The sequence below is a fragment of the Hippopotamus amphibius genome, chromosome X, assembly GCF_030028045.1.
Source record: "Hippopotamus amphibius kiboko isolate mHipAmp2 chromosome X, mHipAmp2.hap2, whole genome shotgun sequence".
Lineage (NCBI taxonomy): Eukaryota > Metazoa > Chordata > Mammalia > Artiodactyla > Hippopotamidae > Hippopotamus > Hippopotamus amphibius.
In genome coordinates, this window is record NC_080203.1 from 123,418,206 (window position 1) to 123,562,384 (window position 144,179).

General features: G+C 39.9%; 1 protein-coding gene and 1 non-coding gene across 2 annotated transcripts; one reads left to right on the forward strand and one right to left on the reverse strand.

Annotated features, from left to right (window-relative positions):
- Positions 1–45,364: 45,364 nt before the first annotated feature.
- Positions 45,365–84,048, reverse strand: GRPR (gastrin releasing peptide receptor). The gene is made up of 3 exons (XM_057717301.1): positions 83,485–84,048; positions 47,533–47,884; positions 45,365–45,935 (listed from the first exon to the last, which is right to left on the reverse strand). Exons 1-3 carry the CDS (start codon positions 83,895–83,897, stop codon positions 45,546–45,548), a joined length of 1,155 nt encoding a protein of 384 aa, XP_057573284.1. The 5' UTR covers positions 83,898–84,048; the 3' UTR covers positions 45,365–45,545.
- A 52,727-nt stretch (positions 84,049–136,775) lies between these two features.
- LOC130842827 (U6 spliceosomal RNA) lies at positions 136,776–136,882 on the forward strand. Its single transcript, XR_009050599.1, has one exon. It is a non-coding gene; the product is annotated as a U6 spliceosomal RNA (small nuclear RNA).
- Positions 136,883–144,179: the final 7,297 nt, after the last annotated feature.

Consider the following 144,179-nt stretch of genomic DNA (forward strand, 5'->3'; position numbering starts at 1 on the left):
ATAGGGGCTGACTCTGCGGCAGCCTTCAAGGACGATGACTGAAGACCAGATGGTCATTCTAAACCTTCCTTACCCCTTGCCTCCAGTCAATATTATGTCCCAAGAAATAAAAAGCCTGATACATTGTGGAGAAGGTGGGGAAGTGCAGTCTTAGTAATCCATTAGCCTGTTGTAATCGTAATTTGGAGTTAGAAATTTAGCTGAAGTACAAAAAGTATATATGTAAAGAAGTGATAGTTCATATACCTTTGAGACTGTGGTCCAAAGTATAAGTCTGCTTCAAACTTTAGTGTCACATTTCCATTTGACGAAACATTCCCTTTAGGCAGCCAGATGGTTAATATGAATCCCCCCACTTGTAAGCTTAACACTGTGTAGCAGAAATAAGTTTCATTAAAAACTTTAAAAAGCTATTCACTGTTTGACATTGTGTGACAGGTGTTACTTTACTCCAATATTCCATAAGCTCCTCATAATGAAACTTTCTTCAAACACCTCTTGAAAACCCACCATCAAAACAACAAAGGCTATGAATTAAAATAATTTTAAAATCTACTGAAAGCAAACATTATAAAATCAGATTTACTCATTTCACAGTAAGTGGTGATGACCAGTCTAGGGAGGAACCCTCAATTTCTTGACATGTTCCTTTTGTGACTCTGAGGGATGTTTTGGGGGGGCACTGTGATATAGTGTTTTTTCCTACAAAATCCTCCGCCTTTGGACATTTTTGCAAAAAAATGTTTAGCCCAACTGTTTAAAGTCAGAAGCTGACAAAGTCCATTTTTTTTTCTTGCTGAGCAGTAGCCTTGCTTCTATGCATTAGATCAGCTATAAGAGGGCTCACTCATCGTGCTCACGGGAGACTCAGCAAAATTGAGACTTCCTGTGCATGACTGGCTATCACATTTGGAAAGCCTAGGATATGGATGTGATCCCATAGGAGACAATCCACATTTGAATTTTTGCCCCCCAGCCAATCATGCCAATACTGTGTTCTCCAGTCAGACATCTCAAAGGAAAAAGTGCCACAAGTCAGCTGTCAGAAGTCAAAGGAGAACATATCAACTTTGTCCCTAGCTAATGAATATTTCATCATTATGCCTTACATTATTCTGCACAAATACCTGAGCTTATCAATTATGTATAGAAACTGCTTTGCATAGTATCACATTTACTCCAAAGGAAGGATTTGCATGGTAAGCTTGAGTGAACACTCTAATAAGAGCAGAATTAGCTGCCTTAGTGACAAGAAAATTTACATTTAAAAAAGCTATTTTGAAATTTCATTATGCATGTGGAATTTATCTTGCCTTTAGCCTTTCCTCTATGGAAAACTGCAACATTCAAAGTCTCATGTTGATACTACACCTGAGTGTCTAAATATGAGTATTACTGTAATATATAAATCATAATCCCTTGCTGGCATTTTAGTCCCTCCAAAGGGCTTCTTGCTATTCCAATAAGATTTTGTTCCAAACTCTTACTCTTACTACCCCACTCCCAAGTCAATGTTTCTTTTGCATTAGTATTAATGCAATATAAGAGAAAGTGTAGCCAATGATATCCAAGAAACTTGAGTAAGGTTTTAAAGATTCTTTTTCCTCCAATTTGGACCTAAGACAGCAGAAACTATTTTTCAAATTGTGAAACATCAATGATAAAAGGAAAACATACTGCCTCAGGCCAGACTAAGGAAACACACATACACATACATGTAAACCTAGATGACCATCAAATCACGCTGTTGCAAACCATACTTTCTGGCCAGGATGCTTTGGGTAGGTTGCCATTTTCTTGCAGGTGTGCCACCTCAATATTGTGGTTACAGTTCAAAAGTGTAGTTTATAATGTAATTTTTGCCAATTTATATTGGTGAAACCAAGTGACCAGAAAAATATGAGTTAATTTGGGTGGCTATAATCCAATATTGGAATGTTAATGGCATTTAAGAGCTTCTAATCCTTCCAAATGAGGTCATGACACAGCAGAGCTAACAGGCCATCTTGAAAAGATCCTAAGATCCAGATCTCTGGGCAATGGCTTACAAACTAGACAGCATCCACTCAGGATATTTCCCCCCTCAATTTAGGAAACAAATAATTGTTATTTTGAGGGGCAATGATAACACAAGCATTCTGAGGGTTATATATATATATATATTTTTATTATAAATTTATTTATTTATTGGCTGTGTTGGGTCTTCATTGCTGCACATGGGCTTTCTCTAGCTGCTGCGAGCAGGAGGTACTCTTCATTGTGGTGCGCAGGCTCCGCATTGTAGTGGTTTCTCTTGCTGTGGAGCACAGGCCCTAGGCGCGTGCGCTTCAATAGTTGCGGCTCACGGGCTCTAGAGCGCAGGCTCAATAGTTGTGGCGCACAGGCTTAGTTGCTCCATGGCATGTGGAATATTCCCAGGGCAGGGCTCAAACCCGTGTCCCCTGCATTGGCAGGCGGATTCTTTACCACTGCGCCACCTAGGAAGTCCTGAGGGTTATATTTTTTAAGGGGCTAATTACTACTTGTTTTTTAGTTCTCAAATATGTCTACTGTAATCTTGGCTATTTTAAAAGATATTGAAATATAACATGCATTCAATAAAGTGCACTAATCATAAGTGTACAGCCTGATGAATTTTTATGACCCCAGTCAAGATATAGAACATTTCCAGCACCATGGAAAGCTGTCTTATACACCTTCCCAGGCAATACTTCTCCCCAGAGATAATCAGTATTCTGACAGCTATCAGTAGTAATGATCTTTGCCTATGCATGAAATTCATATAAGAGAAATTATATAGTGTGTACTATTTTGGGTCTGGTTTCTTTCATTCATCATTAAGTCTGTGAGAGCCATCCATATCATTGTGTGCTGTTGTAGTTCCTTCTTTTTTTTATTGTTGTGTAGTATTCTGTTGTATGAATATAACACAACTTACATATCTTTCTCCTGTTGATAGCCATTCGAGTTGTTTCCGTTTGGACTTTTATGAATAAGGATACTATGAACGAATGTGCACATCTTTGGAAGACACATGCACTCATTTTTCTTGGTTTTATACCTAGGGATTGAATTGCTGGCTCGTACAATACACACATGTTTAGCTTAAGTAGATACTGTCAGTGTTTCAAAATGACTTTGCCAATTTACACTCCCACCAATAATATATATGAAAGTTAAATTGCTCCACATCCTTGCCACCACTTGGTATTATCAATCTTATTAATTTTGGGCCTTCTACTTCGTGTTTAGTAATATCTCATTGTGGTCTAAGTTTGCCTAAAGAAATTGTGAATGTTCTCATGTGCTAATAGACCATCTGAATATTCTCTTTGTAAAATGCCTGTTGAAATCTTTTGCCCATTTCTAAATTTCGTCACTTGTCTTTTTTGTATTGATTTGTAGGAGTTCTTTATATATTCTGGATATGAGTCATCTTTTGTATACATAAAATTTCTTCTTATCTTGCCTTTTTATTACCTTAAAGGTATCTTTTGATAAATAGAAGTTCTTAATTTTACTGAAGTCCAGTTTATCAATCTTTTCTTTTATGGTTAGTGTTTTTTGTACCATTTTAAAGAAAAAAAGTTGTACTTTTTCTAGTTTCGCTCATAAAACATAAGAATTGAAAAATATAAAAATATAAGCAAAAAACATATAAGCATTGAATCTAGCATTCTTTTTGATGTAGACAATCAGAAAACTTTAAAGTGCTATAAAACCCACTAGAATAGCTAAAAGTTCAATGACTAACAACATAAAATGTTGGTAAGGATGTGAAGCAACTAGAAGTCTCATTGTTGGCTGGAGTGTAAAACAGCACAATCATTTTGGAAATCTATTTGTCAGTTTCTTATAAAGTTAAACATTCACCTACCCTATGACCCAAAATTTCTGCTTCTAGGTATTTACTGAAGAGAAATGAAAACATATGTTCATTAAAAAAAAGCCTTAGTACAAGAATGTTCATAACTACTTTATAACAGCCTTCAATTAGAAATAACTCAAATACCCATCAACAAATGAGATAAATAAACTGTAGTATATTCATACAAGAGAATACTACTCAGCAAAACAACAACAAAAATACTACAAGCAATAAGGTAGATGAATCTTGCAAACATTAAAAATGAAAGCAGACACAAAGAACACATTGCATTGCATCATTTCATCTATATGAAGCTGTAGAACTTGCAGATTAATATGGCGTTAACAGAAATCAGAACAAGCTGACAAGTCTCAGTTCTAGCAAATATTTTTCGTGCAGGAAAACTGTACAGAGGATATGAACAGTGCAGGGAGAAAAACTGTATTGTCGGAAACACAAACCCAAATCCTACTGGCAAACAGCTTCAGTATCTATTTGAGAGTATCAAGATGGCAACTGTTATTATTAGCAGCCCAAGGAACATAAATCAAGAGTGTCTGGGTCAGACACTTTATTCTCCAGCACAGAAGGGCATCTGGAAGCTCACGGCTCAAAGGAAACCTGTCTGTGTGGCTACAGGGGGGATAAAGTTATGGGCAAGAGGTGATAGTCAAGAGGATAAAAAGGTTGAAGAGGAGGCAAAGCTCAAGTTAAGAGAAGGAGGAGGGTCCCCTCTACTATCCAAGGGAGAGGCAAGTCATAAAGGCCTTCCAAAGCCAGAATGCAAACTCTGAGAACTGTCCTAAGCAGTCTTCTGCATTCTTCCCTACCACTTAGCTACAAATACTTCTATGACACAGATTAATCTGCACTTTCCTTACTGATTACTGTTAGTGCGTGCCATCATGTGACCTTTGAATTGTTGTATTTCTCCTTTTAGCTTACACTGATCCTTACTTCTCATTCCTTAATCTATTTTAATTAGACCACAGGCCTTGGTGCATCATCTCCTGGTCTCTTCTAGGTATGGCTCCAGATGGAATTATTTCCATGTTATGAGGAAATGGAAAACTAAGGAAAGGAAAACATGGTATCAGTGTTTTCTGCTGCAATGCGGAAAAATCTTTTGGAAGGCCTAAGGCCCATTGTCAGCATCTTTGAGATATTTTGTCTTTCCCTGTGAGGTCTACATACAAGAGAGGTGCACATGGAGACGTTCATCCAAAAGCTGAGACACAGAAATACCAGCTTAAGGATAAGAAAACTGAGAAAGAGTAAAGCACTCCTAATGGCATAAGTTGGCCTAGAACTGTCAGCTAAGCCTTGGTGCTTCTCGGAGCTGGGCCACAGTGCTCTCCTGGTGAACATAAGCCATCTCACAAACACCAACATCACATAAATCCATTCTGAGACTATTACAGATCAAGATAAAAACAAGACCACCCTGTAATCATGTCTGAACACAAACAAAAGCATGAACAGTGTTCAAACAGCAAAAATGACCAAACATCCCCTTATTTTGGCTCAAGTGATTGCCACTGCTTTACCAACTACAGCTAAAGCCTCACCCTAGTCTCCCCTCCTTTAGATAAGATTTATTAAAGTACCTACTCATAGAATTATCCCCATTTCCTGACAGCACCTAACCCAGAACAAAGCCCTATTTCCTGAACTTTGCCCCAAGTCACCTACTACAAGTCCACATACTAGAATAAATCCTTTCAAACCCTCTCTTATTGAGATGCTATGGTTCCTCAATATGTACATTCACTCTCATTGTAATAAATCAGTAAAACTCTGAGGACATTAACAGAAGTATAAAGAAACTAAGTGGAATTGCTAAGACAATATGAAGATCAAGAAAAATTGCACCTTATGTATAATTTGCATATAGGTCCATACCAAAAGTCAGTTACATACCACTTAATGAGACTTCTTGAATCTCAATCATTTTTAACCTGAGCTCTTTGCTACTAGAAGCAGAAATAAACAAATAAAATTTGTCTACCACATATAGAAACCTTGTATAGACTATGTGTCTGTTCCAGACAAAGATGCCCAGGGGAGAAGTATAAGGTATGAATCTTTTGTGGGTCCGAGCGCATAGACATCCTTGCCAGAAGCTGAGGCTCACGGAAGCTAGAGAAGGACAGGTAGACCAGCCCTGGGGTGATCACCTTAATAGAAAAAAGTGTAGGAGAAAGGCAGAGTGAGACTGAGTCCTGGAATGCCCCTTAGTGTTTACACCAGGAGAAAATGTGTCTGTGCCCAAAACTTTGCCCCAGCGCAGACATACAAATGTCAATTTCCTGCAGACTTTTGGTGAACAGCTACACGCCCAAGGCTCTAGGCAGTTTTGTCAAGACCTTGTCCTTTTGACAGGATATTTATACTTAAAGCTACCATGTGGTAGTTAGAAATCAGGTTATAGAGTCAGAAATACCCAATTTTAAATCTTAGCTCCATCACTTACAAATTGATCTTGGGAAAGTCCCTTAACGTTTCGTGCTTTAGTTTCTTCATCTGAATAACAGAGACAATAATAACTGAACCTACTTTGTGGGGTTTTGTGTATTTAAAGGGCTTGCATAGTGCTTGGCACATGGTAAGCTTTCAACAAATGGTAGTCATTGTTTATAGTATTAGTCTGTATTTGGAAACACAATGATGTTGACTATTCCTAATATTTGAATTTTTATTTTTGGAGTGTTTTATATAGATGTCACTTGTACTTATGTAGTCACATGTGTACGTATACACTCAAATACATATGTGTCTGTATCATATATGGGGTTTTTCATGGATACTGGTATTTCAATGGCAAACACTATCAAATTACAGGGTCCATGTTAGCTCAGGGATGAATACAAACCTGTTAAGTGTTAAAAGTGGCTTTGTAAATTTACAAATCTTAGTGATGATAACTTGTATTTGGATTTTCCCAAACTGTTTCCCTAAGCTTAGGTAGTTTACTTCCTTAAAGAATTTGATAGCCCCTCCTGTCATTTTACATTTCCCCCTAGTCCTTGAACCAGAAGTAATCATGACTACTAAGACCAGCTCTCCCCAACAGTGCTCTGGTCCACAGAGACACCGAAGAACCACAGTGAATAATTATTTAACTATTGCTAATTATTACCTCTCCAACAGCGGCCTGTTTTAAAGTAGTCTCAATAGACCATAACTCCTAAGTCCAAACAGTGATAATGTTTCTCATTAAAAATAGTTTAGAATGACTATTGATTAGTTTACTATGCTTTTTCAAAGGGGAGGATCAGAGAAACCACCTAATACAAGGGAAGTGTGAGGGAAGATTCCGGAGTGGAAAAAGATAGTGACCTTCACCAACTGTGGTTAAAATAGCTTGCATGTATGAATTTGACAAAAACATATGACCATAGGAATCATTGCAATACTACTTGTAAATAAGCCCATGTTATGAAACTTTAGAAATGGGCAGCTTTTCTCCAAGGAGCTTAGGAAGCCTCTATGTGTCCACTAAGGCTTTGGGCTAAGTGTTGTAGGAGCCCTGCACATCTCTTAGGCCTTACCACCTAGTCTACTCCAGTTAACTTCCACCTGCCAGTGTCAACACTGCCTTAGATGGAAGGCCACTCTGCTAATACATAGGACAGGCTGGGATTTCTAGAAAAGAATGCCATCCAGGAGTGGCCAATGGCTGACTAGAGTTAGCATATAAATACCCCAGCTCCCATGCCCCTTCAGTTAAGTGACCTGAGGCATGGGTTTTATACCATTTCTCCAAGTTTCCCTGTAGGATTAAGCTCTAGTTGTCCACAGTGGAAGCTGGCTTGATAATGCATGCTTTGTTGGCTGCCTTCTCTCCTTTTTCACATTTCCCCACTCTCCTACCAGTGCTATCTGCACCTCCCAAATAAACTACCTGCTCTCATACGCTTTGCTCAGATTCTGCTTCTGGGGAAACCCAAGCAAAGACAGGTTTGGATAAATGGAAGCACTCCTGGAGAAAAGCAAATATTTGGCTTCGTGCTGATAGCTGACCATGCGGTTTCAAAGGAGGAAGATCAGTCATCGGGATGGGGTTAATCTCTTGTGGTTCATTTCATTAACCCAACTACTAGCTTGTTGATGAGGGCTCACTTTTCCTGCAGTCACTGGTCCTGGAATCACCCCACCTGCCATGTGGGGAGGGGTGTGTGAGTCAGCCAAGACCTATGTGGCTGCTGCTGAAGCAGAAAATAGTGCAGTGTCATCAATCAATGCCTCACACATGCTCTCAGCCAAAGGGCAATTAGTGTTACTCAGGACAAAAACTAATATAAGGCTGTGGATGAATGTGTTATTGAAGAGACTCTCAGGTCAGCCTGGCTGTAAGAAGTGACCAGAGGTGGTGGGAGTGCTCCTTGGCTGTGCCAGGCAACAGCTACTGGAGAGCAGCCTTCTGTCTCAGGCTTGGAGGGGGTCATACCACTGATGGGAAGATTAGTCATTTTCACTACTTCTGCTCTTCTGGGTTATCCCCTCAACAAACAGCAAATACAGTACATCTACTCCTATGGTTATGGCCATGCTTTCTTTTTTAAAAGCAAGAAAATAGAATCTCTTCAACATATTCAGAATATTTTTTGCAAGCCTTTTCCTTTTCTGTCTGCCTTTGGCTCTCTCACACTGTCTGTATTTCTCTCTTCCTCTTTCCTTTGGCTCTTTCTTCCCCCAACCCTGCCTCGTCTCTCTATCTCTGCCTCTGTCTCTTCCCTTCCTCTCCTCCTGCCCCTGTCTCTTTTTCTTTCTGCTTCCTTCTTTCCATCTCCTCTCTCTCTCTGTGCCCCCTTCCTCTCCTCTGGTCCTTCATTTGGTCCTTGGAATATTTTTTCATGTTCTGACATTCTTTAAAGTAGGTTCATTTACTGAGTCCTTGATATATCCCCAAAGAAAAGCAGTTATGGTTAAAATCTTTCTATGTCAGCTGTAGCCAAATAACCCAACATAAAATCCTCAGACTCACTTTTAAGTAAAATTCCCTTTTGAGCTTTAAAAGCCTGACTCCTAAAGTTCCCCATCTGGATAGGCTGTCTGCTTCTCTGTCTTTATTGAAGCCCTGCTGTACATACTAAACATTACCCAGGCAGTGAGGTAGCACAAAGTTCAGCCACTTTTTTGGAATAAGTGCCAAGTGTTGTCTCCTCCTGTTTGCCTAGAGAGGCAGAGGGAAAAGGCAGTAAAGGGTGAAGGCAGCTGTAAAGACCTGCTGTTCACCGCCACCTGGGGCTATGGTTTATTGGCTGCGGTTCATAGGTGGACCTGTGAGGGGAGAGAGGACGGAGGCAGCCTTCACACCAGAATGGAGCCAAGACGTCCACAGGCTAATTCTGACTGGATATGAGATGCCCCTGTTATTGTCCTTCACAAGACTGAGACCCGCCCCCCTACCCAGAATCTCCAAATAACTCCTGGTTCTGTATCATCCATTAACCCAAAGGCAGAAGTACTAAAAACCTGCTGGAAAGCAGCAAGAGAGGAGAACGAATTTCCTCTCAAAGTCTCAAAATGATCTTGGAAACTAAAATTCCAAAGAAAGTGAATAAACTGTATGCTAAGACAGACAGTTGACAAAACCATCACTCAAAATACAAATTCACCCAAAACGAAACTGAAATAAAAAAACAGCTTAAAAAAGACTTGCTCAAAAGTATGCCTAATCCTTGAATCCTACCATGCCAGCACTCTGCTACTAGAAAGGCACCTGAAAGGCCATGCATTGCCATGGAACATGTCATTTGGGGTCCTAAACCCTGAATTTGAGCCACAACTCTGTGAATTACTAGCTGGGTGATCCTGAGAAAACGTCTTAAATCCCCTGAGCCCTGAGTTTCTCATTAGCAAGAGAAAGATCATAGGTTTCTTACTCACTTTACATTGTTATGAGGATCAAATGAAAGAACACATGAAAGAGGTATATTGACTGTTAAAAAAAGCATGCCTAAAATGACAGATTAAAAAATAAATTTTCATAAATTAAACAGGAAATTATAAAACAAAGCAGACTTAACAGAGTAAGAGTCAGAACCTATGAAAGGAACCAAAGAGAAAACTTAGAATGAAAAATATAGTTACTGGAATTAAAAATAGAGTAGGATAGTTCCTCAAAAGATAAGATAAACTGAGAGTTAGACACATTTGAATAAAGAATTTGTGAACTAGAAGATAGTCTTGAATAATTCATCCAGAATCTAGAACATAGATCCCGATACCAAACACAAAAGATCAGTTATAATGTAGAAAGACTGAGAAATACATAGGCATAATGCAAGTGCCATGAGAAAAAAAAAAAGAGGGGGAAGTTGAAGAAGCAATATTTAAGGAAACATTGATGAAAACTTTCCACAACTGAAGAAAGATTTGAATCTGCAGAACAAAGTTCACTTTGAAACTGAGCAGGACAAATAAAATTATAGCCACCTTGCGGCACACTGCAGTGGAGATGAACAGCAAGGGTAAAGAGGACACATCTTAAAAGCTACCAAATAAAAATGACAGATATAATAGAACAATTAGAAAGAGAGGAGACTTCTCATTAACAATACTTGCAAGAATACAATGGAGTAATATATTCAAGCTAGAAACTCATGTGCATATAAATTCGTATTCAAGTGACGGAAAAATAAAAATATTTTCAGATTTACAAACGCCGAATTTATGACTCACAGACCCTTCCTGAAAGAAATATTAAAGTATATACTTTGGCAAGAAGTGAGCAAAGAGGCAATGCTTAAGATGTATGAAATAACAGTGAACAAATAAGTTGATAAAATATGTCAGTAAGTTTAATTAATGTCTTAAAAAGTAATCACTTTTTATAAACATGAGTGAAAATAAATCTCAAAACAACAATAACATGGTGGGGGCTGTTCAAGGCATGGTTAGAGCATGTTAAAATCTTTGCCTTAGGAAGGAGGATAAGTAAAACTGAATAACTTTTGCTTAGAAAAATTTACGCTTAAACATGTTTTTAAAAGAATAAGGATGCAGATGCAGAGAATGGACTGGAGGACACGAGACTGGGGGGGCAGGGGGCGAAGGGGAAGCTGGGACGAAGTGAGAGTGTAGCATAGACATATATATACTACCAACTGTAAAATAGCCAGTGGGAAGTTGCTGTATAACAAAGGGAGATCAACTTGATGATGGGTGATGCCTTAGAGGGCCAGGACGGGGAGGGTGGGGGGGAGTCGTGGGAGGGAGGGTATATGGGGATATGTGTATAAATACAGCTGATTGACTTTGGTGTACCTCAAAAACTGGTACAAGAGTGTAAAGCAATTATATTCCAATAAAGAGCTTAAAAAAAAAAGAAAAAAAAAGTTGATGGGTGACCTCCAAAAGATAAAAAAAGATATGTCCAAATACAAAATAATAAAAATAAATTTAAATGAGTTAAATTCACCCAATAAAAGACACAGACTATCAAAAACCAACAACCAAATCTGCTATCTTTAATTTGTAAAAGAAACTCCTAAAATCAAACCACACATAAAGGTTTAAAATAAAGATCTAGGAGAAATTCATCAGATTAACAGTAATTAAATTAAAATTTGGGTAGCGATAGCAATATGTAAAGTGGAATTTAATTTAAAAGCATTGCTAGAAATAAAGAGAAGTACAATATTTTAATAACAGTAGAAATCCACCACAAAAAAAAGGTGGGAAAGAAAAAGGAACCCCTTAATCTGATAAGGATCTGTTAAAAACCTACCCAAAATCACATCTATTCATTTTTATTATTGTGTAATGTCACAAACATTGTGTACAAAATTTATATTTACAAAATTTACAAAATAAATATATGTACAAATCAAAGAATAGATTTTTAAAAGAGAGCTTAACATGATTCTTAAATAGACTTCTGCTCTTTGTCAAAGTCAATATGACCTGGAAATGAGCATTTTACTCATTGTGCTTTAAGAGTAGTGTTTGCATCCAGACAAGGTGTTTGATTTTTCACAAAAACCTGAAGGTAGTTCAAAATTAGTTTAAGAAAACATGGGCTGAACTTCTTCACTTTGCAATCTCAACATCATACACTTTCCATATGATTTTCTCCTGATAAATGGATTTTTCCAATTATTTAAAAAACTATTGTCTAGTTGAGAGATGTTATTTATTTGTTTACATCAACACTAAAGACCTTTTTAGAATGAAAGACATCACATGTAAAATTAATATGAGTGGCTTAGTGGGAGACTTGCAACACTAAAAATTAGAGTCAAAAGATTAATATCTGCAATATACAGGGAAATAATGCAAATCAACAAAAAAAAAGGCAGGGGAGATAGGAAAGTGGATGAATTATGTGAAAAGACAAGACACAGAAACAGAATTGTAACTGGGCAAACAAGAACAAGAAAAGATGCACAATCTCTCTGGTAATCAGAAAAATGCAAAGTAAAACAGCAATACATCTTGTTGTCATTTTACTGCTATAAAATATCAATTGTTTGTGAAGAGGTGAGGAAACAGAAAAACTCATGGATTACCAGCAGGGGTTTAGACTGATGCAGCTATTTTGGACAAACTAGTGGTGTTCTAAGTGAAATTACACATATTCCCTACGAAATGGAACTCCCACTCCTTTGTATGGACTATAGATATACTCTCACGTGGACCCATGATGGTAACCGAATAAGCTTGCTCACTGGAGCTTTGTTTGGGAAAACAAGCAATTGGAGGCAACCTAGCTGTTCATCAATGGTGAAATGGATAAATAAAATGCAGGCTATTCTGGAATTAAAAGCAATTGCCCTGTAGAAAGACCTTAAAAACACATTCTCGAGTGAGAAAAAGAAATAGATGAGATCTAGGGACTTCCCTGGTGGCACAGGGGTTAAGAATCTGCCTGCCAATGCAGGGGACATGGGTTCGATCCCTGATCCAGGAAGATCCCACATGCCACAGAACAACAAGGCCCATGAGCCACAACTACTGAGCCTGTGCTCTAGAGCCCACAAGCCACAACTACTGAGCCTGCATGCCACAACTACTGAGCCCATGTGCTGCAACTACTGAAGCCCATATGCCTAGAGCCTGTGCTCCACAACAACAGAAGCCACCACAATGAGAAGCCTGTTCACTGCAACAGAGTAGCCCCTGCTCACAACTAGAGAAAGCCCATGCACAGCCGGAAGACCCAACACAGCCAAAAATAAAAAATAAATAAATAAAATTAATTAATTAAAAAAAGCAGATGAGATCTATAAGACAATATCACTGCAAAAATTTAAAGATATATGGTTTTTAGTTTACAAAGATGAGCATACATCAAAGGAGAGATAACAAACACATTCAAGTGGGTTTCTGAGTGGAGGTGGAGCCATGGGACTAGTGATTGATAATGAAAAAAAATAAAATAAAACAAGAGAGCGACCATGTACCATCCCATGGTGATAGTATTCTCTGTCTGGGGAATGAGAGAACTCAGATTTCTGTATCTGGAATTAGAAAAGTGATGATTGCATTTTGTCTGTTTTTGTTATCACCCTTCATTCTCATAGAACCCTTTCATTAGTACTTTTAATTATACATTGTTTTGTCTTGACTTTTTAAGCAAACATTCATGTTAATTGAAGTTAACTTTAATTTTGTCCCCTCTTTTCATATATAACTTACTTTTCCTGTCTTACTAAATTGCCTTGCACTTTCATAATGTTGTATTTTAAAACATCTACATCCTGAGGGAATAAAAATTCTGTGCCAAAAGAACTCTCTTTTGTGCTCAAGGTAAATTCTATTATCACAGGCTACACAGGGGATGACAGTTTTAATTTATAAGCACATAATGATGACACATGGTTCATACCGTTTCCGTCTATTAAATAAGTCTCTGGATCCTACCTAATAGAGTTGCAGCATATTTGAGTTTGAAGATATTGTTTGACTGACCTAGTTTATCCATTCATTTCACAGAGAAGGAAGCTGAGGTCCAGAGAGGGTAAGTGACCTGCCTGACGACACACAGCTGCAGATGTAGAGTTAAGACCAGACCCATGCAATGCTCTTTACATTTATCCTCCTTGATCAGGCAGAAGTGCGTTTACCATGAAGCCAATGAAAGCTAAGCTTTAGGGCCCCTACCTTGCAGAAGCTTCTTCCACATCGCTAGCAGTGCCTGAGAAATGTGTTGACAGGGTCACAGGTAAAATTTGCAAAAGCAAGATGTTTGAAATAGAATTATTAAGACCATTGTCTGTTTCCATTCTGATTTCCTCTCCATCACACCTTCCCCTCATGTTAGGTAACACTGGAGTGGCCAAGAACACTGTATATTTGTAAGTTTACATTCTTTTTCTTAAAGACTGCCCCCACAACACCTGGATCCATCCCAATCTTCATTTATGATGCCAATAATACTTGTTATTGATTGTTCATGACCATCCATGGACATTCTACCCAATCCAGGAATTTGGACATCACCAACAACTTACTTCTAACCTGTGTTCTGCCCCTCTCCCATCCTGCCTCTCTCTCAGAGGGAGTCACTGTATTAATTTTGTGCTTATTGTTCCCTTGTCTTTTTGTTTTGTTTCATTGCATATATATTATATGCTTTACAATATACAATCACTTTGACTTGCAATGAACTTTGTGACAGGATCTTGTACTTAGTCTTCACCCAGCGTATTGCTGTAAGCAGCTATGGTTCAATTATTTTCACTTCTGTTTAATGTTCCATGGTATGAATGTATCAAAATTAGTTTAGCCATTCTTTTGTCAATGGCATTTGGGTTGTTTCACATTTTTTGCTATTTTGAACAGTGCTGCTATAAACATTTTTGTACATATTTGTGGATAACCACGGGCAAGAGTTTCCTTGGGGTGTACATTTAGGGGTAGAATTTCTAGTTCATAGAATTTAAGAATGTTTAACTTTACGATATAATGTTTTATCATTTTCCAAAGTATATGGACCAATATATAATGTATGAGATGTGTTGTATAAGAGATCCGTCATTCCACCTCCTTCTCAACACTTGGTATTGCCAGACTTCCTATTTTTCACAATCATATGGGTATAAAATGGAATCTCCTTTCAGTCTTGTCTTCCCATTTCTTGATTACTAGTTAAATTGTACATCTCATGTCATTTTCAAATCTTACAACTACCTTGTAAGTTAGGGATTATCATCACAATGTCACAGATAGAGAAAATGTGACACAGATAGGTTAAATGATGCATCCAAGGTCACCCAGCTACTAAGTGGTGGTTCAAGGATTCAAACCCAGGTCTTCCTAATCAAAACCTTATCATGCTTATCAATCCTATTTCTTTCCTACAGATTGTGAGCAATAAGAATCTTGGAGAATTTGCTGTTCTAGGTCTTATAAGATTGAGAATCCAATCACTGAGAAGGCTTTCTTTCTCAAAGTCTGAATTAGTAGCCATCGACCCACCAAAGCTAATGTCTGTGCCCTTTGGGTATTTGCATTTATCAGAACAAGTCTTTGAAGGCATGGAATGACCTGCTCTGGATTTGTAAAGCAGGTATATTATTCTGTTTGCTTGCTGAGGAATTTTTAGACTAATACTTAAATCATTCCATAAATACAGAGGGAGGCTTAGGAACCAGGAAACACAGAGCTGAGAAAAAGTTGGCTTTTAATTTTCGCTCTCTGAACCATTATTCTGGCAGGAAAGAGGCAGTATCATATTTTATACAGTTGCCAGTTACAAAGATGTCTGAAATATGCAATTAACTTATTACAGTTTTTTGGGTTTTGTTTTTTCAATCAGGGCGTCTTGTGCCCTGGGCTCCAGTAACCTCACACAGGCCAAGGAGTGATCTGACCAAGGAGGGTGGTGTTAGCTCCAGCCCTGTCTGTCTAGTTCCTGGGCTGCTGCCAATAAGCTCAAGTCCAGGCTCTCTGTGAGACACCCTGAAAGGGAGCTGTCATGGGACAGCCAATCCTTATCTATGTCCCTTCCTCAGGGACACAGGAGTAGAGCAAACAAATGCTTACAAATGCCTGCCCTGGGCACTGATTTTTGAAGGAGGGAAAAAACAACAACCAACCAACCATAGCGACCCTGAAATTTTAGACACAAAAAAGTCATAGATTTAAGATGTCTGGCATCTCTTCAGTCCATGTAGCTGATTTCAGCAACAAAACAAGGGATATACAACGGTTCTCCTTGCATAAATTTTGAAAATAAGGATATCTATATCTTCACCTTGGAATCTCTGGGTAGAGGTGATCACAGGGTTCTTATGATCTGGGTCCTTTGTACTTCCATATGAATTTTTAGAATCACCTTATCCATCTCTTCAATAGAGGCAGCTGGGATTTTGATAGGGAACGTGTTGAATCTGTAGATCAATTTGGGGAGTGTTGTCATCTTAACAATATTAAATCTTCCAATTCATGAACATAGTGTTACATTTCCTTTTATTTAGGTCTTCTTTAAATTCTTTCAATGGTGCTTTGTAGTTTTCAGTGTGCAGCGAGTCTTGTATTTCTTTTGTTAAATTTATTCTTAAGTATTTTGGTTTTTTGACACTATTATAAACGAAATTGCTTTCTTTACTTCATTTTTGGATTGTTCATTGCTAGTTGTATAAAAATACAATTGATTTTTGTACATTGATCTTGTATTTAGCAACCTTGCTGAACTCATTTATTAGTTCTAATAGTTTTTTGTGGATTCCTTAGGATTTTCAATATACAAAATCATGTCATCTACTAATATAGTTTACTTCTTCCTTTCTAATCTTGATGCCTTTTATTTATTTTCCTTGTCTAACTGCCCTGGCTAAGACCTCCAGCACAAGGTTGACTGGAATTGAGAAGAGCAAACATCCTTTCATTGTTTCTGATCCTAAGGAGAAATTATACAGTCTTTCACTATTAAGTATGATATAACTTTCATGTTTTCGTAAATGCCCTTCATTAGCTTGAGGAAATTCTCTTCTACTGCTAGTTTGTTGAGTTTATTATAAAAATGATTTTGTCAAACGCTTTATCAGCATCTACTGAGATGATCATGTGGTTACTGTCCTTCATTCTATTGATATAATGTATTAAATTGATTTTCATATGTTAAACCAAGCTTTCACCCCTGGGGTAGATTACTCTTGGTCATGGTATATAATCCTTTTAATATGTTGCTGAATTTAGTTTGCTAATATTTTGTTGAGATTTTTGCATCTATTACATTTGGGATATTGGTCTGCAGTTTTCTTTTTCTTTTATTCTGATGTATTTGTCCGATTTTGGTATCAAGGCCTCATAAAATGAGTTGTGAAGTGTTCCCTCTCCTGTTTTGTTGATGAAGGATTGGCTTGAATTTTTCCTTAAATGTTTGGTAGTATTCACCAGTGAAAACATTTGAGCTTTTCTTTGTAAAAAATTATGACTACTGTATCAATTTCTTTACTTGTTAGAGGTCTACTAAAATTTTCCATTGCTTCTGGAGTCAGTTTTGGTAGTTTGTGTCTTTCTAGAATTTGTCCACTTTATCTAGGTTATCTAATATGTTGGCATATAATATCTCATAGAATTCCCTTATGATCCTTTTTATTTCTGTAAGGTTGGTAATAAACTCTCCTCTTTCATTCCTGATTTCAGTTATCTGAGTGTTCTCTTTTTTTCTTGGTCACTATAGCTAAAAGTTTGTCAATTTTTGCTGATCTTTTCAAATAATCCACATTTGGTTTCATCAATTTTCTGTTTTTCTATTCTGTGTTTCATTTATTCCTTCTCTAATCTTCATTATTTCCTTCCTTTCGCTTGCCTTGGATTTAGTTTGCTATTCTTTTGCTAGTTTCCTAAAATGGAATATTAGGTTATCAATTTGAGATCTTCTTTCCTATCCTCTGAGTACTACATCTCAAAAGTTTTGGTATGTTGTATTTTCATTTATTTTCTAATTTCCATTATTATTTTCTTTCTTTGACTATTGGTTATTTAAGAGTGTGTTGTTTGGGGCTTCCTAGATGGCGCAGTGGTTGGGAATCTGCCTGCGAATGCAGGCGACACGGATTTGAGCCCTGCTCCAGGAAGATCCCACGTGCCGCAAGTGACTAGGCCTGTGTGCCACAACTACTGAGCCCATGTGCTGCAGCTGCTGAGGCCCACGCGCCTAGAGCCCGTGCCCTGCAGCAGGAGGGGCCACGGCAATGAGGAGCCCTGCGCGCCATGGCGCAGAGTGGCTCCCATTCACCGCAGCTGAGGAAAGCCTGCGCACAGCAAAAAAAAGACCCAACGTGGCCAATAAAAATAATTAATTAAAAAAAAGAGTGTGTTGTTTAATTTCCACATATTTGTGAATTTCCTAAATTTTCTTGTTAGTTTCTAATTTTTTTCCATTGTGGTTGGAGAATATATTTTGCGTGATTTTCAGTTCTTTTAAACGTATTGAAATGTGTTTTTGCGGCCCAACATAGGACCTATCCTAGAGAATGTTCCATGTGCACTTGACATGAATGTGTATTTTGCTCTTGTCGGGTAGAGTGTTCTACAGATGTATGTGTGTTAGGTCTAGTTGGTTTATAGTGTTGTTCAAGCCTTTTATGTAAGAGTGAATTTTCAGAGGTCCTTATGCCACCAACTCTGGAAGTGATTTTCCACTACAGTTAATTTAACAGAAAATAACTTTAGGATGATGCTCTCAAATAAAGAGAAAGGATTTTCTTTAGGTTGACAACATCAGTATTAATAAAATAAGTTACTTAGCTTGTATTTGTCAGTTGAAGCTATAACCTTATCTTTGGTTGCTTCTGTGAAATGGTGTGGCTTGAAAATAGTAGTGAAAAGGTTTTTCTTGGGCAATCTCTCAAACTATACTTAATGAAGAAGTCAAATTATTTTCCTGGTAGTACTTAATACCACAGGCTATGATTAGATCTTTGAAAAAACCATGAAGATAAAAAAGTAATAAGAAAACATGAGAGGCTGAATTTAATTGGGATTTTGTTCCCCAGAGGACGTTTGGCAATGTCTGCAGACATTTTTGTTTGTCTTCACTGGAGAGCACTACTGGTATCTAGTTGGTAGAGGCCAGGAATGCTGCTAAACATCCTACAATGCACAGGACAGGGCCCACAACATAGAAAAAGATCTGGTCCAGAATGTCAATGGTGCTAAGACTGAGAAACCTTGCTCATAGATTAAATCTAATCTGTTGAAATCAAAACGGAGGAAATATTTAAATTATATTACTATAAACACCATGCATATTTTAAGTGCCTTGATTTTGTTTCATGAAAGAAAGGAACTCACAGACATAAGCTAGAAGTACATTTTTAAAGTTAATAGGTGACAAACTTGAAATTCAGGATATGTTACTGAAATCAACATTAGAAATTAGCATAAGATAAACGGCATTAATGGAAATCGGCCTTTGATAGGAAGTAATTATTTCACACAGAGATTAATCATGGAGAGGTAGCATTTCCTTAAGGGACTGAAAGGACTTAGAAAATTGATCAAATACTTTTTCTCTGCAAAGTGGTAAATACTTAGAATAACTTTAATAAAGAAATTTTGTTTTAGGTTTCATAGACTTTGTAAAGGTATTGGGATTTTAGATTTTTTATCTAATAGGTGGCACTTATCTTCTAGAATCCATTGGTATATATGCTCCATGAGGGCAAAGATTGTTTTGTTTTGTATTGCATTGGGTGTTTTGTTTTCTAGTGTTTTCTCATGATCTAGAATAGGAGTCAGCAAACCTTTTCTATAAAGGGTCAGATAAGAGATATTTTCACCTTTGCAGAATATACAGTTCACATCACAACTGCTCAAATAGGGTCTTCAGTATATCTTATAATTGGCTGCTGTTTATTTGTATGAAATCTATTGTTTCTGTATTTGATTTTATCACCAGAAATGTACTAAAATTCCTTATCATTTGTAACAGTTTTTTAGTTCATTCTGTTGGGTTTTCTAGCAATTATATATGTATGTGTGTGTATATATATATATAATTATATATAGAATATATAATACCATAAAATTATACATACAATTTTATCCATGAGTAACGATAACTTTACCTCCTCCTTCCCAATTTTTATGCCTTTTGATTTATTTCTTTAGTCTAATTGTTTTGGCTAAAAATTTAAAAATAATAATAATAATGGTAATAAAAACTATCCTTGTCCTGGTTTTAATGGGAAAAGCTTCTACCATTTTTCCATAAATCACATTACTGACTTTTCGGTTAAATTCTATCATGATAAGAAAGTAAATTAATCAATTCCTATTTTATTAATAGTTCATTTAAAATCATGAATATACGCTGAATTTATCAAATACCTCCTCCGATTCTACAAAAAAGTAGTATATGTCATTTTCTTTTAATTTGTTAACCTTCCAATCTCCAGTTTACTAAGTCTTTCAAATATGTTTGTATACTCTCACATTTATAAGGTAGAGTCAAATGTCATAGTGTCTAAGGAACTAGCTTCCAGCCCCCACTGTTGCCTAGTTCCAATCATAGTTCTAGCTGCCAGCCTAAAGAAGATGCCCATGGCCTCTTCCACAGTTTACATCCTCTTGGATAGAGAGCTCCCTGAGAAAGACTCCCAATGTCATTTCGTCTTTATCATCCTCTGGAATTATGCTAACATTCACATTCCCAAGGCTACTGCCAGCCTCTCATACTGTCATCCACTAATTTCATGGTGGGAAATGCTTATCCATGAGTATTTGCTCCTCCTTTGGAAAGCAGGGTATTTGTGGTGTCTTTGTATTGTATTTCCCATAATTTCTTTCCCTGTATGCGTCCATGTGGGGGTTGGCCACAAGAGAAAGTTGCATGAGATTTAGAAGTTTAGAAGCTAAGAGGCAGCTATGTTTTAGCAGCTATATTTACAGCCCTGCTGTAGAGTACCAGGAGAGTTGCCATAGATCTGCTGGTTCACCTTGTCAGCCAGGGGCAGTACTTGGACACATAGCTCACCTAGCTCCTAACAGCTTCCCTCCTTAGCTTTCTCTGGGACAAGCACACGTGCAGTGCCATGGCAAAGCCAGCTTCTCCTGAAGGTTACCCATGGCATTGAGGCTGGAAGTTGAAAGAGACAGATGCAGCTTCTGGTTTGTCTTTGCTCTCTTCTATGCCCAGCTCACCTCCAATTGCTGGTCTGGCTGAATTGCTGGCTTAACACTAGATGCAGAGAAACTGGCCTTACATGAACTGTTCCACCATCCCCATAATAAGCCCTACAATAAACCCTTTACTCTATGTCATGCATCGTGTTTTTGCTTCTCTGTTGAACTCTGATTGATTCAGATTTTCTCCTAGAAATTATTTCACTCCTTCTCATTAATGACTTCAGCAAGTCTGCTGGTACAATGTTATTTGGTACAGAATCATTGAAATTTTATATATTTTATGTCCTGAGTTACACCTCAGTATTGAAATGTGATTGAATCAGCTTGAAGAAAATCTTTTTGCTTCTCAAGTGCAAGTGATTTTTTCTGAGGGAAAATGGTCTCTAAATGGAAGCCACTGAAATTGTTGGTGATGTATACTGACTCAGCAACTCTAATAATCAGATTTCAGTCCAATTACTACATGGCTGGCCTGGGAGACCCTTGGTCAAATTCCCTCTTGTGGAAGTTTCAGTTATCCTGGATTGCCCCGACTTGTCTTAACACTCAATATACAATTAGTGACTTTTCCACTCTTATGGGAAACAGATAGGACTGAAAATTGGGACTTTTTCTTTTGTACTTAAGTCACACTGTATGCGTGTCCTTAAAGACAGTTTCATGCAGTGCAATGAATGAAACAGGTACTGCTTAAACTTTTCTGTGAAAGGTTTCTCTCAGCCCAGAGGTGGTGCTAGTTTGCTATAATGTCATATTTTTACTTTAGAGAGGGACCTAACAATTAGACCTTCCTCTCATGAGGCAAACAGAATTGCATCTGGCTGATGACGTAGCCTATATTTTCTGCCACTTACACTCTTTGAGGAATTCATCCTCTCACGGGCAAAACCCTCTGGGTTCATCAATTCCCAGCATGTCTCAAGCTCAGCAGTATACACACTTGGAGCCAGATAATTCTTTGTTGGAGGGACTGTTTAGCAACATCCCAGGCCTCTATCCACTAGATCCCAGTAGCACCCCCACCCTGAGTTGTAACAACCAAAACTGTCTTCAGACTTTGTCCCATGTGCCCTGGGGGGTAAAAATCACCCTGTCTGTGAACCACTGAACATTTCAATTCAGACAGACTTGGACATGGGTTGGAGGGAGAAGAAATCTCACAAGTGCAAGACTTAAGTCATGGCAGGCACAATATGAACACATTCATCCCTCTGCATCCGAGGGGGGATTGGTTCCAGGACCCCCAAAGATACCAAAATCCATGGATGCTCAATCCCTTATATAAAATAGCTTAGCATTTGCATATGACCTACACATATCCTCTCATATACTTTAAATCATCTCTATAGATTACTCATAATACCCAATACTATGTAAATGCTATGTAAATAGTTGCTGGTGTGTGGCGAATTCAAGTTTTACTTTTCTAGAATTGGTTTTGTTTGTTTGTTTGTTTCCAAATATTTTCGATCTGCAGTTAGTTGAATCTGCAAATGCAGGACCCAGGGATCCAGAAGAATCCAGTGTACTACTTAACATTGTTTGGGGAAGATAATAAAAAGGCAGTAGGGATTCTATAGGGACCCTTATGCCAAGTCAATGCTGTGATCTTCATTACTGCCAAATGATGGTCCAGGATGGAGTGGGATACCAAAGTAGTAGAATATACATGATTCTCTCTATGCCTCGTTGCAGCTTCCCTGGGCAAATAAATAAATTTGACCGTGAGGGTTGCTAATTGTATTCACTGACTTCATGATAGGTGTTATAATAGAAAAGTAACCAGTTATAAAGTAATTATGCAAAAAATATTGCACTTGAACTTTAGTTTCCAGTAATAGAGTAGGCAAAGGTTTAAGACTGACCCTCCTGCTGAAAACAATTAAAAATACTGGATTAAAAAAATTATTAAAGGAGCTGATAGCAAGCAAGAAAGAAAGGAAAGCGTAGGTAATAAATTGATTAAAGATGGAACCCCAGAGAAGCAAATAGTGCAGTAGAAGCAGTCTTTGACATTGAGAGTGGTGGCCAAACTGATGTGAACTTGAGCTTCAGCTTCACACTTCTGTGCGGTGTGGATATAGGAGAAGAAACCAAGGGCCTCCATAAAAGGAAGAGTCTAACAGAAGGCCTAGTCATAACTCTGGGAACCCAAAGGGCTATAGTCTCGAGGGACTGTAATGAAAATTGCTCTCTAAATCTTTGCACTGAGAAGAGAGGAAAGATATGCCCTCAGGAAGATGTAATCATAAGCTGCCCTTTTAGAGCCTAGACAGTCCAAATTCATATTTCTTATAACACATATGGGTGTTCAACAAAACCTGAAACCAACAATCTAGTGGTTTTATACAGGCTTGATAAGTGCCCACAGCTGGCAGATGAAAGCAAAAGCCAATTCTTTACATACTAGGAACTTTATTTCAAATCTCCAAGGATTCCAGCAAATAAAATTTTTAAGGAATACAAGCAAGAGGCAAAAGAAATCATGAGAAAAAGCAAGAAAGTATGGTACCATGAGTGAGAATTAGCAGAAAAAAATAAGAGCAAAGAGAAACAGACATAAAGATTTCACATATTAGTCACAGAATATAAAACAGCTAATGATTACTATACTTAAATAATGAATAATTTAAAAAATACACGCAGGGGACAAGAAATTGTGAAAAATGGCCATGCGGATTTGAAATGAAACTTTTATAAGTTAAAAATAAACAACTCAAAAGAGGACTTAAACAGAAATCAGACCAGTTGTAGAAAAAAGCTAATAAACTGGAAGATTTATCTGAAGAAATTAACCAGAATGCACCACAGAAAGACAAACACAAGGAAAACATGAAAGAGAGGTTAAAAGATATGGAGAACAGCAAGAGAAAACGAATACACATCTAATCAGAATTATAGATGGCAAAGAGAAAGCAAACAGACACAGGTAATATTTAAACACATGGTAAGATAAAATAAAGTCACAGGACATAATTCATAAGTCATTCAACGTGAATTCATAATTCATGTTCACAGGACATGTTCTTCCAGAACATAAATACAAAATATTAAAGAAGAAATGCTGAGTTTAATCCAGAAACACAAGACTGTTTTAGTATTCAGAAATCAATCGATAATAAGAAAACATGAAAATATACGTTAACTCAGTAGATGCAGAAAAAGCATTTGAAAAAAACCCAGCACCATTCATAATATAAAAAATTAACCCATATCTTTAAGAAACATCAGAATAGGAGGGAACTACCTTAACCTGATAAGAGCAACTATTATGTTAAAATAAATGAAACTGCTGTTTTTGTAAATCAAAAATGGTCAAATGTCACCAATTTTTATATCTTTCAATCTAATACAAAAAGCTATAGCAAACATCATAGTCAATGAGGACATCCTAAAAGCCTTCCCTCTGATGTTCAGATACAAGATGACGGCCTCACTAATCACTTCCATTAAACACTGTGCTGATGTCCTGGTCAGCGCAGTAGGGCATGAGAAAGAAACATAAGGTAAATTGGAAAGGAAGAAAAAAAATCATTATTTACAGGGGATGTGATTTATGTTTATAAAAAAAAAGCCTAAACTATGCACCTATAAATGAAAAATCAATAAGAGAGTTTAATAAGATTACTTGACTATATGTATGATATATATACACGTCTCACATTTTTAAAAAATAGACACATTTTATTTTACTTATTTATTTATTATTATTTTTTTGATGTGGACCATTTTTAAAGTCTATTGAATTTGTTACAATATTGCTCTGGTCAGGAGGCATGTGGGATCTTAGCTCCCCGACCAGAGATCGAACCAGCACCCCCTGCATTATAAGGTGAAGTCTTAACCACTAGACCACCAGGGAAGTCCCTCACATTTGTTTTTATCGATTTAAAAAATTTGGGAGGGAATGAGACTCCCGTGCATAATACCATCAAAAATATATGTGCCTCTAAATCAATGTGGAGTAAATTATAAAACGTTAATGAAAATTATTAAAGACAACAAATCATTAGAGAAATATATCACATTCGTGGATTAGAAGACTCAGTATTGTCAGGGTACAAAGTTGCAAACTGATCTATAGTTAAATTCATAGCAATCAAAACTCCAACAATTTTGGATACAAGCTGATTCTAAGATTTATGTGGAAGGTCCTGTTTAAAGTGATTCAAAACACCAGCAGGATGGGACGCTAGCTTGTAAATCAAGATACCAATATCTTGATACCAATGGCCCCGTGTTGTACTACAATCTTTTGGGCCACTTTTGGTCTCAGTTTCCTGTTAAAAGAAACAACACTAGTGGAACATACAACATTCAAGAAAATCTTATTAAGAAGATTCCAGCCCAAGACAGTGATGTACACACGGAACCTACAGCTACATATGGAAAAACTTCCTCTTGTAAAAAACCTGAAAACTGGCTGAGCGGAGCCTACGCCTCAGGTGAAGGAGGAGGAGGAGGAGAGAGGAAGCAGGTAGGAGAGGCTGGACACAGATCACCATAAACACCACCCCTGAGCAGCAACTTGCGCAGTCAGGAGGGAATTCAAACCTGGAGCTTCTCCCTGTGCAGTGAAGGCTTTTTGAACCCCATATGGGGTACCCTCAACTTCTAAGACCTGCACCTGAGACATGAGCCCCCCCAAATATCTACTTTTTTTAAGCTCTTTATTGGAGTATAATTGCTTTACACTGTTGCAAATATCTATCTTTGAAAACCAACAGGACTCACTTCACGAGACCTCCATCAGAGAAACAGCTCTGGAAGGCCTGCCCTCAGACTCACCAGCCCAGGGTCCAGCGCAGCATCCACCTCCAGGGATGCCCGGATGGTGTGAGAGAGGCTCTGTTTGCTGGTCCTGAAGCATCGGCCTGAGGGGCAGGCATCTGATTTGACACATTCGGTAGCCCGCTGGGGTTCTCTCTGAAGGAGACTGGAGGGCGGCATCTCTATGCCCTCCTTTCAGGGCCAGGATCTCCCAGGAGTGAGTTTTCACAAGTGTCAGGCACCTGGTATTACGTCAGGTGCCCAGTTTGACAATAGGTGCTGGGTTTTACAACTGGTCCCCCAGCTTTACATCTGGTGCCCCGTTTTTACATCAGGTGCCCCTGCTTTACGTCAGGTGCCCTGGATTTACGTCAAGTGCCCCAGTTTTACGTCAGGTGCCAGGTTTACGTCAGGCGCCGGCTTTACGTCAGGCACCCGGTTTTAGGTCAGGTGCCGGGTTTTCTCTCAGATGCCGCAGGGTTTACATCAAGTGCCCCAGTTTTATGTCAGGTCCCAGGTTTACGTCAGGTACCCGGTATTACGTCAAGTGTCATGGTTTTACATCCGGTGCCCGTTTTTTACGGCAGGCAACGGCTTTACGTCAGTCACCCAGTTTTACGTCAGGCGCCAGGTTTATGTCAGGCGCTGGAGTTACGTAGCGCGCCGATTTTACGTCAGTCGCCCGATTTTACATCAGGTGCCGGATTTATAGCAGTCGTCTGGTTTTATGTCAGGTACCCCAGCTTTACGACAGGTACCTGGTTTTAGGTCAGGTGCCAGGTTTTCTGTCAGATGCCCCAGGGTTTACATCAAATGCCCCAGTTTTATGTCAGGTCCCAGGTTTACGTCAGGTACCCAGTAATATGTCAGGTGTCATAATTTTACATCCGGTGCCCGGTTTTACGTCAGGTGCCGCGTTTTAGGTCAGGTGCCGGTTTTACGTCGGGAGCCAGTTTTACGTCAATCGCCAGGCTTTATATTAGGCACTGGGTCTACGGCAGTCGCCTGGTTTTACGTTAGGTGTCCGGTTTTACGTCAGGTGCCAGCTTTATGTCAGGCGCTGGCTTTACGGCCAGTACCCGGTTTTAGGTCCTGTGCCCATGTTTAGGTCAGGCATCCGTTTTTAGGTCAGGGCCCGGTATTAGGTCAGGTGCCCCAGGGTTTTCATCAAGTGCCCCAGTTTTATGTTGGGTCCGAGGTTTATGCCAGCTACCAGGTGATAAGTCAGGTTGTCATGGTTTTACATCCGGTGCCTGGTTTTACATCAAGTGCCCTACCTTTTTGTCTGGTGCCCGGTTTTGGTTTTTGTTTTAAGTAAAGTAAGACTTTTATTATTTGCAGTTTAGGAGAATATTTAGATTAAAAAATAGTAAAAAAAATCTACATACAAACTAATAGAATTAGTAAATCATTTTAGCTAGGTAGGTCTCTGGATAGATGAATCAACAAAAATTTTATTTTCATATACCAACAACCAAAAATTTGCAAATGAATTCTAAAATGAATTCCATTATGGAGTATGAAAAAATATTAAATACCTAAGGAAATAAGTAGATCCCCCTTATTTGTGGGGGATATGTTCTAAGACCCTCAGTGGATGCCTGAAATCGAGGATAGTACTAGATTCTATGTGTAAAGTTTTTCATATACATACACACCTGTGATAAAGTTTAACATAAGTTAGTCACAGTAAGAGTAACGAGAATAACTAATAATAAAACAGTTATAACAATATACTGTAATAAAAGTTACATAAATGTGGTCTCTCTAAATATTTTATTATACAGATTTAATGCTTTTTCCATCTTTGAAGTAAGTAAGCACTTATACACTGTGGCCGTATCTTTTTCAGTTTCAGGTATGACAGCAAAACTAGCACAAGTTTCTTTTTCTATCCTCACAATGTTATAGATAGAACATTTGTTCTTACTAGATCTTAGCAACCTCAGCATATGATTTTTTTTTCTTTATTAAGTCAAGAGCTTTCACCTTTTCACTTAGAGGAAGAATTTTATTGCTTCTCTTTGGCATATCCGAATTGCTAGCATCACTACTCTTGCACTTTGGGGCCATTATTAAATAAAATAAGGGTTCCTTGAACACAAGCACTGTGATGCTGTTTTAACTAAGCAGGACCTATGGGACCTTCCCAGGACAGACCCCTCCCCGCAAGTCCTCTGCTTTGGGTCCTCTCTGAAGTACCTAGATAACAGTATCTGATGCACATTTCCTGAGTTGTTTTACAGATGCTAAAGCCACCACCAAATGGAAGAGGTTAACTACTTGATGACTATTAGCGCAGTAGCCCCCAGACCTACTGGAGCCTCCGGATTGATAACGTTAACCCCTGTGACATCACCCTCTTACCTTACCATCAACCAATCAGAGAATTGTGTACGAGCTAATCACATACCCTGGGACTCTCCTCCCTCACTTTGCCTTTAAAAATGCCTCCCTAAAACCCATCGGGGAGTTCAGGTGTTTTTCAACATTAGCTGTCTGGTGCCTTACAATAAACGCTGCACTTTCCTTCACCAAAAATATAAATTAATTAAAAATAAAATAAAATTTATGTGGAAGAGCATTAAGGGCCAAGAAGAAAAAAGAAACTTTTGAAGAAGAGTGAGATGGAGGCATTTACCCTCCCAGATAGCAAGGCTTACTATAAAGCTATAATGATTACAACAATGTAGTGTTGGCTCAGGGATAAACAAATCAATAGAACGACACAGATCTCTCAAATACACGAATGTGTGGACTCGTAGTACATGAATGGAGGCACAGATCATTGGGGAGAAGATGAATTTTTCAGTAATTGATACTGAATATGGATAAAATAGAAATGTAATACATTTCTCACAACTTTCCCAAAGATTCATGCCAGTTGAATTAAAGAAATAATATGAAAGGCAAAATAACAAAGCTTCAGAAGAATATATGAGAGAATATTTTATCATCTTAAAGTAGGGCAGGATTTCTTAAACAAGAAATAAAAACCACAGAATTTTAAGGAAGGCATTGATAAATTCGAGAGAAATTCTTAAAACTAAAGACTTCTTTAAAACTCACCATAAAAATTATGAAAAAAACAAGTCATAGTGTAAGATGATATTTACAAAACATAACTGTGTGAGGATTATATCCAAAATATATAAAGAACTCATATAAAAATCAATAAGGAAATAACCCACCTGAAAAATGAGTACAGAATTTAAACAGACACTTTACAAGAGAGAATATCCGAATGGGCAATGAACATCTGGAAAAGCCACCAACCTCATTAGTAAACAGAGAAATGCAAACTAAAACCCCAATGAGACATGACTACACATCAAATGAACAAAAATTAAAAAGTGGAAAAACACCAAACATTGGTGGAAAATATAGATCAACATAACATATTCTCTCCTACTGTGGTGAAAATGAGTATTACCATTTTGGAAAGAGTAAGGCATCACCTAGTAAAGTTAAACTTACGCATGCCCTATGACCCAGTAATTCCACTACTAGATATGAAACTTAGATAGAAAAACTCTTGCACAGATGAATCAGACGATATCTACAAAAATATTCACAGCAGCATTAAACAACTCAAATATTAACTGAAGTGGATAAATACATTTTGGTATATAAGGCACTGGAATGTGTAGTGCAAGCCTTGACAGTTGGCTTCTGTTTTTGTAACGCAAGGACCTGACTGAAGCTTTGACAGCGCACTTCCAAGAGGGCTATTTGAATAAACACAGCACAAGAGTAGATAAAGAGCCCAGCCAACCCCCACCCCCACCCCTCCAGGTTCCTTCGTTTTAGAGATCTTGGTTCATTTCAATAACTCACCATTTGGGCTGCTTTTTGTTTTCTCTTCCTGTGCTTTAAATTCCCCCTCTTATGTTTTAAATTCACCAATAAAGAATGAACTCTCAAAACCCAAACCCCCACCTTTGACCCCAATAAAAGCAGAACCCCAGGCCTGTGTTCTCTCTCTCTCTCCCTCTCCCTCTACCCATTACCTTGTTGTGTGGCCTCAGGTGTGCTATGTAATTTCCAGGTCCTGTAAGTAATAAACCTTTATTTTTTTTAGAGTTTCCTGATGGTTATTGCTGAAGGGCATCTTGCCATCATAATAAAAAGCACAAGGGCCAGTCCAACCACAACATTGGTTATTGATAGGCTGAGATGACTGGCACAAAACAGAATGCTATACAGCTATAAGGATGAACAAACTGGAAGCACATGCTTCAACACAGGCGAATATCACAAACATAATAGAGAGCAAAGAAAGCGAGTCACAGATGATTACCTACAATGTAGTTCCACTCAAAGTTCAAAAGCAGACAAAACTGGACAAAGGATTAAATCATTCAGGAATACATTCAAAGTTGAGAAAAAGAAAAGTAAGAAAACAAGTAACACAAGATTCAAAATAGAGATTACCTGTGGGGTAGTGTCTTAGCTCCAGGTGCTGTAACAAATTACCATAGACTGGGCAGCTTAAACAACAAACATCTCTCTCTCATAGTTCTGGCGGCTGTGAGATCCAAGATCAAGGTGCAAGCAGATTTGGTTTCTGGTGAGGGCTCTCTTTCTGGCTTGTTGATGGCTATCTTCTTGTTATGTCCTCACAAGATGGAGAGAGAGTTGGTTGTTTTTTTTTTTTTTTCTTTCCTTTTTTTTTGGCTGCATTGGGTCTTTGTTGCTGTGCGCGGGCTTTCTCTAGTTGTGGCAAGTGGGGGCTTCTCTTTGTTTCGGTTCGTGGGCTTCTCATTGTGGTGGCCTCTTCTGTTGCAGAGCACAGGCTCTAGGCTTCAGTAGTTGCAGCACGTGGGCTCAATAGTTGTGGCTCTTGGGCTCTAGAGCACAGGCTCAGTAGTTGTGGCACACAGGCTTAGTTGCTCAGTGGCATGTGGGATCTTCCCAGACTAGGGCTTGACCCTGTGTTCCCTGCATTGGCAGGCGGATTCTTAACCACTGTGCCACCAGGGAAGTCCCTCTTCCTCTTATTTTAAGGCTACTAATCCCATCATGAGGGTTCCACCCTCAAGACGTAATTACTTCCCCAAAGGGCCCACCTCCAAATACCATGACATTCAGGCTTCAACATATGAATTTTGGGGGCACAATCATTCACTCCATAGCAGGTAGGAAGGGATATGCCACTGGGGGTTGCTGAGGTATTGGCAAAGTTTTATTTCTTAAGCTACAAGTGGGCACATAGGTGTTCATGTAATTATTCTTTAAACTCTGCATACATATTTTATATAATTTTCTACATGCAATACAGATTTCAGAGTTAAAAGAAAAAAACCAAACAGGAGTGATATCAAAGTCCCTCTGGATAATCTCAATGCATTGATATCTTGAAATTTCTGACTCTATTTATTAATCTTAACCCAGGCACTCCTGATTTTTGTCCAGCTCCTGTTTTTCTCTGCTAGTGTTGTGATTAAGGGTCTCAATCCTTGGAGAACCTAAAGGCCAAAGGATACTAAGATATTTTATCTACCCTCCACTTTCCTGAGTCTGTGTCCAGCAGACCAGGGTCCCCCACCTTTTGGATTCCCCAAGGAGAAAGTCAGGGTGAACCACATCCATTCAAGGCTGTGCAAGGCCTCCGAGGGCTGACAGCAGGGGCAGGACTGTTTGAGACCCTACTGATATGCATCAAAGCCTGGGACTCCTCCCTCTACTGATTTGGGTTCATCAGCCTCCAACCAAGGTCTTCACTTCAATGAGTCCTTAGGACATTGGGCGTGACACATCTGCTTACTCCTGCCTCAGGTCTCCTAAGACCAAGAATAGGGGTGGGACTCTGGGAAGCCCCCTGTTTGGGGAGAAGTCCTTTCATTAGTACTCAGGGTCTCAGGGTCCTAACTGGGGCACCAATTGGGGCTAAAGCTCCTCCCTGTGCAAAACTGGGGCCTCCCGTTATCCCAAGGCCCTCCAATCCCTGTGACTCTCCAGGGCAAAAATGAAGGGCTCCGGAGCTGAGCGCTCTGCTGTGGGCATTCCAGGGATAAGAACACACGGGGCCTCTGTGGGAACCTCTCTGCTGGTTGGGGAGAGGGGCTCACATTGTTCAGAGTCCTAAACTTTACTCTTGTTGAACCTCTGTAGAATTGGAGCCACCCCCACTAGACCAAAGCCCTCCTCATCCTGTGACCCTCCAGGCAGAAATGAGGAGGCTCTTCAACCTGATGATTCTTCCCTGGGCCTTCAGGGGTGGCCAGCTGGGGAGGGAGGAGAGAGACACACTTGTGGGGCCACCTGTGTTTGGGGGCGGAGGGGGTTTCCTCACTCCTCATTCACCATCCTCACCTTGATCCCAAGCACTGTAGTGTCAGGCCCGCTCTTGGGATGTCACCCTCAGCTGACTTGGGGCTGCTCCCCTTGGATCAAGATCCTCACCTTCCTGGAACCACTGATTTGGAAGTCAAAGTGACCCAAATCCAGCCATGGCTGTTCCAGACCTCCATGGGCAACAGCCAGAGCAGGGTTCTACGGGACCCCTCTGTTCCGAGTCCCTCCCTCTTTCCTCATTCCAGGTCCTCACCTTGATGTCTGTCAGAGGCTCACACTCCTCCCTCTACTGACCTGAAGGCTCCTTCCTTAGACCAAGGCCCTCCTGATGCTGAGAGTCCTGAAGGATAAGTGAGGGGATGCTCAGCCTCACGGTCCACCTGTGCCCTGTAAGTCTCAGAGCAGCCATAAGCTGGGCTCTGTGGGTTGTCTGTATTCTGGAGAGGAGGCGGGGTTGGTCTCTCCAGTCCTCCTACATGAGGGTCCTTATTTTGGCTCCTATCTACTTGGTTAAAGGCTTCCTGGGAAATGCCACATCCCTGCAAACTCTTAAGCAGTTTCCCTTACTGTAAACCTGGCAGAAAAATGGTTCCTCGTCCTAAAGTGATGAGAGATGAAGGAGCTGGAGCTCAAGGCAAGAGGCCCAGGACAGGTGGCATGCTGTCAGAGAAAATGGCAGCTGACCCATCCCCTCTCTTCACCAGCCAGACTTAGCCTCTTATGTAACTTCAGTTCTAATATAGTAACTTTCTACAGTGAAGGGACAGAGCCTCAAGATTTTATGAGCCTCTGTCCTTTCGAGGTGATCTGACATCATGTATGTAGATGATCGTGTGGTCACCAAATATTATCTTTTTTTTAATTCATATTTTTTATTTATTTTGGTCTTCTTATTGCTCTGTCTGTGTATTCCAGTCCAATAGTTTGTACACAGTCTTTCTTCTTACTGCCTGAGATATATTTTGGAGTAGAGAGAAGAAAGGGAAATTAAGAGATACAAGGCTGGGATGAGTGGGATAGTGTGAGAGTAGTTTTATTTTAAATAAGCCATACTCTAGGAGTGTGCATGAGAAAATTTACTTTTGTCTTTGCACATCTTTCACCAGCATATTTCCTAATTAAAATGAACCCCTATGCAGTGGACTGAATGTTTCTGTCCTCCCACCCAGCCCCCACCCACATTCATATGTTGAAATCCTAGCCTCCAAGGTGATGATATTAGGAAGGGTGGCCTTTGGGAGGTGACTAGGTCATGAGAGCAGAGTCCTCATGAACGGGATTAGTGCCCTTATGAAAAGCAGCCCAAGGAAGCTCCCTTGCCCCTTCCACTGTGTGAGGACACAGCTAGAAGGCCCCATCTCTGAACCAGGAAGTGGGCTCTCACCAGACACCGAATCTCCAGCACCTTGATCTTGGACTTCGCAACCTCCATAACTGTAAGAAATAAATTTCTGTTGTTTATAAGCTACTCAGTCAATGATATTTTTGTTACAGTAGCCCAATGGACTAAGACACCTTATAACAGATTGGACCACCCACGTTAAGGAGCTCTCAGAAGCCTCACCTGTCTGTGGCTACAGGCTAGGGAGCTGTGGTTCCTTTCACTTATGTCTGGAGCAGGCATATTTTTAATAAGGGTGGATTAGGTCAATGTTAGTTGGTGCTGCTAATCAGAGTGCTTTCCTCCAGTCTGGGTTTGCAAATTGGGTAGCTGCCTCTTACAGACATTGACTTCTATTCAGATGCTTGAACCTTATTAACCTTCTCAAGATGCTCTCCAGCCCACAGCATGGTAGAAGGGAGTCCATGTACAGCTGGAAATTAGTCCTGGCATAGGAAATGCATTCTCACTGTCAGTGAGTGATTCTGTGTGCTGCAGATGGAATTACTTGACAGTTCTATAGGGAATAAGTAGGGTAAATATTAATATTTGCCTAAAAGGCAGAATTGATGAACACTTCCTGCTTCACTTTGCCTGCTCATGCTCTAGGCTGTGGTTGTGAGAGACTGACCACATAGAGCTCCACAAATGGATCTTTTTTTCTCTCATTGATTCAGGCACTGCAGTAGACACTGGGGATGGGGGCGGGGCAGAGAGAGAGAAGGAGGGGAAGGGGTGGGGGGGAGGGAGGAAGGGAAGTGGGGAGGGGGAAGGAGGAGGAGAGGGGAAGGGGGGGAAGGAGAGGAAGGGGAGGAGGGGAAAAGGAAGGGAGGGAGGGAGGAAGAGAGGGAGGAAGAAAAGATTCCTGCCCCTAAAGCACTATGTTAATCTCATGCAGGGGTCAGCAACAGTGGATCTCAGACCAAATCTAGCCCACCACCTGTTTTTCCAAATACAGATTAGTTAAAACACAGCCACATTCATCCATTACATATTATCTGTAGCTGCTTTTATGCTCCAAGGGCAGAGTTGAGTGGTCTTGACAGAGACTGTATGTCCCACAACGCCTAAAATATTTACTCTCTGGCCCTTTATAGAAAAGGACTGTCAATCCCTGATCTACCAGGAGAGACCAGCGTTCACACAAGTAAATATAATTCAAGGCAGGATATGATAAAAGCTAGGACCCATAGAGGAAGTGCTGTGTGAGCACAGGAGAGCAGGAGGGCTTCCCGGAGGGAGAACACTGGAGCTGAGCTTTGAGGAATGGTGTGGATTTGGGCCAGCTGAGATCCAAGAGGGCATTCCAGGTGAGGTGGTCCTCAACGTTGTCTGCTCATTGTGATCACTTGCGGAGTTATTCTGACTCCGTTTTTCTGGGGCAGGACCTGGGCCTCTGAATTTTTTAAAGCTCCCCAGGTGATTCTAAGGGTGGCCCAGGTTGAGAAGCACTGGGCTAAAGAGGTGTTGGGGACCACTCAGAAGCACAGTGTGGGTGGAAGAACTCTCTAAGTGCAGGGGGAAGGGTAGCTCATGGGAAATAAGTGTGGGCAGTAGGGAGCTGACATCCAGGTGAGAAACATTGGATTTCTGTCCCAGGAAAAGGGACAGCAAGATTGTGGGCATGAGAGCAACATGATCAGAGGTGTACATAAGGAAGCATAATCTAGAAGAAATGTGAGGACTCAGGGACTATTTGCAAAAGTTTAAGCAAAACAAGGAGCATATTTTATCTAGGGCAGTGACACGTGGCTAGGCAATTCAGGCGTGAGGGTCAAAATTATAACAACTTGGGTGTGACATGGGTACCAACCCATCAGAATGGCCTCCCCTATCTGGCCCCAGAGACCTGCTCTGGGGACTTACTCCTTTAGTTTCTGAATCATGGAGAAGTGTGGGGTCCTGGAGCAGAAGATGAGGCTGAGGGAGGCTTGGGTGCTCGGTCCAGCAGCTGTTTACCCATGGGTGAGGAAGTAATTTTGAACTGGATGAACATAGGCTTTGGGAAATGGCTGCTACCTGAGACATTTTGGATGGTCATTTGCAGGCGTTGGGGGCTAGTTGGATGTGGCTGATGCTGAATGGATGGAGCCAGAGATGATGGTGAGGTTTCGAAATTAAGTGATTGGGGGAGATTTGACAGCCATTACAAGGCAAAGGGGACACAAAAAGAGGTGAAGGATCTTGACAGGGAGTGATTTTGGTCTTGAATATAAATAACCAGTTGGCATCAAAGGAGGACTGGCCTTTATTACTAGGTACCTGCACAATTTGGAGTGATCCCTTTTCTGTGCTCTCTTAAAATGTGCAACAAGGCAGAAACTTTAAGAAACTTCAAGAGACCTAGAAACCAGTAAGGGGATGATGCTTCTTTGTTCTTGTTACGGTATTCAGATAGGACACAACTGGTTTTAGCCCTTGGCTTGTGAGATGTTTTTCTTTTTCATTTGTTCAAGCAGAGCTGCACCTCCTGCTTTAAAGGAACAGCAAAGAAGGTTTTGCTTGCAGTCAGGATTCTGCTTCTGAAAAGGCAGGTACACTGGACTTTTAACAACCTCTTTTGACCTAGGTAAAACTGAAACAACAACATCTAATCAGGAATGCAGTATCTTCTTTGGGGTGGGTTTAATGGGCAGATAGCTCTCAGTTCTTTAAAAGAAATGTTAAGCAATGAGCAGATACAACTTTTTTTTTTTTTTTTTACAAAGGTTTCTCATGGGAATTTGGGAAGCATGACATGTCCCATTAGTTACTATCAGGTAAAATTAGTCTTTCTGGGCAAGGAATGACTTGAGTACAACAGACAACAGCCACTGTTGGTTGACCTCATTTGTGTACAACAAGAAAGGAAAAATAATTGTGCGATGAATTCTAAGATGGCTCTAAGTCGATAAGGGCGAGCAAGGCTGATGTCCTCAACTCATATACTCCCAGCTATTAGAGAGCAGGGATGGGACGCTGGAGGACGTTGCCACTCGGTATGGACAGAGTTTAGGTCCAAATGATTAAGGGGGTGAATTGAACACAGGCCACATAAGGAAAGGGATTCCAAGGCTCTCAGCCCAGTTGCTTTGGGTAAATGTGTAGACATTACCAGATGGCCCAGAAAAAATATCAAGCCCAGTGTGGATTTCTTCACAGTAAATGATGTCCTCTGCCAGTGACCACAAATTGAATATGCATAGGATTCACTCAGTCATCTGGTAAAATTCCGATGCAATAGGTGTGAGGTCGGGCACAAGAGTCTGCATTTTCAACTAGCTACCAGGTGATGGTGACCCTGTTGGTCCACTGACCATACTTTAAGTAGCAAAATCCTGGAAAACTCCCCAAGAGTGGACACACCAACATAGACTGTTCTAGCAAACAGCACACTGGTGAGTCAGAGCTAAGCCTAGTCCCTCTGAGAGGCACTGAGGTGGCAGGGACACACTGGGAAACACACTGGGTAAGTGTCAAAGTTGACAAGTGATCCAGAGCAAAATGCTTGACTGCCTTGATCTCAGCTCTGGGAAGGGAGCTGTGCTTTCATAAATTCATTTCTGTAATACTGAACACAGTTCAGTCCGGATTCAAGGGACAGGAGTCCTACTTTTGTGTCGTTTTCTTGACAACATATTATCCCTTTTCTCTTGTATTATAAGCCATTGTTTCTCAATATTGAACCCAGTGGATAGGAAGTTTCCCTGCCTGGTGTGTTATAGGATGGTCCTGCGTGATTCACCTTCCCTCTAGCAGAAGGGTGTGATGAACCTCTCCTCATCCACATCATATCCAAGTCAATTAGTTTTCATTTTCCCAAAGCCTTATGACGTGTGGAAACACAAATCATGACACATTCCTTTAACTTCCTCATTTGTGAGATGTGGGGTTGGGTCTGGGCATTCTTTGGGGTGTCTTCCAACTCCAATAATCCATGACTCTAAGAGAAGAGAATATTAAATTCTTAATACTGCAATCTGGGCATTAATAGAGCTTTCTTTTCTGACATGGTAGGCAGCATGCTTACAAAGAGCGAGTTAAGAGTTGCTAACAGGAAAAATCACCTGGGTTTTGGGTGGAGCTCTGAGCAATTAACATGTATCAATCTTAAATGTCAATTTGGGTTTTTATGCCCTGGGTGCCTCAAAGACTTTAGTCTCTCCAATTTCTCATGTAATCCAGGAAAACTAGAGGTACAGAGTCTACTTCAGGCACAAATATGAATCATCACTTTTAGCTATTTAAAGTGTTGACACTTTCAGAGAGCATTTAGAGTTTAACTGGGGGGTGGGGGATGGGGGCAGGGAGGGTGTTCGTGTTATACTTCATGGGGGTGGGGTGCATGGCAGGGGAAGTGGTGATATACCTGGGGAATAGAGAGCCTTTTCCCAAGATGACCCCATGGTGGTGATTATACACACCCCCCCACACTCTGGAGCCCTGGGCCTGGCTGTCAGTGTGCTCCTCTGGGAACTGGCTGACTGCATCTGATGGGCATGCCTGGTTACCCCTTCTCACCTAGGGTGCAGGGAGCATGGACAGCTCCCATTTGTAGCCAGCTCTTGGGTCGTTTCTTTGCTGCTTTCCTGCTCTCTGATGATTAGGATTATCCCAGAAAGCAGAGGCTCTCAAACTTTGGTATTCAAGCCCTAAAGAGAAAAATTTGGAATAACTGTCAAAATTATTAAGGTATGTGGTCTTTGGTTCTGCGATTCCACATTTAGGATTTTTTTCCTACAGCAACACTTGCTTATACATGAAATTATATGTGTTATTCACTGCAACAATGTTCATAATAGCAAAATATTGGAAACAACCTAAATGTTCATCAATGGCAGACTGGATAAATAAATTAGGAGATACTTTGTAGGTGTAAGAAAGAATGAATTTTCCTGGCGGCCCAGTGGTTAAGAATCTGCCTGCCAATGCAGGGGACACAGGTTCAATCTCTGGTCCAAGAAGATCCCACATGCCATGGAGCAGCTAAGCCCGTGGGCCACAACTACTGAAGCCAGGGAGCCTAGAGCCTGTGCTGCGCAACAAGAGAAGCCACCACAATGAGAAACCCGAGCACTGCAAGGAAGAGTAGCCCCCACTCACCTCAACTAGAGAAAGCCTGCGTGCAGCAACTAAGACCCAATGCAGCCAAAAATTAAAAAAAAAATTTTTTTTTAATTTTAACAAAATTTAAAAGAAAAGAATGAGGAAGAACTTTATATAATGATATGGAAAGATCGCCAAGATACAGCAAGCAAGAGGCAAATCAATGCATATAATATGCTACCATTTCTGTAAAATGTAAAATGGTAGGATGCAGGAAAACACATATTTGTATTTATTTGCATATGCATAAATAATGTCCAGGAGTATACACTTGTAAGGAACTAAAAACAATGGCCACCCTTTGGAGGAAGGTGGTGATGGATACTGAGAACTGTGAGGACAGAGGACTGCAGTAGCCTAGTGTCTTCACTGAATACCTTTCTTGCTTTCAATTTTGAATCATGAGAATGGCTTACTTATTCAAAAGTTAAATATATGTTTTAAAAATTTAATGAAACAAAACACTCATGTTCTAAGGAATCCCCTAGGGTGCTTTAAAATGCAGATTTTTTAGGCCACGCCCTCAGATGTTCCAGAGTCAATAGGGGTCGAATTGGGAATCTTTCTTTTTCAACAAGCAGCCTGGGTGCTTCTGGTATATTGACAGATGGTTCTGGAATCAAGGAACTATGGGGCATGGAGCCACAGACTATATTCATGCAACAGCTGTATTTTTATTGAACGTTGCATACATGCATCTGTCCATTTCATAAATTATGCTTTATTATCTTAAGAAATAAAACACATTTCTTATCTTCTATGACTTGAATATACAGCTTACTACACTGGATTTGACTTAATGTCATACAGACGAGGTACAATGTGATAGAAGCACTGGGAACATTTCTTGAAAAATAAGAGTACAATCAATGAGCACGCTTCATAGATAGAATTTTACATGGTCACACAGTTAAGGCTGCACATTTAAAAGGATCTGAATCATTCATATTATTATTGTGAAATTTCTTATAAATAATTCATTACTCTAAGGAGTCTAAGCAAAGCCAAGCCATGACATTATTTATACTAAGTACCACACCTGGAACTTGTTCGAGTTATTTAATACAGAGCACATTTTTAATGCAATAAATATTTACACTTAAAAGTAACAAGTACAATTATAATTTACAAAATATGAGTCTAATATTTAAAACAAAACAGAAAGTGACATCAAAGAAGTTTGTGCCAGGTATTTTTACAACTCACTGAATTGACCATTTCAACAAATTTTATTAGCCAAAACCCTGCTGACTTGGATGCAAAAAGGTCATGTTTGAATCAGTTAAGCCCAAATTAAAGGAAAAAAAATTTTTTTAAGAAAATCAGTTTAACTTTCTTAATGTTGTACATGGTCACTATTGATATATCAATATCAATAGCTAAAATTGAACCAAAATGATGAAAAATTTAGATTCACAACAGGGTCAAATTATATAATGTACTTTGAACACTAAAATCCTGGATTATACCAAAATTTTCAAGCTTGTCTGGGAATTAATGAGGTGTTGAATGTGTGAGGTTTTATTATCCATTAAAATGACCCTTTTAAAATTAAGACCATAAAATTATGTGAGTCCTTCCATGGCATTATATAGCTCTGGGAATGAAATTTAAATTTGGGGGAAAAAAGGAAAATAATCTTATTTTCTAGAACGTAAGCTCAGAGAGAGCAGAGAGACAGTGGTGTCTGGGTTTATAACAGGGCACTTAGGGCTAGGCACTCAGATACCTAGGTCCATACCTGAGCCCATGACTTGGCCCCTTAGTCCAGGAGATAGTTTTCTATTCAAGGCTATTCACGTAGCCTGCGTCTCCAGATTCCAGGAAACCATCCAGTATCACATCTTACTCTTTGTGAACCGAGGTTGGGGGGGGAGGGGGTCAGCAGGTTGTGAGTAGGTGGTTCCACTTCTTCCTGACACCTTTTCCAAAACTAATCCTGATTTGAAGAAGGATGCCTGGACTGACTCCTCTCACTGGGGTCCTCTCTCTGAACATGGCACTTCACCAAGGTTTTTCCTCCTCACTTAGTCACAGAACCAGGTGGGAAATTCTTCCCAGGGCCTCTGATCGCAACTGAATTGTGTCTCTGGGGGCAAGTGAACTAAGGGACTTCCTTGCCCACCTACTTTGTGCTGCATATCAGCCTCTGCCTGCTGCAAGTCCTTAACTTATGCGCTTAGAAACATCTTCGATGCCCTTTGTGTATATTCTTTGACTTTATCACTAGTTCAGGCCTCTGGACAAAATCCAGAATAGGGAACAGAATGGTCTATTATGTTCCATGAACTGAATTTCTCACGTGGGCTGGATTTGGGAAGGAACGCTGAGCAGTGGAATGGATGAGGATGTAAGAGAGATGCAAGCCCAGGTTAATGCTCTGTCATTCAGCTGTGCCGTGTGGCTTTGGGATCGTGGAGCCATCTCCCTGAGCCTCGGCTTCATCTTCTGAATGCTCTTCAAGGTGCTGGTGAGGATGAATAGCAACGTGCTCAGCACTGCATGTGGCACGTCCTTGGGGCTTGGGGAAGTTGAGCCCCTTCCTTCCAGCACTTCTAGAGCCACAGAACTCCATTCAGACATAGAATGCTGTTCCCATTAGTATGCCTCTCCTGAGGCAACCAATGATGACACCGTTCACTCCCTTGTGCCAAGTTAAACAGACTCACTTGGGGGCCACAGATTATCCTGTAAACTGGGGTGGCAATGATCAGCACAGAATGGGCCGTGAGAATGAATGAGATCAGGTGACGTTGAACCATATGAAATCACCATTTTTAACGTCAATCTGGTCCAAGACCCACAGTTTCATGCTTCAGCCTCTTAGTTCCCTGGGCCTTTTAATCTAATAGTGGATGGTCACTAGTCAATGTCATTTACAAATTTCCACAGTAAAGGATGTAAAGCAGCTCTCTGGTCAGCATCGAAGGCTTGGATTAGATGAGGCAATGGGTATAAAAGTGCTTTATAGACCATGACCACTAGGTCAACGCAAAGCATTTTTTGAATTAATTGTGGATATGTAATATTTTAACCAAGGGGCTCTTAAACTTTTAAAAAATTTAGATAAATTCCACCAAATGCATTTCTAATGTGAAGTTTCACATGAGAAAAGTTTGTTCTCAGTGTGTGATTTGTTGATTGCTGGAGTTAATGGTTAGCCCTCACCTAAAAAAGGGTGTCTTCAAAGGCCAAAAATCATGGTAAGAGACTGCTTGATATTACAGTTGTTGTGTTTGTATTGGGCGTGTGTGTGTGTGGGGGGGGGGTGGTTGTCAAGGTGGGGGCTGAGAGAAATGACCATCCAGATACAGAATGAAGTAGCGCTTGCTAGGGCTTGGTTTCATTGACTAGCTTACACAAAGCCTGGTCCCAGGAGAGTGACTAATTCCTTTGTTTCTAGCTGTTAATCTATTTTATGAAAATTCAGCCAAATATTAGACAAATATGCCAAATGTGCTCCATTCCTCCCAGCAACTCAGGGTTAATTCTAAGCTACTTTTTAATGACAGCTCCTTCCTGGTGTGGGTGTGATGGGCACAAATGACAGGAAAGTTTGCACCTCTCCATCTCAGCACAACATAGTGTGTACAATTATTCCACTCTCATACAGTCAGGTTCCCAGGGCCATCGTTTCTATCTGGCTCCTAGGAAAAGTGACTTAGCCACCTGCAGTCCACAGATTGAAGATGTCATTCAACTTGTAGTCCCTAAACAAAGCTAATCACTATTACCAGAAGCTGCTTGGCATGTGAATAGACTCCGAAACCAATAATGAACTGCTACTTTGGGCACAAACGAATTTATAACTTAAGTGTGCCCATGTCCTGTGGACAAGTTCATTTATTTCTATTCAACGTATATTTTCACAACAAGCTGAACTTGGTTCGTGTGAAGTAGCTTCTAAACTGTTTATTTATCTAAGAGTTCTCCATCCTTCAAGATGAAACCAAATTGTTTGTGGGGCAAAGCAGGGAAATCCAGGGCTTGTTAATGAGGTGGAAGGCCAAGTTCAGTGGGGGAGTGAGGGCAGCCAGAAGAACAGGGATTAGCCATCCGCATTTATGGGGAATCATCACATCAACAACAGGGCAGGGCCTTTTCTGCGCTGTGCAGGGAGGAAAATCCCTCCAAACAGCAGCTGCACCTTCTCTGCCAGCCTGCAGCAGCCGTTGGTGGGAAGACTGCTTTGTTTATTGCTTAATCTATCATTGTTGAGCTGCCTGCCTCAGGGAGGCTCAATTTAAGATAGATTGAAAGGTAGTGTCTGTCAATTGAATAAACACAGATTGTTTTCCACAGCCAAAATTGATTTTTTTTTCCTCACCAAAGACATAAGCACTAAATGTGATTATCTTTGGAAGCCAGGCGTGAAATGTCTTAGCTCCAGCCCCTGCCACGCTCAGCCCTAACAGAGAGGTGGCACATGGGGGCTTGGGTCTCTTTCACCATGATTTTAGGTTCTGGAGGTGAAATAAAAATTTGACTCCCTAGAGAAGGGCCCGGCTGAGTTCATCCCAGTGAGAAGGTTGATGTCGATCCATCAGTTGATTCACAAAATAACTTGACCAGTCCTATAGGTCCCTGGCTGGCAAAGGCCTCCTCCAACCTTTGCATTTAAGAGTTTCAAAGATGTTATAAGATTTGCCTAAGGACACACAGTTAGACCTAGACATCGATCTCCTGTTTATCCAGAAGCTAGAAAGGAGGCCAGACACAGTCTATGCCATGATGTTAACTGAAGGAGGCATTAAATCCTACTCCCAAAACATCTTTGGAAGCAGGTAGATCAGAGATGCTTGAACAAGTCATGCTGGGAATCCAGAATGCTATACACTTTAGCAAATAACTAGGTATGGAGTCACTTACACTCAAGAGTTTTGAAAAAAGCCAAGGGTAAAATTGTGGAGCAGCAATTCAAGATAACAGGTGCATGGAGGTTGAAGAGTGAACAGGAAGAGTACTCTTTGTACAATGAGGACATTGAGCAAGGTGTTTTCTTCTGTCTCTTTCAGCTTTAATTACAAAACATAACAAGCTAACGGGACATCATTCATACAAATTATTCCAAGCAATGGAATTATCTCCTTCCATTCCACTAATGGGAACATGAGTGTGGAATGGCGGTTGAAGGATTTCTCAAGAGGAGTTGTTGCAAAGGTGACAGAAGTGGGACAATTGTGAGCAGGTGGCTACATAAATGCTTAAGAGACAGAACTAGAAACAATGATGGGGCTCAGAGCATCTTAGCAATAGAAGGGACTGTCCTCTCATTCTAGAGATTTTAAAAAATGATAGCCATATATATGGCTAGATACATACATATATATACGGATAGAGACAGAGTTGAGATGTCAAGCTAAAAATCTTGGTTCTTTCAGCTATACTACCTGTCTTCTTTTCAAACTGTCCCGTGTAATTATGGAGCACCAGGAAAGCAGGTGTATACAGTATGTAAGTGAATGTAGCAAACAGAAGTGCAGAGGTTCACTCCAGCTAATACAATTATAAATACAGATTTTTACAACGGTCTTGGTCCCAACTTCTAAAGCTCTGCAGACAGTGAGCGCTTCCTTGTATCAAGACACAAAAATCTTATAAGATGTGCCATGTGGAAAAGGGAGCTGACTGTTCTATCTCACCTGGATAGAGAAAACTGGAACTAAAACTGTCGCAGTGTGTGAGGGCTACGCATGAGGGCACATTTGCAGAATTTGGATTTATCTGAAAGTGGGTTAACACATTTGCAATCTGTCAGAACTGGCCTGTCCTTGAGTCAAGAAAAACTTGATTCAGGGTTTCTAAAGAAAGAGTCAAATCCTTTTACTCACTTAGAAAGTGAAAAAGATTTAAGTCCAGTACTTTTCTGCATATGGGCTGTTTCATAAATACTCTTCAAAGTAGAAACTTAATGGGTCTGTAGCTGTCTTTCAATCAGTTCTTAAAGCTGAGACCCCTGCAATTTTCTTACATATACTGAGACAGAAACACATATTACTGACATTGAATTCATTTCCTGCCACAGATTTTAGGTAAAGCAGACATTAAATGTAAACATGTTTCTATTTCCACTCGAATATGACCCCTTTCTTCTCATGTGAAACTACTTCTTCAGCATAGCAGACAAGGACAGCCAAATAGAAGTAAATACATTTGGCTGAAAACCTATATGCCTAAAATAAACACTATACTTTATGCACTTTTATAAACGTTTGATGAATGGAAGCATAATCAATTTTTCCCCTAAAGGATTTCTCTAATATGGTGAAACTGCACCATGGATGATTACAGTTGGGCAACAGCAAAAAGGACCTGCACTGAGTTAAAATTCAGAGTGTGAGCTACCACTCCACAGCCACACCTGAACCTTGACACATGTGTCAGTGTCTTGGTTGTGTTTTTGCCTTAAAATGATGTGGTGAGTGTTTCTCCTATGTCCTCAGCAATGTCTTTTAAAAACAATAGACACTCGGAGATTTGTTTTAAACTGGCTTCCAGTGTTATCAATTTGGGACCGTCCTTTATACATGGGACTCTCCTAGGGTTGACTTTTTGCATTATAAGTGTAAAAAAAAGTTCCTTGGTTTGTGATTATAAATATTCCTGAAAAACGACTCAAGTCTTATTCTTAAAGCATTAGCTTCTGCTTAAAGACATGACAAGGTGAAGTCTTTCACAAAGTGGACATTCAATGTACAATTTCTCTGCTATATAAATGTGGTTGTTCATATAGTTTCTATGACTTAGTTGAGCACGTCTGTATATCAGGGTTTAATGCTTAAAATAATGATTTCCTATTTGTTCCCTTTTCTAAAAATGGGAAAGTTTGCTGTACATCAGAAGAAGCATTCCCAAGTTGAAATGGAGAACACAAGCCTTGATGGGCTTTTCAAACTTTATAGTGACCCATTTGGGCCTCTCCCTAACCCACCCACATCACTCACAAGCCTGTCAAAGGGTCTTCGGAGGGTACAGGGACAACAACCCTGGTGAGGGTTCCTTACCAGCCATAAAGCAAAACCAGGGGTCCCTAGGCGGGCAGAGTCAAGGGTCAGTCTAGACGTACCCCTCGTGACAGATGTTTCCATTGATGAGGCTGAAGGTGGCCACGGAGGGGTTGGTGCTTTTGAAGGAGGTCATGCAGGTGGTACTTCTGCCAGTGCTGTGAGACCGGGTCATCAGGCCAGGGCGGCAGCAGAGGAGCTGGGTGTTGAACTGTTTCCTGAAACTCTTGCTCAGCAGGTAGAGGGCAAAAGGGTTCACGCAGGAGTTGGTGAAGGCCAGGAGACGGGCGCAGATGCTGGTGACGAAGTGGAGCATGGAGGTGTCCACCTCGGAGTAGTGGTATGAGCGGTACAGGTAGATGACGTGGTTGGGTAGCCAGCAGAAGGCAAAGAGGCCCACGAACACCAGCACTGTCTTGGCCAGGCGCTTCCGGGATTCGATCTGAGGAGAGAGTCACACAGAGATAGAGGGACTGAGGGGCAGTGTGTGGAACGCAGAGACAAAGATGTGGGCAGAGAAAAAGATGGGGAAAATGAATTAGGGAAATGGACAGGCTCATAAGGCCACAGAAAACAGGTTCAATAGGAGAGACAGGACAAGAGAGAAACAGAGGAGAGAAAAGCAACAGAAACAGACAGAAAGAGAAAACAAGTCAGAAACAGAAAAAGGGAAACGCCGGGAAGCAGAAATCGATGAGTAGAGTACCGTTAGAAAGTGCCTCTGAGAGCAGCTCTTTAAACAAAGATGATTACACGCTTGAGTGGACTGCACAATGAAATTCTAGTTAAGTGCCCTCTTTTTCCTCAGGATGGTATTGGTGCTGTTATCAGCCATATGACTTCATGTCTTTCTTGGCTCCACAGTTAATAATTTCTTCTTCCCCCTGATGCTTAAAAAAGCAGCCAGCTTTGTTCTTCCTCATTCGCCGAACCAAGATAACTGCCTATTATTATTATTTATTTTTACTCTCAAGTTATTTCTGGCCTGTATAATACAGGCAGCGTCTCAGACAAAAGCAGGCTGAGCGTCTCCTTTTGTTCCCAACTCCCTGTGCTACGGCAAGGGGAAACATTGTTCTCGTTAAAGAATTTGGGGTACAATGGATGTTCACCATTGAGAGGTCTTTCAAGCAGGGAGACTGTTTCACTGAGAACTGCCATTTCCCCCCCATAATTGAGGGGAAAAATAATTTTAGAGGGTGAAGCCTCCAACTGAGTCAGCTACACATTTTACATGGAGGGAGAGTCTTTCTGCTTTTCCATCATAAATACCACACGGTCTAAATTTGCACTAGAAGGCAAAAACTGATGAAAAGGACAAAGCCAGAGCCCCTGGTTTCTACCATTTATACCCCAGGATGAAATTATGGGGATGATGGGGGGATTGGGGAAGGCAGTCTAACACATAAGGAGGGTGTCCTGCATTCTGGGCCATCTGGCCATATGCTCGCTCTTGTAATCCTTCAACAGCCTTACAACATAAGGGTTATTACCCTCATCATGGATAAAAAACTGATGCTCAGAGAGGGTAAATGAGTAAGTCAGGAAGCCTGGATTTGAACTCAAATCAATGTGAACCCATCTTAATCAAACTACTTTTTCCTACAACCAGCCTCATTTTCCTGCCCTTTCTGCTTTATCACATGTAGTAACCCTCTTGCTACCCAAGTAACGTGATTGGAGTTTAAAGAAGTCACATCCCTATGAGCCTCGACATTTTATTTAAAAAAAAAAAACAAAAAACCCCCCACATTTTTCAGATTTTTCTCAAAAAAAAAACCCATACTCCAAAGCTTTCAGGTTCTCAACATCTTGCTAGCCTAGGTCTCTTTAATAAGAGAACAAGATTCTAATGAACACCTGAATGCCTAGTCTTCTGCAGCTAGGAGTTTCTGTTTACCATCTGGCCACGGATCACTCACCTCTTCTGCAGAATCAGGCAACGTGACCACCTAAATACTGAACTTGTCAGTGGAGTCTTAAAGAAATGCAAGAGATCGAATCCTTAAGGAGGAAATGAATCACTCCTAAGCACCCACCTGCTTCTTGATGTGTATATTCCCTTCCACAGGTAGACTGTAAGCACTCTGGATCAGATTTTTGGCAATGAAGTAGTAGTAAACAGAGATGATTGACAGTGGGATGATATAAAAGACCAGGAAGGAAGCCATGGAGTGGATTTTGGGGTGCAGCTCATTAGAGTGTGGGTATGGGGCACAGCTAATGAAGGTCTGGTTGCTGCTTTCCTCGTGGAAGGGATGTAGGTCAGAAAACACAGCCTCTGGGATGGCCAGAAGCATGGAGATGATCCAGATCAGTGCGGCTTTGAGGCAGATCTTCATCAGGGCATGAGAGGCCTGGATATCCATTGGCCGGACGATGGCTTTGTACCTGGGGCAGGAAAGAGGGAAGTTGTCTAATATTATTATGGATGACTGGGCCGGGACTAGGGTGAGGCCACCGAGGCCCCTGAGGTGCAATACTTAAGGAGGTGTTGACTCTCAGGTTCATGAAAGTGCCAACTCTGAACTCATAGTGAGCGCCTCCTTAAATGCTGCACCCCAAAGCACCTGGCTCACCTTATCCTAGTCCCGGCCCTGAAGGATGCTATCCATTCCCCCAGCAGTAACATTCTGCCTACATTCTCTCTTGATTTTAAGAATACTTCTCAGAAAAGGTGAAGCTCCTTTTATTTTTCTTCTTAAATCACAGAAATGAATAACAAAGCATGTTTAACAAAGGACACCAGAACAAGAAGGTTGGCTTTTTTTTTTTTTTTTTTTTTTGGTCAAAACCTTCATTTTGAGTATTCAAATGCAGTTTAGGAAACCTTTAGTCACTGAGTATTTACAGACACCTCTTTTGTTTTTCAAAGGTTGCAGAACAAATAGTCCGCTGAAAAAGTGATACACAGAAATATCGCTGTAATTATGAAATTAATCTTTCCCCTGCCCTCCTACTCTCTTTTGGCCTCATCTTCTCTTGTAGTATTTAGGTCCTTCCTGGTTTCTGTGCTAGGTGTGCCCCTGTCGTGGGTTGAATGCTCTGTGAAGCAGACATTGAGATGAAGTCAGGAGGACACAGAGTTTATTGTTGATAAACCTGTGGGGAAAGGGAAGGAGGCAGGACTGGTCAGAGGGAGCTGTGAGACCCTGATGCAGATCTGACAAGGTCTACACCAGCCAAGGTGACCAACCATCCTAGTTTGCCTGGACATTTCCCAGTTTTAGCACTGAAAGTCCTATGTCCTGGGAAACTTCTCAGTCCCAGTAACCGTGACAGCTGGTCACCCTACACCAGCCCAATGGGAAGCTCAGGAGCAAAGATTGCCCAATGGAGGAGTCCTGTCTCAGTGGAAATGGCCAAGCCCTTGTATGGCCACCTTGCTTGGTCACTGGCTGGGGCCACCCAAAAAGAGGGTTACCTCAGTTGCTACCTGGTTCTGTCACTGGGCAGGAACTGCCCAAGAAGAGCATGACCACAGCTTGAAAGTTGAAATGGACCCGGTAAGAGCTGAGAGCTGGAGGCGGCTAGCTAACCACAGCCCCCCGCAGCTGGACAGTGGGTCTTTTCTTCAAGGGCAGTCTGAGCAGAGCATCTCTGTGTCTGCTACAACTCCCCATACAATGCCTAGCACAGTGGGCCACACACCTATTTTGGGTCCACTAGTCTGAGAACCCACTAGAGGATGAGCCTCTGGTGGGCAAAGGCTAGGTCTTTTTCTATCTCGGTATCTGCCAGCACTGTGATTTGCACACAGTGCACAAACATTTGTTTTACTGCACATGAGCTGCTGGAGTGTAGAAGCTGATATGAGTTGGGACTACCTAAATGTGAGGGTGTTCACTGTTGAAAATGCTGTGCTGACACTGGGTTCTGGCTCTGATACTCTTTCATATCACGGACTTCAGTGAGAGAGGAACAGTTATTTCCACTTATTTCCATGTTGATTAAACCTCCAACGAGTTACCACTCTTGGCTGTGCCCTGACTCCTCAGTCACTTCCTGCCACCCTCCAGGGAAGGGGGAATGAGTTTTGAATGGTGAGTTTGTGAAAAAGAACCTGGCATGTGCATTGGACTCAAAGAGGCCTGTGCTTATTTAAGTGTCCATGACTAGGGGAATGGCATCTCTAATACAAGATACCAGAGTGTCTGCAAGTTCATTATTGCTGTGGACCTAGGTCACATTCTCCAAACAGCTTTATCAGATATAGATAAAGCTGTTTTATCGTCATCTGTCTTATTCCTATATCTAGTTCTATGTTCTCACTTCAGATAGGGAAGAAAAGGGGACTATTTATCAGATATCCCCAACACTCTAGAACAACACTATAGTCCTGCTACAGGGACTTCCCTGGCGGTCCAGAGATTAAGACTCCACGCTTCCAATGCAGGGGGGGCGCGGGTTGGATCCCTGGTTGGGGAACTAAGATGCCACAAGCCATGCGGCATGGCCAAAAAAACGAAACAAAACAAAAAACTTACAAAAAAAAAAATTTCAAAGGAGGTTCTACTGTCCTGTGGTGCTTTCTCTAGTCACTAGTCATTTCAAACATTTTAATTCCTAGTTTAGAATGTAGGCAAGGAATTGATATTTTTAATGAAAGATATGTGAATATCCTTATCCAAAGATGCATATGACTAAAGATATCTCTGATAAGTCAATAGAGATAAATTGGTCATTATGACTTCTATCTGCGTTTTCTGGAAGGTGGAAGTCACAAGTACCATTAACTCTCCAAGGGAAGCTGATTCCCTCAGGCATGAAGCAGAAACCAGAGCGAATGGCTTACCTCCTTCTCTCTTGGGAATCTTGTGTTCCTAAGTGCAAATGCCATGGGAACTATTGAGCCACTATTTCAAATTCACAACTTTTAAAACATAAAGGATAGTATAAAATATTTCTTTTATAGTTTTGTCACAAAAATAATTTGAATGTAGATCTAAATAAGCCTCTAGATCTATGTACCAGTTTTCAAGAAATGTGGGGACAGAAGAACCCACTAGATGATGCAGTCAGTCAAATCCTGAATTGGAAAATTCTACAGGAATAATGGCTCCATTTTTTTAACAAATATATGGCATAAAAAAAGCAGAGAGAATGGTTATAGACTGACTGATATCAGTAGTGCAATGTGTAGATTCCTTTTGGATTTTGATTCAAACCAAACAACCATAAAAAGATATTTTTGAGACTATTGAAGAAAATCAAATATAGATTTAGTATTGGTGATATCAAGGAATTACTTTTAATGTATTGGGTATAATAGTGGTACTGTGGTTCTATGTTTTAAAAAAAACTTTACTTATGAAAAATACACCCTAGCATACATAGCACAGGGACATCAGCTCGGTGCTTTTTGATGAACTAGATGGGTGGGATAGGGAGGGTAGGAAGGAGGCTCAGGAAGGAGGCTCAAGAAGGAGGAGATATGGGGATATGTGTAAACATATGGCTGATTCACTCTGTTGTACAGCAGAAACTAACACAACATTGTGAAGCAGTTATACTCCAATAAAGATGTATTAAAAAAACACTCTAGTATTAAAAAAAAAAACCCTAAAATATTTATCAGTGAAATAATATAATGTCTAGGGTTTGCTTCGAAATATTCGGATATAATCATAAATCATTTGTATGATTAAAAAATAAGTAAAAATGCATTGCAAACAATTTTCTGTTATGAAATATTCATAAAATATCAAATAAATTAAAGAAATCCTATTTAATATGCTCTTGCCTTGTGCTAAGCAGAGAATAGCATCTACATGATCTCATTTATGTTCCAGAGAACTCCAACAGGTAGGTGCTATTATCTCCACTCTATAGGCAACAAATTGAAGCTCAGATGGTTTCAGAGGTGGTGAAGTCAATATTCAATTTAGAACTAACTCTTCAGGATACTACAGCTCTTTCAGAAGAAAGCTTTGGGTAAATCCTTCCTGGAGATAGAGAAGCAGACCAGCCATTTCCCAAATGTGTATGGAACATACCAACTGTTCCCTGGAAGTCTAATGGTTCTATAGAGCCTGGAACATATCAGTCAATATCTTCTGGTTTGAACTGCTCTGCCTGGAGCTCCCAATGAAGGGAGACCCCACTGGGTGGTTCTTGTTTAAGAGTGATGGCTGGTGGGACTAGGATGGATACTCAAATAATCTAAACCACCCAATAAGCTGCCTGGCCAGCTATGAAAGAGTCTTTCTCTTAAGTATTTAAACTGAAAAATTGAGAGGATGTAGTTAGTCAGTCATAGATGCTGGAAATAGAAGACTATGATGTTGAGGAAAGGATCAGTGCAAGATGAATAAGCAAAGTAGGTAGAGTGAGAGAAAGAGAATGAGGCAGACATAAAAGAAGAAGAAGCTGAGATGATGTGGCCCTAAGTCACACAGAGGGTCCTTGGTTCCTGGCCCACGAACTACTTTTGAATGTACAAGAGGTGTTCTCTTATAATCTTACAATTCTCCCGTTCCCTTTTCAGTTGAGTTAGCTTAAGTGGCAACCATTCTTTGTCAACAAAAGAGCCTTATCTAGAACAATTAGACATGGTGGTCATTTAAAACCATCATCAGATTTTATTTCCAGGATCATTTCACATAGATCATCCCCCCTACTTGCTGTCCTTTGAAAGAATGAGCTGTCAACTTTTGATTGTACTCAAGAGACACTCTAGTCTATGTCCTGTTCTTAAATTCACCGTCACTTTCTTGCCTTCCCCCTTTCTTCATGCCCAGTCCCAGAGTCTCCATTCATCTGAAGCCTATCCTTCCAAATTCCAGCTTATAAGTATCATTTTTTATTAATTAATTCATTTATTTTATTGGCTGTGTTGGGTCTTTTTTTGCTGTGCACGGGCTTTCTTTAGTTGCGGTGAGTGGGGACTACTCTTTGTGGTGGTGCGCGGGCTCCTCGTTGCTGTGGCTTCTCTTGTTGCGGAGCACAGGCTTTAGGCGCGTGGGCTTCAGCAGTTGCAGCACATGGGCTCAATAGTTGTGGCTCACGGGCTTATTTGCTCTGCGGCATGTGGGATCTTCCTGGAGCAGGGATCGAACCTGCGTCCCCTGCATTGGCAGGCGGATTCTTAACCACTGCGCCACCTAGGAAGCCCTTATAAGTATCATCTTGAAGCTTTTGCTGACCAACCTAGGCCTTGATAATTCCCATTCCTTCTCCCAACCTGTCTAATTTTACTCTTGTCGTTTTACGCTTACTCTGCACTACCTTGAATTGCTTGTTAGCTTTCCATGGGCATCTCTTTTCTACCTGACTTTCTCATAAGTTCCTGAGGTCAGAAGCTTACATCTTCTCTTCTCTTCTTTCTGTATCACTGAAAATGCTCCAGGTCCCCTGTTCTGCATACCACTTATTTCAAAGTAGAGGCTCAGCAAACACTTGCTAATCAATTAAGATTAATAATATGTGACTTACAAAGGTGTCTTTTATTTTCAGCTTCTCAAAAACAAGCAACAGCAGATTCACTTTTGCACACCTAGTAAGAGTCATTCTTCCACAGACTGACCAATTCACTCCTCTGATAATATGGGGCCAAAGACAATTGCTTCCCACTTCTGAAAACATCCGTACTTCATTTTTCTTATGCAAACACTGGAAAAGTCAAAAACATTCTCTGTGCAAGATTAATGTGTCAAAGGGATTCTTGGCAAGTAGAAGTAGCTGGCTCCCACACCCAGGGTTGGAAACCTTTGCCCACAGAAAGGTATGTCTTTTATTCAAACACAGGCAGTTTGTTTATTTTTAAGGATCCAGCATTTCAGCCCTTATTTGTTCATAATTACCTACCGAAGTCTGTAGGAATTGTTGAACAACAATATTTTAAAACCTCCATTACAATCCTAATGCATGCTACCTGGAGAGGACTGAAGTGAAGAGAAAATGAAATGAACTAAATGGTCTCTAGGGTAATTGACACATTGTCAGCATTTAAATTAGAATCCTAATACCTAATAAGATTTGACATGACTATTAAACATTGGCTTTATTTTCTCCTGAGAATAACACCAAGAACTTTTCTAAAGAAATGTGAGGCAATTATTAGCTGGCTTGTAAAATGACTATAATTCAGAGCAATGGAGTCTTATCTCCTTTGAGCTATTACGCTACAAATGGAGAGTGTGCTGGTCCTTGGTGCCCATCCAACCGTTATCTTTAAGTATGTAACAGATTACAGTCATCCTTTTCTGTTCTTCTTGCTGGGCCAAATAACTCCAATGCTTTTTTCACTCCTTAATATACTCCAGTTTCCTCGGGGCTCTAATGTGAATTTGGGAGCAGAGAGACCTAGTTCCTAATGGTGATTCTACCCACTAGCTTTATGATCGTGGGCAAATCACAGACTCTTTGTACATCAGTATTCTCATCCCTGAACAGGACATAATTCCTGCAACCTTCAATGTAATAACTGATTCAGGAAAAAATGATAAAACCACTGAAGGAGAGGTTTCAGGGGAACAAGATATTCACATAGTCTCAAAGAGTTTCCCCACAGATTACTATTTAATTACAAACGGAAAATGCACCTTTATGTTGGGGAGGTCCGGAGGTCACCCCTCTAATCAAGTGGTCAAAACCCAGGGCGAACTTCTCCATTAGGTAGAGCAAGCACAGGTCTGGGGCCCATGATACCTTTAGAGGCTCAGAAAAATGTTTTAATTTCTTTTAAAAGCAGAAGAAAAAAATTAATATAATCCATCTTGGATTATATTTATCTTTGTGCCAATACAACTATAATTTTTTATATTTTTTTATGGAGAAAGGATTCCATGAAGGTAAAAGTGCCAGGAAATTCATAATGTGGCCCTGATCAAACTTAGCATCACTGATAGCGAGACAATCTGCGATCCTGTGCCTCCCGATGCAGTGCAATGGGAAGGACATAACATTGCCTACACAGTGTTCTTGCCTCCAATTTTTAACCTGAATCTACTATGAAGAAACAATCGGACAAATCCAATTCTGGTACATTCTACAAGATAACCAGCTTGGATTCATCAAAACAGTCAAACATTGTTTTAGAGGAATGTCGGGCAGCTACTATTCTACCTTAAAGGAGATTAAAGAGGTATAGCAAGTAATCTTCTTCACAATATATACATACGTCAAATCATTATGTTATACACCTTAAACTTACACAATGTTATATGTCAATTTTATCACAATAAAACCGGAAAAAAGAGATATAATAACCAAATGCCATGCATATGTCTTGATTTGATTCTGGATTTAGGGAGGAAAAAGCTATAAAAGACATTTCGGGACAATGGAGGAAATCTGATTATGGATTACATATTAATTGGTATAAAGGAATTATTGTTAATTTCATTGGGTATGATAACAGCATTGGGGTTATGTAGAAGAGTGTCCTTGTTCTTAGGAAATACACATACTTAGGAGTGAAAGGTCAGGATGTTTGTACCTTACTTTCCAGAGTTCAGCAAAATAAAACAAAACAAACAAATATATATATACTAGAGATATATATTATTATTATATACTTTATAATATATATATATGCGCTACAAGGAGAGCAAGAACAAAATCTAGGAAATGTTCATTGTGGAATATGGTCAGGTATTATACAGGGGTTCATAAGCAGGTTGGGGAGAAAACTTACACTAAAATATAGGATTTTTAAAAGATGAGCAAATAGTAAAACAATAATCTTAAAATAATGTTATATATTTTATTAACAGTAAATCCTTTTGTCATCAGAAAAACTTTATTGTAATTATAATTTTAATGGGATTTAATGTGTCATATCTGATTAGCACCTCTACCAGGAATGAGGGAAGTGTCTTCTCTGTTATGTTCATATTGTTCTCTTGGACTTCCAATTTTAGTATCATCTACAATCTGTGGGGTTTTGTTTTGCTCCGTTTTGTTTTGGCAGGAAAATTTAAGCTAATGTTCATTTAGGGGGTTAATTAAAACTAGATCATGCACAAGCAGATGTCAGTCTGCAATGCCTCTCCATCAGCTGAAAGTGCAGGGAAGAGAAAGGTCATTGTTGAGATTTGTACATGGCGGGAACCCCACTCCTGCTGCCTGAGCTGCACATGACAAGGGATCCTCTGTCGTGGACTCAGTGACAGGGTGAACCTCAGTTTGGATACTACACTGTATTAACTTTTAATTCATCCTTATTTTTAAATAAAAATCAATATAAGTAGAAGTGAGCTCCACTTTGGGGTCCACTGTCCCAGAATACACTTTCCAGAAAATTTAGCTAAGGTTTCAGGGGGCTTTCTTAAGGGTCTGCAGTGAAGACCTTCTTGTCTCCAGAGGAAGCGAGCTTTAAACTCAGACCAAGATAGAGGATCAAGATCACGTTACAAAGAGTAATGATAATTTTTCTTCTTCTCATTTTCTCCAGAGAGATCAAGATACAGATTGTGCATACACACAGGACCACCTCTGAGTAAAATCCTGAAGTTACCCCTATATGGATCAAAATTTCTCCTCCATTGTATTCTCCCACTGTAGGAGTCCACTGCTTCCCTAAGATCAAGCCCGGCTTTGAGGAAGGGAGTGTATATCAGTCATTCACTCTTTAGTATGGACTGAAGTCAATAAGATCACCTTCCTGTATGTAGAGTTCTACCTCTGATTATGGAAGGAAGGCTCTGTTTCCCAATAAAGGTATTTTTGTTTATTCCTCCAGCAGATAGAAGAGACATTCGGGGTGCAATGGCTGCAGGCAGTTAGACTTCTACATATTTGCTTTCTTTAAAGGCTTACTCTGCGACTACAATGTGGGGATTTCTTTCTTGTAACAGACTGCAGAGGAACAAGACCATTCTGTACCTGGGTTTCAATTAGATTGATTCTGTAAAAAACAACAACAATAATAATTGCTAAAACTTATTGGAGACTTCCTATGGATCAGGTAATATGCAATGAGTTTTGTTTAAATTGTTGCTTTTTATCCTCTTAACAATTCTATTTGGCAGGTACTATATTATTGTTCTTTTTACAGATGAGGGAACTGAGGCGGAGCAAGTTTTCCATGGCCATCAGTGCTAAGCTCTGGAGACAAGATTTGAGCTCATGTAGGCTGTCCCCTAAGCCGCTATCACCAGGCCCTACTGCTTCCTATAATGGTGGTCCTATGGTTGACCAGGCAACCTGGGCTTTCTAGTGTAGGGGAAGAAAAATCATTTTCCCTCTACCCTTCTAGGTTCTTGACTAAGACCCCCATAATAAAAAACAGCTTAACTGGAGAAAAACAAACAGAAGTTTAATAACATGTATACCTCCTTGAAACATGGGAGAGACCTAGGAAAACTGAGTAACTTCCTGAAAAGGCTTAAGCCATCACCTTAAATACCATCTCCAGCTAAAGACAAAAGATGTGGGCGGGGTAGCCAGTTATAGGAGGTTATCAGGCAAAGCACAGTAAACAAGTATAAGCTCATTATACAGATTTAAGTCCATACCTTCTACATTAAGTTTCTAGAGATTTAGAATCATCCTCTTTTTCCTGGTACAAAGAGGGAGACACCCTTACAAATGGAGATTTCCCCTATAAATATGTGTCTCCTGTTACAGGGTAACTTCTACTCAGTTTTTAGAGATTCTCCTATATGTGCTGTTTCTTAAAAAAAAAAAAAAAAAAGAAAGAAAAGAAAAAGAAAAAAACGAAAAGAAAAGAAAAGAAAAAGTCTAAAATTATCCTTATGCCAATGAGGCATATTTTGGGGCAAATTCTGCTCCCCTACTGGAACTAAGGAAGAAAATCAAAGAAAAGATCAGTGTCTCTTCCCTGCCTGCTGCAGCCATGGGCAAAGTAGTGTCTTTCTAGACAGACACAAAATTCTTATTCTTCCTCCTTGAGTCTGTTATACATAATCGCCTACATTTTCACCCCCATATATACCCCCTGAAGTCCTCCGTGGCCAGAGGCCTAGACTGAGGTCTGGACTCTTTCATATATTCAGAGCTCTCAGGCCCTAAAGAGGCCATCCGAGTAAGACATTGGAGCAGAGGTGAAAAGGCATCAAGGAAGGACTAAAAACCAAAGGCTGGATGGAGGCTAGAGAAAGAGCCACTGACATGAGGAAGGTTTTAAAAGTGCAGGGCTCTAAGGGATGTAGAAGCTGAGGTATAAAAGGGGAAAAGAAACACAAGCAACTGTTGGACATCTGATGGTGCTTTGGCAGAAAGAGGAGCAACTATTGACCAAACCAAACCAAACCCAAAATGGGTTTTAGCAGGATGATCTAATTCCAAAGCTCGGTGCTAATCCTGTAAGGGAGCCCATCAGAAGGGGTATAAACAGGATGAAATATTACATTTGCCAGTGGGTATGTTTAAAATGACAAAGGAAAGCAGTAACCCAGTTAAATTTCAGTAGGTGTGCAAACATCCTGGCACAAGTTGTTCGAAGGCCATTCCTCAAAAATGTTATGGAGAGAGGAACGTATATTTATAACTTGTTAGACTTTTTCAGCAATTTATGAGCCAAAAAGTTTGAAGAATGTTTATAAATCCCATCTGCAAATTATAGTTAGACATGGCCTGCATTTACTCTACTGCATGGCATAGAAGATACACAGAGAATCGGGAAAAAATCACAAAGACAGAAAAAAAAATCACCCATGCTCTAGGGTGGAGGGTATAATAGACTCTGGGTCATAAACTGTCTATATAAATTGTAATTCACCAGCAAACAGACCATGAGACAAGGATTTAGGTGCATGTAGTTTGTTTGGGAGGGGCTCTCCAGAAGCACAGGGAATGGGGAAGTGGCACAGGGAGGGGATGAAAGGCAATAAAGGGTATCACACAGGGCACCTGGAGCACAGGCCTGCTGGAGACCCCCTGAAAGACTGTGGTGAGCACATTCCAGAACTTTCCACCAAGGGAAGGGTGAGGAGGCTAGAGTGTTTACTGACCGACTCCCGTCCCTCTTTGGGTGAGAATTGTCCTGTGGTATTAATTCAGGGGCACTCCAGCCTGCCCCAAACCTTCCTGTGGCCTGGATCACCCTCGGTCAGAGAGACACAGGAAGCCCAGGTCTATAAGTGACCTCTGGGGTCCACCAACAGCATCCACTATGTCAGTTCTTCCCCTGGTCCAGTCACGTTATCAAATATATATACAGAAAATGAGACAATTTCAGTTTTCAAATATATTTCAAATTATTGGGGATAAAAACAGTATTTCTAAGTTTCTAAATTATCTCAATAAGATACATTATCTTTTTTTTTTTTTTTTTTTTTTCAAAATAAGAATCATTAAATCTCAAAAATACCATCATGGCATGTGAGTCATTGTGTCTAATTATAAAAATTTAAGAGCATTATATTTATATAACCTTTTGTGAGAGGTTTTATACATGAAGAAATGGTGACCCAACTTTGTAGCTTATTAGGTCTCCTGGCCCAGAAGGCAGATCCTGCCAGCATTAGGGAGGTAGCACTAGTGGTGAAAGAGCCCAAGACAGGGAGAGAGGGGAACTGGAGGGAGACAGGGAGCCCCGTGTTCTACTCCCACTCCCATAACTAGCTATTTCTCTATAAGCATGCTGTCTCAGTTTCTTTTTATTTTTAAATTTTTATTTAACCAAAACTTATTAGCACTTATTGTGTACCTGGTACAGCTCCCAACACTTTTCAAGTGACTGTCCACTAGAACATCAATCAGTTGAGATTTCAACCACACCCTCTTGACTCCCTTATGAACATAAACAACAATCATACTAATGGTATACTTACTTTTTTCACTGAGAATTCTAACATTTCATAAAGAAGTCAACACATTATTTCATTTCATCATTACAATAATTACAACAGTCCTATGAAATATGAAAAGTAAATACCCTTATCCCTTTTTACAGATCAGAAAACTGAGGCCTATAATTTACCCAAAGTCACACAGCTGACAATTAGAAGAATCAGAGCTCAAACTCAGACATCTCTTCAACAAATTCAATGCTTTTGAATTTATCCTTACTATGAATAGTGCTCTATTAAATGTTGAACCTCCAGAACATAATAAATGAAAGGAAGGAAGGAAGGGAGGGAGGGAAAAAGAGTTTATAAGTTTGCCACCATGACATTTTGGGGGTATCTTAAGAACCATTTGGAAAAGTTTGCTTTAATTCAGCAAAGACAATGTCCAGGAAGGTGGTCTACAGGCAGTTAGTTCATTTGAACAACTTTTTCCAGTTAAAAAATTTAATATAAGAGTGTTGACAACTCATTGTAGAAATTTAGAAAGAGAATTCTTAAAAAGAAAAGAAAAGAAAAGAAAATCATCCATAAGTCTTGCATGTGATGTTTTAACATATTTCTTTCCAATTTTCCTTTGTCATTTGTACAGAATCCAGAACATAGAGTTATCTATCTTTTTTTAGGGTCTATAGCCTAAGCATTTCCGCCTCAAGATGCCCATGACCCCTCTAGCCCGCAGGCAGCACTCTGCAGATGCCAGCTGCCCTCTCTGGGCACTATGCCCATTTAGCTCTGAGGAACACTGGTGGTCACTAAGGACAACAACCCTGGTTTCACAGATCCCTCCTAGGATTAGCTCCAGCACAATATCGCCCACCTAAATGAAGCGAATAATACCCACTCCTCAAAAACTAGCACTTTTAATAATCAAAAGCATATCTTAAGCACCTACTTTTGCACTGTCCTGTACCAGGTACAGAAGAGGTCAAGAGAAGCATATGCCCTGGACACTCAGAGACATTTTCTATCATTCCATCCTAGAAATTAAAAAGGCTCATGCACCCTGGGTTATAGGACTACGAGTTTCTTAAGGGTTGGGTGTATGTCTTGTTCATTTTATGTCTATTTTACTTATTGAACAAATGTATTATTAAAACTAAAGATCTAGAACTGTGTACCCAATTTGTCTGGACTGTACTTTCTTACTTTCACATAAAGAAATGGGTTCATGATGCTCAAAATAACCCACTCCTCCGCTGCCACGCTCCTAGCCAAATCCTCCTCTCAAGTCTACTTACCCCAAATCACTCTGGACATCATCTTATTAGGCTTTTCCCTAGAGAGCTCCTGTGACCTAAACACATCCTATTTCTCTAACCATTTCAAGCTCAGAAGAATCTCTGGGGGTACTGAGGAAATGATTCGCCCTGAGCACAATTTCCCTTTTTAACAATTTTAAGGTGACTTGCTTACATGAGCCTATCATGAAAAGACCCTAGAGGAGGCAGCCGGATGGTGGAACATTAGGAGGAGGTAGTGAGAAGCACAGTGTCTGTTTCTATCTTTACTTTCCCAACAGGAAGGCTCTGCCCCCCTGCCTCCCTCCCATGGGAGCTGGAACCCGGCTAAGCCTGGATTTAAAACTCTCATTTTCTTCATTTAACAACTGTTAGTGTCACAGAGGACCCAGGGCATGCTGAAAAAGACACGTGGCTTACAGACATTGGATCAACTCTCAATTTTTTGATGATCCAAAAGCTAACGTGCCTGATATGACAGTACCTCATACCGTAACGCATTGCACAGCTGTAGGACCTGTCTTTATGATATTCCCTAGGAAGTGTGTCCTGGCTAACTGGACAGGGGCCATGGATTCCCCTAGGTCCCATGCCATTTAAATAGGAACCTCTCTCTGCTAAATGACCTCTTCAGCAAATTTGTACACGCCTCTGTATCAGGGACAGCAAACTAAGGCCGGCTGGCCAAACCTGGCCTTCTGCCTGTTTTCATATGGCCCACAAGCTAAGAGTAGTTTTGACAATTTTTATGGTTGGGGAAAAAAATCAAAAGAAGAAGAATACTTCATGATGTGAAAATTACATGAAATTCCCATTTCAGTGTCCATAAATAAGGTTTTACTGAAATTCAGCCATGACCATTTGCTGATATCATGTCTGTGGCTGCTTTTGCACTATTAACAGCAGAGTTGAGTGGTTGCAACAGGGACCTCATGGCCCACAAAGCTGAAAATATCCACTATACGGCCCTTTACAGAAAAAGTTTCCTGGCCCCTGGCCTATGTGCACTGAATGTGTGACCAGGGCTCATGTTTCTGTTGCTCTCTGAGTGTACACACCAGAGCTCTTGGTTCCTTCTTTAGACAGAGGAAAGCCCCTCTTCCATTTCATACAGCACTGCCTGTTAGGCTTATTAATTTGTGATAATGAAGATGACAGGCCACTAACCTCTGCCACTGGTCTTCCAGTATTACATACTCATGGCTCAGGATGCCTAGTCAATTTATCAGCACATTTAAATACTAATTTAGTATCTCGGGCTCTCCTTGGCACTATGGATATAAAAGTCCCTGGCCACTAAGAATTTAAAATCTGGTTGAGGGACTGAGATATATCCAGGTAAAGCCCTTAAAGAACAAGAGAATGATACTCACACATGCATATTCCCCCTCGTGGAACACTCAGAACACATGACGACAGGTCGGTATCTGAAGTGCTATCATCATGGTACACACATATGAGAATATGTTTGATTATAAACCTGCTTTATATATAACTATGGAATATAAAACTTAGGCGTCCTCAAGTGCCATTTCCTTAACTTAAGAAGAGGAAACTGGTGTCCATAGAGTTCCCACAGCTGGTTAGCTGAGAACCAAGACTAGAACCTCCGTCTCTGGATCCCCAAGTCACTTATATTTGTCTACAGCACTTCAGATCTGCAGGCTTTTTAAAGTACAAGTGAAGAATGCTTAAACTAAATACTGACCACATTTAGTTTCATCCTGTAGTATATATGTAGTATATATGTATTCCCAAAGTCATCATTTTAAGCTTCAATTTCACCTCTGTTGACAATCTAGGAAAGAAAAGATGCCAAATTCTGATTTTTCTGCTCTTCTGTGATGTTTCCAATCATTTAAAGTGGAGAGGGAAAAGATAATAATGAAATTCAGAAAAATCTGTTTCAATCACCATTTATGTTAAAATAAATAAGCATTTCGCATATGTTCGCATGGAGAAACTACTGTAATTCTGTTTTTACATAATTTTATATTGTTTTAGAATTATGTTTAAAGTATTTCTCATAACAGAGGACTGACCCTGGTATGAAATTGCCTGACAATAAAAACAAGGACCATCAAAGAGAAAAAAGAAACCTTGAAAAGCTTAAACTTGACCTGTAGTTATTCTATTTATATGTAGACAGCATAGAAATGTGAGTCACATGGATGTATTATCTATCGTCACAGTAAATTCTTCTCACATTGGAAATAAATTTCTTTATGTGCCGCATTTCACATCTTCCCCCTATTCCTTTCCTATGTAACCTTTAGCTATCACCACTGGCCAAGTGGTCTGAGTACAATACAAAAAAAAGGAAAAGTAACAAAGAAGTGAAGTTTAAAGAAGTGTATCTTAGGAATATTTTGGCGCTGTTCTTCCCACAAAATTTCAGCTGTTATCAATCACTGCATAACTAAATGTCAGCTCTAGCTCCTGCTTGCTGGGGCTAAGAGACCTGGCCTAGTTGAAAGATCCCAGAGGCTTTGATGTACCTATAATACTTGGCAGTGTCCACTGCCGCAGGCCTCAGCTGAGATTCCTGACTTACTCACTTTGAGGTTAGCCAGAGCTCATTTCTCTGAATCTCAATTGCTGATTTAATTTGAGGCTCTGAATGCTGATCCCACAGGTCTGACTAGGTAGTTTTGGACTCCTCTTTAGAGGAACTGAGATGTGGATAGTTTGAGGGGCAGCAGATCGGGTCTTTAAGAGAAGTGGTACAGAATTTTCCACTTCTGATAATGGCAACCTGGCTTGTTGCTGGCCAACACTCCAGAAATGAAAAGCTAGAAAATCCCTTTGAAAACATCAGAGAAATACCAAGGCAGTAAGGATTTGAGGGGCCAAAATCCTGGAGAGAAGGGAAGTGCAAAGAGATGAAGCTATTATTCAGCATCATTTTCTCCTTAAGGCATTTACCAAATTTCAAGCAGCAGCAGAGAAACTGAGAGCTGAGAAGAGCTTCTAGCAGTTTCAGGATGAAAGGGAATAATAAATGGAGTTCAGGGCCCACCAAGGAGAGAAGCCCAGGTAAACACCCCAGGCTGACAGTTGAAATGCTTAGTAGTAGGAGTGAACCAGAAATAGACCAGTTCTCACAAAGACCAAAGCCCAGACTCCAATTTGCTCAATCCCTGATTGGGTCAGATATATTGCCACCTTCTACCTGCCCACAAAAAGCAAAAGATAATCTTTTCTGAAAGATAATACTATCCAGAGCCCCAAATTATCTACACTTCTTCATATACAAAATCAATTAGTAAAATAAAAATTGCCTTGTATACCAGGAGAGGAAACAAAATGGTCAAAAAATGAGAAGAAATATGTAATAGAAACAGACTTATGGAGGTTCCACAAGTTAGAGTTACCAAAGAGGGATTTTATAATATACTGGGACTAATTCAAGAAATTAGGTGACAAGATGGAACCAAATGGAAATTCTAGAATTGCAATAAACAGTAACTGAAATTAAGAATTAAGAATCAAATGGAAGCTTCAGAAGCAGACTAGACACAGCTGAAGAGAGAATTCGTGAGCTGAAAATGGCCAGACTGAAGTACAGTGAGAAAAAAGGATGGAAAATATAGAAAAGGTAATAGAAATGTATGGGCAAAATGATGAAATGAAACTGTGTTTAAAATAATTCCCAGTCACAGAGGCCTGACCCAAGTATGAAATTGCCTACCTGAGTAAAAGCAAAAACAACCAAAAGGGGGAAGAAACTTGAAAAGCTTTAATTTAACCTGCAGTTATCCTATTTATATGTACACAGCATAAAGAAGGAGAGGAAAAAGAGAATGGGGCAGAAACAATCTTTGAAGTTGTAATGACTGAGAACTTTCCAAATGCGGCTAAAATCATCATGCCACAGGTTTAAGAAAAAAGCTATGAATCTCGGACTTCCTAGGTGGTGCAGTGGTAAAGAATCTGCCTGCCAATGCAGGGGACATGGGTTCAAGCCCTGCCCTGGGAAGATTCCACATGCCACGGAACAACTAAGCCCACGTGCCACAACGATTGAGCCTGTGCTCTAGAGCCTGTGAGCCACAACTACTGAGCCCATGTGCCGCAACTATTGAAGCCCACACGCCTAGGGCCTGTGCTCCACAACAAGAGAAGCCACTACAATGAGGAGCCTGTGCACCACAATGAAGAGTAGCCCCTGCTCGCAGCAACTAGAGAAAGCCCATGTGCAGCAATGAAGACCCAACACAGCCAATAAACAAATAAAATAAATAAATTAAAAAAAAAAGCTATGAATCTCAAGCAGGAAAGATACAAGGAAAACCACACCTAAATGCATCATAGTAAAAAAGATGGCGGCGAAGTAGAGGGACGTGGAATGCATCCCTCTCCACAGATGCATTGGGAATGCACCGAAGGACGCAATAATTCCCACAGAGAACCAGCTGAACACCAGCAGACAGCCTCAGACACCAGAAAGGACCGCAAGGAGCCTGACATAACTGGTAGGGAGGCATCTATGATGGCTCAAAGAGGGTGAAGCGGTGGAGCTGTGGCAGACGGGAGGGAGTGAGAAACATACGGAGGGTCCGCAGTGCAACTTAGCGTTCCCGGACCGGGACGTTGATCCACAGCTGAACAGAGGGTCCAGGAGCAGGAGTGTGGAAACCGGAGAGCCGGTTCAGGGTGAGAAACATTGTTGCCAGTAAGGTGATGGACTGAGAGGACAGGAGGGAAGAGGTCCGCGGCGAGGAGTGCCTGCCCCGAGAGCTGCCCAGCCATGATGGCGGCTGGAAGCTGTGGGCTCACAGGCGGGGGGGGGGAGGAGCCACGCGCATAGCCTCTCTCTCTCTTTAGGCGCCTCTGCAACAGGCAGTGGAGAGACACCCCTGGGCCACCTAAGGCGCTCAGGGATAACAAGCACCCTCAGGCACTCGGGCAGGGCTAGAGTAAAACCCCTTGCAACGCTAGCAGCAGGGAGGCTGCTGAGAAAACAACAACAACAACAACAAAACCCTAGAGAGGCCCAACTCTAAGACTTTCTGTTTACGCCTGAGCCACCAGCGTCCCTCTGCAACAGGCACCTCCAAGCCCAACTGAAACAACAGTGCGCCACTGCTCACTCACTCCCAGGGGAAGGAGCCACTATTGTACCCTCTCCCTCCCCACACACCAACGCTTACAGTCGAACAATAAAGGAACCTCTGCTGGTCACAGAATAATGCAAAAAAACCCAAGGCGAGGAGAAGGAAACTTACAGCTGAGACTCTAAGGAAACAGAAATATTATTCCTATTGAACTGGTCCATTCTGGGATCAGTTCTGGATTTTTCTTTTTTTTTCTTCTTTTTCTCTCTCTCTTTTGTTTTTTCTTTATTTAATACGATCTTAGCCCTAAGGGATCTACAAGTTTTATAACATAATTTTTTAATGATAATTTTTATTCTTTTTTTTTTTTTTTTTTTGCCTTTTTATATACTTCTATATCTAGCTAAGTTTTTGGTGGTACGGACAATATATCTCTCATACTTTCCTTTCATCCCTATCTTTTATACATTTCTATTCCTTTCTTTTTATTTGCATATTTCCAACCACACTATCCTCTTCTATTCTCCTTTCTTCCAGCCATTTTAAGTTTATTTTACCTTAACATACTTACAAGCAACACTATCGATCTGCTCACACTCCTTGCTCTATTCTCCAGATGACATACCACCTTGGTATTTAATATTAGGTTTTTGTCTTTATCTTAGTTCTTAGTATAATTGTCTAATTTCATTCTGAGAATCTCCATTCTCTCTGGTGGTACTCTGGCTCTTTTCTATATTTGATCCTAGCTTACAAAATCTCCCTGGATTAATGTTTGTATGTGTAAGGTGTTATTTGTTTGTTTGTTTGCTTTTGCTTTTGTCTCTGATTTGTTCTGTTTCAGTTGTCAATTTCTGTTGGGTTTCTCTTTGAATATCTGATAGCACACTGAGGTTCTGTCAGGTCTTTCTAGAGCCCTATGTCCTAATGGATTCAGTAATCGTGTGTCTTATACATGTATGTGTTTCCTACACTTAATATTTGTGTAACCCAACACTTGGACATTAGTCTGAGGCTTGGACAGTCTTCTATAAACACCTCTATCGCCAGGACAAGCAACCCCAAAAGTTTGGACAACCATGAGGAAACAAAGAAACACCATGCAGGCAAAGGAGCAGGAAAAAAACCCACAAGACCAAATAAATGAGGAGGACATAGGAAAAATGCCTGAAAAAGAATTTAGAGTAATGATAGTAAAAATGATACAAAATCTCGATAACAAAATAGAGAAAGTACAAGAAACAGTTCATAAGAACTCAGAAAAACAAACAGCAATGGATAATAAAATAACTGAAATTAAAAATACTCTAGATGCTATAACCAGCAGAATGACTGAGGCAGAAGAACGAATAAGTGAGTTGGAAGATAGAATGGGGGAAATAAATGCCACAGAGCAGGAAAAAGAAAAAAGAATAGAAGACAGTCTCAGAGACCTCAGTGATAACATTAAGCGTACCAACATTCAAATTATAGGCATCCCAGAAGAAGAAGAAACAAAGAAAGGATCTGAGAAAATATTTGAAGAGGTTCTAGTGGAAAACTTCCCCAACATGGGAAAGGAAATAATTAACCAAGTCCAAGAAGCACAGAGAGTCCCATACAGAATAAACCCAAGGAGAAATACACCAAGGCACATATTAATCAAACTAATGACAATTAAACACAAAGAAAAAATATTAAAAGCAGCAAGAGAAAAGCAACAAACAACATATAAAGGAAAACCCATAAGGATAACAGCTGACCTCTCTACAGAAACTCTGCAGGCCAGAAGGGAATGGCAGGATATACTGACAGTCCTGAAAGAGAGAAACCTACAGCCAAGAATACTCTACCCAGCAAGAATCTCATTCAGATTTGAGGGAGAAATCAAAAGCTTTAGAGACAAGCAAAAGTTAAGGGAATTCAGCACCACCAAACCAGCCTTACAACAAGTGCTAAAGGAACTTCTCTAAGTAGGAAACACAAGAAAAGGAAAACACCTACAAATACAAACCCAAAACAATTAATAAAATGGTAATTGGAACACACATGTCAATAATCACCTTAAATGTAAATGGATTAAATGCTCCAACCAAAAGACACAGACTGGCTGAATGGATCCAAAAACAAGACCCTTCTATATGCTGCCTACAAGAAACCCACTTCAGACCAAGGGATACATATAGACTGAAAGTAAAGGGATGGAAAAAGATATTCCATGCAAATGGAAGTCAAAAGAAAGCTGGAGTAGCAATACTCATATCAGACAAATTAGACTTGAAAGTAAAGACTATTAAAAGAGACAAGGAAGGACACTACCTAATGATCAAGGGATCCATTCAAGAAGAACATATCACAATGGTAAATATCTATGCCCCCAACATAGGAGCACCTCAATACATAAGGCAAATGCTAAGAGATATAAAAGGGGACATCGACAGTAACACAATAATAGTGGGAGACTTGAACACCCCACTTACATCAATGGATAGATCATCCAAACAGAAAATAAATAAAGACACACAAGCTTTAAATGACACATTAGACCATCTCGACTTAATTGATATTTATAGGACATTCCATCCAAAAACGACAGAATACACTTTCTTCTCAGGTGCACACGGAACATTTTCCAGGATAGATCACATCTTGGGTCACAAATCAAACCTCAGCAAATTCAAGAAAATTGAAATCATATCAAGCATCTTCTCAGACCACAACGCCATGAGACTAGACATCAATTACAGGAAAAAAACTGCAAAAAATACAAACACATGGAGGCTAAACAATTCACTCTTAAACAACCAAGGAATCACTAAAGAAATCAAAGGGGAAATCAAAAAATATCTAGAAACAAACGACAACAAAAACACAACAACTCAAAACCTATGGGATGCAGCAAAAGCAGTTCTAAGAGGGAAGTTTATAGCAATACAGTCCTACCTTAAGAAACAAGAAAATTATCGAATAAACAACCTTACCTTACACCTAAAGCAACTAGAGAAAGAAGAACAAAGAAACCCCAAAGTGAGCAGAAGGAAAGAAATCATAAAGATCAGAGCAGAAATAAATGAAAAAGAAAGGAAGGAAACCATAGCAAAAATAAATAAAACTAAAAGCTGGTTCTTTGAGAAGATAAACAAAATTGATAAACCATTAGCCAGACTCATCAAGAAAAAAAGGGAGAAGATGCAAATCAACAGAATTAGAAATGAAAAAGGAGAAGTCACAACGGACACCTCAGAAATACAAAACATCATGAGAGACTACTACAAGCAACTATATGCCAATCAATTGGATAACCTGCAAGAAATGGATACATTCTTAGAAAAATACAATCTTCCAAGACTGAACCAGGAAGAAATAGAAACCATGAACAGACCAATCACAAGTACGGAAATTGAGGCAGTGATTAAAACTCTCCCAACACACAAAAGCCCAGGACCAGATGGGTTCACGGGCAAATTCTATCAATCATTTCGAGAAGAGCTAACACCTATCCTTCTCAAACTCTTCCAAAATTAAGCAGAAAGAGGAAAACTCCCAAACTCATTCTACGAGGCTATCATCACCCTGATACCAAAACCAGGCAAAGATGTCACAAAAATAGAAAACTACAGACCAATATCACTGATGAATATAGATGCAAAAATCCTCAACAAAATACTAGCTAACAGACTCCAACAGCACACTAAAAAAAAATCATACACCATGATCAAGTGGGGTTTATCCCTGGGATGCAAGGATTCTTCAATATACGCAAATCAATCAACGTGATACATCATATCAACAAATTGAAGGATAAAAACCATATGATCATCTCAATAGATGCAGAAAAAGCTTTGGACAAATTTCAACATCCATTTATGATAAAAGCTCTCCAGAAAATGGGCATAGAAGGAAATTACCTCAACATCATAAAAGCCATATATGAAAAACCAAAAGCCAACATCGTTCTCAATGGGGAAAAACTGGAAGAATTCCCTCTAAGAACAGGAACAAGACAAGGGTGTCCACTCTCACCACTATTATTCAACATAGTTTTGGAAGTGTTAGCCACAGCAATCAGAGAAGAAAAAGAAATAAAAGGAATACAAATTGGAAAAGAAGAAGTAAAATTGTCACTCTTTGCAGATGACATGATATTATATATCGAAAACCCTAAACACTCTACCAGAAAACTGCTAGCACTCATTGATGAGTTTAGTAAAGTAGCAGGATACAAAATTAATGCACAGAAATCTCTTGCATTCCTATACACTAACAACGGAAGAGCAGAAAGAAATTAAGGAAACTCTCCCATTCACCATTACAACCAAAAGAATAAAATACCTAGGAATAAACCTGCCTAAGGAGGCAAAAGATCTGTATGCAGAAAACTTTAAGACATTGATGAAAGAAATCAAAGACGACACAAACAGATGGAGGGACATACCGTGTTCCTGGATTGGAAGAATCAACATCGTGAAAATGACTGTACTACTCAAAGCAATTTACAGATTCAATGCAATCCCCATCAAATTACCAATGGCATTTTTCACAGAACTAGAGCAAGAAACCTTACGATTTGTATGGAAACGCAAAAGACCCCGAATAGCCAAAGCAATCTTGAGAAGGAAAAATGGAGTTGGTGGAATCAGGCTTCCTGACTTCAAACTATACTACAAGGCCATAGTGATCAAGACAGTATGGTACTGGCACAAAAACAGAAAGGAAGATCAATGGAATAGAATAGAGAACCCAGAGGTAAACCCAAACACATATGGGCACCTTATCTTTGACAAAGGAGGCACGAATATACAATGGAAAAAAGACAGCCTCTTCAATAAGTGGTGCTGGGAAATTTGGACAGCTACATGTCAAAGAAGGAAATTAGAACACTTCCTAACACCATACACAAAAATAAACTCCAAATGGATTCAAGACCTACATGTAAGGCCAGACACTATAAAACTCCTAGAGGAAAACATAGGCAGAACACTCTATGACACTCATCAAAGCAAGATCCTTTTGGACCCACCTGCTAGAATCATGGAAATAAAATCAAGAATAAACAAATGGGACCTCATGAAACTTAAAAGCTTTTGCACAGCCAAAGAAACCATAAACAAGACTAAAAGGCAACCCTCAGAATGGGAAAAAATAGTTGCCTATGAAACAACGGACAAAGGATTAACCTCCAAAATATACAAGCAGCTCATGAAGCTTAATACCAAAAAAGCAAATAACCCAATCCACAAATGGGCAGAAGTCCTAAATAGACATTTCTCCAAAGAAGACATACAGATGGCCAACAAACACATGAAAAGATGCTCAACATCACTACTCATCAGAGAAATGCACGTCAAAGCCACAATGAGGTATCACCTCACACCGATCAGAATGGCCATCATCACAAAATCTGGAAACAACAAATGCTGGAGAGGGTGTGGAGTAAAGGGAACTCTCTTGCACTGTTGGTGGGGATGTAAGTTGGTACATCCACTATGGAAAACAATTTGGAGGTTCCTTAAAAAACTACAAATAGAACTCCCATATGATCCAGTAATCCCACTCCTGGGCATATACCCAAAGAAAACCATAATCCCAAAAGAAACTTGTACCATAATGTTTATTGCAGCACTATTTACAATAGCCAGGACATGGAAGCAACCTAAATGTCCATCAACAAACGAATGGAAAAAGAAGATGTGGCATATATATACAATGGAATATTACTCAACTATAAAAAGGGATGAGATGGAGCTATATGTAATGAGGTGGATAGACCTAGAGTCTGTCATACAGAGTGAAGTAAGTCAGAAAGAGAAAGACAAATATTGTATGCTAACTCACATATACAGAATCTAAAAATGGTACTGATGAACTCAGTGACAAGAACAAGGACGCAGATACAGAGAATGGACTGGAGAACTCGAGGTTTGGGAGAGGGCAGGGGGTGAAGGGGAAGCTGAGACGCAGCGAGAGAGTAGCACAGACATATATATAGTACCAATTGTAAAATAGATAGTCAGTGGGAAGTTGTTGTATAACAAAGGGAGTCCAACTCGAGGATGGAAGATGCCTAAGAGGACTGAGGCGGGGAGGGTGGGGGGGACTCGAGTGGGGGGGAGTCAAAGAAGGGAGGGAATACGGGGATATGTGTATAAAAACAGTTGATTGAATTTGGTGTACCCCCCCAAAAATAATAAATAATAAATAAAATTAAAAAAAAAAAAAGAGGAAGCCAATTATGACATATGCTACAACATGGATGAAACTTAAGGACATTATGCTAAGTGTGATAAGCCAGACACGAAAATACATATATGATTATACTTATATGAGATACTTATAATAGTCAAAATCACAAAGCCAGAAAGTAGAATGGTGGTTGCCAGAGTTGGGAAGAGAGAACAAAGGGGAGTTAATGTTTAATGGGTATCAGTTTTGCAAAATGAACAGAGTTCTGGAGAAGGATGGTGGTAAGGATTGTACAATATTATGAATGTAGTTAATACCACTGAACTGTATACTTAAAATGGTTAAGATGTTAAATTTCATGTGTATTTTAGTACAATACAAAAAAAGGATGAGAAAAAAAAATAAATGCATCATAGTAATGCTGTTGAAAATCAAGATAAACATCTTAAAATGAGTTAAAGAAAAAAATCAATAATTTTAAAAGAGCTACAATGAAACTGACATTTGACCTCATAGCAGAAGTCAGAGGACAATGAGTGGCAACTTCAAAGTGGGAAAGACAAGAACAGCCAGCCTAGAATTCTGTGCCCAGTGACAATATCCTCTCCAAATTACATTAAATAAAGACATTTTCAGACAAACGAAACCATAAAATGTATCCCCATTAGACTTATACTAAGTGAAATACTGAAGGGCATTCTTTGGGCAGAAGTAAAATAATCTCAGATGATGTCACAGAGATGCAGGAAGGAATGGAGAGCAAGAAAAGGCGAATACAGGAATAAATCTAAAGGTAACTATGTGAGTAAATGTAAGTATGTAAAAACAATTAACATAATGTCTTGTGGGTTTTAAAATATGGAGAGAATTGAAATATAGAATAACAATAAACCAAAAAAAAAAAAAAGGCAGGAGGGAATTAGAATGAAGTTAAAGTGTCCTATTACCTTTGTCTGGAGAGTAGGAAAGTTCTAATTTATAGCAAATTTTAATAAGTTAAAGATACATGTTGTAAACACTAGGGTAGCCCCTAAAAGAATATTGAGTTTGTATAATCAACAAATTCATGCTGGGGGTGGGGGGAGGGAAGGATAGAATAATTTAAATGTTTAATTAATTTAAAAGAAGGCAAGAAAGGAGGGGAAAAGGATTATAAAACAGCTGAGACCAACAAAAACCAAACAATAAAATGATAGATTTAAGGGACTTCCCTGGTGGGGCAGTGGTTAAGAATCCGCCTGCCAATGCAAGGGACACAGGTTCGATCTCTGGTCCGGGAAGATGCCACATACCACGGAGCAACTAAGCCTGCGAGCCACAACTACTGAGCCCAAGTACTGCAACTACTGAAGCCTTGGCCTAGGGCCCATGCTCCGCAACAAGAGAAGCCATCACAATGAGAAGCCCGTGCACCACAGCCAAGAGTAGCCCCCACTCGCCACAACTAGAGAAAGCTTGAGTAGCAACGAGGACCCAATGCAGCCAATAAATAAATCTTTAAAAAAATGGTAGATTTAAACCCAAATATATCAGCAAAATCGAGGTTATCAGAGTCTCTGTGTTTATAGGGCAGAAACCTATAGCCAAGTTACAAATTGCAAATACATTTGTGTGAAGTCACTTGTGTTATGCATACTCACAAAATACCAACACTGACGAAGGTAACTTAAAATTCATAATGCAAAGACATCCATGGCAAATAGGTTAATGGGTGTCATCAATTAAACGAGTATTTAAGATTATTCAAGGCACAAGAAAACATGAAACGCTTTGAAATTTTACAGCCTGTATAGGAAAGAAAAAAAATTTTTTTTAAATTTTTATTGGCTGCATTGGGTCTTCACTGCTGCACACAGGCTTTCTCTAGCTGCAGCGAGTGGAGGCTACTCTTCGTTGTGGTGCGCGGGCTTCTCATTGCAGTGGGTGGGCTTCTCATTGCGGTGGCTTCTCTTGTTGTGGAGCATGGGCCCCAGGCATGTGGGCTTCAGTAGTTGTGGCATGTGGGCTCAGTAGCTGTGGCTCACAGGCTCTAGAGCACAGGCTCAGTAGTTGTGGTGCACGGACTTAGTTGCTTCATGGCATGTGGTATCTTCCCAGACCAGGACTCGAACCCATGTCCCCTGAATTGGCAGGAGGATTCTTAACCACTGTGCCATCAGGGAAGTCCCAAAAGAAACTTGATAGTGGCTTTCTCAGATAATCCTAAACATTTGATAATAATCTAAACACTTATATGACATTACTAATAATGAGTTATGAAGCTGAAATTTTTCTAACTTCTCATTAATAAATCAAATGGAATCAACCATGCTAAAAGACTGAGATATCTTTCTAATTTCTTTATAGAAAAACATTTCACCCAACAGGCAAATGAAAAGATGCTCAACATCACTAAGCATCAGGGAAATGCAAATCAAAACCACGAGATATCACCTCACGCCTGTCAGAGTGACTATCATCAAAAAGAACAGAAATAACCAATGTCGGCGAGGATATGGAGGAAAGGGAACCTTCATACACTGTTGGTGGGAATGTAAATTGGTGCAGCCACTGTGGAGAACAGTCTGGAGGTTTCTCAAAAAGTTAAAAATAGAACTACCATATGACCTAGCAATTCCACTCCTGGGTATATATCCAAAAAAACCAAAAAACTAATTTGAAAAGACACATGCACCCCAATGCTCATAGAGCATTATTTATAATTGTTAAGATATGAAAGCAGCCCAAGTGTCCATCAACGGATGGATAAAGAAGATGTGGTATATACATATATATGTGTGTATACATACACACACACACACACACACACACACACACACACACAATGGAATACTACTCAGCCATAAAAAAGTGAAATTTTACCATTTGCAGTAACATAGATAGTAGAACGTACCAGAATTCATTCATTCTTTTTTTTCTTTTTCCTCAGCTAAGTCTTCTATTTTTTAATTTTTTATTGGAGTATAGTTGATTTTCATTCATTCTTTTATTCCTTCCTTCATGTATCCATCTATTCATGTATTTAACAAACACTTATCAAGCACCTACTACAGGTTAGGGATTGACCTAGTATCAGAGAATATGCTAATAATGCCATAGCCTCTCTCTTTCTCTTTTTTTTGGCGGGGGGTGGGAATATTATATTCTAGCAGTAGGAGACAGAGTAAGCAAGTAAACAAACAAATGAACAAAATAATTCTCAAAAAAATAATAGTGGATGATATTTACCCAAGAGAAGTAAAGACATACATCCACACAAAAACTATATGTGAGTATTTATGACAGCTTGATTCATCATCACCCAAAACTGAAAACAACTGTGACAGCCATTAACTGACGAGCAGATAAACAAACTATAGCCTAGCCATGCAGTCGACTACTACTCAGAAATAGAAAGGAAGGGACTATTGATACATGCAACAACATGAGTTGAAAGAAGCCAGACTCAAACAACTACACACTGTATGATGTCATTCATATATTTTGGAAAAGATCAGTGGCTGCCAGGAGCTTTATTTTTTTCTTTCTTTCTCTCTCTTCTTTTGTTTTTCCTTTTCCTAGGAGCTTTATTTTCTGTAAGAACAACTTAGTGTGTAATGGAGGTTATAAACTAAAGAAAGTTTGGATGTGGAAAAAAAAAATTCACTGCTGGGTGGAGGAATAGGATAGACTACAAAGGGACATGAGAGAATTGGGGGGCTGATGGAAATGTTTTATATCTTGATTGTGCTGGTGGTGGTTACATGACAGTGTAAGTTTGTCAACATTCATAGAAATGCACAACTAAAAGCTTACTGTATGTAAGTTACACCTCAATTAACCTGAAAGAAGAAACTAGATGATGGAATGGTGTTGGTCATTCCTTTTAGTCTGAGTGGCCAATGAAGACCTCCTACAGAAGGTGACATTTAATGTGTAAAATGAACCTGCAGCCTCTTAGGGGTTCTGAGGCGAATCAAATCATTTCATGTAGCAGCAAATATCAGATACTAATCAAATAATAATAAGAATTTCAAAGATGACTGTAATAAACAAGATCCCTTGATCTACTACAGGGAAGTAGGAAAAGGAATGGAGAAATTTTTTTTCTTTTTTTCCGCAAAACGTGTTTTAATTAAGAGAGAATTTATGCAAACCCCACACACCAGGAGGATTTACAAGTGCAAAAATGCAAATTTAGTCTATTTTCAAAGGATGGTATTGACAAGCACAGTTCAAAAAAACCTCACCAGGGAACTTCTTTCAGTCTATGCTCTATGTTTCATGATTAAGTATGTGCCTTTTTTTGCCTCCATGCATTTTGAGTTGCCAGAAACGATACTTAATTAATCACATAAAAGTCTACCACTTTAAAAGATAATGTGTGAGAGACAAGGTCAGAGTTCTTTGCTGCCCTTATCTCCACAGCACTCCAACTCAGAGTCTTGCTGGGACCTCCCCCCCCACCCCCATTGCACCTGCCCTCTGAGCACTCCCAGAGTCGGCCAGCAGCTGTGACAGATCCCTCATTGTGGGGAAACAGGAGCTGAGTTTCCTTCTGGAGAGGCAACATATGCTTCAGAAAAAATCATACCCTAGAGAAGTTATGGACTGGTGACTCATGTAAACTCCTCCAACAGAGACTTTCTGGGAAAGATGCTTTACAAGAGATTAAATTGTCCTCCCTTGTGAGAAACGGCCAGTCTCCTTGGAATCAATGAAGCTGGGCCTCTAGAACAGTAGAGGACCTTTGGAATCACTGGGGTGACCCCCTCAGAAGATGACCAACTTGGAATCACTCAGGGTATCTTCCCTCAGAACAGTAGGATTTGGGATTAGTATCTCCCACTGTCCACAGAAGGGAAACGGAATCAGACTTTGTTTTGATGGTTTCTGAAGAAAAGTTTTCAGTTTCCCTGAAGGAATTGGGATTTGGAATGAGGAAAGCAGGGTTCTAGTGTGACTCTACTCTGAATCTGTTGTGACAAGGCCAAATTCCATCACCTCTTTTGGTCTCTGTGTCAAACAAGGTGAGATATTGTGATTTATAAGAAATATGTATTTGGTCACTCAAATGACCAAATACATATTTCTCATATACATTTGGTCTCCATCTAGTCCCTGGCTCACACTCCTAAAACCCTTGGAATTTTCTAAGTGTGTTGAAACAGATAAAGCTGTCTTTTGTTATGTTAATAAGATGACTTTTGGAAAGCAGTTAAGGATGGGGGCTGGTCACCAAGTGATTCAACTCATGATTAGAAGGCTGGAACTTTCAGTCCCAGCCCCAGACCTCTGGGGAGGGGGATGGGGCTGGAGGTTGAATCAGTTGTCAATGGCCAATGGTTTAATCAATCATGACTATGTAATGAAGCCTCCATTAACAACCCAAAAGCACAGAGTTTGGAGAGCTTCTGGGTTGATGAATACATGCAGATGCAGGGAGAGTGGTGCCTGGAGAGGGCATGGAAGCTCCCTTTCCTCATACTTTGCCCTACACATCTCTTCCACCTGGCTGTTCCTGAGAATAAAAGTATTTATCCTTTCACAATAAACCAGTGATTTAATAAGTAACATGTTTTTCTGAGTTCTGTGAGTCACTGTAGCAAATTAATGGAACCTGAGGACAGCGGGTCATGGGGACCCCTGATTTTTAGCTAGTTGGTCAGAAGCACAGGTTTGTGACTGGCATCTGAAGTGGGAATTGGGGGTGGTGCAATCTTGTAGGACTGAGCCCTCAACCTATGAAGTCCAACACTGTGTCTGGGTTGATAGTGTCAGAATTGAGTTGAATTCTCAGACACCTAGCTGGTGTTCTGAGAATTGCTTGTTGGATGTGTGGGGAACCCCCGTCCCAATGTCAGAAATTGAGTCTCGGAACACCATTTATAAGGGCATGAACTTGAGGAGGACTTCTACTTGTAGCTGCTGCACTTTATCATTTTGTCACTGCTTAAACATCAACCAAGCTGCAGTTATTGTCCTTTTACCAGATGTAAGGCGGACCTGGGTGTTGTAGCAGGCACAGACCCCATGGAGCTTCCCATATAATGAAGGAAGTAGAAAACATATCTATTAAAAAGGACTTAGTAGTAAAAGGTAGGATAAATTTGATATTTAATGAACAGTGCAGGCAAAAGCATCTTAGAAAGGGGGAAAAATCAGTGAAAGCAAAAGGATTGGGGAATGCGTCACAGAGGAGAAGGGCTTGAACTGTGCATTGAAAGACTGGTGGCATTTGGATAGCTGGAGGGAAAAGCCTAGTCATCAGGGAGGTGGCAGTGAAGTCAAAGAGGGGAGAAGTCAGGCAGCATGTGTGGGAGGTGGTAAGAGTTTAGCTAGAACAGTGTTTGCGCTGGTGAGTTTTGAGATAGCACAGGGAGGGAAGGGGAAACTGGGACAAAGTGAGAGAGTAGCATTGATGTATACACACTACCAAAGGTAAAATAGATAGCTAGTGGGAAGCTGCTGCATAGCACAGGGAGATCAACTCGATGCTTGGTGACGACATAGAGGGGTGGGATAGGTAGGGTGGGAGGAAGGCTCAAGAGGGAGGGGATATATGTATACATATAGCTGAGTCACTTTGTTGTACGGCAGAAACTAACACAACATTGTAAAGCAATTAGACTCCAATAATGATCTGAAAATAAATAAATAAATAAATAAATAAATAAATAAATAAAAGATAGACTGGCAGATGGAAGAGGGCCTGACAAAAGAGAATGGAAGGATCAGACAGAAGTTCATAGTGCAAACCAGAAAGTGAACCCCACAGCTTTTCTTCAGAAAGTCTCAAAACCTCATCAGTGGGATGCCTAAATTCCCCAACCCTGTGACTGGTGATTGTATTGGGTTGCCTGTATTCTTCCCTCTTCATCTTTGAGTATCTTTCAATAGAAGATATTTTGCAGACAGGAAGAGCCCATACAGCTGGGAGGCATTTGATATTTGCCTGAGGGATTCCTGATACCCTCAATGAAAGAGAGCAGCTAACATGGATCTTGGGAAAGAGATTTGGACCCCAAGGCACTGAGCAAACCCTCTTCTGTGTTGTCCAACAGAACTTTCTGCAATTACGGAAATGTTTTGTATCTGTGCTGTCTGGTAGAATCACACGTTGCACTAAGCACTCGACATGTGGCTGGTTTGACTAGGGAACTGAATTTTTAGTTTTATTTCAATTAAATCTTAGGAGTTCCCTGGTGGCTTAGTGGTTAGGATTCCGGGCTTTCACTGCTGTGGTCGAGGTTCAATTCCTGGTCAGGGAACTGAGATCCTGCAAGCTGTGCAGTGCAGCCAAAATAATAATAATAATAATAACAATAATAATAAATCTAAATTTAAATAACCGCATGTGGTTAGTGGCTCCCATGTTGGACCATGCAGATCTAGATATAAGGAAAGGCTGAAAACTACATTATCTCATAAATTCCTTGCAATGAATTCAAAGAATCTGTACTTCAAGAAGTTTGCATTAATGTAATACTTTCCTTTTTCTTTACACATTCCAAATTACAAGGGAGGGTAAAACTTAGGAAAAGTCTTTTCCATGGAATCAAAGAAGGATCACATTATAGGGGAGCACATCTGTCCTTAGGATTCATTCTGTCAGCACCATTCTAGCAGAAATAAAACTGAGTAATAATGCTGAAACAGACAAAATATAACTTCGGCATACAATATAAATGCTATTAACATTAAACCCAGCTTTATTTTTTGCACTTACACTGGAAAAGAAACAAACTCTCCTTACCCTTTTCCTGTTAGGTCTTAAATTTCATTTATATAATACTGAGGCACCTAGTACGGAGACGGGCATCTAGTAGGAAAGACCAGTATGTAAAAAATACATCCATCTATCCCAAACATTCACCTATCTCTCCATTCATCTGCCCATCCACCCATCCATCCTCCTATCCATTCACCTGTCTTTCCATCTACCCATCCATCAACTCATCTTATCCCCCAAATCTATTTACTGACTCACAAAGAATAGATTTTCTCTCATTTGCCCAAATAATGAGAGCTAGATAGCAACAGGGAAGAAGCAGGTGACTATGTGATATATTTTTTGAGTATGCTTTCAGATGATTAACTATACTTTTAATTAATCAATATTTATTGATCACCCATTAGGTACAAGAAACTATCTGAGGCACTGTAAGATATATAAGAAATTCTGTCTTCAGCATTCTTAATAATCTACTTGAAAAGTCAAAGCAATGAATATATGAGAGACTAAAAAAAGGCAAATGAGTGAAATACTTCAAAACAGTAAGATGAAAGATGTCACGAGATAATTCATGTCTCAGAAAATAAGCCTCATGTTTAGAAGAGGGTCAGAAAATCTGGGCTAGAATGCTCCAACTTAAGGCTTTAAGGAGGTGGCATGAGCCAGAATCCGAGTGATGGGCAAGATGACAGATAAAAATCATGAGTTTAAAATTTGGAAGGACCTTAGAAATAATCTAGCTCAAGTCTATTATTTTATAGATGATTCAACTAAGGTCAGAAAGTTAAGGGACTTGGTCCGACTCCCTTATATGGGTAGTAATAGCAGGGAAAAAAAAGCTTAAAATGCAGGGCTGTTGATAGCCATTCCACTTCTATATATCACATGGGATGGGGAGAAGAGTCTTCCATTTAGGAAAGGAGAAAACATTCTGGAGAGTGGGTGTGACACAGCATAAGCAAGGAAGCAGAGCCAGGAACTTGGTGTAACCACCGTGTATGCTGATGTCAATGTGTGTAAGGAGGGGAAGATAACATCGAAGGAGGGGCGGGGCTGGGACCAATAGTGAAGGGGCTTGAATGCAAATCTGCAATTGGTCAGTGGTGTGAAACGCAGAATTCTGGTTTCTGGGATTGCCTCGAAGTCTCCCTTTAGTGCCCCTGTAAACTTTTCTAGAAAAATGTTATTCTTTTCATATTAACAAAGACTCAAGTTGACCTAGGGGAGGGAAAGCTGCAGAAGGGAGGCTGGGATGAGACTCGCATTGCTGGTCAACCTACAGGGGGCAGGGATGGATGACTACTTTCCATCCTGAGTCAGTAGATTTAGGATGGGGGCTAAGAATCAGCATATTTTTAAGCTCCCCAATGACTGTGATGATCATTTAGTTTTGAGGGTCTTCTGCTTCAGCCTTTTACCAATCCATCCGATACAGACTTTGACAGTATTCACTAAATACCTGTCCCCTATGATCCAGCAATTCCTCTCCCAGGCATATACCCAAGAGAAGCACTTATGTTCCCCAACAGGCATGAATAAGAATACCCAGAGCAGGTTATTATCAATCCCCAGATGGAAACAATCCAATGTCCATCAGTATTAAAATGGATAAATAAGCTGAGGTATATTCATACAACAGAACAGTACACAACAATTAAAAAGAAGAAACCATTGCTCTGCACCGACGTGGATGACTATCCAAGACATAATGACAAACATAAGGGGTATGACTCCATTTATATGAGATTAAAGAACTGGCAAAAATAATACATAGTAATTGAACTCAGAATAGTGATTGCCTCTCTATGAGGGTGGGTATTAACTGGAAAGGGACATAAAAGAAACTCCTGGGGTGCTGGAACTGTTCCATATCTCTATTTGGGTGGTGGTTACGTTGTTATATGGAATATGTGAAAATACATTGAGGTGTACACTTGTTCAGCTTCCTGTATACAGATTATACCTTGTTGAGAAGAAAAAATACAGGTATTGTGTATGTGCGTGTATTTGCTCTGCCAACCTGAGGTTGTTATAAAACTCCAATAGCTTTTAAAGATGAGACACATAGATAAGGACAGTCATATATTTTAACTGGCTCAATACCTATTCTTGTCGAAATCGGTTAGAGGCACTACTTGTGATACAGGTAATCCATCGGCTTTTTCAATCCTTAGCAAAACACACAAAGTTAGTTACATGAAAGTTTACAGTAATTTCTGAACTTGGGAAAGACATGCAGTAACTGTAAACTTACTGAGAACACACCAGAGCTGCCAAATGATGCAGCCCGTCTTTTGAAAGAGCGTTTCCGCTGATGGTGAATTTGGTCTTCTTTGAAACCCCGGAGAAGAGTTCCCTGCAGCTGCATCTTTCCATTACATGCCCTCGCTTTCCTCTCCCCCACTCCCCACTCCACCCCAGAAAGACAGGAAATGCCATCTGTACCACTGCACTCACTAACCCAGAAAACCAAAATCTCATCTTCTCATCAAGAAAATGACCGTCATCCTGAGGTGCCCTTGGCCACTGGTAACAAGCCACAGACCTGCTGCGTGCTCTACAGTTTGCCTGCCCTGGCTCAACAGTGAGACTGTCTGTGGTCATCAGGCCCTGGTGGGCACATGTTCAGGGTTAGAGCGAGATGCGGGTGAGTGGTGGTAACCAAGAAACCCTGTCTAGTGGGCTCCATGTGCAAACCTTGTTCCTGGGCTATTATTTTTCAGCCTGTGAAAAAGATGTGTGTGCTGAGCAGTGTACTTCAGGAGCGAAGTATAAACATATGTCTACAAATACTGATAACACTATCGTTATTTGTCCATTACTTCACAAAGCCAGATCACCTGGGGACTGTTTGTTCCTCTACAAAGTGAGAATCCAGCACCATATGTATTAAAATGTGGGACATTTTCTTCAGAGTATAAATTTTCAAGAGCTGCTACTATGCCTTTCTCAGTATACTCTCAAATCCTTATGTATCTTTAACATCATAACATACAGTTGATTTTAAAATAAAAATTGATAATCTCTGTTTCCTTGCACCAGTTTTTCTTAATTTGACCATATGGTCGACGATGTGTCTGGAGCCTATTCATTACTATGTCCAAGTTCTAGAGCCCAAAAGTACATAAGATATGTTCAGCAATTTATGTGAACAACCTGCAGGTATTTCCTGACTGGCTATTTCTAGCAAATGTTTTTTACGTGACAGACACCTGATAAATGCTCAAAGAATGAATATGAATGTTTAAGAATGAATAAATGTGAATTTTTAAGCAATATGTTCACACAAGAAATGCAGTTCACAAATATGTATATTTCCCAGAATAAAACATTGTACTGGACTCCCTCCCACCCCCCACCAAAAAAAAAAAAAAAAATTCTAAAGGTATTGTATATGGAAATACATCAATAAAGATACTAAAATTTGAAATCAACCTTGAATGGAGCTTTCTCAAGAAAAAAACAAAATCCCAATAATGCTCCATTTCACATAAGAGATACTTAAAAACCAGCACACAAACTGTTCAGTTCCAGAGAGCCAAATGCTATATCAGCTGTGAAAAAGTTAAACTGTCTGAAGAGAATGGATTTCAACAAAATGCTTCTTATTTTCTCCTCTTGGTTATTCTGAAAGAATATTTGAAGACATGCAGTGGGACTTTTCTGTTCTCTGAAGACTGAATTGCTTCCAAGAAACACTTGCCTAGGGTTTAAACTCTATTAGATGTGATTTTTTTTCCTCACCAGTCAATTAATTTTGAAGGGAGTGAAAAATTAGGAAGAGGCAAGCCTAAATCAATTGTCTCCAGAAAATGCACCTCAATCTTATTCTTAGATCTTTTCTTTTTCTCTTTTTCCCCCTGCCATCCACTGACCTTTCTTTCTTAAACCAATATGTCAAGCTCAAGAAGTAATCCCTAGAACAGAAACATGCCTGGAAGAGAACTGGAGTTTGAGTTAAACTTCCTTGTGCACAAACAGCCCCATTTGTCCCAATGTGGTAGCTCATTTACCAAAGCATCTGCCACTCTCAGAGAGAATGTCACTGTCCTCCAGGACTTACCTGTCTGCCGAGAGAGCCGTGAGTGTGAAGACAGATACCCCCACCGAGGTAAGCTGGATAAAGGGGATTAGTTTGCAGCCAATCCTGCCAAACAGCCATCTGTCAGCCAGGTACCTGCTGGCATCCACCGGCGCACAGGTTACCAGAAGGAGCAGGTCTCCCAAAGCCAGGCTGGAGATGAACAGGTTCGGCACATTTCGCATGGACTTCACAGTACAGAAGATCTTGATCAGGGTGATGTTGCCAACAAGGCCTATCAGAATGATGACCCCATAAATTGCAGGGATGACATAGAGGACCCCAGGGTGGAACCAGTCGTCGTTCATGGGGAGATCCACACTGTGATTAGAGATGTTGCAGTGCACGAAATGGTCCACTTCCAAGTTCAGAAGCAAACAGTCATTCAGGGCCATCCTCTAGATTCTTTCTCACCTAAATAGTGTCCTTAGATGCTGTTTCTTAACTTTGACTTTGCCATTGTGTGAAGATGAGAATAAAATCTATGCTGGGCTCTTTATCTTCTTTCATAAAAATACTCTGAGTACACAGATACTATGGCATTCAAAACTATCTGTCACTATTTTGATGCTGGTGCTACTCTGGTCTTTACGTAACCAGTGCAATACATCTCTAAATTCAGTAAGTTAAGAAAAAAACAACCACAAAAACTCAGCCCCCAAAGGGCTTAGAATCAAACCCACGGTGTAACAACTCCTTCTACTTCCATTCTAGTCTGAGTCTCCCTGACTGCAGTTTACTAAGAACTTTTGGCCTGATATTTTCACACGGCATTTCTCATCTTTCCTGATATTTAGAACCTGAAGGTTTAAAGTGGGTAGAAAAAAACTGCACTGAGAAAGCCTGAAATGCTATAGGCAGGAATGCTTTGCACGTCACCGGCTTCACCAGCAAACAGCAGCTCTGCTGAGCTGAGGCTCTGAAGAGGAACTAGGGCTACTTATAGACAGAGAATGCCAGCCCCCTGCTGGATACTTCAATCACTGCTTGGCCTCCTGCTCTGCCCAGAAGAGACTCGCCCAGCAGTCTGCGGGTCCTAGTCGACAGCTGTAGCAGATAATTTGGGCTTCTCTTTTCAGACACAGCACCTCCGGTAGGTATTTCCTAAGTGTTGCTGGCACTCTGCAAAGCACTGGAAATCTTTGATACTAAGTTCCGAATCCAGATGCCCCTCCCATTTTCTCATTTTTTCCAATACATTAGAATGACAAGTTAAGGTTGCTATAAAATGAGGTCTGTCCCTGAATTAAATTGCACACAGATGCGCAGGGCGTCCATGTGTGAGTGGTTCCACTCAGCCTTCCCACTGCCTATTTGAAAGGGGACTACTACTGAGGGCAAATAGGCACAGGAGTCATGCCTTAAACCTTCAGCACCTGACATCTGGGAAAAGCAGAAAGCAGAACACACACACGCTCTGTCCTGTAGATCTGCCAGGCCATTCTTGTTCCCTTTGCCAGAGAGAAATAAAGTCAAAAGCCAGCTGTATTCTAACTCTCACAGGTAAGTAGTCTTTTCCAGAAGAATGGGTATTTTCTCACTGGATCTAAAAAGTTCATGAACTGGCATTCTGATGCAGCTATTTGCAATTTTTAATTAATGCTTGCTGCATTTTATAGCAAATTTCCTTGTAAGCTCTGAGTGGACATGATCTGTAAAGGAGTTACAGATAGAATACCAAGGAATTGGGGAGTGGAAAGAATAACTTAGAGTTGACAGGTGCCAGGAAAGGCTTTATTGAGGAGGTACTATTAGATTTAAGCTTAGATCTTTAGCAACAATGTATAAATTACAAGGGTGAATCTTCAAGACTTCTGTCTAGCCAGCTTCTGTAGATACATCGCAGGAATCTCGTTACTAGCAGGCACTGACACTGGAAGTTTGGTTTTTCAGGATTCATAAGGAATAAAGAAACTTGCACTCAGCACCATGCTGGGCACCCCCAAGAAAGCCTCCAAGTGTGTTGTCATGGAAATTTCCAATGGCAGGTTACAACACTAAGGCAGCTGCCATGCTCCTTCCATAAACCCAAGGGCTTGTGCTCCTCTCAGCCAGTAGTAGAGAGCCTGATGCTACATGCCTGGAGGGGGAAGAGCTTCTCAGTGGAGATCAGTAGCACCAGTAATGAGTCAATAACCATGAGCCTAGTGGTGTGGATGAGTTGCTGGCAGTAAGGCTGTACATGGACTCCGTGCATGAGTCCTGGCTCCCTCATTCATTACCTCGGCAAGTTACTTAGGCAAGTTACTTGGTGTCTTAAGCCTCAAGTGCTTCATCTGTAAAGTGGGGATAATTTGTGAAGTTAAATGAAACTATCCGTGTTAAGACTTCATAGTATTTGGCACATAGTAAATGCTCAAGTAATACCAGCTGCTATTATTATACCTATTATTATTGTTGTGACTGAAAGAGACTATTTTTGTGATTTTACTCTGGAAAAGCCCAATAAAGTCAGAAAAGCGACTGACCTCAGATCAACAGGCAAAAGGTCCTATCATACACGTGAATTAGCCAGTCCTCTATTTACTTGAAAGACATTTATCAAACACCTGCCAGTTTCCAGGCACCGTGTGAGAGCCTGAGGAAAATAACATGAAGATACATGTTAGTATAAGAACTGTCATGATCCCAATTACTCAAGCTTAGAGTCAGAGGACGTGGTTTCAAAGAATAATGCAAGAAGGGTTTTCACGTAGATTCTGCAAATGCTTCTGTTCGTTCTATACTGTATTGATAATTCTGCTTCTTGAAATTGCTGTGGTGGATTTCTTCTCTAATCATTTGCCTTTCTTCCTCTCAATGACAATGATTGCTTCTGGCAGTGTTTTTTGTTGTCATTACTGGAGGGACAGCCTTGTAGGAATTATGCCAAAACTCAGAGAAATTCACCACTCTTGGACTAGAAGAATTAGTGAGGCATTGAACTGCCCAGGGTAGTCCTGAGGATTTCAAAACAGAGGTAGCAACAGCCAGAACCTGGCTATATTATTATAGTAAACCCGGGCATCTTTAGGCCTTTTAACCTTATGAAAATTCCTTGAGTATTGTTTAAATAGAAATAAACTCTGGCTTCTTCAAAAAAAAAAAACCAAAAAAACAAAATGAAAAGCCTACAGCATTTAGACCCCATCCCCTACCTAGAATAAAGTAACTACCTTTTCTCCAAAGAAGGTGACATTTGATCTTAAAGGTTAAGTGTTTGGCAGATCCCTTTGAACAGAGAAAATAGTATGCACCTAGGATGGAGGCTTAAAGGAAAGAGTATGGCACTGAGCAGGGGATAGCTTCAAGTCCAGAAAGGCCATCCAGAGTGGAAGAGAGGGGGTGGGGAAAGAGCAGCGTGAAATGCAGCCTGAGGCAGGTTTGGATGAGACCATGATGGATCTTGTATCCTTGTTAACAAGTTTGGTCTGAAGGACATATTTTTGGTTCACAAAGAGGACTCCCGGATGTTGTTTCCCTTTATTTCTTTAGAAAACCCCGTGTGCTGAATCAACCTCACCTCTTAAATCTAACTGAGCGGTCAGTGTTTCTTCCCATGTAAGTTACACTGATGCTGATAGTGGTGATTTCTCATGGCTGGTGTTGGTGTTACGTATTCCACAACACTATAGATTGTCCTGATGGTATTTTAGGAGTGGAGATATACTGAGGTTCAACACCAAATATTTTCCGGGAGCAAGGATGTTTTAAAAAGCTAATTAGAGAATCTTGATGTCATTTCAACTAATTAGCTATGACTCATTCCCTACCATTATGTGTCACCTTCCAGCAAATCACCAAACATACTTAGACATTTGCTTAGCTTTTTATTTAATGGTGAGCATGAGATGCCTTTGACTTATGAAAATGACATAGAACAAACATAATACAAAATCCCCATCCTCAGGGACTCCGGTTTCCGAATAGAATTGGACTGTGACTCAGCATCCTTTCTTATGTGTCGGGGCAGGAGTGTCACTTCTATTTCAGTCAAGAGAGTCACATTTTCCATTCTTCCAGAAAATTGGATTTTTTTCAATATGGGGGGGCACAGTCACTTGGTAGAATTTGGGAGGATGGGTGGACTCAACAGGAGCAAAGAGAGTACAGACAGAGTCTCTGCCCATCAGCTATGTGCATGGCACCGTGTCTTCCAGTAGCTGGCATTCTTGGTAGACTGACAATGGACATACACAGAAAAGATTAATTATATAGTGGGTAGAATTTGTAGGTGGAACCAGAGTAAAGAGAAGGGGTTGCTTTGGGTCTGTCTGAGAGATAGTCTGTCTGGAATAAAGCTGTGGAGGGGAGTAATAAGTGAGAAAAAGGAGATTGGATTTTCTGGGGAAGACTTTACATTTAAGGTTTCTGCTTGGACTTCAGTCTATAAAACACTGGTTCTTCAAAAACAAAAATTATCAAGATTGCCTGGAAAAGACACATGCACTCCAATGTTCATTGCAGCACTATTTACAATAGTCAGGACATGGAAGCAACCTAAATGTCCATTGACAGATGAATGGACAAAGAAGATGTGGTACATATATATAATGGAATATTACTCAGCTGTAAAAAGGAACGAAATTGGGACATTTGTAGAGACATGGATGGACCTAGAGACTGTCATACAGAGTAAAGTGAGTCAGAAAGAGAAAAACAAATATCGTATGTTAACACATATATGCGGAATATAGAAAAATGGTACAGATCAACCAGTTCGCAAGGCAGAAATAGAGACGCTGATGTAGAGAACAAACATATGGACACCATGTGGGGAAAGCGGAGGGCGGGGGGGTGGTGTTGGGGTGAGATGAATTGGGAGATTGGGATTGCCATATATACATTACTAATAAGAAAAAATATATCAAATTGTACACTTCAAATAAATGAAATTTATTGTATGTCAAAAAAAGGGTATAAGGGTAAGGGATCAGTTCTCAGGAGTATGATTGAAATAAACCTTCCCATTCTGTGGTAAAAAAAAAAAAAAGATTGCCTGGAGTGCTTCTTAACAGGTTCTGAGGCCATACCTCAGACCTATTAAATGAGATCTCCAGGGATGGAACCCAAGAATTTTTTTTCATGAGGTCCCGAAGGGATTCCAGCCCTTTGCTATGCCGGGAACCAATGATGCAGGCAGTGTGCAACCCAGAGATCATGGCAACATGACAGTCCTTGTGCTTTCCCTCTGCGGAGGGAGGGAGAGGGTGAGCAAGGAAGCACATTTAGGAGATTGTTGCTACAGGCCCTTGATACCCAAAATGTGGTCCTTGAGCCAGCAGCTTGGGTATCACAATAGAGCTTGTGAGAAATGCAGAAACTGAGGCACCACCCCAGATCTCCTTAATCATAATTTGCATTTTAACAAGCTCCCCAAGGACTAAAGTCTGAAAAGTGCTGATCTAGGCATTAGGGAGCACTGACAGAAAAGGTTAAGAAACCAGGGCAGGAACTAGGAACAGATAGGAAACTGAAATCTCAAGTTCAGAATGAAACCGGAAGCTGAATGAAGACTCCCTGATTTGGGGTTTTCGATATCCCTGATAATGGCTGGGAACTGTTCCAGACTGCATGGCAGGCAAGCTGTTTTTGCCACAAGACAGGGACCAGAATCCCATTACAAATGTAGGGAATACAGGCAATGGAGAAACCCAAGATGGTAAATTTTTTAGGCTTGTGACTCAGTATAAACAGCAAGAACAAAAGGGAAGCTACTCTGGAGGAAAATGCTGAGTCTGGTTTCGGGCATATTGAGTTCACTATATGAACAAGGGAAAGAAAGGAAGTCAACGGAAATGAGAGCTGAAGTCTGGAGGCAGAGAGGTAAATAATTAAGAGGACTGGCTGAGAACCAGGATGCCGAAAGACACTAGTTTAAATGCATAGAGAAATCGTTAAGAAGCAAGCGAATTTAGGCTTTGAGGAAAAGGTCATGTGCTGAAAGTCCATGGGTACAGAACATGATTGCATATTATATTTGTGGCAGCACCATGGAGAAGCTGCTGAAAAGATTGCAGCAATCCTTGCTTGAGAAGAATCAGAGATGTCAAATTTCAGTGCTGTAGCAGGAACAAAAGAGACAGATGACTATATCCAGATCCTGTAATGCTGGGATCACTTCAAGTTCCCTTTTTTTTCTTAACATTCTGTGACTTTTCATGGTGCTTGGAAACTTAGGAGAAATGGGGGTAGTCTTTTGAAAGAAAGAGTCAAGTTTCATTTGCAGCCACATGAAGCTGCAGAAAGACAGGCTGATCCCCAGAGAAGGCCTGGAGTGGAAGATCAGACTCAGTCAGACTCAAGGCTGAAAAAACACCCCGCATGGTGGTTTTAACATATTCCACCAGTTCTTGGTACTCTTTCCTTCCAGAGGTGGAAATAAATTTCCCTCCCCTTGGATGTGAGCTGTGCTCAGTGACTGCTTTCTAACAGACAGAATGAGGCAGCAGTGATAGTGTGAAACTTCCAAGATTAGATGACAAAGGACATTGCAGCTCCCTCTGTGCACTGTCTCTTAGATTACTTGCTCTGAAGGAAGTCAGCCACCATGTTGTTAGGACTTTCAAGTGACCCTACGGACAGGTTCAGAGGCTAAGGAACTAAGGTCTCCCGTCCACAGCTCAGTGAGCAAGTCATCTTGGAAATGGATCCTCCAGCCCCAGTCAAGCCTTCAGATGACTATAGCCCCACCCAACGTCTTGAGTACGATCTCAAGAGATACTCTAAGCCAGAACCACCCAGTCTCGAATTCCTCACTCACAGAGACTGAGTTAGTAAATGTTTTTGGTTTTAATCCACTGTTTTATGGTAATTTGTTATGCAGCAATAGATGTGGAAGACCTGGTAAGTAGAATGGACAAAGAGGGGCAGGGAACTACCAAAAAGACAAAATAAAACAGAAAAGAAATACCAGAAAAGGCAACTGCTATAAACTGGTTAAACTTTGAGTGGTTAGAATGTGAAGGAAATTATGGTCAAATCTAGAATTAATGGAGACAGAAATCTATTTGTTTTTCAGTAACACCAAAGCTTCTTATCTGGATAAAATATGTGTATTTTTTTTTAATTATAAATGAGCTGAACTTTCTTGCCTTGCCACCATGTACCTGGAAATTAGACTATTTATATCCCATTTCCTCATCTGCTTAGTGAGCTTGGGCAAGTCAAATCAATTCAGTGAACATTATTTGCCACTGAACTATTCTGTGCCATGGATTGCCCCTCCATAAAATACAGGGCATTTCCCCCTGGCCTATGCTTCAGGACAACTTGAGGCATTAGTATCACCCAGTGGCACCTGAGGCAACATAAAGTGGCACCTTCCCCTCTGCCCTCAGAGGTCTCTCTTTCCAGCTCTTCTTCTCTCCTGGGAGAATCCGATCAGTGAGACTCCAGGCTCCCTGAAACACATCCCTTGTATTATGTCTACCTCCACTAATAGATGTTTGACAAGACAACATGTTGCTGGGATGAATTCCTTTTCAAACATTTTATTTTGAAATAACTTTAGGTTTATAGAAAAGTTGCCACCATAGTACAAAGAGTTCCCATATACCCTTCTCCCAGCTTCCTCTACTGTTAACATCTATAAAACTAAGAAATTAGCATGGGCACAAGACTATTATCTAAACTATGGACTTTATTCAGATTTTACCAGTTTTTCTACCAGTCATTTTCTGTTCCATGATCCAATCCAAGATACCACACTGCATTTAGGCACTATGATTCCTTAGTATCCTCTTATCTGTGACAGTTTCTCAGACATTCCTGTTTTTCTTGACCTTGACACTTTTGAAGAGTACTGGTCAGGAATTTTGCAGAATAGCCCTCCATTTGGGTTTGTCTGATATCTTTTCATTATGAGACGGGGCATGTGAATTTGGGGGAGAAAAACCAAAGAGGTGAAGTGCTCTTCTCATCACATCATATCAGAGAGTATGTATTACTTGCTACTATAACAAATTACTATGAATTTAGTGGCTTAAAACAACAGAAATTTATTCTTTTATAATTCTGAAGGATGAAAGTCTGAAATAAGTTTTACAAGCTAAAATCAAGCTGTCGGCAGGCCTATTTCCTTCTGAAGGCTCTAGAGGCTCCCATCATTCCTCAGCTGGTAGCCATATCACTCCAATCTCTGCTTATATCATCATATCACCTCTTCTTCTTCCATAGGCAAATCTTTCTTTGCCTCCCTCTTATAAGGACTCTTGTGATTACACGGAGCCCACCCAGATAATCCAGAATAATCTCCCCATCTCAAGTGCATCTGCAAAGTGCCTTTTGCCACATAAGGTTTGCCATATAACATAGTCACAGGCTCCAAGGATCAGGACCTGGATATCACTGGGGGGCATTACTCAGCCAACACAGACTACATGATATCCATATGATTTCTCAGTGGCTGTGTTAATCTTGATCACTTGGTTAAGGCTGTGTTGGCCAGGATTCTCTACTATAAAGTTATTTTCTGGGGAGATAGATTCCTTTTAATTACCAGAAATATGCTTGTATTCACACCCAAAGTAATGATGTTGACATTATGTAACCATTCAAAACTACTTATATTAAGTGCCATTCCCTACCAGACCCAGTTCTAGACCCTGGAAATACAAAAATTAACAAGCAACGGTCCCTACCCTCAAGGAGATAATTGCCTAACTAGAACAACATTTGCAATTTCTTTAAAGAAAGCAAGTTTATAAACATAAGCTTTCCATTTAAACAATCTGGACACTGTTTTAGTGATGACCTTTAATTGTATAGAGACTTTTAGGTCATGTGAAAATGGAAACTAATTTTCTTATACTTTCTGAAGTCCGATTGGACTTTCTGTGACCATTTCCCACTTTGACAAATTCTCTTGAATTTTCTTCTCAAAGGTGAAGTATGGGCAAACCAATGAAAATGCCATTAGGCTTCTCATCAGAAAGTCTGGCTTTTATTTTGTATCTATCCAGCTTTATGGGACAAAAAAAGCTGGGATGCACCCCCAGACTCTGAGTGCTCGTGTAATTAAAGTGAATATCCACACTTCACATTTCACCCTTTTTCTTTGGCCTGTGAAATAATACACCATGTTCTTCTCTAAGGAAGATGCTAGGAAACAGGATTACCCATAGATTTTTCTCTAGATGCCACTATAGCACTTCAAACTCATAGTGGTTCCATGGGAACTCTCACTCAATATAAAAACTCTCTTGAAGGAGGCTCACCTCAAATTAACTACAAGTCACGTCTGAAATATATATCCCATACTAGGTTCTTCGAGTCAAATACTCTCAAAATGGAACAACTAAGAAATACACGGGGAATTTATCATTCACATACTGCAGAATTCAAGCTTCCCCTGGTTTTAATACAATATATCAGAGGCAAGATCTTACTCAAATTGTTTATCAGCTGCCTACCTTTGTTAAAGTCACTTTTAAATTCTCTGAGCTTACACTTTTCTTCATATATAAAAAGGATTTACTGGCATTAAGGTTTTCCATCTTTATCTCAGAGAGCTGTTGCGAGATTCAAATGAGGTAACAAACATGAAGACATTTAAAAGGTATAGATTTCTAAACAATTTTAAGTTACTGTGTATGTCGTTAATTTCTGAGGTGTGATCATAGTATTGTAGTTATGTTTTTAAAAGTCCTTATCTTTTAGACCAGGGGCAGCCAACTTTTCTAAAAGGGCCAAATAGTAAATATTTTAGGCTTTGTGGACCATAGAGTCTCTGGGAAAGCAGCCAATAGAAAATAGGTAAAGGAATGGGTGTGGCTGTGTCCCAATAAACTTTATTTGTAAAACAGGAGGTTGATCCATGGGCCAGAGTTTGCCAACCTTTGTTTCAGAGAAACTTACGGAAATAGTTATGGGTGAAATGATATGACAGCCAGGATTTCCCAATCATATGGGAAATGGAGAAGTGAGTAGGGCCAAAAATGAAACAGGATTGGCCAAGTAGATAATTGTTGAAGAAAGGTGAGGGTATGTGGGGATTCATGTAATGCATCTGTTTATTTTGTATGTTTTAAATTCTCCACTAATTTAAATAGTATCAAAAATGTAATTTATTATTAACATGAAAAATAATGCCAGACAAGTAACTACACATGTATCTTTGAGACCTTGGCTGGATGGCATAGAGTGGAGCTTCCCAGAAGGCTAGCAGCATCACTCTGGCCATTCAGATATGCATTTCCTCTATTCCACATCAATCCAGAGACCCAAGATTGAAGTGGCATGGAGCATACATGATTTGGGATGGGATTGATTTCAGAGTGGCTGTTGGTTTGTCAGCCTAGGAAAATGCCTCTTAGATGCAATGGGGAAATGAACTGATTTCCATTCTTTTTTTTTTTTTTCACTACCCCGTCCCTCTCTCTCTCTCTCTCACATCCTTTCACATTCCTCTCCATAGCCACATTAGAGTATTTTAAATTCTGCTTGTGTCCTACAGAATTCAAAAATATGAGACCAATTTTTAGTCTAAATTCCTTTTTAAGACTAGGTGTCCTAACCAAGGCTCTTTAGCAAGGAGTCAGAAAAACTAGAAATGGCTTTGCTTATATATCCCTATTTTCCTGTATGACTTACATAGGTTCAAATGATTGTTTTAGACTCATGTTAAAATTCTAGAAAGGGCCTTTTTCCTCCTGCGTGAAAGCTACTACCAGCATTCACCTTTCTATTTCTCTTAGCAAGTTTTCTCATTCTTTTCTTTTAAATTGCCAGATAATGAATAGCACAGGATCTGTGGGAAGGGGCAAGGACAAAGGATACAATAATAGAAAGAACCAACATTGATTCCAGATGTTTTATACGTGTTCCCTCATGAAGTCCTTACAGCCACCCTATGATATAGGACTATTAACATCCCTTTTACAGATGAGGAAATGAGGTATAGGGAGGGGAAGCAACTGGCCTGAATTTACAGTTAATAAGTGTGTTCCGGTAACTGGGTGTTTAACCACTAGACCACACGCCTCTCAGGGGACAAAGGGTAGCAGTAGAGAGACAGTCATACCTCGGAGTCCTCCTGGGAGGTGAAACGGACAAATAAGAAAGAGGGGAAATGTGTGTTGAAACACAAGGAAGTAGAAACTAGGGATAATTAGGGAGCTGAAAAACTAGTGGAAAAAAAACACAGAGATCAGCAGCTGTGGTTTCTGTTTCTTCCTCGGCAATGGTGTCCTACGTTTTTTGTTTTTCTGACTTTTAGGTTTTTGCCTCTAGGGAAATAAACATTAAGCTCAGTTCCTGTCTCATGTCTGTCTACAGTCACATTTCTTTAATATCAAAGTAATTTAAGATGTAGAATAGAGAGAAGAAGAAACTCACTGGTTTCTAATGGTGACAGGACCTCAACTGTGCTTCCTCTTTCAGTAAACAAGATGAAACATCCTCATGGAGACATGAGCAAATTATGCACCATTTTGCTGAATACACTGCTAGGGTTCGGGGTGACTTAACAACAGTGAACATGCCCCCATTTCTGATCTCCTGGCAAAGAGGCTACTCATGGGCTCAGAGCAAGGCTTGAGGCATTGTTTTCCACTCCCCTCTCACATATTCTACTCCCCTAATAGTCCTAATTCCACTTCTGGATCCCTTTCCCAACAGCGAGGATGCCACCTTTCAAAACAAACAGCTTCAATTGTACTGCTTGGATGAGAAAGGCCTCACTCCAGTCATTCAAAAACATCCACTTCTCTTCCTTCATGTGTAAACTCTCTTTTTTGATGATTATGATTGACAATAGTCTTGCTCTTTGGGTTTTGTACTATTGGAATCAATTCCCCAAGCACATTCTCTTTCTTTAATCAAAGGTCTAAAGGTGTGGGAACCCTGCCTTTGAGAAGAGATTGACCAGACGTCCTCCGCCACTACCAACCTCCCAGCTGCAAGGCTGACCTAAGGGGGATGCCTCATTATGTCTACAGCAAAGACAGCCTGGTTACCAAGCATCCAAAAAATAATAGACAGTTAATAACTCTGAGTAGGTTAGAAGCAACGACGATGTTTATGGGCTTCTGAAGCATTTTGTTTGAGATGCAGTGACTTCAAATGGTCAGAGGAGCAGAATTAAATTAATAATTTTTTAAAACCTCCAATTAAAAAAAAATTGTTGAATTGAAAACAATCAGATCAGAAAAAAAGTGAGGAGAAGCTTTCATTACTAAGCAATACAGAAGCATCACAAACTGTACTCTGGAAGAAAAACACCTTTTACCCTTTCTCAGAAACAAGCAGATATGAAAAGCAGGGCTAAAGTTTTTCCTTAGACTTAGCTGCTACTGGGCCTAATCTGGACCCATTCACCCCTTAAATTCTCACTCTAAGGTCTGGGTCCTTTCAAAAGTATCTGTATGTGTGAACATGTAGAGGCAGGGAATGGGAGTTACAACTAGTATTTGCTGAGGATTCATTCACCACGTGCCAGGCACTATTCTGAATGCTCTCTTCTCTTTGAATTTTCAGCCCTATTAGGTAGGTACTAGTATTAGTCCCATTTTAAAGATGAAGAAAATAAGGTCCAGAGAGATTTTATAATTCACCCAAGATTACACAATTAGTCACGGCTAAAGCCAGATTTCAAATTCAGGCAATCCATGTTCTTATTACCATTCTCATTCCATGGGATTTCTGAATAAGAATTCTTGCTATCTAGAATCAAATATATTCTAGATTTCAACCAGAATCCCCACATCTTCCTAGCTGAGAAAATTGAGACCAAAAAAAGTTAAGGCTGTCACAGTAAATTAATGTTGAGTGAGGATCAGAAACTAGATCTTCTGGGAGCTTACTGACTTCTCTTCTTCCACCTCCCATCTACAGTGCTCTCTCAGGAGACACTTCATCAGAAGAATCATGGCATCCACAGAGGTGTGTTTCTCAGATCTTCCTTGTTCAGCTACAAGGAATACAGTTAGCTGAAAAATTCCAGTTGACAAGGGTCTTCAAGATCCACCTTAACTTTTGAGCTGAGGGCATGCTCTTCTCAGCATCCCCCAGCCAAAGACCCAGCATGGCAGGAACACTAAGACCTGGTCATTTCTGCCCGATGAAGGACAATTCTAATGGACAATCTTTGCCCCAGAGCTCCCCATTGGGTTAGTGGAGACTTTGTTGGAGCTGCATTATGGTCTGAGGCTCTCCCGAGCCAACCCTGCTTCCTTCCCCTTGTATCTTTCACAAGTATTACCTCCCCAGCACATCGCTTCCTCAACTAATGCTGTTTCATAGTCTGCTTTCTGGGGAGGACCCACCAGGAAAACGAATCAAGTTGACTTCTTTGATATTTCCAACATTGTAAGTGGAAGAAAACAGTCAAATTTAGGAGTCAGTGTTCTGAATACCGTCTTTGCTCCTCTCTGTTGTCTTTCTTACATGTAAGATCTCTCAATGCTAAGATACAACGTTGTGCTTTCAACAATCTCTTCCATGAAGGTGATTCTTAAGGTAACGTTCCTCCCTTAAGAAATTCCTAAAACAATTAACAATGTAATGAATTTAGCCACACAGAAGTGCTTGTTCTCTAGGTAGGCTCTTTTTTTGCCCTATAATTTTTCAAACATTCTGCTTGAAATGCCCTAAATCCCCTTCATTCTCTCCTCCAGAATGTCACTCCTATAAGACCTTCCTGAGTCCCCCAGGCAGAACTGCCCCACAGCATCATCACCACTACCACCACTACCATACATCATAACTACAGACATCTATTGAATACTACTCATTGCCAGAACTACATCTGAATTATCTATTTGACCCTTACAACCACACAATGTGGTAAGTAATATTATTGCACCCATTTTACAGATGAGGGGTCAGAGGCACAGAGAGGTGAAAGTCACATATCTGGAAAGGAATGGGGCTAGGATTCAAGCTCCAGATTTTGAAGGACTATACTATGAAATGGCAGGCCCTGTTCTTGTCTTTTCCTAGACATCTCTTCTTAAGAAGTGAATGACTTGTAATTAAGTCTGATCAATACTTAAGAGCCCTGGCGGGAGAAAAGAGTGAGAAGGAAAGACTCTCTGTTTCTGCTGCTGATAAAGTTAATTCTGCAGATTTCCCAGGGCCCTCTTGTCTCTTACCCCCTTTATTTTCCTCTTTCCTCAATTTCTTCTCCTTTCTACTCCTTGATTCCCTGAAATGTAAAGTGGAGAACTGGGATTGCTGTTATAAGGGTCTGCAGATTGGGAGTGGAGGACAAACCTATGCCTCTTTTTCTCTGTTTAAAACTTTGGTATAGGAATAATGTGATTTCTTCTTAGTTCTTATTGCTGGGTGTCCATGTATGCATCCCACCATGATGAGGAACAAAGAGCATGGGTCTGAGCCACGCTAAATTGTTAGAAATAGTGCAACTCTCAAGACGACTTCTACCATATATGAGATGTGACCTCAGGCAAGATTCGCAACCTCCATGTATTTCTATTTTATCATTTATAAAATAGGAACAATAATCTCTAACCCACAAGGTAGTTGTGAGAATTAAATGACACATAGCAATGCTCAGTAAACACTAGTTCCCTTTTGCAAGATCACTGACAAATTTTGTGCTTGATATTCACAGTCAGCTCCAATATAGTCTCTTGAACCATACTGTATACAATTAACTAATCCCTATATTTTAGGAGAAGACTTGATTTTTATCTATAAAAACACTGCCTCTATGTGATCATATAATATAAAATACGTTACGTATAATAAAAATACATCATAATCACTATAGTTATTTTTGGACACACAAATCAAATGATTTGATAAGGAAGCTGATGTGTCCATTTGACTGGGAGAAGTAAATCTTACTGGTGAGTAGGAGAAATTGTGTTCTAATTTATGATATGATGAGAAGGGATGTTAGAGTTCTAATAAGGCATGGAATGGCAAAAGGATTGTTAATTAAATGTAACCCCTGGGTAATTTATGACTATGAGGGACTAAAATATTAGAAAAAATGAGTTTTTAAACTGCTGTAACATTTATTCACACATCTACTCACTCATCCATGTACTACTTCATCTACCCATCTATCATTCATCTATCCCCCATCCATGCATCCGTTTTTCTACCCATCCATTAATTTATTATCCAGCCATTCATCCACACATGCATCCATCCTTCTATTCACCCATCCATTCCACTAATCTACTCAAGGGAGTAACATTGCAGGGCATATAAACACATATAAGAAATGGTCCTTGCCATATGAGAACTTTCCATTTAATAGGGGAGAAAAGAAAAAAAGAGAAAATATGAGATAAATGCTCCCAAGAGTTGTATAATATGTCTATAGATTTCCAAAGCATGAGAACTCACATCTGACAGAAGAGAAAGACAAAATTCTTCAATGGAAGACACAGAATTTACTTTGGATTTTGAAGATTCTTAAAGAATTGGTAGGATACCATAAACAGAAGAGAGAGTGCATTTTGGGGAAAGAGGTTGGTAGAGAGGGCAAATCGGAACTCTGGGAATGGTGAATATTTTGTTTTAGCCAGATGGTGATAGAAGGTTAAACCTAAACGGTATGTTGGGGCAGGAGGGAGAATCATGAAAGGTCTACAATAATGGTCTGGGAAATTTGGTGTTTTCTCGGTAGGCATGCAAAGACACTGAGATTTCTAAGTAGTAGGCTGATACAAAGTTACATGTGCCAAGGGACTTTCCTGGTGGTCCAGGGGTAAGACTCTATACTCCCAATGGAGGGGGCCCGGGTTCAATTCCTGGTGAGGGAAACTAGACCCCGCATGCATGCCGCAACTAAGAGTTCACATGCCGCAACAAAGACCCTGCGCAGCCAAAATAAATAAATAAATAATAAAATTGTTTTTAAAAAGTTGTATGTGCCAAACATTTTTAATCAATTTCAATTTTCAACTAGCTATTTAATAGACAAAATATAATAAACCCAAGGTTCCAAAACTTTCTCAGTTTACAACACTCTGTGTCTCTGCAATGTCTTCATGGGACCCCTGGGCCAAAAGAAACACCTAACAACTCCATTTATTAAATAGTTAAGTCCAAATGACTTATTGAATATTTGTACCCTAACAAATTAGTAGCCATCTGAAAAAAAAATGCATGGAAATAAAAAAATATATATTATAGAATTTCATTCTTAAATAACCACAATTACTTCCCAATGGGATGGGTGTACCTGCTGGACACTGTACAGTTTCTCAAACCTTGGAGTCAGATTGGCCACCCTCATTTTCTGTTCTACACTGATTTTCACTTGGTATTTGCTTTTTACCACAGCAACTGCTGAACACCCAGCTTCACAAAGACATCATGCTATCAAAAGTAATGTCACCAGATCTAATGTTGAAACTGTGAACCATATCAAGTTTGCATAGTGTCCAAAAGACATTGCATAGCCCCATGTTTCTCTCAAAAATTTAAAATATACTGCTGATCCCACTCCTGGGTATATCCAAACAAAAGGAAAACAGTATCTTGAAGAGATAGCTGCACTCCCATGTTCACTGCAGCATTATTCACAGTAGTCAAGCCACGGAAACAATCTTAATGTCCTCTGATGGATGAATAGATAAAGAAAATGTTTTACACACACACACACACACACACACACACACACAGAAATATCATTCAGCCATAAAATAGAAGGAAATCCTACTATTTGTGATAATATGAATGAACCTGGGCAGTATTATGGTAAGTGAAATAAGCCAGAGAAAGACAAATACTGTATAGTATCACTTATATGTGGAATCTTAAAAAAAAAAAAAAGCTGATTTCATAGAAACAGAGAGTAAAGAGAATAGAATGGTGGTTGCTAGGGGCTGAGGGGATGGGGAAATGGGGAGATATACGTCAAAGGGTACAAATTTTCAGTTATAAGATGAATAAGTTCTAAGAATCTAATGTACAGCATGGTGACTAGAGTTAATAACATGGTATTGTATACTTAAAAGTTGTGGAGAGTAGATATTAAGCATTCTCACCACACACACACACACACACACATACACAAACACACATAAAAAGTTAATTATGTGGGATGACAGATGTGTCAGTTGTCATGATGTTGGTAATTGTTCCACAATGTATATGTATATCAAATCATCACATTGTACACTTTAAGTATATACAATTTTGTCAATTATTCCTCAGTAACATATTCTGCCTCACCCTTGCGAATTTACTGCAGTGCCCAAGGGTACCTCAGTGTATGACTTGAGAATTTAGTATTCAACCATTACCATTTGCCAGGTACTGCCCTAGGCACCTTATACATATTGTTTCATTTAATCCTTTTTATCCAAAAGGATAATTCCTATTATTATCTCCATTTTTCAGATGATGAAACTGAGGTCACAGGGCTGGAAGTTGATGAAATTGGCCTTAAACCCTATGCAGCACTTCTATTGGGTTGGCTAAAAAAACTGTTTGGTTAGTGAATACGTTGTTCAATAACATTCCTGGTGAAAATGAAAAACGTGTCTTTTGTTTTTACTTAAAACCAAACGAACTTTTTGGCCAACCCAATATTAATACATATCAAAAGACACTGTGCTTACATGCTTTGGTCCATCTTTCCCTACTTGACTCTAAATAACATAAGAGTAGGGACGATATCCTACATGTTTTTGTATTCCTAGTGTCCAGAGTATCCTACTCAATGCTATTCTCAGGATGTAATGCCTTCTTGATCTTTTGTGACTTGTTTAATTTCCCTAGAAGCAGACCCCGAGACATGAATTTTAGTGCAAATAATTCATTTGTGAGATAATTCAGAAAATTATGGAAGGTGAGTAGGGAAGTGTGTCAGGGAAGGGAAGGAACAAATAAAAAGCACTTTATCAAGCAGCTTTCCACAGTGGGCAACTGGAGCTGAATCACACTAGGAAGTCCGGGAGCCAGCATAGAACATGTAGCTCAGAACTGTCCTACTGGAGGGGCAAGGGAACTGGGGTATTTATACACCAATTCCCATCTAACATTGGTTAAGGACCACTCATGGGAGTGGGGGTATTGATTTCTTGGCATTTTTGGCCTGCAACACACTTGGACAGAGAGGACTTCAGTGGCCAGAGAAAACCCTCAGGAAAAGAGACAAGATTTTGGCAGCTAGAAATCAGATCTGCCCACTAAAATGGTTAAGCCCAACAAGATATGGATGAGGCATATCTGCTTCACTGGTAGAGCTTCTAGGAAGCACTTATAAAAATGATTTGTGGGAGGGCAGTGCTTTCCTATGAGGGTGAATCAGAATATCTGGGAGACCTGTATAGTTTATAAAACCATACTTAATATAATTTTACATTTAGAAAATAAAATTTTTTTTTATCTCTTTGGTTGGTAAATATATAGAAGAGATAGTAATTTTCAAGAGAGTTCAGCATAGAAGTACAGCATTGGGACAGATGAGTCTCAGAAGCATCTTTTGGTTTAATGTCTGAGAAGGGCTAAGCCAGATCCCTCACGGCAAAGTAGTACTTAAGGAGGAAAGCATTTGCTAATGTGGGCTCTCCATTTCGTTTTTTTCTAAACAAAGGAAGCAAGGTGCAGATTTCTCAACTGAAAAGGAAAGGTGAAGCTGAAATCCCCGTTTCCTCTGCATCTTTAGGGCCAAGTTGAGGGTTTATCTCAACAGGTTAAAAATGACCTTTGGCTCAGCTTCCCCTTCACCCCCCGCCCCCTCCCAAAACTCGAGTTCTCCAGTAGCACAGACATATATATACTACCAACTGTAAAATAGATAGTCAGTGGGAAGTTGTTGTATAACAAAGGGAGTCCAACTCGAGGATGGAAGATGCCTTAGAGGACTGGGACGGGGAGGGTGGGGGGGACTCGAGACGGGGGGAGTCAAGGAAGGGAGGGAATACGGGGATATGTGTATAAAAACAGATGATTGAACTTGGTGTACCCCCCCCAAAAAAATAAATAAATAAATTTAAAAAAAAAAATAAATTATTGGAAAAAAAAAAAAGTAAAATTAAAAAAAAAAAATGACCTTTGGGAATATGCACAAGCATTTAGCAGAAAGACTCAGTTTTTAAATGCATTCTCAGTAAAATTAAATGGGTCTGCCATGTTCCAATTCAACTTAGCTATGTCCCATGGAACTGAGAAGTTTCCTATAAATTGCATTTTAGAAGCCATTAAAAAATGTCAAATAGTAATTTCTAAGGGGAAAAAAATAAGAGAACTACAAAGCAAGTAACTAAAATTGGCTATTCATCATTAGTTTTCCTTTGCTAATGGAAATGACTGACTTACACCTGTGTTGAATTCCATTTTGGGCAGCAATATTTTTTCCGCTAATTTGAGAGTGCATCTTTTTGTTTAGGCCTTGACTGTGGTCCAAATATGTCTGGTGTGGACTTCCCTGGTGGTGCAGTGGTTAAGAATCCGCCTGCTAATGAAGGAGACATGGGTTTGATCCCTAGTCTGGGAAGATTCCCACATGCCGTAGAGCAACTAAGCCCATGTACCACAACTACTGAGCCCAGGTGTTGCAACTGCAGAAGCCCACGTGCCTAGAACCTGTGCTCTGCAGCAAAGCCACCACAATCAGAAGCCCACACACAGCAACAAAGAGTAGCCCCCACTCGCCACAACTAGAGAAAGTCTGCGCACTCAGCAACAAAGATCCAATGCAGCCCCCCCCCCAAAAAGTATATATATTTATACATATATGTATATGTATGTATGTATATATATATATGTGTGAGTGTCTGGTGAATTTATATCTATAAACTGTTACATCCTTGGTTGAAGGAAGAGGAAGTTGAAGAGTCAGAAATGATCTTTTGAATATAGGTCTCTGGCCTGGCCCTATGTACTCATGTCTGAACTCTCTGGAGAGATAGGATAACAAGAAAAACTTAGGAACTCATTTTCATGAGAAATTCTGAATGTGCAGGTCTAGGTCACATTGTACTACAGCCTTGCTAAGGACTGTGAACAAAGGCTGCAGGGAACACAATGTCACTTGCGCAACTTGAGGGTTCCTAGTTCTGGGGCACCTGGGACATCAGCACTCTCCCAGAGGGGCTAGTGTAGTGGTGAGCAGCATCAGTAGCAGATATTCTTGAGGTGTTCAAGGGGAATAAGATGAGAAGGCCTCTCATGAGCCACCAGAAAGGGATTTTGTAAAACCAGTGAAATCTGAACTTTTCTTTTTCATGTGACCAGTTTAGTACCCACAGGCTAGGGAAACTTGGGTTGACATTGAATGAAAACAGTACCGCATTTAACATTCATCAATGTGTCACATGCCTCTGCAGATAATAATTATAGAAATCTATGAATGGCTTTTAATTATGTGGATGGAAAAGATAAAAATTTAGATCAAATAAATGTAACCAGTTGTGCAGCGTAGTACAATTCTAGTCTCCTAATTGAGGCATTATGTAGCTTTTTGACCTTAGGCAAATTTTGTATGGATGATTAAATGATTCTTCATCCTATCCTAAATCCACACCTTTGGCAGGGCCTCACTGTGGGCAGAGAGTATTTCTCAGCCTTTTGACTTTGAGCTTGGCCATGTAACTTACTTTGGCCAATGACATTTGGGTAGAAATAACAGTGTTTCAGTTCCAAATCTAGACCTTAAAATGCCTTGCATGCATCCACTTGCTCTCTTGTGCCTTCACCATTACCATGAGAAAAACCTACTCCAGTTGGCCCACTGCTACAAGGAAAAGGAGAGTCATCTGGAGCAAACCCAAGGACCTAAAATGTGGAAAAGAACTACCCTAGGCACAAAAACCTAGATCAGCCAAACCCCAAATCAGCAAATGCCCAGAGGTGCATTAGGTAAATATATGCTTGTCTTAAGCTGATAAGAGTCTGCAGTTGTTTGTTATGCAGCAATAGCTGACTGATACATCTTGTTATCTTTCTGGGGCTAAGTTCAGTTTCCTCATCAGTAGATGGAATAAGTTTACTAAATAACCTCAGATCTCTTCTAGCTTTAACCTTTTTTTTTTCTAAAATAGACTCCTTTTCATTTCTATGCAGCTGAATATTTCTCTTTATCTCTTCTTGTACTTCTAAAGCACACTGATTTCAGAAGTGCTGCTCCTGTGGCTAGATATGTCAGCTCTATATCTAATAACACTCATTGGGCAATAGAAAGTCTTTCAACCATAGCTAAAGAGCCACATGAGAAGTGCAGAATTGAGCTTCAGATAAATAGTATACATTTAATTTCTGACTTTCAAAGTAAAAGTTTCAGAAAGAGCTCCTTGTTTCTTTATTGACTGAAAATAAGTATGTCTCCTGGACAGACAGGTGTGAGGGGAAGAAGGGTCAGCACCTTCTAGACTCCTGGAAAGCATTTATATTTTGGCTTATGGAATTCCAGCTAAAAGGGCTGAATCAAGGCTTACATTTGGGGACCAGTGATCATTAGCCTCTTCCCTGGTAAGATAGCTCTGTACTCGTTTTTTTATAACAACTTCTTGACTATACCATGTAATTTCTTCACATAGCAAAATAACACTATTTAACTTCTTTCAATATGGAAAGCTAATTTTCTCCTTTGTTTTTCTTCCTTTTCTTTGCTACGTTAGAAGAATATACAAAAACCTACTCCACCACCAGCACTGCCACTACAGGTGGAATGCATACACAGAGCTGAGCCTGCCAGGCTAATGAAGGCTAAAGATTTGGGTCATCAAGCTCTATCAAGAAAGAAAAGAAGAGATGGAGAGAGAAAGAGGTGTGTGTGTGTGTGTGTGTGTGTGTGTGTGTGTGTGTGTGTGTGTGTGTAGATAAATAGGGTATAGTGCTGAACCCTGGAAGGAATAGGGGTGGAACAAGATATTGGGTGTGGTAGGCTGAAAAATACCACCCTTCCCCCAAATATTTCAGGTCCTAATCTCTGGAACCTTGTAAATGTTACCTTATATGGAAACAAGATCTTCTTCACAGATGTGATTAAATTAAGGATCTTGAGATAAAGAGATTATCCAGGATTATCAGGGTGGGCACTAAATGCAATCATATATAGAGGGAGGTAGAGGGAGTCTTGACAGATGAAAGAAGAGAAGGTAATGTGATCACAGAAGCCGAGGTAGGAGTGATACAGCCACAAACCAAGGAAGCTAGCAGCCACCAGAAGCTATAAGAGACATGGGCCATCCATAGGGTCTCATCCTGCTGACACCTTAATTTCAGCCCAGTGATACTGTCAAGATCCTTAGCTCAATCACATCTTCAATGATCCTGTTTCCATACAAGGTAACACCTCTCTCTCACCCTCCACTGCTTTCTCTCTCCCTCTGCACCCCACCCCCACATCTGCTGCTGAAGCAGATGCCAAACTGGGGAATGAGATAATGGTTTCCCCTCATTGTAGGTTCCCCAATCTCTAAGAATTATTTTATTCCTCCCTTCCCAATGTTTCACATGGCTTCCCATGTGGAAAAGAAAAAATCGTATTTTATATATATATATATATGGAGAGAGAGAATATATGTGTTGTATACATTATAGTTATTTATGAAATTGTATTTTCTAAAACAAGTTTAAGAATATAGGCATATATATATACATCAAATAGCGGAACTTTCAATGCAAAGATACATTAACATTTTTCCTTTTTTGAAGAACCATTACCCATGTGCAAGCTTCCAGACACTCAGGGGATCTGGTGTAATCTGAATTTTTCCCATTGTCCCAGTGGCTCTGAACATTGCCCAGAAGCCAATTCAGTTCTTCATGGTTTGTTCAGGGAAGATTAGCATTCAGGCTGATTTTTATCTCCCTAATTGTTGGTGAGCACAAAGACTCCTGAGGCTGTCCCCAGATCTAGCAGTCTGCTTAATAAAGACTCATCCCTGGCTTCTAATGAAGGAGGAGATCAGTCTCTGACAGAACTAGCTACTGTGTTGTGAATGTATTATCTTAGCGCCTTTTAAGCACTCAAACAAACCTTGGATGCAAAGAAGACTTGTCAAGAGTTACAGAAAAAGCTCTATAAGCTGTAAATTGTCAATAAACTCTATTGAATTCACTTTCTTATTCTTCTTCTGCTTGTCTTTAAAATCCCCAGTTGACAGTGTCACCCAGCTAGGACTGTTTCTAGTTGTTGGCAGGGAGTTCTCAATGAAATAGCAATTATTTAGTGCTGTTTTTTGCAAATTCAGCAAGTATGTCATACAAAAGGGAAACCTCTCCCTCAGCCCCAGCTCTTCTGGGGAGGGATGTGTGTGTGTGTGTGTGTGTTTCTTGGCCAAATTCATTTCTCCTGCTCACTCCCTTTTGGTTGTGCACCTGCAATTTGATCATGCACTATAGTAACTCAATTTTGCTTAATCTGATTATACTTGACTGAAAATAAAAAGCAGTGTTTGTATGCTATATTGAAGGATTTGTGAGGGGAAAGTGTTTAAAATTTTAACAGACTGTTATAGTTTAAATGCAGGGTTTCTTTGCCTTACCACCACTGACATTTTGTGCTGAATAATTCTTTGTTGTGGGGAGAATGTCCTTTGCATCCAAAGGATGTTCAGCAGCACCCCGGCTTCTACTCCCTCAATGCCAGGAGACCAAAAATGTCTCCAAGCATTGCCAAATGTCCCCAGGAAGGGGGATTGAGAACCACTAGTTTAAACTGTATATCTATTTTGAGAAGATGCTTGGTGCAGTCTGAGAGAGACTGCGTTGAAAATGTATATTAGAAAGTGTGGTAGCCAGCCTCTAAGATGGCTCCCCATGATCCGGCTTCCTAGTATTCACACCCTTGTGTAGTGCTCTCCCACACTGACTTGTGAAACCAACAGGATATTGTGGAACTGAGAGAGTGTGATTTTTTTAAATTAGGTCCTAAGAGACACTGCTCTTTGAGATTTCTCGCCCTGGGGAAACTAGTTGCCATGTCATGAGAACGCTCAGCAGCCCTATGGCGAGGTCCACATGGCAAGAGCCTCATGAGTAAGCCACCTTGGAGGTGGATCTTCCAACCCCTGCAAAGCCATTCCTGGAAGTACATTCCTGGATGACATCTTGACCGCAACCTCATGAGAGACCCTGAGCCAGAATCATCCAGCAAACCACTCCTGAATCCTTAATGTACTGAAACTGCTTATTGTTTACTATTGTTTTAAGCATCTCAGTTTTAGGGTAATTTGTCACATAGTAATAGGTAACTAATAGAATTTAGAACAAATATTACTTTCAAGCAAAGAAAACATTTCTTTGCCCAATAGTTTGTTTTTGTTTGTTTTATATGAGAGGCTTTCTTTGATCTAATTAAACAAAACTGTAAAGAGTAGGTGCTATTAAACATAGCATAACTAATAGAAGAAGGACAGAAGCAGATCAAAAGAATAAAGCTAAAGTTTTGGTGAGGAAGAAACAGAACACCTATTTTAACTAGCTAAATTTAAGGAGATGCCTAATTCCTGAAGTAATGGAATTAAGCAAATAAATAATTTACTGTGTAAAAATGTGTCCTTGTAAATGTTGACTTTTTATTTGTTAATAAATTGGGTTCCACTTAGAATTATATGTTATTACAATACTAATATTTGTTTAAAAAATTAAAATAACTGTAGTTTATTTTGTGAGATTATGCTGTCAGGGTTGTGTATCAGTTAGCCATTGTCACACTAACGCTGCATAACAACGCCCCTCAAAAACCCAGTGATGTACAGTAACAAATACTTACTTCTTACTCATGTATCTTGGGGTCAGAGTTTGTCTGGGCTTGGCTCTTGGCTATGGGTTCAGTTCATCTCTGCTCCACACATCTCTCATCCTTGTTAGACCAGCAGCTTATTCGAGGGATGCTCTTCTCATGGCAATGACAGAAGTGCAAGAGTGTAGAGCAGAAACACCTGATATCTCTTAAGGCCTAGACTACAGTGGTCACTTGTGCCCACAATCCATTGACCATGGCAAGTCACAGGGCCAAGTCTAACATCAATGTGGAAGGGAAATACACTTCTCCCATGGAGTTTTGGCGAAGTGGGGTGGGAAAGATTGTATATGCTGAACAATAGTCAAATCTACACGTTGATTTCTTCTTTTTGTCTGTTTCTACACATTTATCATTCTTGTACTGCTGAAGACAAATAGAAACTTATGTTTCACAATTTGCAAGCATGACTTATGCTTCACAATTTACAAGGCTGATTACATGTATTACAAGACTTCACTTTCTATCATTTTTCTGACAGGTACAATAGTTTTTTCCTTTGGTTCATCAAACTATTATATTATAAAACATCATGGGGGAAGGTGAGGCTTATCCCATGGAGGGGATGTCAATTGGGAATGCATTCAACGGTAAATAACGTGAAACTCAACTTACGGTTGCTGAAACAGATAGGAGTTCATTTCTCTCACGTGACAAGCAGTTCAAAGGCAGGCAATCATTAAAGATCCAGCTCTTTACCTCTTTCTGCTCCATGATTGTTAGTGCACAGGCTCTTGTCTTCATGGTTGTAAGATGGCTGGTGCAGCTTCATATGCCGAGTCTACATTTCTGGCAGGGAGAAAGGACAGAGCACCCTGGCAACTAATGGTCTCCTTTTATGTTCAGAAAGCAAAACTTTCCCAGAAGCACCCTAAGTAGATTTCAACTTATATCTCATCAGAAAATAAGGTTTCAAGCTCCATAGCCTTTATAACAAAAGAAGGCAAGGGTGAAAGCTATTGGAAAGGGGTGTTGAGACAATCTACTGTATCTACCATAGAGGGACACATGTGATCCCTGACTCAACCACTCCTACCTCTAAGCAATCCTTACCTTCAGGTATCCACTTGTAATAATTACAAAATATACATCCTATGGGTACTCCTAACTAAACAATAACCTTGTCTCTGGGCCTCTGTTCCACTTAGGAACTTGCCCATCTGAGCGTTTCATCAGGCCACATAGAAATTAATCCTGAGTTTTCTGTATTAATTTAGAAGTTTTGATATTCCCAAGCAATGTTATAACTTTTACTGATTTGAAAAATACCAGGCAAAGCTATTATTTTAAGGTTGTGTCCTTGGGCAAGTTAGTTAGCCACTCTGTGCTTATTGAAACAAAAACTATCTTGCAGGGTTGCTATAAAGATAATAAGCCATATTTGAAAAGGATTTCACAGTTTGCCTGGTATGAGTTTCACAGTTTGCCTGGCAGAAGCTGAGTTTTGTTATTTGCAGCCAAATGCATTCCTAATTGGCATACTCGCTATGCTTTCAGCCTTACCATGTATCACAATGTTTCAGTGTAATACTCTGAGGAACCAAAGGGGTAAAGGTACTTATCAAAAAAGGAATACACAGTGAAGTCTTATAATCTGCAGCTGATATTATTATCATTATTGTTCTAGGATACTTCAACTCATTCTTATTGGACAGTTTATCCTCCTTTAAATATTTGGTAGCTTTGCAAACAGTTCCACAGCATGATAAGGCTACCAATAATATGTCCAGAACTTGTACCCAGTATTGCTTCCATCAGGCTACTAAGTCTGCATCATCATTATGTATCAGGCTTCTAGAATGGTCAGATGGTAAGAGGATGGGTGGGAAGGACTTTTTAAAATATGAAGGGGAAATGCAAAGTAATACACAAATATCTTTCCTGAAACATAATTTCTAGGCCAAGTAGAAATTGTCTTCTTCCTTCCCTGCCTGTCCCCGTATCACCAAAGCTCTTCTCTGCTTCTCCTTAGAGTGGAGGTAGAGCAATGGGAGAGAGTAAGACAATTTCTGCCTGTGCCACCCTTTTCTAGAGATAAAAGTATTTGCTTTCTTTCTTTCTTTCTTATTCCTCAAATTCACTGGTCACAACACTTACACATATGTTATTTTCTACTCACTGCTCTAATTAGGATTCAGATCCAACCGTTCATCTAAAAGTTAACTAGATCAAGAGACAATTAGACTATTCAGTCATTAGCTGCACATGACATTAGCCTAGATGAATAGACACATGACCTGTTACAAACTCATTGGTAGGTTGAGTGTTCATGTTGAATTTCCCTCAACTTTACACACTAGAAGTAATCGTAGGTTCTTTCCCTTTCTTAATAAAGATTAACCCGAGTAATTTGGGGGTGAAGAGAAAGCAACCACCAAAATTTTAAAAAGAAAGTATTTCTTCCTATCATTAATACCCAGTGATTACTTTGAATGTAAGAGGACTTAACTTTAATAATAGTCCTCAGGTCAAGATGTCATTTAAAATTTTTCATTCTGCACATACTTCCATGTTTAGATTAATTTTCATAATCCCAGTAAGTAGGTGGGTGGATACATGTTTTGCTCTCTCGCCAACTGATAGGCATGAAGTAAATGGTGCTGGTGCTGGTGGTGGGGTCTTCTAAGTGTCATTAGCATCTAAACGAGAGAGAGGACAATCCTGACACTTCAGCAAGGTTTAACCAGATTTGCTTAAATCATCATAAAAGATCATGACTTGAAGGTGCCTTAATAATCACACCTTCATTATACAGATGACTGTTTGGTGCTTGTGTGTATGTATACCATATGGCAGAGACCCCTTGATGTGTGTGTAATACCTACACCAACAGTCCAGTGCAGTAAGGATTCCTATATAGAGGAGATTTGCCTAAATCAGTCCTAAAAAGCTGGCATACACATTGTGTCCCATTTCATAAGCAGGGATGTGTCCTAATGCCAATTACCCTAGAAAAGGTAAGACATTGCCTTAATACTATGCTAATGTTTGATATAAAATTCTTCCTTAAGAGCAATGTTTGGTAGAGGAGGGTCAAGGGAGCATAAGCATGCTGGGTACATGAAGTGAAATGTGAAATGAAAAGAGGAAGGAAAGGGGCAAAGACAGGGAGGGGAGACTGGAGGAAGATGAAGCCAAAGAAGCCAGGTTACCACCCTGCCTGGGTGCTCTGGAATGCTAATGAAGCCTAAATATCCTTGAGATAAAACCAATGGTTCTCAAATTGTGGTCTCCAGACCAGCAATATCAGCATCACTGAAGAACTTGTCTGGGCCCCACTCCAGACCTCATGAATCAGAAACAACCCCCTCAGGTGATACTGATGTACGCTCAAGTGTGAGAATTACCATGCACTAAATGTTATCACTGAGGTCCACCTGGGCATGAAGGAGTTCCCATTAGACATTGGGCATCTCAAAGGCAGTGACTAGGGATTACCAATGCATCTCTAGCACTTGAGCAGGCTGGCATGGAGCCACTTAGTATACATTGCTTAAATCAATAAACTATTCTTGTTTAAGAACAGGTAAGTCTTTTTCATTATGGCAAAATTTAATATAATAATGCCAAGTTGGAGAGAATATAGGAGGAGTGAAAGTAGGGTGTATGAGAACAATACTAGTTTCACAGTTTGGGGCAGCACTGTCTCTTCCTGTTTATTAAAAAAAAATACTCAAAAGTATCGCCTTAAAAGTGGTTCCAAGCATTACAGAAATAATTTTACTATCCTCTCTCCTTTTTGTTTTCCACTTGGGCAACAGGTTAAAATAGCAATCCATATGATTTTTAACCTGTTGTGCAGTTGTGCACCAACATTTCAGATTCAACACCCTTTGTGTAGGAGGATATTCTGTTCACAGAAAATATTAATTTACATGGGAAACAATAATTCCGTTTGAGGGCTTTTTGAAATAAATATTTTCCCGTTAAAGCATTTGCTCTAAATAGTTTCCTTGAGGTTGTCATACTAAGAGTTAAAAAAAAAAAAGAAGAAGAAGAAGCAAATAGAAGTATTCTTGGTAGGTTATATTTTAGAGTTTTGTGGCAGCCTGGTAAAGTCTGGCTGACCATGGTCAAGGTCATTGTCTAGGGCAAATGTTCTCAACCTAGGTGATTATGCCTCCCACGAGACATTCGGCAATGTCTAGAGGCAGTTTCGATGTAACAGCTGGGAGGGAAGCTGCTACTGGCCTTGAGTGGGATGCTGCTAAGCATCCTTCAATGCACAGGACACAGCCCCCTGAACAGTGGAGAGTTATCCAGTGCCAAGGGTCAATAGTGCCACAGTGGAGAGATATTGGCCAGAGTCAAGAGACCCTGCTCCCTACAGCAGAGGAAACATATCATTTATCATCTAAACCAGGACACTCTTTTTTTTTTAAGAACTTTTATTGAGATACAGTTAACATACAATAAACTGCATATATTTAGAGCATACAATTTGGTATCCCAATCTCCCAATTCATTCCCCCCCAACCCTACCTGCTTTCCCCACTTGGTTAAACTAGGACACTCTTGAGATCGAAAGGGGATGCTATTAGCAGGTATGTCAGGACAACGGGCATAAAACGGGACAGTCCCCGGCAAAGCCCCCCGTTTCCACACCTAAAGACTACATGAACCTGGGCAAACAGCATTCTCATCTGTAAAGTGAGATGGTAATATTAGCCCCAGGTCCCTTCCTACTCCAGAGTTTTATTTCTAGGGATGTAAGCCTTTAGTGTCTCAAGCACACATTATTCTTTATGTGTCACCTCTGTCAGTCCATAAACTCTTCCAGAGAAGGCCTCTATCCTATTCATTTTTCTGTCTCCTTTACTCGGTTAACACAAGCCCTGCAGAAACAATGTTTGTCAGACCGTATTATTTCCAGCAGATTTACAACTTCCCACACCAGCAAAATGTTAACATGAAAGATTTTAATAACAAACATATTTTGGACATACTTCTCCATGGGGAATGCAGATGGGGCTTGACTTTCCCTTCTTGAGTTACTACCACGGCCATATAATTTGTTTTCTAACTTAGGACACTTTTGAGAGCAAAAGGGTATGCTGTTAATAATGACAGCAGGATAATAGGCATGAACTGGGAGGCAGGATTGCCCAAACCAGGTTAAATGCCATTAGGATTCAAATTGCCACTAGACAGATGTGTGAGGCTAGCAGACATATTATGCCCACCCCTTTTAATTGCTGACCCCAATTATATGGCCTCTTTGAAGATAAAACACAGCTAGTTCCTTTCATTCACCTTGGATAGTATTTCAATCTTTCCTTCATTCTTGCCCAAAGCTCACCTTTCCCCACACGTATTCCACATTAAACTTGCTGACCTTTTAAAGCAAATGGAAAAAGCCCAGGAACCCAACTCACATTCATTCCACTGAGTTTTACCCCATTCCTTGGCTTATATGTTTGGACAGCACATCCTTTAGAGCAGGGGTCCCCAACCTGCGGGCCATGGACTGGTACCGTTCCACAGCCTGTTAGGATCTGGGCTGCACGGCAGGAGATGAGCGGCAGGGAGTGAGCAGAAGCTTCATCTGCCACTCCCATCACTCCCCATCACTCGCATCACCACCTGAATCATCTCCCCTTCCCCCCGCCCCGTCCATGGAAAAATTGTTTTCCACAAAACCAGTCCCTGGTGCCAAAAATGTTGGGGACTGCTGCTTTAGAGAATGCCGAGGCCCTTCTGGATTCACTTGAGCAGGTGAGGAAAGGGAAGGCTCTGAGCCTATGTTTTACCTCCTGATGAAAATGGCAAAAGCATTTATCTCAGGCCTGAGATAAATGGTTGTAAAATGAAAACAGGCTGTCCCCACTTATATGCGTTTACTTACTGATCTGTTTCTCTCTTCCAAAGTGTCCTTGTGGGTATTATTAACCTGTCTATCCCAAGATCTTGCACAAAGTGAATGTTTAATGTATGTTTATTAAATGAATGGATGGATGGATGAACCACAAAGAAATTCCACTTATCCCCAGTATGGATAGAAATCAAAGACCCTATGCTGCACTCATAACAGTCTTGGGAGTGAAGAATACTTGAGCTGGAAATTCCTTTTCTCTTCTTCCCGCCCCAGTCCTTACCTCCTTCACCAAATTGCTGACCCTTGCACAAGCCACATAGCATTGTTTGAGGCAGAGAAATCAACTTGATGAAAGCCCATAGCCAATGGGAACCAAAATATATAAAGGAAATGTAAATAGAACTACCATATGATACAGCAGTTCCACTTCTGGGTATTTATCTGAAGAAAACCAAAACACTAACTCGAAAAAATATCTGCACGTCTATGTTCATTGCAGCATTATTTACAATAACCAAGATGTGGAAGCAACCTAATTGTCCATTGATGGATGAATGAATAAAGATGTGGTATAGAAACACAGTGGAAAATTATTCAGTCGCAAAAAAGGGGAACCTTGCCTTTTGCCACCATAGATGGGCCTTGAGGGCATTATGCTGAGTGAAATAGCTCAGAGAAGGACAAATACCATATGATCTCACGTATACGTGGAATCTAAAAAAAAACAAACCCATAGATACAGAGAACAGATTGCTGGTTGCCAAAGGTGGGGATGGGCAAAATGGGTGAAGGGGGTCAATACGTACAAACTTCCAGTTATACGTAAGCCCTGGGGATGTAATGTACAGCACAGTGAGTATAGTTAATAATATTGTATTGTATATTTGAAAGTTGCTAAAAGAATAGATCTTGAAAATTCTCATCATAAGAAAAAAATTCTGTACTATGGATGGTGATGGATGGTGACTAGACTTATTGTGGTGATCATTTCACAATACATACAAGTGTCAGATCATTATATTGTACACCTAAAACTAATATAATGTTCTATGTCAATTAAACCTCAAAAAAAAAAAAAAGGAAAAGAAAGAAAAAGTAAAAAGAAAAGAAAGGCAAGGCCATACTCCCCCATTCAGGACTATAATGAGATGATGTATATAGAGGGTTTCTCAGCTGTAAGAGACCATGATCACAACAATTATCATCATTAAAATTATTTCAGTCTATTGGCATCAGGTAACCCTTGTAAAATGCTATTTTCTGAGCACAGGAAATGAAGCTGGGAGGCTGGAAAGTTCTGTGCACTGCTCCTGATGAAGTCTTCTCTGCAGCCCTGGGCCTTTTGTGCACAGCCTCTCACAATGCATCACTGTCCTTGCATGTTCATTCCCCAGATGGAGATTGAGAACTTTGTATATTCTAGGCATTGTACTAAGTGCAAGGATTAAAAAGTGACTAAAAGTAGTCAGAACCCCTACCCTTCACAAGTCATAATATTCAAAATTTAACTACCACGTTGCCTAAAAGAAGTTTGAGGGACTTCCCTGGTGGCACAGTGGTTAAGACTCCACTTGCCAACGCAGGGAACACAGGTTCAATCCCTGGTCCAGAAAGATCCCACATGCCTCGGAGCAACTAAGCCAGAGCACCACAACTATTGAGCCTATGCTCTAGGAGCCTGTGTGCCACAACTACTGAGCCCATGTGCTGCAACTACTGAAGCCCGTGTGCCTAGAGCCCGTGCTCTCTCTGCAACAAGAGAAGTCACTGCACTGAGATGCCTGTGCACTGCAACAAAGAGTAGCCCCCACTCGCCACAACTAGAGAAAGCCCACATGCAGCAACAAAGACCCAACGCAGCCAAAACCCATGTAACTTCCTCACCCATTTTTAAGTTGACATCTCACGTTTTTCATCATAAATTTAAATATTTATAAAGGTTAGAATTACCAAAGCATTATAAATATGGACATTTTAAATTAAAGCAGATACCTCATTTATTTAAATATATACAACAGAATCTAAATACCATTTGACACCTATCATCATTCATTTTTTTTAGTATACAAAGAAACTTTACAGTATTTCTTTTCCTTCTTAATCTCATATTTCCATTCCACTTCTCCTGCAGAATTTTATCTTAATGAAATTTATTTTTATGTTTGAAAGACTCTGGTCATCCTATAACACACACACACACACACACACACAAACATACTGTTTTCCATGTGACCATCCAGTTCAACTTTCTTATCAAAGTATAGCTGAGCCATGGCACTGTTGGGTTTAAATAGTAGATCTATTACACAGCTCTACTATGCAATAGTTGTGTCTTTGGGTAAGTTATTTAACCTCTATGAACTTCACTTTCCTCTTCCATAATACTGGGAAATTAATGTTGCCTATTTTGTAAGGTTGTTGCAAAAATGAAAAGAATAAATATATGAAAATTCTTAGTCCAGTGCCTGGCATATAGTAAACATTCAATAAGTGATGGCACATTATTAATCTGCCACGCAAAATACTTCACTCACAATATGAGCCACCCTACAACAAATGCAAAAATAAACAAATAGGACCTAATCAAACTAAAAAGCTTTTGCAGAGCAAAAAAAAGGAAACCATCAACAAAACAAAAAGGCAACCTACTGAATGGGAGAAGATATTTGCAAATAATATGTCAGGTAAGCGGTTGATATCCAAAATATATAAAGAACTCATACAACTCAATATCAAGAAAGCAAACAACCCGATTAAAAAATGGGCAGAGGACCTGAATAGGCATTTTTCCAAAGAAGACATACAGAAGGCCAGCACGTGAAAAATTGCTCAATATCAACATCCCTAATAATCAAAAAAATGCAAATCAAAACCACAATGACATCTTACCTAAAACCTGTCAGAATGGCTATTGTGAAAGAGACAAGAAATAACAAGTGTTGTCAAGGATGTGGATAAAAGGGAACCCTTGTGTGCCATGTGTTTTCACTAATATGTGGAATCTAAAAAACAAAACAAACAAACAAATATAACAAAGCAGAAACAGGTTCACAGACACAGAGAAGAAACTAGTGATTACCCCAGGGAAGATGGGTGGGAGAGGAGTGAAAAGGTGAAGGGGATTAATAGGTACAAACTGCCACCTATAAAAAAAATAAGTCACAGGGATGTAATGTACAGCACAGGAAATATAGTCAACATTTTATAACAACTTTGTATGGTTTGTAATCTATAAATATATTGAATCACTATGATAACTATGTTGTACACCTGAAACTAATGTTGTAAGTCAGTAATACTTCAATAAATTAAGATAAAAAGAAAAAAAGAGAGCCACCTTACCCAACATTTTCTTCCATATATTCGAGATCCATGATATTTTGTCCAACCTTGCTTTTTTATTCCTAGAGCCCCTAACACCAACCACCATTTTGCCAGGGATTCCTTTTCCAAAAGTACCTCAAAGTTTGGATGAGCAAATTACTACTTCCCTCCTAATAAGAGGACAAACTGTGCTGTCCTGACAGGACAAACTGTCGCGGTTCTTTATATACAAACATCAGAAAGGAGAGCTTTCTGGCCATTCTAAGGAGCTATGAGGAAATGACAAACTAACAAGTATGTTTATCCCCTCCCCATAATTATTCATAAATCACATGATTTATGCTAATCCTTAATCAAAAGTCAAGTCCAATGTGATCGATGCATGCTGTTTTCTGGTTTTCCTATTAGCTTAGGGTAACTTTCAAGTGAACCTTTGCTAGTATCAGTGATCAACTCTTTGGTTTCCTTAGGAACACACCCAAGGGACATGAACGCCTATGATGAAAAGAAAAACTCTCGTGCATAGCTGGTGGCAGCGTTAAATGGTACAATTGCTTTGGAAAACTTTTCGGCAGCTCCTTATAAAGTGAAAATCCAACTATCCTATGATCAAGCAATTCCATTCCTAGGTATTTACTCAAGAGGAACAAAACCATATATCCACTGAAAGATTTGTACAAGAATATTTATTCTGCTTTATTCAGAGTAGCCAACAACTCAAATGTCCCTCAGCAGGAGACTGGATAAACAAATTGTGGTATATGCATATGATGGAATATAACTCAGCAATAAAACAGGATGAACCACTGATACACACAACAACATGGATGAATCTCTAAAACATTATGTTACATGAAAGAAGCCAGATATAAGTAAGTGCATACTATATGGTTTCCTTTGTATGAAGTCCTAGAATCTATGTTAATAGAAATCGGAATGGTGATCACCTATGGAGAGGGGACATTGATTGTAGAGGATTACAAAGAACTTTATAGGGTGATGGAAGTGTTCTATGCCTTTAACGGGGAGGGAGTAACATGGGTGTATATTTTTATCAAAACTCATCAAACACTATCAAGCACTTAATATCTGTATGTTTCCTTAGAGGTAAATTATACTTTTTAAAAAATTGAGGAAAAGAAAAAAGCATAGCAGCATCCAAACTTAGAGTTGTAAGGGATCTTGAAAAACATTTCACCTTTATCTCCTCTATTTCAATGCCAGAAAATTTCATACAACAGCCCAGGTGGACAACTGTGAAGCTTCAACTAGAGGAAACACAGAATCATAGCCCGGGTCTACTCTATCTTCAGGCATCCACGGGTGGATCACACTGCTGGCTCATGTTGGGCTGGAAGTTAACTAAACTTTTTGCCCTCATCAGCTAGGACTTCTCACTTGAATTCTTGTCAACCCTGAATGCTCTCATCTAATCGTTCATCTTAGCATAGTTAATATTTACACTAAGTACCAACACTTCCTCCTGCGTCTTTAGAATTCCTCCTCTATATGCCACCCATGGCCTCTGGAGTTGTTATAAGTAGACTGTCTAAGACAACTTTAGGAAAATTGAAGTGAAATCACGCAGAGACCCTTGAAAGATTAGTCTCATATAAACATATTCTATGAAGAATACACCAGTAAAGAACTTCATTAGAAGACAAGAGACCCACATCAGAAGGAGAAAGCAGGTGGAGGATCTTGGTTGCCTATGTAACTCGTGTAGGAAGCCTTATAATTAGGCTGTCATACTTGATGAGACTAGGGATGGGAACACAGCTCAAATCGTGACTGACGTGGATACTTCTTTCCTGTCTCATGCAGTGTTACAGTGTTAGGTTACACCCAGACTGCCACTGTAGGAATGAAGGGAGGGCCGTGACCTTCTTCCCATGAATGGACTTGAAGGTCCAGAAAAAGTCAAATAATCCCACGAAGGGCGCAGAGGGAGCATTATTGTCCACAAAGGGAAAAAATATGAATACACTCCTGGGAAATAATGCAATTTAATCAATCCTCTCCTTCAGAAATATGAAATATTTAACCTGATTTTCATTTTTTGTTTTGTTTTCCAATAAAATAGGAAAAAAAAACTTTATTGGATACACACAAATGAGTATTAAAACCCTAGTAACTTCTCACTATGGTGCTACTGTGTAAGGAGGAGAAAGAAAGGAGATGGTTAGAGACACCCAAAAGGTGAGCCACGTACAAATGGGAAGGATTTGCACATTTACATTTTCCCTAGCTTCAAAATAATAATAGCTCTCACCAACTGAATGCTTGCTATTTGCCAATCACTATGCCAAGCACCTCAGAAGGACTCTGTGTGATAAGTCCTATCATTGTCCCCATTTCACACGTGAGGAAACTGAAGCTTAGTGAGGTTAAATAATTGGAGTATATCTAGGGAATAGTAGGGCTGGGATCTGAACCCAGACAGTATACACAGTGAGTCTGAACTTTCCACCACCACATTATACTGGTCCTAGGCCCCAAACTCCAACATATCTCAATTATGGAGAACACTAACATTTCTTCCAAAGGCTTGCAAGGAAAGATATGACCGTAACCTATCAAATCTCTCAAAGTAAAAGAAAGTAGCATCTCAAAGTAAGTTTTTAACTCTTATGTATGCCCGTGGACACATGGCAAACAATGAAAGGAATCAAGAGGATTGCTGAAAATTACCAGTTGTACTGAAAGCAAAATAAAAGAGCTACAGCATTTTCATCTTAATCCATTTTCCTGGGTTTCTGTTAGGTTAGAAGAATTGTCAAGTAATATTTTATTTTAAATTCAAAACTGGCACAGACTTTAAAGTTAAATGAACCCAAACTAAGGGTTGGGTGGGGGGAAGCATCTGGTTGGCGAATCACTCAGTTCAGCTCTTTGTCATGTAATATCTCAGCCCTAGTACATCTTTCTGATGATCACATTTGCATTATTCAGAACAGCACTGTGTGGACCTACTGTCTATCATTAGTGACTAGGTGCTCTGGCTATTTACCTCTAATTCTTCCAAACTTACTAAAAGAAGAAAAAGACTTTCACATTGAGTTTTATTTTTAAAATTCTTTCTCAAAGGCCTCAGTACTTCTCCATAAAGATTTTGACTTTCAAATGAGGGTTTATCAAAGTATAATATTTTAAATGTTAAAAATGTGACATATAAAGTGAGCACATATCAGACATTTCTCTCATTAATCAGAAAATAAAGCTGGTTCAAAGGATAATGTGAGAGATGGAGTATTTATAGGAACTGAAAGAAGGAATGTAGGAATAAGATTATGAAATTCGATACAAAAGTATTTTGTCCTACAGAGCAACAAAAATGTAACCTTTGGGGTTATCTATTTTACTGGATGGAAATTATTTACTTCTTAATCAGATCCCCCCAAAAAGTTTGAAGTTATCATATACCTCTCAGAGGCTGGGCCCAATCAAGAGCAAACAGTAGGTCAAACAAAGGTGGACTTCCTTGGTGGTGCAGTGGTTAAGAATCCACCTGCCAATGCAAGGGACACCGGTTTGAGCCCTGGTCCAGGAAGATCCCACATGCCTCAGAGCAACTAAGCGCTTGCGTGCCACAACTACTAAAGCCCGTGAGCCTAGAGCCCATGCTCCGCAACAAGAGAAGCCCGCTCTTCGCAACTAGAGAAAGTCTGCACTCAGCAACAAAGGCCCAACGCAGCCATAAATAAATTAATTAACAAACAAAAAAAACAAAGGTATGTCTTCCTCTACAATTAAATAATCCTTGGATGGGCCTGTTAGGAAACGCTCCTATATGTCACTGACAGGACACACAGTCATCCTTTTGCCTTATTTCCAAGTTTTAGATAATTTTTATGAACAAATTTTATATCTGAAAAGTATTTGATTGGCAATAGGCATGGAATTTCAGTTTCACAGCCTTCAAAATTCCCATGAGCAAAAGTATTCTTTGTAGAACCTACTGTGATTTATGATTCTGGACTTCCAGCCTAAAATGTGGCAATCAATTTATTCTAGATGGTGTCAGGTAAATGCACTCCCATCCTGTGACTCCATCATCAAATTTGGTAATAGAACCAAATCCCCCTCTACTTCTAAGCTCCCTCCCCTCTCTTCCCTGGCACTGATTCTAAAGCCTGAAGGACACTGAAAAACTATAGCCAAGAGTCTTCAGGGGGAGGACACAATCTATTTTTGAGTCACTCTGCCTTAAGTTCCTCTGGGTTCGCTGTTGATGTCTTGTCATCTGTTCTTTCTGGAAGGACAGCTGACCTTGGGGGCTCTGAAAGGTTGTACAATTGGTTCCTGCTTACACAGTGCCTTTTATCAATTCACCTTCACCCTTAAACAGGCTTGTGTGGCTCAGAAGTGCTTCAGGGAGGACACCATACTTGACCGGGTGCTTGGAATATGTGTAGGACTTGGAAGCATGGAAAGAATTGAGGGCATTCCACGCAGGAATATTAAGGTGAGCAAAGATATAGAGTGAGAACACGAATGCAGTAATTGTGGCTTGACTAGAACCAAGGATTTGGGATGTGAGAAATAAGAGTGACAAGCAGGTGGTGTGGGTTATAGGGCATAAGTAGAAGGTAATATTTGTTGAGTACCTACTATGTGTCAGGCATTTTTGAGACTCATTTTGCAATGCCAACTTCAAATATTATTCCTTATTCCCAAAGTCAACATGTTAGAGGGAGATCTTTCACAACTAAGATACAGAAGCAGGGCTTCCTAGGTGGCGCAGTGGTTAAGAATCCACCTGCCAATGCAGGGGACATGGGTTCAAGCCCTGCTCCGGGAAGATCCCACATGCTGCGGAGCAACTAAGCCCTTGCGCTACAACTACTGAGCCTGAGCTTTAGAGCCCGTAAGCCACAACTATTGAGCCCACGTGCCGCAACTACTGAAGCCCACGCGCCTAGAGCCCGTGCTCCGCAACAAGAGAAGCCACAGCAATGAGCAGCCCATGCACCACAACGAAGAGTAGCCCCCGCTCACAGCAACTAAAGAAAGCCTGCATGCAGCAACAAAGACCCAACACAGCCAATAAATAAATAAATAAATAAATAAATAAATAAATAAATAAAATGGTCTGCATCAAAAAAAAATCTTAAAAAAAAACTTTAAAAAATAAAATAAAATATAGAAGCAGAGTAGTCCTTCTCCTATGATTGTATGTCTTCCATTTCCCTTATCAATAAACCACCATCAGATGCCAACTTTTTCTAGAAAATTTGGCCCGAATGTGGCCTCAGCTGAAAACTAAATACAACCTATTCTCTGATGATTGGGTCTTACGCAACAAATCATGCCTAAAATTGATACAGCCATCACAATAATCACTATCCTAGCTAATGTTTACTGAACAACTATTACGTGCCAGGATTGTTTCCTGCAATCCCCACGACAACTGTGCGGAGTAAGCACTACTATCAATTTCCAATTTGTAGAAAAGGAGTCTGTAAAATGAAGACACAGGCAATAAAGGCAAGGTCCCAGAGTCATTAAGTAGTGGCACTAGGATTTGAATCCAGGTCATTGACTCCACACTGAAGAGAAATCTGCTGCGAAGGCTACATGGTGACCATGGTTCTTCCAGGCCTTCCAGCTTAATGTGCACCTGTCTGCACGCAGTCTCACATCTCACCTCCACCCTCCCAGCCTGCCCGGAAGCCAAGAGCCAACACATTGATGAAATGCTCTAGCTGAAATAATAAAGGCAGAACATCTCAATCAAGCGTGGTGGTGAAAGAGAAAGAGTAAAGGAATAAAGAGACAAGTAAAGGGCAGTGGACACAGTGGTTAGGCTCGGATTCTGGAACTAGACTTCCTGAGTTCAAATCCCGGCTTCATGATTTACTAGTTGTGTGACCTTGAGCGAGTTACTTAACCTCTCTTGTGCTTCAGGGATAACGATACACCCCACCTGAAGGTCCTTATAAGGATTAAATGAGCGAATATTTGTAAAGCATGTAGAACAGTGCCCGAGATGTTTAAAAATAGGATATAAAATAGAGAAACAAATGCAAGACTAGATTAGCAGCTCCTCTTCAGGCAAGGAGATCAGGTTTCAAAAGGCTGTCAGTCAAAAACTTTGCTCACAAATCTAAAGCAAAACTACACCAAGGGTAGCAACTGGCATGCGCTGAGGGCAGGCATAATGAATTTGCTTTGGTTCTAGCGCAGCAGCACTGGCATGTGTTGATACAAGAGCGTATGTCTTTAGAGTTCAAGAACAGAAAAGCTTCTGAGTGCTAGTGTTCAGTAAAGAGGGCTGACTATCTCCCTACAGTAATTCAACTTTCCTAGTGGGAGATCCATTCATTGTGCTGACTGAAAATGGCCAGTCAGCCACATGAGATACTATTTCCCAGGAATGGGGATTATCCCTATTTGGATAACATCCCACCAAAACTATGTAGTGGAAGTCATAAAATTGCCAGATTGTATATATCTCATTAAGTAACTGAACAGGGATGAGATTGGTGGGCTGAGTCTTGCTACCTTAGCCAGATTCTCTTATTTCTTTCTCTTGAAGATTTCTGCCCTCTATATGAGCCAGATTTTGCCCTTTCCCTTTTACGGCCCTTTTTTCATAAACCTCACTGTAGCATCATTTTATCAAGCAACAGACTTAATGACACATAATGACTTGCAGAGCTGGATGCGCCTGTGAGTCCCTTAACTGTGTATTATAAAAGCATATGTCCTTGAACACCTTGCAAGTTGTTCTGTTGCTCTGCTGCTACTATTTATCTTTCATTTCCTTTTCAGTGGTTGCTTCAACTGCTTTTCTTCATCAATTCCTTTCTTCCCAGATCACTACTAAAAACCAATGCTTCCACCTCATGCAGTGAAACAGGTTCTAACAGGTGTAGCTGTTACAAAATATTGGGGAAGTAGGTTGACAGAAAGCAAAATAATTTTTAGTTCCATGAAGTTTATCTAGATAAAATTTAACATTTAATTGTTATGTCAAACAAGCAAAATATTCTAGCAAAATGGGAAATTTATAGAAATATTAGCTATATTTTACCAAGCTATTCTTTTTTTTCCTAAAACACAGATTTTTATAGAAATATTAGCTATATTTTACCAAGCTATTCTTTTTTTTCCTAAAACACAGATTTTGTTGTTAAAAAATGTTTTCTACACCTTTCTACACCTTTCTTACCTTATGGCCAAAATCTTCAGATACTTTAATTTTAAAATTTATCAATCATCAAATTAAGGCAGATTCATTTTTTAGACTGGTAACCTATTAGAAATGCATCTACTTCTTCCCTAGGTTCTGCTTTTCCCTAGCTTTCTTTCCCCTTTCCCTTTACAGTTGGGCTATTTCCACAGGAGACCCTTCTTCTTGCCAAAGACCCTCACGTGCCCTCAACACACATAAAACACAAAGGTTCTAAAGAGAACATTTAATTTGATTATAAGCAAAGAATCCCAACAGGAAATTATGTATAATTTCATGTTACTACTGATAAACACCAGGTGTTGTTTGTCTTTTGTTAAGGGATTATTTGTACCTCATGTTTTACCAAATTACCCTATGTGACGTTGTTTGGTTGCTAAGTCCCTTCTTAACGTTATGCCACGAATATCCAAGACAACCAACTATAGCCCCTACAAAAGATGCAATTCTTTGTTTTTGACTCTCACGCTGCTGATTCATCATCAACACACATATTGTATTGTCCTGTTACTTGGTCCAGTTACTTGGTCTCATTTGTGATAAAGACATACAGATGTGCCTATTAGCTGGCTGACGTCACAGGAACAGACTGTGTCCATTTGCTGTTTTCAAGGAAAGCCAAATGATCTATAAAACTTTCTAATAGAATCTTTGCCTTATCTAATGAGGAGACAATGATTCTTAGTCCTGAGTTTTTCGAATCTATTTTTCTCCAACTGCCTGAAGGTGTCATGAAAGCGTTCAAGAAATTAGCAAATGAAATTAACTTTAGTTCAACCTAAATTTGGTTGGATGTCTTCACTTTACAGGAAGTACATCCATTAAATTAAATACAAATATGGTGGAAAAATTAAAGGAAAAAATCCTGCTTTTCCTCTGCAGTAGAAATAGATACCGATTTACTAAAGCTTAGTGGACTATAAAATAAATAAAACAAAAGCAAAAATAACAAACAAACTTGATACATCTATAATTGGGTGTTGAAAGTTCTAACCCTATTCTACCCTCTGTGGACTATAATCCCTAAGACTGAGCCATGCTGCTATATCACTTTGACTAACTGGAGGAAATGAGGCTACAATGAGATTGCAGTTGTCAAAAAAATAATTAGGAATAGAAAATGTTTTTTAATATTAAATAATATTCCAAATGTTAAATATCAGAACAACAAGCAGGCATCACAGATCTCCCTTGGTCTCCCAGGTTCTGAGGTAGTTCATTTTGAGTGATTTTTGCTTTACCCAGAGATGTAAAAATGCCAAAATTAAACAGGCCCTTTTATCTTGATTGTATATGATATTAAATATTCTTAAGGCTTACCAACAGACCTAAGGTATATATTGAGATAACCCATAGATGAAACAGACTTATCATAGCATCTCATGGTACTCCAGGGTTAAATATATATATATATATATATATATACATATATATATATATATATGTATATATATATAAAACCAAGAAGAACCTGGTTTGTGCTGAATTTTGCTTTTTGCAGGATTTTACCATACTGATTCTTCAATCAACACTTCTATTTAAATAGTTATTTTCTAGCCTTCTTCCAGTGAATATTTTGGTGTACTGGGAGAGGGAAAAAAAACAGTTTCTGCAAGATAAAAACATTGGCATTTTCAACCAAATAAAAGGTGATATAACTTTCATTGTTATTATTTTTAAAATGCTTGATATTTGTGTGAACTCAGCGAGGATCTTAAGCCAGAATAAGATAATTACACAGCCAACAGATATAAGCTCAGCAGTTCTCATCATGGACTCACGATGGCTCCAGAAATGTGATTCAGGCCTCATATGTCCAAACAATAACTGACTGATGATGTATCAAATTTAAAGCAGACACACATTCTTTCCTACCTAGAAAGAGACTCTTATTTTGCCACCCCCTGGATCTGGGCTAGGTTGGAACTGCTTTACCAACAGAATAACAGAATACAGCAAAAAATGATGTCTTTAAGAGGCCTGGCAGCTTCTGCTTTCTCTCTTGGAAGCCAGCTGCCATGTAAGAAGTATGACCACCCGGAGCCCATCATGCTCTGATAATGAGCATGAGACACTACATAGAAAAAGAGACCAATGAACCCAAAGGCAGCAGGTATGTGGGTGAAGAAGCACTCTTGGAAGTGGACTCTCTACCCTCCAGTCTCCTTCCCCATCCCCACCTCCTTTCCTGCCTCAGCCTAGGACACAAGGCGCAGAAAGGAGCTGTCCAGCTAAGCCCTTTCTGAATTCCTGACCCATAAAATCCTCATCAAAATATAATGGTTGGTTTAAATCCCTAATTTTTAGGGTGGTTTGCTAAAATAAATGGATAAACCAAGAGATGATTCATTTTGCATTATTGAAAGGTTAACTTTATAATAACTTTTAAAGCAAGGAGGAATTAAGAGCAAATTGGATATTTATTATTTTTAGCTAAATTTGACTTCACTTCTCCTAATCTATTCTAATCTAGTAAATGAAGACACTAGATTTTAGGTCCTAGCATAGAACACATTGTCACTGCTCTATTGCAGGGCTTGTAGACAGGAGCACCGGAGAGAAAAGCAGCACTCTCAAGAACCCTTATCAGGAGGTTTCATTTTGGAAAAAAAAGGTAACACAATATATTACACTTTTAATAATGACAGAAAGAAGAAGACATGGAGAAGTTTCAGAATTATGTTACCTTCCCAGAATTTGCCTATGGGAAAAAACACCTGCGGAAGACTGGAGTAGACAGAGCCTTTGACTTATTTAGCCATTTTTATTGAGTATTGGCCTTATGCCAGAAATCTGGAGACACACAAAAGGAAAGCCACCATCCCTGCCTTCAAGTAGTTTACCTGCTAGGCAGAGAGACAGATAGGTAAACAATTACATTACTATGTGATAAATCCAAAACCCAAAGTGTGGGTCCAGTCAAGCAGGTTGAAAGGAAGAAAGAGCCTGGTGTCCACTATATTAGGTTGGGCGATATGAAATTGCCAATGTTCAACTGAGTTTGATCTACAAATATGGTAATTTCTTATGGTTTTGCCAAATAGCTTGTTATATCTAAATCATAGCGTGAACGGGAAGAATGTTGGACAATGAGGTTGGAGTGATAAAAGCCATTTCAGATTCAAAAACAAAAACCAAGTCTCTTTGAATGTCAAACTAATGAGATTGCTTTTTGTACTGGAGGAGACAAGTCTTTTAAGCAGAGGAATAACAGCTTTCATCTTGGAAAGACCACCCTTTATGTGGCTCACTTAACATACAAAAATAGTCTTTGCTTTTTAGAGATAGATTCTGAAATATTTATGGATGAAATGATACAATGTCTGTAATCTGCTTCAAAATAAGGCAGGAGATGGGGAAATTGATGGAAGTAGACGTGAAACAAAATTGGCAATGAGTTGATGGTTGAAGCTGGGGCAATGGATACATGGCGTTCCTTACACATGCTGTCTTCTTTTGTGTATGTTTTAGACTTGCTATACTTAAAAATAAACAAATATACACAAAAAAGAAAAACATAAAAGGTAGAAAAGGAAGCAAGTGGGCACCTTTACTGCAGTATGGATCAATTTTTTGTGTGTTGAGGGTTTTATTCATTTCCTAGGGCTGCCATAACAAATTAACACAAATTTGGTGACTTAGAACAACACAAACTTATTCTCTCAGAGTTCTTGAGGCCACAAGTCCAAAACCAAGGTGCCAGCAGGGCCACACCTACTCCAGAAGCTTTAGGAAAGAATCCTTCCATGCTTCTTCCAGCTCCTGGGGGTTCCTTCTGTTCCTGTAGACACATCACTCTAATCTCTGCCTCTTTCTTCTATTGGCTTTACCTCTGTGTTTCTGTGTCTTCTCCACTTCTTATAAGGACACCAGTCATTAGACTTAGAGCCCATTTCAAATCTAGTATGATATCACCGCAAGATCCTTAACCCTATTTCCAAATAAGGTCATGTTCTGAGATTCCCAATAGACAGGAATTTTATGGGGGCACGATTCAATTCACTACAGGGGTATAAGTTGAAAATGAAAACTGAAACTGCAGATAGGAGGAAAAATTAGAAAACCATTTAAAAAGTTTAAAAATGAGGAAAGTCAGAGCTAAGGTATGCCTGCGGGGATTCCATTGGATTTTATAAGCAGATATACACACCATAGTTGCTGTTAAAGGCAGTAAGTTAATGATCAAAGTAAGTTCAAGAAGCATCAGGAGGCCAAAGAGGACCCTAGAGCCAGATGGAGGAAGAGGCTGGTTAGAGAAGATATGTGCAATGTCTAAAACCGACAAGAAGGAATAATCAACATTTTCAAGAAACTCCTAAAAATGAATTAGAAAAAGGCAGCACGCTTAATGGTACATAGGCAATTAACAGAAATCAAAAGCCAAAAGGCCAACAAATGATATGAAGGGATGTGTAAATCCACTAGCAACCAGAGACATGCAAATCAACAAAACAATGCTCTATGGCTGGACAATCACTGGCAACAATAAAGCAGCTGGATAACGCCTGAGGAAGGCAGGACGCAGAGACACAGGGATCCTGGTGCACTGCTGGTGGGGCGACCTGGTGAACCATTCTGTGGGGGGATTAAGAACCTAACAAGTGGGGGTGGATTCAAGATGGCAGTGTGGGAGGACACGGAGATTGTGTCTCCCCACAAATAGATAAGTTGCAAGAGGTCGGCGGGAGACCTGAGGCCCAAGGAGACTGCAGGAACCCCAGAGCAACCGGGAAGGACCTGGGGGAAGTCAGGGGGGCGGAGAAGGGGAAGTCGGCCGGGACTGGCGCCCCTGGGGGGTGGCTGGGTGAGGGGGGAGGTTCCGGCCTGGAGGGACCATTGGGGGCTGGGGAGATCGTGAAACCGCAACTGGGTTTCTCCCGCCCAGGAGGCCTGAAGGCCTGCTGAGCTCCCCGGCCTGGGGGCCTGCTGGGCTCCCCAGCCGGGTCCTCCACCCTCCAAGGCCCCCTCCGGGCTGCCTGGGTCCTGGGGGTGTGGGAAGGAGGGAGGAGGGGCGAGGAGGTGGAGAGGTGGACAGGTGGGGGTGGGGGCTTTGAGATCGGGGGACAGGGAGGTATGAGGACGTTTCGCCTGCCCTCTTGGCCAGGGAGGCCGACTGGGCTCCCAGGCCTGGTCCTTTACTCTCCGGACCCCCTCCGGCACCAGGGTCCTGAGGGCGTGGGGGGGAGGGGGATGGGGGGGGGGAGGGAGAGAGGCAGACAGTGGGGGTGGGAAGGGATCTCTCCAGGTCAGAAGAATAGGGGAGGTGCCACCGGGTATTTCTTCTTGGCGGGTCCTCCACCTTCCAAGGCTCCTCCCAGCCGTTGGTCCTAGAAGTACAGGAGGGAAGTGGTGGGGGGAAAAGAAGAGAGGAAGCGGGGAGGGACCCTCTGGAATCACAGGATCGGGGGAGAAGCGGAAGGCATTTCCGCTGCCTACTGGCCTGGGAAGACTGCAGGGCTCCCAGACGCGGTCTCCAACTCTCCAGGGTCCCCTCCGAGACGTGTTGGTCCCAGGGGCGTGGGAGCGTGGCAGGGGAAGAGGAAGAGAGGCAGACTGGTGGTGGGATGTTCCAGGAGCAGAGGACCAAGGGAGGTGCGGAGGACCTTTCCCCTGCCCACTTGGGCCCGGCGGGCCTGCTGGGCTCCCGAGTCTGGTCCCTTGGTCTCTCTGGCTGAATGGATCATACAGGCATGGGAGAGAAGGAGGAGAGGAGAAGAGGAAGAGAGGCAGAGAGCAATGGGGGGTACCTTGCAGGACCGGAGTATCAGGGGAGACACTGCAGGAAATCTCCCTACCGATTTGGCACCGGGAGGCCTGTTGCACCCCCAGGCCTGGTCTTCGGTCCTCCAGGGGCCCCTCTAGGTCTCACTGGTCCTAGGGGTGTAGAAGGAAAGCAGGGGAGGAGAGGAGAGGCAGGCAGGGGAGGAGGCCTTCTGGGATTGGAGGATGGAGGGAGGTGGAGAAGGTATTTCCCCTGCCCACTAGCCCTGGGAAGCCTGCTAGGCTCACAGACCTGGGTCTTTCACACTCTAGGGCCCCCTACAGCTGCTTGGGACCTAGGAGAGTGGGGGGCGGGGGAGAGGAAGAAAGGCAGACAGCGACCCTATGAGACTGGGAGATCTGGCGAAGTGCTGCAGGCGTTACCCTAGCCCAGTTGGCCCTGGGAAGCCTGTTGGGTGTCAGAGTCTGGTCTCCTGCCTTCCAGTGCCCCTGCAGCTGTGAGGTTCCTAGGGGAATAGGAGGGAGGGGGTGAGGAAGAAGAGAACCCAAGGGGGAGCAACCCTCTGAGATTGGAGGACTAGGGGAGGTGCCTAGCATTTCTTCCACAAACTCAGGCCCAGGGAGCCTGCTGGGTACCTCGACCAGGCCCTTTGCCCCCAGTACCAGAGGCATTCCTGGGCCCCTCTGCCTCATTGGGCCTAAGTGCCATTCCCCACCACCCCCAGGGCCTTTTCTAAGCATAGGCCCTGCCCATTGCCTAACCTCACCACTTTGTCTAAGCCCCTCCCCCACAGCAAGGCCTTTTCTGGCTTTTTTTCTTTTTCTTTTTTTTTCTTCCCACCTGCTCGCTTAGGCTATTGCACTTGTTTTACCTTCCAGTTGTTGCTCCATCTTTTTTTAAAAAAATTTTTCTAACGCATCTGTTAGTTTCCTATTATGATTTTTTTATCTTGCTATTGTTCTGCTGTTCTCCTACTTTTTTTTTTTTTAATTTTTTTTTGTTTTCCTGCTCCACATAGCTTGTGAGATCATGATTCTCAAGCTCAGGGTCAGGCCTGAGCTCCTGAGGTGGGACCTCTGAGTCCAAAACATTGGCCTAACAGGGCAACCCAGTTCCCAGGGAATATTCATTAGAGTGAGGTCTCCCAGAGGTTCTCACCTCAACACCAAGAGCCAGCTATACTCAACAGCCTACAAACTCCACTGCTTGAAACCTCAGGCCAAACACCCAGTGGGACAGGAACACAATCCCGCCCATCCAAAGTGGGGGGAAAATGAGATGACAAAAAAATATATCACAGATGAAGGACCAAGGTAAAAATACACAAGACCAAATAAATGAAGAGGAAATAGGAAAATTGCCTGAAAAAGAATTCAGAGTAATGATAGTAAAGATGATCCAAAATCTCAATAACAAAATAGAGAAAATACAAGAAACAGTTAATAAGGACTCAGATGAACTAAAGAGCAAACAAACAGTAATAGATAACAAAATAACAGAAATTTTAAAAAACTCCAGATGGTGTAAACAGCAGAATAACTGAGGCAAAAGAACGAATAAGTGAGTTGGAAGATAGAAGGGGGGAAATAACTGCCACAGAGCAGGAAAAAAAAAAAGAATACAAAGAATGGAAGACAGTCTCAGAGACCTCAGTGACAACATTAAGCACACCAACATTCAAATCACAGGCATCCCAGAAGAAGAAGAAAAAAAGAAAGGGTCTGAGAAAATATTTCAAGAGGTTATAGTGGAAAACTTCCCCAACATGGGAAAGGAAAGAATCAAGTCCAAGAAGCACAGAGAGTCCCACACAGAATAAACCCAAGGAGAAATACACCGAGGCACATATTAATCAAACTAATGAAAAATAAACACAAAGAAAAAATATTAAAAGCAGCAAGAGAAAAGCAACAAATAATATGTGAGGGAAAACCCATAAGGATAACAGCTGATCTTTCTGCAGAAACTCTGCAGGCCAGAAGGGAGTGGCAGGATATACTGAAAGTCCTGAAACAGAAAAAACCTAGAGTCAAGAATACACTACACAGAAAGAACCTCATTCAGATTCGACAGAGAAATCAAAAGCTTTCCAGACAAGCAAAAGTGAAGAGAATTCAGCACCACCAAACCAGTCTTACAACAATTGCTAAAGGAACTTTTCTAAGCAGGAAACACAAGAGAAGGAAAAGACCTACAAAAACAAACCCAAAACAATTAAGAAAATGGTAATAGGAACATACATGTTAACAATCACCTTAAATGTAAATGGATTAAATGCTCCAACCAAAAGACACAGACTGGCTGAACGGATACAAAAACAAGACCCTTCAATATGCTGTCTACAAGAAACCCACTTCAGACCACGGGACACATATAGACTGAAAGTAAGGGGATGGAAAAAGATATTCCATGCACATGGAAGTCAAAAGAAAGCTGGAGTAGCAATACTCATATCAGACAAATTAGACTTGAAAGTAAAGACTATTACAAGAGACAAGGAAGGACACTACATAATGATCAAGGGATCCATTCAAGAAGAACATATCACAATTATAAATATCTATGCACCCAACATAGGAGCACCTCAATACATAAGGCAAATGATAACAGCCATAACAGGGGAAATCGACAGTAACACAATAATAGTAGGAGACTTGAACACCCCACTTACATCAATGGACAGATCATCCAAACAGAAAATAAATAAGGACACACAAGCTTTCAATGACACATTAGGCCATCTCAACTTAATTGATATTTATAGGACATTCCATCCAAAAACAACAGAATACAGTCTCTTCTCAAGTGCACACGGAACATTTTCCAGGATAGAGCACATCTTGGGTCACAAATCAAGCCTCGGTAAATTTGAAAAAATTGAAATCATATCAAGCATTTTCTCTGACCATAATGCCACGAGACTACATATCAATTACCTGAAAAAAACTGTAAAAAATACAAACACATGGAGACTAAACAATACGCTATTAAACAACCAAGAAATCACTGAAGAAATCAAAGAGGAAATCAAAAAATACCTAGAAACAAATGACAATGAAAATACAACAACCCAAAACCTATGGGACACAGCAAAAGCAGTTCTAGGAGGGAAGTTTATAGCAATACAGTCCTACCTTAAGAAACAAGAAAAATCTCAAATAAACAACCTAACCTTACACCTACAACAATTAGAGAAAGAAGAACAAAAAAACCCCAAAGTGAGCAGAAGGAAAGAAATCATAAAGATCAGAGCAGAAATAAGTGAAAAAGAAAGGAAGGAAACAATAGCAAAGATCAATGAAACTAAAAGCTGGTTCTTTGAGAAGATTAACAAAATTGATAAACCATCAGCCAAACTTATCAGGAAACAAAGGGAGAAGATGCAAATCAACAGAATTAGAAATGAAAAAGGAGAAGCAACAACGGACACCACAGAAATACAAAAGATCATGAGAAACTACTGCAAGCAACTATATGCCAATAAATTGGATAACCTGGAAGAAATGGATACATTCTTAGAAAAATACAACCTTCCAAGACTGAACCAGGAAGAAGTAGAAAATATGAACAGACCAATCACAAGTACAGAAATTGAGACTGTGACTAAAAATCTCCCAACAAACAAAAGCCCAGGGTCAGATGGCTTCACAGACAAATTCTATCAAACATTTAGAGAAGAGCTAACACCTATCCTTCTCAAACCCTTCCAAAATATAGCAGAAGGAGGAACACTCCCAAACTCATTCTACGAGGCCACCATCACCCTGATACCAAAACCAGATAAAGATACTACAAAAAAAGAAAATTACAGGCCAATATCACTGATGAATATAGATGCAAAAACCTCAAAAAAATACTAGCAAACAGAATCCAGCAGCACATTAAAAAGATCATACACCATGATCAAGTGGCGTTTATCCCTGGAATGCAAGGATTCTTCAATATATGCAAATCAATCAATATGATACATGATATTAACAAACCAAAGGATAAAAACCATATGATCATCTCAATAGACATAGAATAAGCTTTTGACAAAATTCAACATCCATTTATGATAAAAACTCTCCAGAAAATGGGCATGGAAGGAAATTACCTCAACACAATAAAAGCCATATATGACAAACCAAAAGCCAACATCGTTCTCAATGGTGAAAAACTGGAAGCATTCCCTCTAAGAACAGGAACAAGACAAGGGTGCCCACTCTCACCATTAGTATTCAACATAGTTTTGGAAGTATTAGCCACAGCAATCAGAGAAGAAAATGAAATAACAGGAATCCAAATTGGAAAAGAAGAAGTAAGATTGTCACTCTTTGCAGATGACATGATATTATACATAGAAAACCCTAAAGATTCTACCAGAAAACTGCTAGCACTAATTGATGAATTTAGTAAAGTAGCAGGATATAAAATTAATGCCCAGAAATCTCTTGCATTCCTATACACTAACAATGAAAGAACAGAAAGAGAAATTAAGGAAACTCTCCCATTTACCATTGCAACAAAAAGAATAAAATACCTAGGAATAAACCTGCCTAAGGAGGCAAAAGATCTGTATGCAGAAAACTATAAGACACTGATGAAAGAAATCAAAGGCGACACAAACAGATGGAGAGACATACCATGTTCTTGGATTGGAAGAATCAACATTGTGAAAATGACTGTACTACCCAAAGCAATTTACAGATTCAACACAATCCCTATCAAATTACCAATGGCATTTTTCACAGAACTAGAGCAAGAAATCTTACGATTTGTATGGAAAGGCAAAAGACCCCGAATAGCCAAAGCAATCTTGAGAAGGAAAGATGGAGTTAGTGGAATTAGGCTTCCTGACTTCAAACTATACTGCAAGGCCACAGTGATCAAGACAGTATGGTACTGGCACAAAAACAGAAATATAGATCAATGGAACAGAATAGAGAACCCAGAGGTAAACCCAAGCACATATGGGCACCTTATCTTTGACAAAGGAGGCAAGAATACACAATGGAAAAAAGACAGCCTCTTTAATAAGTGGTGCTGGGAAAATTGGACAGCTACATGTCAAAGAATGAAATTAGAACACTTCCTAACACCATTCACAAAAATAAATTCAAAATGGTTTAAAGACCTAAATGTAAGGCCAGACACTATAAAACTCCTAGAGGAAGACATCGGCAGAACACTCTATGACATCCATCAAAGCAAGATCCTTTTTGACCCACCTCCTAGAATAATGGAAATAAAATCAAGAATAAACAAATAGGACCTAATGAAACTTAAAAGCCTTTGCACAGCGAAAGAAACCATAAACAAGACAAGAAGGCAACCCTCAGAATGGGAGAAAATACTTGCCAACGAAGCAACGGACAAAGGATTAATCTCCAAAATATACAAGCAGCTCATGCAACTTAATACCAAAAAAGCAAATAACCCAATCCACAAATGGGCAGAAGACCTTAATAGACATTCCTCCAAAAAAGACATGCAGATGGCTAACAAACAGATGAAAAGATGCTCAACATCACTAATCATTAGAGAAATGCAAGTCAAAGCCACAATGAGGTATCACCTCACTCCAGTCAGAATGGCCATCATCAAAAATCTAGAAACAATAAATGTTGGAGAGGGTGTGGAGAAAATGGAACTCTCCTGCACTGTTGGTGGGAATGTAAGCTGGTACAGCCACTATGAAAAACAGTTTGGAGGTTCCTTAAAACACTAGAAATGTAACTACCATATGAATGAGTAATCCCACTCCTGGGCATATACCCAGAGAAAACCATAATCTGAAAAGAAACATGTACCGTAATGTTCATTGCAGCACTATTTACAATAGCCAGGACATGGAAGCAAGCTAAATGTCCATCAACAGATGAATGGATAAAGAAGATGTGGCACATGTATACAATGGAGTATTACTCAGCCATAAAAAGGAACGAAATTGAACTATATGTATGAGGTGGATAGACCTAGAGACTGTCATACAGAGGCAAGTAAGCCAGAAAGAGAAAAACAAATACTGTAAGCTAACTCATATATATGGAATCTGAAGAAATGGTACTGATGAACCTAGTGACAGGGCAAGAGTGGAGATGCAGATGTAGAGAATGGACTTGAGGACACGGGGCTAGGATGGGGGATGGGGGGCGAAGGGAAGCTGAGATGAAGTGAGGGAGTAGCATAGACATAGATACACTACCAACTGTGAAATAGATAGCCAGTGGGAAGTTGCTGTATGACAAAGGGAGATCAACTCGATGATGGGTGATGCTTTAGAGGGCCAGGACAGGGAGGGAGTTGCGGGAGGGAGGGGATATGGGGATATATATATAAATACAGCTGATTCACTTTGGTGTACCTCAAAAACTGGTACAAGAGTGTAAAGCAATTATATTCCAATAAAGAGCCTAAAAAAATATATATCATGTTCATGTGTGTGTGTGTGTATAACTGAATCACTTTTGTACAACTGAAACTAACATTGTAAATCGACTATAGTAAATAAAAAAAAAGCTGGAAAAAAAAGAAACTAACAAGTGTTAAAAGTTACTGTTTAAGAATAGTTACTATAGTGCTCTCTTCAGCAGCACATATACTAAAATTGGAACGATACACAGAAGATTAGCATGGCCCCTGCACAAGGATGACACACAAATTCGTGAAGTGTTCCATATTTACAAAAAAAAAAAAAAAAAGGAATAGTTACTATAGCATCATTTACAATCAAAAAAATTGGTACAAACTTAAATGTCCATCAATAGGCAGCTGCTGATTATAAAGTACTCAGAAACAAAAAGTATATTCAGCGTGAATGCAAAAGCACAACTTATGGGATAAAGAAGCAATTTGCCCAGTCTAGATTCCCACATTTTAGTTATGGTATAGTTCTCTATGACAGCAATCAGCAAACTTTTTCTGTAAAGGGACAGAAAATACATATTTTAGGCTTTGTGGGCACATAGTTTCTATCACAACTCTCCAACTCTGCCTTTGTAATGTGAAAGCAGCCACAGATAATACTTAGATACATGAGCACAGCCATGTTCCAATAAAACTTCATTTATAAAAACAGGCAGCAGGCTGGATCTGGTCCACAACTATAGCTTGTCTACCCCTGCTCTATAAAGTAAAGAGATCTATATAAGTCCTGGTTCTGCAAGCAGTTAGTTACTCTTGGGCAACTTATTTCTTCTTTCCTATTTCACCTTGCTATGAGAATTAAATAGCACATGTGAATACAATAAACTACAAAATGATGTAAAAATATAGCCTGTTTTTACAATTTCAAAGTGTTTTTATTGTTACATTTATTTCACTACAGCCTTATGGCCCACCTCTGAAGGTATTTGATGTGCTTTTATCTGTCTGAGAACCCTGTTAAATATTCACAAATCATTCTACACAATGCTGGTCTTTGTTCACAGTCTTGTAACCACGAGTTTTATCAAAGTCTATTCAGATCATTCCTCGATTATTCCGGTTTCTATAATAATTTGTAGAACTGTGCAGACAGATGCCTATGCTTAGAAGGACTCCATACTTAGTATGGGATTATCAGATACAAACTACTATACATAAAATAGATAAGCAACAAGGATTTACTGTAGAGCACAGGGAATTATATCCAATATCTTGTAATAACCTATAATGGAATGTAATCTGCAGAAAACCTGAATCACTATGCTCTATACCTGAAACTAACACAATATTATAAATCAACTATTTCAATTTACAAAAAAAAAAAAAAAAAAAGGACTCCATGCTTGGAGGAAAAACAATTTTCCTTCTAGCCTTCCAGGTTCTTGGCTGAGACCGCTTGCCCCATAATAAAAGACAGATTAACAGGAGAAAAACAAACAGAAGTTTTATAACAAGTATACCTCCTGTATATGTGGGAAAGACCCATGAAAACTGAGTAACTCTCAAAATGGCCCAAGTCACCACCTTAAATACCATCTCCAACTAAAGACAAAAGATGGTGGGGGTAGGGAGGCCAGTTTTGGGAGATTATCAGGCAAAGCACAGTAAACAGGGATAAGGCTGTACACAGATTTAAGTCCCTGCCTTCTCCATCAATGAGTTTCTAGAGACTTGGAGTCATCTTTCTGTTCCCAGTACAGAGAAGGAGACACCCTTACAAATGGAAATTTCCTTTATAAGTGTAAATGTCTCTTATGAAAGGGTAATTTCTACTTGGTTTCAGAGCTTCTACTGTGTCTGCTGTTTATTGAAAATAACCAGCTGAAGATAATCCTTATGCCAAAGAGGCATATTTTGGGATGGCAAATTCTGTTCCCCTCCATTGATTTAATGTTCTCTTGTTGCTGTCTTGAAATTCTTAATAATTTTTGAACAAGGGGCCCTGCATTTTCACAAATTATGTAGGTAGCCCTGCTCTTGTGCACTAGGAAGAAAAATTAACTTTCCATTTCACGTTTATAACACCTCCAAGCCACACAAAATGTTTGACAGTAAGAAAACTTAGATGACCTTTATTCCTATGTATGACCTCACAGAAATGTCTCCTATATTCATTCATCTCTTGAGTCTGGTTTGCTTGAAGAAAATTAAAAGAAGGAAAGCTCTCTAAATTATGTTAGGCTTATGGAACCCCCACCCCAAACTGGCAGAAACAAAATAGCAGAGTTACAGATGCTCAACTATAAATCCTAAAAGGTATTTTTGTTCTCTTACTGGAAATATGAAAAGATTTGATCCATAAAGGTACTCGTAATAAATATTTTTTAGTATTATGATAGTATAGAGAATGTAAAACCAAGTCATAATTATATACTATTTGCATAGTTATAAATAGCTTAGTTATTTTGTGGTCAAAATGCAAATACCTACTGTCAAAGTGCTAAATTAAACCCCTGCTAGGAATTTACCCTGCTATTCACATAGAAGGCCAAAAGCGTGCTGGTTGGAATGCTCCAGTACTCTCATGATACCATCTGGCACACATAGGAAAATCAGTTGATTGTGTTTGCCCAGAAAGCAAGCGTGAACAATGATCAATTGTGTCTTAGAAGAAGAGAGGAAGCTGCTGGCGGTACACAGGCATTGCCCAAGAGCAACAGCAAGGTCTCAGTGGTCAGCCTTTGACTTCCAAACCACGCTGACCAATTTCCAGCACTCTGCAATTAGGTATTCAAAAGTAAACAGACAGCTTTTTAAAAGGTGGTGAGGGCTATTCCTTTTTTTTTTTTTTTTTTTTTTTTGCATTTAAAGTGCTTTAATGATTGTGGAACCAATCACAGAGGAACAGGGAAGGCTACTCTTTGTCTTATTTATCACGGGGGTAAAACACTACTCTGCAAGAAACCATATTTAGATAACAATGAGCCAACCTACTTTTTGTAAGTAAGTAGCTTACAAGTCAAGGGAAGACAAAACAATATGACTTCAATAGTGTTTTACTCAATACAAAAGTTGTTTAAAGTTAAGTTTCTACAGTCAGGTAGGCCAATATTTGCTAGTGATGTAGCCCCAGAAATGTTACCCTAAGATTCATCCTTGCCTATTTATGTCCCAAAGAAAAGAATGCTCTAACCTAATTACAGACATTGTATACTTGCATATACATAGGTATAAATGTACATATATATGCATATATATATACACACACACTATATATATATATATATATATATATATATATATATATATATATACAGACACATAGTAGCTGTAAATATTTCAATTTCTCCTGACTATGTTACATAAAAAGCATTGCTCAGTCATGGCTATTTCTTTACAATTTATAATATTCCCACTGATTTCTGTACGCATATCCAAGTAGCATTGCTAAAGTTTATATGGGTGTTTCCCTTCTTCCTATTCCAGAATTTTCACCATTTACCTTAAAAATGTTAACTGTTCGTGAAATCACAAATAATGTCCATTTAAATGATTAAAAGCCTTTAGCTGAAACACAGTCTAGAAATTCTTTTTGTGTAGCTTTGGATATGAAGGAAGGACTCCTTGCAAATTGATTCAAATCAGTCAGTTCTGAATATTTAAAACTTTAGAATATACTGGAGCATTTAGGTCTTGAGATGGATTCATCCCATCATTTATTTCAGAAATCCAAGTTTCTCTGTATCTCATGGTTGGCTAGTTCTATTCTAGGACTTTTATCTTTCAGTAAAGCTGGTAAAAAATGAGCAACTTTCATCCTGAGTCTTTCTGGGGAGTCCCTGCTTTCTGAAAAGTCATTTTTTATCTGACATTTTCTCATCTAAACTTCCCATTAACATTATAGTGTCATGTAGCTTCTGAGTCTTCAAAAAAAATTTTTTGTGTTATATTGGTTTAATGTTTAGTATTTTATTAGGTTTTAGGTTTTGAAAATTACTACTCTGTATATGATATACCAGAATTCTTGATAAAAATTTCTTGCTAATTCTGATTAGCAAATTCTTGATACACATTTCCTAATCAGGCCTGATAATAAAGAAGTATTCTATTCTAAGAAATTACACAAGTCAAACACGCATTTTCATCATTTATGCTCAAGGGTAAGTTACATAGGATTTCTTTTTTTTTTTTTGCCTCTGGCTCAAAATTAATTTTAGTTAAATGGGGAGCTGATCCATTTCTTTAAAAATCTTTTAAAAAATATTTAAGTATTGTTGATTAACAATGTTATATTAGTTTCAGGTGTACAACACTGATTCAATATTTTAAAATCTTTTTTAATCTATTTGCAGTAGAGAATCTACATTGGAGAAAATTTTAGAACTTTACTGCAGAACACAAAGAACTGGAATCAACTTAAAGATGTATCTGTTCAATGGAAAGAGTCGATATCTTAAAAATATCAAGTCTCTCTACTTCTTTCAGAAAATAAAGCATGATAAAATGACTATAATGAAAACAGCTTGATCAATGTAAAAAAGATCAGTTAAGATCAATGTAAAAAAAAAGAATATAGAAATAGAGTAAAATAATTCAAGGATTTAGTAAATGACAGGAGTAACATTTAACATCGGTAGCAAGAGTATGGCTTACTCAGTAAATTATGTTAGAACAACAGAATACCTGTCTGGGGAAAAAATAAAATGAATTTATTTCTCACTCCCTACAACAAAAATAAATTTAAGATGTATTAAAGATTTTAATTTAATAAAAAGTTAAAGCAAATACACAGGAAAGTTCAAATTGTCTTCTTAAAAACTATAATCTTGAGTAGGAATGGCTTTTCTAGTTAAGATGAAAAAACCCAAAGTCATAAAACACTGGTTCTCAACCTTGGCTGCACATTAGAATCACCTGAGGAATTTGTAAAAATTTCAATCCTTAGACTCCACCATGGTCAAAATGAATCAGAACCTCTGGGGATGGAGTCCAAGTCTCTGTTTTTGTTTTTTGTTTGTTTGTTTGATTGATTTTTAAAAATGCTCTCTGGGTGATTTTAATACACAGTTAGGTTTGAAAACAACTGCCATAAAATAAAACCCTCAGATTATCTTGCATATCACTCTGGAAACTATCTGAGATATTCTTTGCCAAGAGGGGCCCAATTGCCATTTTTACTTTGCAGCTGCCACACTGCACTCTCAGAGGCTTGCTGCCTTCTTGGCCTTCACTAAGAAACAAAAGGACAGATCCTTTCCATTCTCAGAATGTTGAAAATCTTGTAAGGGTCCATCAGTAGGAATGTGGGCAGGAAACAGGAAGGCATGCTCAAATTGGGTAATCTGAGAAGAATTTAATAAACAGATTGTATACAGATGGATTCATTCATATCTTGATTGTGGTGATGATTACATGTGATAAAATTTTATGACTACACACGAATGAGTGAATGTGAAAACTGAAAAAATCTAAGGTCTATAGTCTAGTCAATAGTATTGTAGCAATGCAGTTTATTGTATGTCAGTTATATCTCAATAAAAGTTCTTAAAAAAATACTATTGTACCAGTGTAAATTTCCTTATTTTGATACCCTTACACATACGGAAGATGTTATCATCAGGGGAAGGTGAGTGAAGGTACACAGAACCTCTCTGTACTATTTTTGCAAGTTCTTGTGAGTCTTTAATTATTTCAAAATAAAAAGTTAAAAAAAGAGAGAGACTATATATAAAGATGTGAGTGAGGAGCAGGAAAATCACACAAGAGATGCTGTAGCAACCCAGAACTCAACAACCGGTCTTAATTTCCCCTTCCTAGGCCTGAAATAACAAGAGGAGTTATTAGAAGAGAGATGGAGAGAGCACAAGCACAAACTGTATGGAAAGGGCTATCTGACAGATACTATGACCTTGAGACAAGGGATGCCAGGTGGGCCAAGACATGGAGTTCATTGAAACTGGGACCGGGCTCATTGTCTGAGATTGAGGAAAGTTAGTTTGGGGACCTGAGAGGAACTGTAAAGTTTGGAACAGCCACTGGAATGGAATTTAGGAGGTAGAGAAAGATTTTATAGGGAGTCAACCTGAAAAAAGCAAATAATTACCAAACATATTCATTATCACATTTTAAGCTGTAATTAATCCTACCAGCATTATATGATTTTATTAGTCAGAGATCATCAGAGAAACAGAACAAACAGGAGTTACAAGTTATATATATATATATATACACATATATATATATTCATGTGATTAATGTGATTATGGAGGTTGAGAAGTCTCAAGATCTGTAGTCAGAAAACTGGACACCAGAAGAGCCAATGTGTAGTTCCAGTCTGAGTCCAAAGACCTGAGGACCAGGAAAGCTGATGATGTAAGTTCCGGTCATAAAGCTGACAGACTCAAGACCCCAAAAGAGCTGATGTTTCAATGTGAGTCTGGAGTCTGGAAAACACCATTCAGCTAAAAACACTCAGGCAGGAGGAGTTCCCTCTTACTTGTGGGAAAGTCAGCCTCTTTGTTCTCTCCAGACCTTCAACTGATTGGATGAGGCCCACCCACATTAAGGAGTACAATCTGCTTTAGTCAGTCTGCCAATTTAAATGTTAATCTCACCCAGAAATACCACCACAGACACATCCAGAACAATGTTTAACCAAATATCTGGGCGACCTGTGGCCCAGTCAAACTGACACATACAATTAACCATCATAATTATGGACATACAACTTTTTCTTACCAAGGAGTAACTCATCAGAATAAATAGTTGAATGCTCCATTACTTTGTTTCACTCATAGTGAGGTACTACAAATAATAAAACCCTTGGCTATTGTCACTGGAAGAGTCAGATGATATTTTAAGATAAAATACTTTTTTCTTTCATTTATGCTGGCTATCTTTTCCCTAAGAGCTGGAAATTAATTGACTTCAAATATGCTTTGCCTTGAGTAATAACTTGGAAATGTACTCACTGGCCTAAGAAGCTCACCTCTGCTTTGGGTTGGCCCCAGTAGAATTGTACTCATATGCACATAACGTTCCATCAGTGACCAACCTGATACAAATCACACAGGGCTCTTAATCCAAGAAATGGTGACTCAGGGAAGTAACACTCTGGGCACTTATATTGACTATGGTTTTGCAAACACAAGATTACTTAATCTTTTTTTTTTTTTCTTGGATTTATTTTTTTATTGGCTGTGTTGGGTCTTCATTGCTGCACACTGGCTTTCTCTAGTTGCAGCGAGTGGGGGCTACTCTTCATTGTGGTGCGTGGGCTCCTCACTGCAGTGGCCTCTCCTGTGGTTGAGCACAGGATCTAGGTGCATGGGCTTCAGTAGTTGCGGCACACAGGCGCAATAGTTGTTACTCATGGGCTCTAGAGCATAGGCTCAGTAGTGGTGGCACACAGGCTTTATCGCTCCACGGCATGTGGAATCTTCCTGGACCAGGGCTCGAACCTGTGTTCCCTGCATTGGCAGGCAGATTCTTAGCCACTGCACCACCTAGGAAGTCCAAGATTACTTAATCTTTTTAGCTGACCTTGAATCCCATTGTGCATGCCACAAACTATAGCCAAGATATAACTTTTGTGTGTGTGTGTTTAAAATTATTT

Bases quoted from the DNA above. Each gene is read 5' to 3' on its own strand.
- GRPR (XM_057717301.1), bottom strand. From the start codon at position 83,897: ATGGCCCTGAATGACTGTTTGCTTCTGAACTTGGAAGTGGACCATTTC. The intron at 47,885-83,484 runs GTAAGTCCTGGA...TTCCTGCCCCAG, and splicing joins ACGGCTCTCTCGGCAGACAG to GTACAAAGCCATCGTCCGGC. The intron at 45,936-47,532 runs GTGGGTGCTTAG...CTCTCTCCTCAG, and splicing joins ATATACACATCAAGAAGCAG to ATCGAATCCCGGAAGCGCCT.